General features: G+C 36.0%; 2 protein-coding genes across 2 annotated transcripts; one reads left to right on the plus strand and one right to left on the minus strand.

The window, feature by feature from the left end:
• The first annotated feature begins 4,408 nt into the window (after positions 1 to 4,408).
• Positions 4,409 to 29,853, plus strand: LOC149776644 (coenzyme Q-binding protein COQ10 homolog B, mitochondrial-like). Its single transcript, XM_089941158.1, has 5 exons — positions 4,409 to 4,510; positions 9,835 to 9,999; positions 12,729 to 12,921; positions 20,856 to 20,957; positions 23,343 to 29,853. The coding sequence occupies exons 1-5, from the start codon at positions 4,434 to 4,436 to the stop codon at positions 23,505 to 23,507; spliced, it is 702 nt and encodes a 233-aa protein (XP_089797284.1). The 5' UTR covers positions 4,409 to 4,433; the 3' UTR covers positions 23,508 to 29,853.
• A 6,594-nt stretch (positions 29,854 to 36,447) lies between these two features.
• LOC149776645 (gem-associated protein 2-like) lies at positions 36,448 to 69,998 on the minus strand. Its single transcript, XM_089941157.1, has 8 exons — positions 69,765 to 69,998; positions 63,426 to 63,513; positions 60,020 to 60,112; positions 53,337 to 53,402; positions 52,509 to 52,667; positions 51,126 to 51,194; positions 43,017 to 43,127; positions 36,448 to 37,802 (listed from the first exon to the last, which is right to left on the minus strand). The coding sequence occupies exons 1-8, from the start codon at positions 69,893 to 69,895 to the stop codon at positions 37,704 to 37,706; spliced, it is 816 nt and encodes a 271-aa protein (XP_089797283.1). The 5' UTR covers positions 69,896 to 69,998; the 3' UTR covers positions 36,448 to 37,703.
• Between the last annotated feature and the right edge of the window lie 74,181 nt (positions 69,999 to 144,179).

Raw genomic sequence — 144,179 nt, forward strand, 5'->3', positions numbered from 1 at the left:
ATATCCGGGCGTGTTCATCCCCGGTTTTTTATTCCACTCTGCCAACACAGCGATTAAGCGACCCGCCGATATGTGGCCGTGAGGTATTGAACGTACTCGCGGCGATTTCATCATCGCGAAAACCACCTCATGTGGTTGTAAACGAATACACTAGTGGGGTCGTAGAGGCCCGGCGGGTTAATTAGAAACGCTGTTTTTTTTTACAATAACGATGATTGATATTTGGGGACGACCGGTTTCGGCGCTGAAAAAGCCCACGGAAACGCCTACCACCGATGACATAAAAAAACTAATCGAGGATGAAATCGCTGATACGTTGAATTTAACAAGTGTTGACCCAGGTGAAATAGTTGTATTTCAAGACCGCCAGGGTAAATTGAAATCCAGTAATGTGTCGCTGGATGACGTTTTAATACGACATCCTAATGTCGCCAATGGCACTATCGCGTTGTATACCGGCGACGGACGACTCAAACCGGGTAAACATATATCGGAGGTGATGAATGAGATAACATTCGTTCGAGACAAACTTACATCGTTGAATATATCTATGATCGAATTCGACGCGCGGGTGAAAAAATCTGTCACCGATATACAACTCACTACCGCTAGTTTTTTTGGGACCCCGACGGTAACCGAACCGAATCTTGCAACAATAAAAAATACTATTTCGGAGTTTACAACGCTGTCGGGCCAATTTTACACGTTACGAAAAAATGTTAACAGGATCGATGACAACTTTGATAAATTCTTTGGTAAAAAAAATACCAAGCTGGATGAGATTACAACAACTATAAATGATATCACTGCGTATAGACAGGAAATAGAAACAATCAAAACTAATGTTGCAACGAGCAAAGGGAATGTAGACGCGCATGAACGAGAAATAGGAATAATCGGCGCTAATGTTGCAACGATCATAAATAATGTAGACTCGCATGGACGGAAAATAGAAACAATCAAAACTGATGTTACAACGATCATAAATAATATGGACGCGCATACACAGGAAATAGGAACAATCAAAACTGATATTGAAGCGAACAAAAAGGGTGTGGACACGCATACACAGGAAATAGGAACAATCAAAACCGATATTGAAGCGAACAAAAAAAATGTAGACGCGTATTGGCGGGGAATAGGATTAATCAAAACTGATGTTGCAGCGAACAAAAAAGGTATAGACGTGCATACATATGAAATAGGAACAATCAACTTGATGTTGCAGCGAACAAAAAAAGTATGACCGAGAATACACGGGAAATAGAAACAATCAAAACTAATGTTGCAGCGAACAAGAATAATATAGACGCGAATTTGCGGAGAATAGAAATAATCAAAACTGATGTTGAAGCGATTAAAGACGGACTACCGAGAATAACAGAGCAACTCGAAACTAATATTGAAGCAAACAGAAGGAATATGGACGCGTATGGAGGGGAAATAAAAACAATAAAAACTGATGTTGAAGCGATTAAGGACAGACTACCTAGAATGACAGAGCAACTCGAAAAAATGAAAACACCTCATGGGATCATCGGCAGTGGCGTATACACGGTTCAATACGGATCATTCGATTGGACTCCTACGCGTAATGCAATAGATGTCACCGCAATTGTTAAGGGCATTTATCGATTGACATTGATTTCGGCGATGCAGTTCAGTATATCATCGCCGAGTTCATCCGGGTTTAACAATACAATATCAACAATCATTGACAAGGATACAATCGAACGGTTTATAATTAAAGCCGTTGATAGCAGTCTATTTAGGGCAAACATCACATGGTATGCGGAATTTGTAGTGGATCTAAGTAATTAAAAACACTAGCTCTTTTAAAATAAAAATGACCACCAAGGTAATTGAATCAGAGGTATCACCGACGTCACATCAATATCGATTCGATACCGCAAAAGAATTCTCCGCGAACTTGAAAACGCTTTCCGAACAATACCGTGCAAAAATAAAAAAATACCGCCGAAAAATAACCGCCATCGACGCGGTCGTGTACTCGGTGTCGGGTATAGTAGCCGGTACCGGTGTTATTTTATCCACGGTGACCACGATAGCCCCGATCGCTGTTCCAATCGCTATCTCCGCAATGACAACAGTTGCTGCAGTCGCCAACGCAATCACTAGGAAGATATCATCGTGTTTTCAGAAAAAACTCAACGAGTATACAGTAAAACATCAAATAGTATCCGACGCGTACTCGAAATTATCCGGGTTGATCTCGTTGTCGATTGATAATATGTTCGTATCCGATGTTGAATTCTCCACGATAGTCCAGTTGTATAGCTCCGCGATGTCAAAAATCGAGGATTTTCAACTGGAAGCCGGAACCACTTCAATGGGCTCTGGTTATTAATATTAAACACAACAAATAATAATAATGTCGCTGAACCCCGAAGGGTTTCAGTTGCTTCAACGGATCGCGGAGAACACCACTCCGGTACAAACAAATATGATATCGATAACGTCAACGAAACCCGAATTCAGTGTGAACTTCCCATCGCCGGTTCCAGTGAAGGAAATTGCGCTGGAAAAATTGCGAATATATCACAGTTGGCCTAATATTCGAGCGAACGCATTTAACGGACAACAACCTAATAACTCGCTGGTTTTTGCACGGACAAATAAACCCGATGGAACCCCGGACTGGAAGGAGGTTACAATACCAACTGGGTCATACCAAATAGAACAAATCAATGGAGAATTTCAGCGCAGGATAAAATCGATCACAGGAAAGGAATCAAAAATCGCTATTACGGTTCATGAACCGACGTTATCGTCGACGATTGAAATAAGCACACCGGGGTATATGGTTGATATCTATAACAGTTCAATAAGAACCATACTAGGATGGCCTAAGAATCCACCTCATGAAATCCCCGCGGACAAGCAATCGTATCATGAGATTAATCCCAGTTATCGAGATAAATTGTCTATTATGAAAAACGCGTTATTACCCAGTATATTTGCATTTCAAGACAGGAATAACATGCAATGGTATTTTCAGCATGGGGAAACTCCTGAATTGCGCGCCACATTCGTAATTAGTTTAAAGAATATCACTGATATGTTTGCCGAGATTAATCATTATTACCAATTACAACTAGAACAGCTACGGGAAACAAAAGAACGAAAACACGTTGAGGTGTTAAATCAACTTATATCAGACATGGAATATATTAATAAACGAATCGTTGAGACAATATCCGCTAACAGCGATGATAATAAACAAAAATTCCTAACCGAGTTTAATATCACAGAAGCCGATTTACCCGATTTAAAGGTTCCAGGATACAATGCGCCAGAACTAAGAAAATCTCTTAATGATTTTCTCGGTCCATCAACTCATATCCTCAGACACGATAACGGAGATGATGGTAGGCATATTGCCCCGTACAACGTAAATATCGCATCGGTGATAGCGATTAATCTAGTGTGTGATGTTATCGAAGGGAGTTACCAGGTGGATACCAAGCAATCAAATCAGGCTCAACAGGGGTATATCCTTTATTCGTTTTCACCAACAGCCCCTCCGGGATTTTTAATCGTTGAGAGTCCAATTAATCCGGTCTATATGCGATGCCATGATCGGTTTTTAACGAGAATTAATTTTAGAATTACCGATCAGTCAAATAACCTAATTGACCTACAAGAGGAGGAGTTAGTGATCACTCTGTTTGTAAGATCATAGCAGCAGGGGGGGCGATGACATCGACGCGGTCGTCGCGCTTTTTTACCGGACGCTGACGACGCTGGGATCGGCGCGCAGAAGGCATTAATTAAACCAAATGACGTCCGGACAATTGTCGATTTGGCCCCTCGACGATGACAACGACGACGACGTCGTTTTTTTTTTTACCAGGCGCTGACGACACCGGATCCGCTGAGTGCAGAAAGTAACAATTAAGCCAAATGACGTTTGGACAAAATGTCCGATTCGCCCCCCCTGTTGCTTTTGTTGTACATCGACTGTACCTGACATACTATTTTATCGATGCGTTTATTCCAGCTACACATAAGGTTAAGAAGGGTCCTATAACATAAATGTTTTTCTCTAGAACCTTGTTGTTCATCGTGAAGTATTCTATATCAATACAACTACCTATATTCATGATTCGACACGTGTCGTTCAATTACTTTAGTTAAGTTGGGCAAAACTGAGATCAGTGTATAGTCCTATAGCTAGGTTCATTGTATGATCTGTTAAATAAAATGGTGTTAAAAAACGAAATTATCCAATGCCAAGCCTCCTACAGCTGGTACAAGTTACTAGCTGTCACTCTTTAAATTTTAGAGTGTCAAACCATATTGGAGTGCGTAAGATTTACGGTCGGTCAATTTCGGTCATTTTCTCCGTGTGTTGGTCCGTTTCCACACCTAACAACGAGGGCGACCTTGACCTTGGTAAATTGAAGTCTAAAATGGCAAGATGTGTAATACAAAGTATCCAGCATTTTCGCTCTTCACGCCATTTGATTAACTTAAAAGAACTCAACAGGTAACGATAGAAACAGTGTGTGTATTTCAAAATTCGTTGAAGAAGTTAACATTATGTGGTACATCAGACCGTGGTAGGCCATCAGTGTCGGTGAACTTTACCCAAGGTTATATAAATAGAATTAAGGTCCCTTTAAGTTCAGTCACTTGTTGCAGGTGCAGGTGCAGGCTAATTCGGACCATATTTCGGGCTAATTCGGACTATATTTCGGGCTAATTCGGACTTTGTAAAATATTAAGTTAAATTTAAATACGATATTTACATTTGTTTCAAATATAATTATTTCTCAATTTCATTATTCCTATAGGGTGCAAGTGACACTTTTTATGCACAAATTTAATGCCGCATACACCTGCCTAATATAAAAATTCATAAAATAACTAAAGTACATAAGTGAAGTCAAAAAGGTCCATATTTTGCATAGGGTATAACAAGGCAAAACATTCAATACAGTACAAGTCACATGGGTCATGTCACAGGGGTTCGTTACCAAATAAATTTGGAGTATCCGTCCTTGAATCAAGGGATGGGGGTTCTAACCTGTAAAAGTAAAACAAATGAATGTGTCAGACATCACAATCATGCCTAATGTTTAATATTATGCTGTTGGGTTTATGCCATATGCATGTTCTTTACTGTACAATGAATTTGCATTTAGTTTCCTGTTACATTTGTTTGTTTTAAGTGTTATACGTGGGGGTTTTGTACAACATGTCGGCCCCTACTTTTCTTGACTTGGTGTAAGGTTCCACAGTATCAGATTTAAACTGACAGTTAATTGGATAGTTCATCAACATTAATGCACAGACTCGCTTTTGCTGATCTCAACAACAGGAAAAGCATTTCATGTTCATGTGGTTGAAATACTCTAATTAGTTCAGAAAGTTTGTTGATGTTAACAATGCACTTTTCCTAACATATTTTTTCACTGAGTACTGAATGAATACCTATATCAGTTGTTTCTCTTTTTGCAGGTGTTGCAACTTTATAAACATAAGTTACAGAAAAGAAGCAAAACCAGCAAGTTTTGTAAAACTAATTGAACAGTTTAATTATTAAAGTAATAAATAAAAAAATATGATAATCATAGTATAATGATGTGACTCGAAATTAGTCCTTATAAAGGTCAGTGAAAGTCCTAAACAAATGAAAAGTTCTTTTGATTTTCGTTATCAGAAATGTACTGGTCCTCCAAAAATCATGATGTCAAGATGGCATTGTCCAGAATTCTTTCAAATAATTTATAACAGTTCCAGAATAATTTTAGAGTCCAAATAATGAGCACATTCTGTCACCACTGAACAGACCAAATAAATGTTTTTTGTCTTGAAAAATATCTAAGTACAATATGAGACATGTCTGTAGACTTACATTCGGAACACAAAAAGTGTAAATAACTACAGAAATTGGAATGAAACTGAATGCTTAATTTTCTCCTTATAGACACCTAATATTGCAACTGTAGTTCGCAATAGACTCCAGGTGACAACATACACTATTGATTTTTGTTAAACTATATTCACATGACCTCACGCAACCAATGGGAATCCACAGAATAATTCTGGAAACATTGATATCCCATCATTTGCTAAGAAGATACGCAAAGTAAATCAGGGGTCTTTAAGCCACCAAATTCGCCATTGTAAATATCAGCACAGCTAAAATGATCAATTGATCATCACATTTTCACACTCAGCAGGTAGCTGATGCAGGACTGGCAAGCCTTTGAACTTGCCACCCAGCTATTGCGTGCATACAGAGGACTCCTGCGTACATGATTTTCTGCATCCCAGATATATAAAAAATGGCATCCAAATATGCCAGATTAAGCATTTCCAAGACTTCTGATGTAATGCAAAGTGCCTTGCTCGTGTGTAAAAGAATGTGTAATGCAGAGTGGTTTGCCTTTGTGTACATGACTAATGCAAAGTGGCTTGTCCTTGTGTACATGAATGTGTAATGCAAATTGGCTTGTCTTTGTGTACATGACTAATGCAAAGTGGCTTGTCCTTGTGTACATGAATAGTAATGTAAATTGGCTTGAACTTGTGTACATAAGTATGTAAATGCAATTTAGCTTGTCCTTATATACATGAATTGTAATGCAGTGGCTTGCATTTGTGTACATGACTAATACAAAGTGGCTTGTCCAATGTGTACATGAATAGTAATGCAAAGTGGCTTGAACTTATGTGCATAAGTATGTAAATGCAATTTAGTTTGTCCTTGTATACATGAATTGTAATGCAATTGCTTGCATTTGTGTACAGGACTAATACAAAGTGGCTTGTCCAATGTGTACATTAATAGTAATGCAAAGTGGCTTGAACTTGTGTACATAAGTATGTAAATGCAATTTAGCTTGTCCTTGTATACATGAATTGTAATGCAGTGGCTTGCGTTTGTGGACATGACTAATACAAAGTGGCTTGTCCAGTGTGTACATGAATAGTAATGCAAAGTGGCTTGTCCTTGTGTACATGAATAGTAATGCAAAGTGGCTTCTTGTTGTGTACATAATTATGTAATGCAGGGTGGCTTCCCTTAGAGCATATGGCCAATGGAAAGTGGCTTGTCCTTGTGTACATTACTATGTAATGCAAAGTGGCTTGCCTTTGTGTTCATGAAGGAGGTGCAGCAGAATTCCAGTATGGGGCATTCATGACATCAGCCTAGTCTGGCTCAGTGTCCGCATGGTTCATTCCAAACCCATCATGTAAAACATTAGCCTAGTCCAGCAGTGTAATATGTCAGTCTAGTCCTATAATGTAAGACGTCCCAAACCCGGATATTTATGATGTGGATGTGTGATGTCTTACTGCCAGCACAGCATTGTGTAGCACATTCCCCAGTCAGTTGACTAGGAAACAAGAGGCCAAATTTTCAGGAATCTCTTAAACGTATGGCAGCCTATACATGCATTGACACTGTTGTACATTTTAAAGTCTAATTGCTTTAGTCGGACTATACATACTCTGTCTTTTTTCAGATGGAATCAAATTCTGCCAAAAGCAAGTGGATGCATTTTAGACTTCAGTTGTCATAGATTTCAGAAAGTTTGAAATGCGATTGTAGCAGAGGAATGTCAGAATAGGTTGAAGTTAGTTAGTGTTGATGAAAGTGATGAGATAGTTTTGGTCCATCCAGTATGGCCAGTTTTGGCCAAGGCAACCATCTTAAAAATGTTATTACTCTTCCTCAACAGAAAATCATATTGGCATGAGGTATTCACCAGAAGATTTCTTATGTCTAGTTGGACCTAAATGAAAATGGACTCGTAAAAATCTGTAACAAAAAAAAGTGAAACCAACATTTTAAGTAAAATAACAAGCAATTTATTTCACTACAATACAAAGTGAAAATTTAAGAGATACTTTTAATATTGCGAATTAAATTACAAATAATCCTAAATGTCATATCACAAGTCCAAAAATTTAGAATGTTCCCAATGTTTTCCAATAGTCTTGAATTTCCTGATATTACAGAGTGTCTTTGGATGAGTTCAAAGACTCAAAGTAATTTATTATTCCAAAAACCATGAGCACTTTTGTAATTCCATTGAATGTTTTAAATAAATAATTCTTCTCGAATTATATCTGATGTCAAAAACACAACTGCAAACTAATCATTGATACAGAACAGGAATGAGTTATTTGTTTATCAGATTCATATTTAGGCATACACATTTTCACTTTACAAAAGAATACAGAACAATCCAAAGTTAAATACTTGTCTAAATTTAAACAAGCCTGACCTTGAACTCAGATACTACATAAATACTTTATTTACAACTTACAAACATGGACAAAAGTTGTCTGTGTAAAACGTTGTTTACAAATTAAAATCATAGACAAAAGTTAAGCACACAATATTAATTAAATATACATAACTCTAGTCTGACAGCCATTATGGCAGCCATCTTGAAAATTATGTTATCACTACTCCTTCTTCAGTTAGTTTTGTAATTACTTTCCACATGAAAAATTTCACTAACATACATTTGTAAGAAAAATTCCAAGTATCTCTGCCAGTTTCTGCAACTGCTCAAGATTGTGTGCTTTATAAATTAATTACAGTTGGAGCTTTTAAAGATTTACAGGAAGTGCAAAGGCACTTGAAATATTTCTTTTTAATGTAACTTAGAAATGTTTTTCCTGTGAAACGTTCTTACATACTTATAGAAAAATCTGATGATGCCTTCATTTGTTTTGATAATATATCAATAAAACTGTGCGGTCTTGATAGTTCCAGTGACCTAGGGTAAGCATAACAAGGCTGGACTAGGCCAAAACCCCTACAAGATGTTAACATTTTGTGGCTTTTGACTTTTCACAAGTGAAACTGATAAAGAGATCTTATTGAAAGGAAGGAACACTTTTCCACATTACAGTGATACCCAGATACAAAACAGTGTCATTCTTAGCCAGAACAATGACTCGTCGACTAATGAGTCACCCTCTATAAATAAAGCGTTATTATTATTATCATTATTATTATTATTATTATTATTAACACATTAAGAAAATGAGGGTTTGGCATGAAACAGCAATTTCTGGATTTATTATAAAAATCTTTTGTCTTTTTATATATTTATATAATTGGCTATTCATGAATGTGGTTTAAAACTCTGTTGTCACTCCTGGCATATTTTCATAACCTGGTTCCATGTTAGTATCAAATTTGTGTTTTGTATCTGTGTAAAAAGGACAGGCAGTTTCCTTGCAAGATGTTATGGACAAGTAGGCAAAAGTAATGGATAATTGATGCACTCAAGATTTTGAGCAGTACACATATTAAACTTGGGCATTTTTTAAGGGTAAAAAATGCTGAGTTATTCTCAAGGGTGTGAATCTACACCTGTTTGACCCAGAGATAAGTAAGTTGTGCAGTCTTCCTCAGCACAGCCATTTTTATCTGCTCAGGAAAAGTGGTTTTTCTAAGCCCTGTCTACAGTGGTTCCTAAATACTTGTATAAAAAATGTGCCTATATGCAGCAAGAGTTAAAAGCTTGCATCCAGGTTATATTGGGTGAATAATATAGATTTGCATACATTGTACTTCACCAGTTATAACTTAACCTTGTTATCATATTTCCCATATGGTCTCACTACCATCAGTACATTGGCATGGTTCAAATGTTATAAACTGTCCTTGTATGTTATCAGTGAGGAATGTTATATATCAGTACATTAGCATGGTTCCAGTGTTATAACTGCCCTTGTATGTTACCAGTAAGGAATGTTTTACATCAGTACCTTAGGATGGTTCCAGTGTTATAAACTGCATGTGTATGTTATCAATAAGGATTGTTCATTTATTTTCAGGTCAAGCTGTATTTGTGTATTGCCTCTTGGACATAACACGTGCTTACAAGCACAAGTCCAGTCACAACATGTATCTTGTCGCACTTTGTTTAATCTTCCGAGTTTTCCATCCCCACTCTCCTCTTCTGGTAAGAGGAAACAGTATTCGGAAAGAAGGATTCTTGGGTAAGTGCACAATATTTATTTAAGCAGACATCCTCTAATTTTGTGTCAGTTTTCCTTAAAAGACCGTACTTAAATCTGAGTAATTTTCCCTTTAAAAACAGCAAACTAATAATCCCAAGTCAGTTTCCCAGTTAGAGATGGCACTCTAATCCTGAGTCAGTGTCTCTTAAAAGATGGCATGCTAATCCTGTGTCGATTTCCCTTTAAAGATGGCACACTAATCCTATGTCAGTTTCCCTTTAAAGACAGCACACTAATCCTATGTCGATTTCCCTTTAAAGATGGCACACTAATCCTATGTTGATTTCCTTTAAAGATGGCACATTAATCCTGCGTTGATTTCCCTTTAAAGATGGCACACTAATCCTATGTTGATTTCCTTTAAAGATGGCACATTAATCCTGTGTTGATTTCCCTTTAAAGATGGCACATTAATCCTGTGTCGATTTCCCTTTAAAGATGGCACACTAATCCTATGTTGATTTCCTTTAACGATGGCACACTAATCCTATGTCAATTTCCCATTAAAGATGGCACACAAATCCTATGTCGATTTCCTTTAACGATGGCACACTAATCCTATATCGATTTTCCTTTAAAGATGGTACTCTAATCCTATGTCAATTTCCATTTAAAGACAGCACATTAATCCTGAATCGATTTCCCTTAAAAGACTAAAATATGGCACACTAATCCTGAGTCAGTTTTCCTTAAAAATATCACACTCATCCCGTGTCAGTTTCCCTTAAAAAAATATGGCACACTAATAGTATATTTATCCATCATAAACGTCATTGTACTTTCCTTATTCCTATTTATAGTAACTGTATATGACACATTTCCAAGAAAATAGATGGGTTTCTTCAAGTTGAAATCTTGTCTCGTAGATTCATTATATTTGGATATACATTTAGTTAGGGGACCAGTCTGTACCTTTAAAGATTTTTTTGCCAAATGTTAAGCTAAACGGGCTTTATCAATGTGACTCATGGATGTTATATGACAGAAAAATGTTAACAGGAGAGGGATTTTTGAAACATAAGAACAGGTCAGATCAGAAAAAGGACAAATTGATAGCACTGTACAAGTTTCTAATAGACTTGCCTGTGGGCAATTAGTAAAAAACATTGTGAGAGAGATGGAAAGGTGTCATGTTCAGTTTGTATAGAGGCGGAAAGGTGTCATGTTCAGTGTTTAATTCTTTATGTTGTGCACAGATTTATGCCCTGTGATCTCACCACAGCATGTAGTATATCAGTACCTTTATTTAGTGTTTATATGTACCAGTCTTTTATTCCATAACTGGCCACAATTTTTTCATTCATCTTTTGTCACTTCCATTGTTTAGTTCATGTCAAGGTCAGTCACATACTTTATTGTGCAGATGTGATGAGGTGAATATTTACTATTTATTGCCAGTTTTAACAAATAAGGAATAAATATTCATGTTTTAATTCAGTAACTGTTACATTTCTGTCATAACATGTGTAAGTATTGGGGATTCACTGACTTTTAGGTCTTAACCTTTCCTCAGGCAGCTTATGAGCTTGCTCAGCTGACTCTAAACAATGAACTTGTCAAAGATTGTTTTCATCCCTGTCACGGATGTGAAGGCGTGTAAAAGATAGCCAGTTGGGGGTGGGTGGGAAACAATATCATGACTTGCATGCGGGTTTGATTTTTAAGTTGGGTAAAGTTGGACATTTTATAGACAACCCCTGATGCAGTTAAATAAAATCTTCAAGATGATGAATTTTATATTTTTTTATCTCTGCAGATGTATTTCATGTAATAATATGGAAATCAGATGTCTGAATTTCCTGTAATATTATGGAAATCAAAATTTCAGATGTATACATTTCCTGTAATAATTTGAAGTTGAAAATTCAGATGAACACATTTTTTTTATAAACCTTTCGGATTCAAATCATTATATGCTTTTCAGGTTTTATATACTTAGGATAATTTTTCTTTGGGAAAGGAATGAAGAATTTCCTCATCCTTAATGTTCTACTAGGATCGTGGCAATTATTTTTTGGTATGTGGCATTATTTACCTAAGTTTCAAGCAATTTTAATTGCGCGTACTCCTGGCTGTTATTCAGTTCCTCTTTTCCACTTGAATAAGATCCTAGTTAATAGTTTATAATAACTTAACCAAAGTCAGCTTGTGTTTTGTGGAATGTGTGTATGCAGCATCTGGTGTTTTAGGTTAGATTGGTCTTTGTCGATAATTGAATTGTATAAACATTGTCAGTGATAAATCAGAGTTAGAATTTGCTTTATCTGATACTTAGTATATTAGACAAGAATACCAACAGAATCTTTATAACCCCAAATCATTTATTGGACAAGAATCCCAACAAAATCTTAATAATCCCTAGTCATTTATTGGACAAGAATCCCAACAAAATCTTTATATCCCCATGTCATTTATTGGACAAAAATCCCAACAGAATCTTTAAAACCCCATGTCATTATTGGACAAGAATCCCAACAAAATCTTGATATTCCTTGTCATTTATTGCACAAGAATTCCAACAAAATCTTCATAATCCCAAGTCATTTATTGGACAAGAATCCCAACAAAATCTTAATAATCCCATGTCATTTATTGAACAAGAATCCCAGAAAAATTCTTGATAACCCCTAATCTTTATAATCTTGATATTTAAATAAAAATCTGAGAAGGAAACATGTGCCAAAAATAATTGTTTTGGTTTTTTGCAGGTATTCAATGGAACAGATGTATGACATTGTAGCTGATGTGGAGCACTACAAGGAATTTGTTCCCTGGTGTACACAGTCAGCAGTAACTAATAAGAGACCTGGCTTTCTCACTTGTAAATTAGAAATAGGATTTCCACCAATTTCAGAAAAATACACATCAGCTGTGACATTGTATAGACCAAACCTGGTGAAGGTAATATGTTATTTTCCAACATTTTAATAGTATGTGGTTTCTGTGATACATTAAATAGTCTGTCAATCCATCTGTCTGTTATCCTCTCTAATAGAATGGGAATGATGTGATACATTTCATTAGTCTGTCAATACATCTGTCTGTCTATCCATCTGTCTGTTATGCTCTTTAATAGAATGGGAATATTGGGATGCATTTCATTAGTCTGTCAATCCTGTCTGTCTATCCATCTGTCTGTTATCCTTTTTACCCCTCAACTGATGGGTGGAAGTTCATCAAACATTGTATTTGTTCTTAGTCATATGGTTACCATTTGTGAAAGGATATTACTTTTCACTTGAATGTGCCCCTATCCCCACCCCAGGTTTATGAAGGTGTCTAAAGTCCCTATCCCCACCTCAGGCTTATGAAGGTGTCTAAAGTCCCTATCCCTAACCCAGGTTTATGAAGGTGTCTAAAGGCCATTTCCACACCCCAGGTTTATGAAGGTTTCTAAAGTCCCTATCCCCACCCCAGGTATATGAAGGTGTCTAAAGTCCCTATCCCCACCCCAGGTTTATGAAGGTGTATAAAGTTGCATGTAGAAATATTTCAATTACAGTTACATTTTTCAACTATTACAGAACAAACTGTATATATGAAGTCATAGCAGGAAACAAACACATATTAACCTTTGGTCATGGTTTGAAATAAACAAGGTCAGGGTCAAATACTGAATATTTTTTCCTGTGATCTCTAACAGCCACATCCAGGCTAAAAGTTCCATGTCATTGAATACAGCAGTATAAAAATAACTTAGAAGACTAAAAGAGACAAAATGAACATTTCACTAAATCTTAAAAATTCTATGTAATTACTTGGGTAAACAAACTGCATTTTCTATCATTCATGACATATTCATTATGAAATAAACAATTTCCCACATCACTGTCTACATTGAAGGACAACAACAAAAAATTATGCAACTCAGAGTTGACAAAATCCATAATACGAATATCGAATGTGCAGTGTCAAAATAAAATATTTCAGAAAACGAATTGTGGCACTCCTGGGGTTCTGATTATTTTGTATCATGGCTTCCAATAACTTGTTGGAGTCAGCAAGGAATAAGCACATATGGTTTTTATGTGGTCTGTTGTTGCTGTTGTTCTAGGGTTTAACGCCATTTTTCAGCACAAGATAGGCTATACATGGCGGCCAGTATAACTGGTGGAGGAAGAACCCTGGAAAACCCAGGGAAGAACCACTGACCCACGAGAAGCTACTGGCAGGCTGTCCCGCATACTATGTGGTCTGTACTGATGGATATCCCTTCAGTATGGCTTGGAGAGTTTTATTTGCATGCAGGGGTCTTTTGTGTTAGATTTTAAAAATATATCCCACATACTTTTTATTTTGTTGAGGTCTGGTGGCTGTGATCAGGTGATGGCAATTCAAGATTGTCTGTATTGTTTTCCTGATTCCAAGCTTGAGACCATGCAAGTATGACAATATGTAATATAATCTTGAAGATAAATATTGAATAGTGAAATTTTTCAACAATGGGCCATGCATGAAAATGAGACTGTAATGTACTTCTTGCTACACATAATTAATTCCGTTTCAACCAGAGTATGCACTCCATTTGATGTGATTAAGCCCCAAAACATTGCACCTACAATGACTTTATTATATTTTTGTCCTAGGTTCTTTGGCCTATAAATATATTAAGTGGTTCTCCACACATAAATTTTTCAACAGTAATGACAACCAAATTTTCATATGAAAACTTCCAGTATTTTTCAACCAGGAGATAAATCTTATTTTTGCACAGCTTGCAGTAATTTCTTTTTCTGTTGGAGGCTAATACTTTCAGGATGTTCTGAATTAGTTGGGTTTTTTTTAAGCCATAATCATTCAGTCTGGTATGTAACATCACCCATGTGTACACACCAGCAAGATACTTACACTCCTCTTCTGACAATCATATACTCATTATTTCCACTATGAAACCAAAGTCATATGGACAGCATTCTTTTGCATACCAGGGCCCAGCAACGTGGAATGAATTGCCCACTGAACTTAGACACAAAGACACAGTGATCACATTCAAGAGGGCTCTCAAAACTCACTTATTTCGACTGCAAGAACAAACTTAAAGACCTAATAATGTTTCCTACCTTAAATGTTCTCAGCATGTTTTTTTTTAATGTTTTCTAATTTCATGGTGTTTGTTTTTGTAATCATATCATTATATGTTTTTTTATCTTATAGGTGTTGTCTAATGTTGTAAAGTGCTTAGAGGTTCTAAAGATTAGGCGCTATGCAAAGTCCTCATTATTATTATTATTATTATTATTATTATGGATGTATTGTTATTATGGATGCATTGTTATTCTTCTTGGCATCTGTGCATCTACGGGAGATGATGGCGTAGCTCCAAAGTAAGCTTTTGTCTATCTTTCTTTCTAGCTCTCTTTTCAGCTTGTTTTATTCTTCTCTCTTCCTCTGCGTTTTGAACTCCCTGCCTGACAGCTAGGCGCCAGCTGGAACGGTTGTTTGCACAGCTCTCCCAGTTGTTGACATTGATGTTTGCCGTCTTCATATCCTTCTTGCAAACATCTCTGTAGCGCAGATGTGGTCGTCCAGTTGGTCGTGTACCTTCTGCTAACTCCCCATATAATAGGTCCTTGGAAATGCGACCTGGGTCCATTCTTTTGACATGGCCAAGCCAGCGAAGGCGCCTCTTGCTGAGAATGGAGAACATGCTGTTCATGTTGGCGCGTTCTAGAACCTCTTTGTTGGGTACTTTGTCCTGCCACTGGATGTGCAGAATGCGCCGCAGACATCTCAGGTGGAAGCTGTTGAGTTTCCTCTCGTGTCTTGCATAGGTGGTCCATGTTTCGCTGCTGTAGAGAAGTGAGCTGAGTACGCAGGCTTGGTAGACACGCAGTTTGGTCTTCTCTGTGAGGTTGGGGTTGTTCCAGACTCTCTAGTTAAGTCTGGCCATCACTGCTGCTGCCTTGGCAATCCTGCTATTCACCTCAGAATCAATGGAGAGTGAGCTGGAGATGTTAGACCCGAGGTATGTGAAGTTCTTGACAACTTCCAAGTTGTACCCATCGATGGTGACAGAGGGAGGGGAGTCTGCGTCCTGCGCCATGACGTTCGTTTTCTTCAAACTGATGGTCAGTCCAAATTCCTTACAAGCATGGAAGAGGCGGCATACCAGCTGCTGCAGTCCATCTTCCGTGTGTGATGTCAAGGCTGCATCGTCGGCGAAGAGCAATTCGCGGATGAGTACCTCTGTGACTTTAGTCTTAGCACGGAGACGGGCGATGTTGAACAGCTTGCCGTCAGCCCTGGTATGGATGTACACTCCCACGCTGCAGTCCTTGAATGCGTATTGGAGGAGCATGGAGAAGAAGATGGCAAAGAGCGTCGGCGCAAGGACACAGCCTTGTTTGACCCCGCTGATGACTGGGAATGCTTCAGATGTTGCGCCATTGAAGCACACTGTGCTGTGTATGTTCTCATGGAACGACATGATGACAGCAAGCAGACATGGGGGGCAGCCAATCTTCTGCAGGAGTCTGAAGAGTCCACTCCGACTAACCAGGTCAAACGCCTTCGTCAGGTCTATGAAGGCAATGTAGAGGGGCATCTGCTGCTCGCGACACTTCTCCTGCAGCTGACGTAGTGAGAAGATCATGTCTACAGTTGACCTGCCAGCTCGAAAACCACACTGGGACTCTGGGTAGACGCGGGAGGCTAGGATCTGCAAGCGCGCCAAGGCAACACGGGCGAAAGCCTTTCCAACGATGCTGAGGAGGGAGATGCCCCGATAATTGTTGCAGTCGCTACGGTCTCCTTTGTTTTTGTACAAAGTGACGATGTTGGCGTCACGCATGTCCTGTGGGATGTATCCCTGTTCCCAGCAAAGGCAGAGGAGTGTGTGTAGGGGCTGGAGCAGTGCTGGTTTTCTGCTCTTGAGGACTTCAGGCGGAATGCCGTCGCTTCCAGGAGCCTTCCCACAGGCAAGGCAATCAATGGCTTTTCCGAGCTCTTCCAGGGTGAACTGTGTGTCTAGCTCCTCCATGACAGGCAGGTCTGGAATGGCGTCCAGGGCAGTTCCAGTGACATTGTTTTGGGTTGCATATAGCTCGAGATAGTGCTCAACCCATCGCTGCAGTTGTTTCCCTGGTCTGTGATGACTTCGCCCGTCTTGGACTTGAGGGGGGCGATCTTGTAGCTGGGGGGGGGGCCTGTCGCCTTTTTGATACCCTCATACATTCCTCTTGTATCCCCTGTGTCAGCAGCTGTCTGTATACTGTTGCAAAGGTTCAGCCAGTAGGTGTTGGCACAGCGGCGGGCAGTCTTCTGGGCATTGTTCCTTGCAGTCCTGAGGGCTTGTATTGTTCTGGGGCTAGGTGCAGCCTTGTATGCCAGGAGGGCTTTCCTCTTTGCCTCAGTCACGGGCTCCATCTCCTCCCAGTTTGCCTCATACCAGTCGACATTCTTTCGCTCTCTCTTCCCGTAAGCTGTGATGGCTGAATTGTACACAGAGACATGGATATGGGACCACTTGGAGTCAATGGTGTCATCAGGTGTCACTTTGGTGAGGGCTTCCTTCAGTTTGCTGATGAACTGCTGTGTTTTCTCTGGGTTGCTTGCACAGCAGGTGTTGATGCGTGGGTGACCCTTCTTCTTAGAATGGTGCAGCTTCTTGGGTAATATTCGCAGCTTGCTGGCCACTAGGGAATGGTCCGTGTCACAATTGGCACTGTGGTAGCTGCGGGTGAACAGGACACTGGCCAGTTCTGCACGCCTGGTGATGACGAGGTCTAGCTGGTGCCAGTGGCGTGAACATGGGTGTCTCCATGACACCTGGTGGATCTCCTTGCATTTGAAGAAAGTGTTGGTCACACATAGGCTGTGGGAGCAGCACATCTCCAGCAGTCGATGACCATTCTCGTTGATCTTGCCCCATCCGTAAGAGCCGAGACAGGTGGACCAGGCCTCATGGTCAGCTCCCACTCTAGCATTGAAGTCTCCTAATAAGTAAAGGCTTTCATTGTTGGGGATACTGGATATTGCCTGATCCAGAACCTCATAAAACTTGTCTTTCTCCTCGTAGGTGGAGCAGAGGGTTGGGGCGTACACGCTGAAGATGTTGACCGGGCCTAAGGATGTTGACAGCTGGAGGGCAAGGATTCTTTCAGTACCTGATGATGGAGGTTCAGTGAAGGCGAGTAGCGTGTTCTTTATGGCAAAGCCTACACCATGCTGCCTAGGTTCATCCGAGGGCTTCCCCTGCCAAAAGAACGTGTAATTGGCTTCCCATTGTGCCACTGTCAGCCAGTCGGGTCTCCTGGAGGCAGGCAATGTCGATGTTCAGTCGGGAGAGTTCTCTGTCAATGACGTCAGTCTTCCATGCATCGTCGATCTGCTGTAGGTCAGTGGTCAATCCAGGACACATGGTCCTGATGTTCCAGGTTGCAAAATGAAGAGTTGGAGTCTTCTTATTTCTTCTTTTAGTCTTTCCTGGTGCGGAGTTTTGTGACCCACTTGTCAAGATGGTTCTCTAAGCTCCATGCACCCAGTGAAGCAGGCAGGCCATGGCGGGCAGCACCTTACTGACTGGGGGCTGCCCAGCTTGAGGCGGGCGGTAGCTGTCCAGTGAGACCTGATGATCTCTCCCACCGTCAGAAGTAACCCCTGGCACCAAGCTCTACGCCAATCGAGCTTTGACTTAGAACCGGTAAACTGCTACTTCTCGTGTTCTGCTGATGCCGTACGACGACGCTGGAGTGTCCTCTCCAGTGGAGCTATGAAGCCTGGGCAGGGTGGTATGGAGAATCAGCTGTTGTCCATGCAGCAGATCCCCCCTCTCCATGCAGCTGGTGTGCCCAAGGGAACGACGAATGCCGATACAGCTTGGCACCAACGGTGTTGCAGGAGTTGCCGGAATGACATTGAAGTCAATGTCAGACCGCCTTAGGGACTCCATCTCCGGATTTTCTGTCAGGGTTTACTCCCTTAGCCTTTCCCACGAGTGGGTATAGCCACAAGGCAGCAGAGGTTTGGAATCAGAGTTTTCCTTCTCCTAGTTGAGCTACCATCCAAGGTTTACGAGTTCCATCTACCCAAAGCAGCTGGTTTTAAGGCGCCAGTGGGCCGCCTTCACCCCTTCTCCTGTTAGTAGAAAACATGGTCTGCCGGGCTTCACATCTAAGCCACTCGCGAAGGCCAGGAGCTGGATTTTAGTTGACAGAGGCAGTCAGAGATGTAAGCCGTATGGGGCATTTTTTGGAGGATTGGGGCGCTTGTCTCCCACTCCCACCTCGGGCAATGTCAACCTTAGACCACATTGCTATTATGGAAATAATATAATTAATGTATTGTCATCATGGATGTAATCTGATTATGGATGCATTGTCATTATGGATACATGTTGCAGAATTCTGACAACAAAGATAACTTTCCAGAGAAGATATTCAGACAAATGAAAAGTTTCTGTTGTGTATAAATTGTCCAGGCAGAGAGAATTTTTTTTTATATCTGGATGCATAGGTAAATGGCAGTAGTATTACAATTTCTCTTTAACTCCATTGTTTGATTTGCTTCACCACTCTGAGATGTTGGCAATATCTCCGAACACTATTATCAAAATTTCCTTTAGAACTGCGAAATGGTAGACTTTTGAGCATTGAGTATTTCTACAATTTTTTTCTGTCTTGCACCTTTCTCATAAAACTCTACAGCCATCTGCTGTTCATTTGACATTTTAAGTTGTCTGCCATCCATTGATACTAATTGGAATGTTCAAGATCTTTCAAGAAAAACACTGCCCCTTTTTGCACCTGAGTATTGCTTAAAAAATACCACTGAAATTTGTTGTGACACAAAACTGATACAGTCTGTACATGGATTAAACATGGAAGAAATAATTTCTTACTATTGCCAAATTATGTTCTTGATGTCAGCAAAAATTGCATCAGTTCTTTCATGCCTCTGTATTCTCTCTCCATCAAATACATAAATACATTACCCAATAATGACAGAGTTAGTAATTAACTTTTATGCAGCCTCACAAATCCAGACCTATGGAAAGACATATAGAAATTTGTCTTTCCTCTTTGTATACACAGTAGAGGATTAAAACTGTAATTATAGGAAGTAACACTTCCAAGTTACTATTCTAATTACTTCCCCTTGTCACTGCAATGTGGCTGCCATATATAGGATGTTATTTAGTTTAAGGTTTAAGTCACGCAGGTAATATCCTATCAGAATGCCATCAAAATCCACTGGATTTATCTGAAAATATAATCCATACATATAGTAAGTTGGTATTGTTTGTTGACTTACAATTGCTTCAGGCATTGTTGACTTTTTCCTTTTTATTGTTTTATCAGCATTTTTGTATATTTTTCCACCATTTGGGCTTAGTCACCAACAGCACTGTTGTAAACTCTGTTGGACATGGACCAAAGAGTTTGTGGGATGGCCTACTGTCCACCATCCATCAGTCTTTTAGCACACAATTATTATTACTTCTCCTTCTTTACTCATTAGAGACATACCATGAAACTTTATGCCACTTGGGAGTCCAAAATGATAGTGATGCCATTTGGAAGTCCGAAATGAAAGTGGTGTCAATTGGAAGTCCAAAATGAAGTGGTGTCAGTTGAAATTCAAAATAAAAGAGGTGTCAGTTGAAAGTCCAAAATGAAAGTGGTGTCAGTTGAAAGTTCAAAATGAAAGTGGTGCCAGTTGGAAGTCCAAATCAAAGTGGTGCCAGTTGGAAGTCCAACATAAGATTAATAAGATTCTGTTTCATTTTATATTTTCAAAGAATGAATGTGGTAATTAAAGAGAAGCAAAATAAGTTGCACAGTTAGAGAATGAAATTTAAATCTGAAAGATAATAATTCTTTTGTTTATCATTTCAGTCTGAATGTACAGATGGAATGCTGTTCAACCATTTATTAACAATATGGAGGTTCAGTCCAGGACTACCAGTAAACCCTCAAACATGTACTCTGGATTTCTCAGTAAGCATCCATATAGATTTGCGTTGTATTCTTTTTATTGCAGTTTTTACTGCTGAATTGGTCATAATGATATTGTTGTCATTATTGTAGGGTTTAGCGCCATTTTTCAGCACACAATAGGCTGTACATGGCAGCCAGTATTAATGGCGGAGGAAGAACCCAGGAAAACCCAGGAAAGAACCACCGACCAACGAGAAGCTATTGGCAGTCTTTCTCACGTAACCACATTGGCTGAATCCAAGACTCAAACCCATGCAGACAGAGGTGAGATGGCAGTGATCTATAACGGAAAGCGTTTTAGACCACTTGGTCACTCAGGGACCCCTCATAATGGTGTAAAATCTGTATCCGTTGATATCATAACCTACATAATCATTGTAGCCCTTGTTTTATCATAACCTACTCAATAATGTAGCCCTTGTTTTCTCATAACCTACTCAATGTAGCTCTTAATTTCTCATAACCTACTCAACATACCCCTTACTTTCTCATCCTAAATTTCTCATAACCTACTCAATCATTTCTCATAACCTACTCAGCCTTTAATTTCTCATGACCTAATATAACCATTGCATCTCCATGTTCTCAGCTTAGTTAAGCCATGTCTGCCCTCATTTTCTTACGACCTATTCAAACCATGTGCATCTCATTTTCTTATGACCTCAAGCCATGTGCATCTCATTTTCTTACAACCTATTCAAACCATGTGCATCTCATTTTCTTATGACCTATTCAATCCATGTGCATCTCATTTTCTTATGACCTCAAACCATGTGCATCTCATTTTCTTATGACCTATTCAAGCCATGTGCATCTCATTTTCTTATGACCTCAAGCCATGTGCATCTCATTTTCTTACGACCTATTCAAACCATGTGCATCTCATTTTCTTATGACCTATTCAAACCACGTGCATCTCATTTTCTTATGACCTATTCAAGCCATGTGCATCTCATTTTCTTATGATTTTTTCATAGGTGTGTATGTGTGTTTTCATTAATCCTGGACAGGTAAAGATGGGAGTAGAATAATGTGCTTTACACATTTGTTCATTCTTTGATTTGAATGTTTATTGACTGGAAATCATATAAACTTGTTAAGTAAATGACCTGAAGCTCCATTGTAAGTCATAGCTCCACCAATGAAAAGCTTTCAAATTTAAATGAATATATTTTTTAAACTCTTAGTAAATTCTCAGTATCTGTTGTGTGTTTGTATGTGTTTTAACCTACCTTTAACAATTTGAGCTATATCACTAGGCTGTCTGCAATGTGACAGCTTATAGTGATGTCTAGCACTGGGGCATCATGTCGCAAACATTGTGGTATCATGTCCACCCAGTCACATTATCCTGACACCAGGTCGACCAGTCCTAACACTAACCTCTTAATGCTGAGGGCCAAGCGAGGCAGATGCTAGTACTGTTTTATCAGTCTTTGGTATCACTTGGCCAGGGTTCAAATCCATGACCTTCTGCATCCAAGACAGACACTCGTAACTATTTAGGCCACCGGAGTGGTTTCCATAATTTGTAAAGTTTTATGAAATGAACAGCCATAGTGGCTTGTTATTATTTGGGAAGCTTGGTCAGAATCTATTTACTGTATGATACATGTATGTAAGTTCTGTTTTTCCAAGTTTTTTGTATTCTGTGGTTGCTACAAACTGTAAATTAAAGGCCAATGAATATTTGTCAGTGTGTATAAACAGTTGAACCCCTTTCCAGTCCATAAGTAATTATTTCTCTGTGTAAACATTAGAATCCTTTCCCCATCAATAAACAATTTACTGTAAATAGTGGAACCTCTTCCCAGTAAGGAAGCAATTATCTTTGTGTAAATAGTAGAACCCCTTTCCAAAAAAAGAAATAATCTTTCTGTGTAAACAGGAGAATCCGTTCCCAATCAATAATTAATTTGCTGTGCAAATAGTAGTACCCTATCCCAGAATTAAGTTACTGTCTTTGCTTGTAAATAGTAAATCCCCTTTCCAATCTATAAGTGATTAACTCGCTGTGTAAATAGTAAATCCCTTCCCAAAAATAAGTAATTATCTCTCTTCGTAAATAGTAAAACCCTTTCCAATCTATAAGTAATTATCTCCATGTTTCAAAAGAAGAATCCCTTCCCGATCAGTGAATTCAAGTACTGATACAATATATTATTTCCTAAACCATGCAAATTTGCATGTCAGAAATAAAAGTATATCACAGACATAACATATTTATAATGAAACTATAGAGATCATCTGGAACATTTTGCCGTATCAGTAACTCATTATTTCATTGTAGCGATTGATATGTATGCTTTATTAGTGATGTGATGGTTCTGTTCATCGTTGTATCTGTATTTGTACTAACTGTATTTTATTGTATTTTCGTTTCAGGTTGATTTTGAATTTCGGTCTGCACTCCACTCACAGATCTCACACATATTTTTTGATGAAGTCGTGAAGTCAATGGTAAATGCTTTTCTGAAAAGAGCTAGACAGAAACATGGACCTGAGTCCATCACAGCACAGAAGCCGAAGATTGTTACATATGTTTCGTGATGAAAGTTTGATTTAGGACTTCTTTTAAAATGTGTTTTTAATATTTATTTCCTACCTTTTATTGTGCAAAGTATGAACATGTTTTTATACATTTAATTAGTTTTAAAATGTTTCAGCATGAGAAATGTGTTCTTACCTTTGTGTAATGTGTATCCAAATCCCTATAATGTAGAACTAGGCCTTAACTTAATGAAACTCAGACTTTCTGTATCATCCAATTACAGTGACCTTCCACTAACATCATTTGCGATTGGTCAAAAAAAAACTTTTCAAAAGTAGCATCATTTGTGAATGAAAATCTTTCCAAAAGTAACATAATCTGTGATTGGTCAAAACAAAATCTTAAGTTTAAACTCAAGGTCAGGAGTTTTATCCTTATAGGTCTAATCTACCATCACACAATGCTCACACAGCAGGGACTAGATCGTCAGCAAAACATAAAATGAACCATGTAATACCAGCATAGCAAGGAAAACATGTTAGCCTGACATAGAATGAACAATATAATGCCAGCATAGCAAAGGACACACTATTGGCCTGACATAGAATGAAAAATATAATGCCAGCATAGCAAAGGACACAATGTTGGCCTGACATAGAATGAACAATATAATACCAGCATACAGGGTTTGAAACTAACTTTTTTATTAACTAGCCAAGCGGACTAACAGGACAAAAGACACATTAGTCCTCAAAATACATGTTTGTAACACAACAATAGAGATTTATACACATTATAAATTATATTGATTTGCCATCAGTTTGTCCCAAATCATAATCTAATCCATCCGATTCTGAATAGTCCTCCATATAATAATAATAATAATGAGGACTTTGTATAACGCCTAAACTTTAGAAGCTCTAAGCGCTTTACAACATTAGACAACATCTATAAGATAGAAAACATATAATGATATGATTACAAAAACAAACATCATGAAATTAGGAAACATTAAAAAACATGCTGAGAATATTTAAGGTAGGAAACATTATTAGGTCTTTAAGTTTGTACTTGCAGTCGAAATAAGTGAGTTTTGAGAACCCTCTTTAATGTGATTACTGTGGTCTTCTTTGTCTCGGTCCACAAGAGTTACATAAATATATAGCTGGCACTGGATCATAATAAGCAATGTCTTCACTTAAAAAGTGAATCATTAACAAGTCATTCAATACACTGCAGCGCAACCTGCATCTCCAATCAGATTTTGTCATTTTCAATTCACTGAATAGTCCTCCATATACAGTGGTCTTCTTTTACTAGGGTGTGTACATTCCTAAACAAAACATTCTTCCAAAAACTTCTCGTACAGCATCATGATGATTTTACTTGTAGATGACTGTTCTTTGGGTTTCGATAATTTTCGACTCATGATCATGCATTTCTGATGTATGTTTTATTTGGTTTCATGGTATACTATTGTTTCCAACTGTAAATTGGAACATCCAACTACAAATGAGCTTTTTTCCCATGCTCTGTTTTTGAATGCTCTCTGCAGACACTGCAAAACATTGTATTTACTTCAAGGTTAAAGTTAAGCCATGGCCGACTGCATTTCCACTTATCTAAAAAAGTTTGGCTCCTACTTTCTTTATCATACTGTTTGTTGTATTCCTTTTGTCCTCGTTATTATCAGTCTTCAGCCTTTTGGCTGGATTTTCCACACCTTGTACAAATCGCCACTTTGTTCTCTTCGCTTTCTCTGTTTAACTATGATCCTGGTCAGTGCAACAGTAACACTTTGCACACCATTCATAATGCATAATATAAAGCGCCTGGGTGATCTTGATTTACATATGGAAGTTACAACAAGTTCAGTAACTGAAAATAGCAAGTTATTTGTCCACATTTCTGTTATGGAATTCATTAAAAAATACAAGAAAAGCAAACTTTAAAATAATTACATGCATTCATTTTTTTATTAGTTAGATGGTCTTGTATTGGAACATATTTATTACTCCGTGAGGAAAACTATTAGTCGCAGACTAACAGACATCCGTTAGTTTTGAACTCTGCCAGCAGAGCAAGGAACACACTGTTAGCCTGACACACAATAAACCGTCTAGTCCCTGATCTGTTCAGTCATTATGCAACTACACATCTAGCTCTGCTGTGTTCACAATTTGGTACATGTTATATGGCTGTACTGATTGTCATGTCTAATTTTCGTTACATAGATGTACGAGGTATTCGTCAAGTTTGACACATATTTTATAACGCTACATCAGGTATTAATTATCAGGTCTAATTCCTGTTATATGGGTGTATATGGTATTAATTATCAAGTATAATTCATGTTATACATGTATAAGGTATTAATTATCAAGTGTAATTCATGTTATATGGCTGTATAAGGTGCCAACTGTCAAGTCTAATTTATGTTATATGAATGTATAAGGTGATGTATGATTAATGTTTCACAAATGTAAAAGGTACATAATGTTTGTCTCAAACCTCTTTTATATGAATACATCAGGTATCACCAAGTTTGATTCATCTTATATGGATGAATAAGGTACCAATGTGTCAGATACATTTTTTTAAGATGTATTTTGTTCTGATTGTCAGTTCTGAATAAAAAACAAACAAAATGATGCAGTGAATTTGTCATATAAATCTGATAAACAGGTTAAATTTGTCTGGTAATCTTATCCATTTATGGTCATACTGAGACAATAGTTTGTCAAATCAAAGATGCATTAATGAATTAATGAAACTACTCTGATAAACATTTAAGATATTTGTATAATGTTGAATAATTGGTTAATTCTCACATTTTAATCAATACATAAATTATATCAGATCTTGTCTTTTCTGTGTACAGATTGATAAATTTCTGCTGACACGTAATTCCAGCAAATTTACGTTAAAGTTTTTATTCTGATGTGTTTTATTACATTGCACAATATTACATTTTGGTGATCTGTGATAGGTAAAAAGTATTGTGAGCAATGAAACCAATTAGAAATTTTACTTTTTGGAGCTTTTAAATCTATATTTTATTTTAAAAAATGGTTTCTGATTAGTTTCATAATGTTAGATAATTTTAACAGTTGAGGACATGCCTGAAGTTAAATTTAACACAAATTTTTGCATTGCTGATGTTGAAATAGAGCTCATATCGATGGATAATTCCACAAACCTCATATTTATGGATAATTCCATATGTTTATGCTCCCTCTTTTTCACATGTTAGCTTTTTTAATTTGCTATTCTGTTGTACAAAATCTCTTACTAGAAAAATGTAATTTTTTTCCCTTCTTTTCAAATTCACAACCACAGTACAGTAATACCTCGTGAATTCGCATTTCTGGATTCACGAATTCACGGATTCGTGAAATTTTCATTGGTACCCTCTACGTACATGTTTTCTTTATTTTATTGAATTGTACCTTCGTTATATGACTTCTGTGACATATGAAGTTTACCTAGTTTACCTTCTGACAATGACAAAGAAAACGTCAGTCATTAAGTTTACAGTCCCATTCGTTACTTGGTTTTATCTTACTGTGAGTGCAAAAGAAAACGGCAGCCAATGAATTAGTATAGAGGTAATATTAGTATACATGTACCGTACTTTAAATGCGCTAGTGTGGCAAATACCCATTAGGCGATTCTGAACTCTATTTTTACGTCAACCATTTATTTCTCTTTTTAAGGGTAATGTATTAAGCTAACTTTTAAATGAAATGAAAGTGCTTTGGGAGCATGATTTGGGTCATATTTAGGGTTTAAACCCTAGAAATAAGCATTTATTAGCATTTTTAGTGACTCGTACCAAACATTCACGATTCCTCCTGATCCGCGACTGGTTCTGGAACCTAACCTCGCGAATGTTCGAGGTATTACTGTATGTAAAAGTGATAGTGATACAGTTACATGGGCATTATACCAGGTTTGACAGACTTCTGTTATATCCCTTACACAGCACATACAGTATACAATGGAATTCGAGTCAATTTAATACCATTGCTCATTCTTAGTATCTCTACAAAATAATATATTTGTTGATTTGGAATCGAAGATAAAGAATTTTATAAGATGTTTTTACATTTAGTATATTGAAGTTTGACAGTAGAAAAGTATGTGTTTCTCTACAACACATAAATTGTTTTGTCTTCTCGTCCATGAGATCTCAGGATGATAGGCTTCTATGTTTCGTAGCTCTAGCTTTATTTTACACAAAAAATTCAGTTTACCTGGACAAGTCTGCTTGTCCATTTACTGTCTCACTGGCATTCAGTTTACCTGGACAAGTCTACTTGTCCATTTACTCTCTCACTGGCATTCAGTTTACCTGGACAAGTCTACTTGTCCATTTACTCTCTCACTGGCATTCAGTTTACCTGGACAAGTCTGCTTGTCCACTTACTGTCTCACTGGCAAGACATATATATCACTCACTTGAGGATGTTTTGGGCATCAAAATTGGGTTTGGTTTTGTCTGTAGAAAGAAAGTCTCTATGGCATATTATACAAATTGGGTGGAAGGGTGCTTTATACCTGGAATGTATAACTGTAGAATCAGAAATTAATTTCCGTTCAAATCCATGCACCCTTACCCTCCTGCTGACCGTAAGCAATGTCAGCGTGATTTAAAATGCTGTTTTACCCAAGCACCTAACCATATGAGTGATAGCTGTCATTCGTTAGTAAGCACTGATCTTTAAAAATTCATGCAGTCCTACTCTTCTCACTCTCAAAGACAAGGTCATTTAGAAGTCTTGGTTAAAAATTTGGTTAAAGTTGTTCTTTATGGTTATAAGGGATAGGTATCATTTTTGGATTGAAAACTCTGGACAATTTATCCTTTTATATTCATGCTCCCTTAACCACGATTTTATCCTCATGTGTTGTCGAGGACATTTTAAGGTTAAAATGTACCTTTCTCAGACAGGGGAGCAAGTGAGACACACGATTCCTCTAAATTTCTTGTAATGTAGAACAGTCGGTTGATGAAGCACATAAATATCTTTAATGCTTTTAGTACCAAACATTGAAGGTTTTGCTTATGAAAATTGACATATATTGTGTTTATCTTATAATGTCATGGTCGGTTTTACAGGAAGCACACCATCTGTTCTGTACAAACCTTTTACATTTTAGCATTTAAATATTAGGGAATGGCACAGCATCCATTGTGTGTCGTGTTGTGTGTGCATCAGCAGTTGCTATTTTAAACTTCTCCTTAATTGCACAGAGTCCTGTCATGAAGGAATTTCAGATTTGTACCTCTCATACCAATCCGACATCAGATCAAATTTGAGAAAAATGTCCTGTCAGGAAGACATTTAAAGTTTGTAAAAATTCCAATTTACCGTCAAATATGGCCACTGTTACAAAAAAATGGAAATTCGACTTTACTAAATGTTGAAAACACTTTCAACATCTTCGCCAAAACTGCTGAGCAGATTTTGCCCAAAATTAACAGAAGACATCCTGGCATGAAGGCGTTTCATTTTTATATAAATGCTGATTCACTGTGGCAGATACGGCCACCATTACTAAAATAAAAAAATTATTCATTGAAATTTACCCAGAAACCTGTAACAAAATTGATAATTCAGCCAAAAACATTCACTAAAGGGGGCTTTCAGATTTTTGTACAAAAGACACTGATTTGTTATTAAATATGGCCACCATTAGTCCTTGATTTCAATGAAAACATTTAGTACTCTGTAAATTGATGGCATTACTAAAAATAGAAGAACCATTAAACAGGTCCTCCATGAATTGCTGCAAAGAATTTGAGCAATTTTGAACAAATGCATTCTGACATGAAGACCCTTCAGATTTAAAATGTTGCCAATCTGCAATCAGATATGGCCACCATTAATGAAACTAAATTTAAATGGCTTCCTTTCAAAACAACTTTACTAAATTTGACCACATTTGACAGGCACATCTAGACTTGGAGTAATTTCATATTTGTACAAAAGATGCCAATCCACCATTAAAAGTAGAAAATTTACCTAGCTTTAATTATATAAATAAATCTGCTGAAAAGAGTTTGACCAGCATTGACAAAAAGTATGCTGGTACAGGGGTTTTTCCATATTGGACAGATGCTGATCTGCCATCTTGTATGGAGAGAGATAACATGAACTAGAGAAACCTTCAACAATTTTTTTTGTTTTTTGTTTTTATACAACACATAGTCAAACAGCATTGGAAGAAAGCATCCCACTAATATTTCTTGACCAGCTGCTCTTGAATTTGACTATTAGGCTCATGTCAGCAAGGAACCATATCCACTTGGGCCTATTGTTTTCATTACTATCATAACTTTTGGAGAATGGTCTCTGAGATAAGATGCAATGTTTCAAATAAAAAATCTAAATTCTGAAATACTCTATTGTTATTTTTGTTAGGTTTCATAAAAGGGAGAAATTGTATTTTGATGCAGAACAAAAGCTACGATCATTGCTAATAAAAATCAAATTCATAATTGTGCTGACTGCAGGTCAAGACTTGCTAATGTCCTCAACAGTTTGATTATTAACCAGACATTGTGCAGTCTTAAATAAGCTTCAGCCTTATCCAGAAGAAACTTTTGAGGTGTGGGCAAGAAAGCCAGAACTTTTATCACCATGCTGAAAACAGCTTTCTTTTGTATTTCTGTCATACATTAATTTCATTTTTGACTGAGTAGACTGAATCTTATTTCTTACTACTTCACTAGTCTTTGACAGCTTTTTTTTAAAATCAGGGACATAACCAAGAAGATTAATCTCTGTATCTTCGGTTGAAAGAACTTTTTCTTTCAATAACTTCAATGATCTATGGACAATATGTCCAAAAACTAATTCAAAAGGATAAAATCTTAATGATTCTTGAACTGTTGTAAAAACTTCAATGGTCATAGACACCATGTCCAAACACTAGTTCATATGAACTAATATGGCAGAAGATTTATATTGTTGGATACCTTCTCCATACTTAACTTGTTGGAAAATTACAGACATAATACTGGTCCCTTTATCAGATTAGATAGAAACAAAAATATTTTATCAAAGTCTTTTTATTTTGATTTTAGTATTAACATTCTTTAAAGGAATAGCTTCTGGAAATCTTGTGGATCCTGTTATGAAAATAGATTTATTCACAAGTTTTGGTGAATCCTCAACATAATTGGGGGTGGGGGTGGGTCTGTTCTTTTTGTGTACAACTTAGACTGGACATACAGGTATTGTTTAATCTTTATACATTCTTCATTAATTACCTACATGGTGTTCATATGTTTATGTAACTGTCTCATCCATTCAAGATGAACTTTGTGAAGTAAGCCATTGTTGTTAGGTAATATCCACTGTCCTCCCCTTGTTTTGGCACAGCCATGTTTGAGTACTTTTGCCTGTGGTGTAGCGAGTGTTCTAACTGGTTACTACACACTGTTGTAAGGATAGCAAGTATGTGTGTTTATCTCCAGAAAATGTAATTGATACACTGAACCCTTAATTTGGTTCTTTATACCCCTTTGGGATCGTGTGTGTGTGTGTGTGTGTGTGTATATATATATATATATATATATATATATATATATATATATATATATATATATATATATATATATATATATATATAATTAGTGTATCCACGCTATAAGACATTAGTTGAGGTTTGTAGAACCTGACTGTGTTATAGATCAAACTGTCTTAGAACCAACCAAGTCAGTTAGCTGAAGAAAATGATGCATGCACCATAAAAAGATGCACCGGGGAAGGGGGCTCGTTGGGCGTAATAAAAATATGTGCTCTTGATTAAATGAGGACAAAACGAGTTTGAAATATACGTGTATATTGACAAGTTACATTTGTGTAGTACAGTCCATAGTGCATTAAGTACTGTACATACAAATCCATGAATTAGAGCATAGATTATATATTCTAAAATTCATGTGTCAGATCCTGTATGTGTGTGTGTGATTTGGATTTTTAATGTAGCTTTTAAAAAATTCAGTCATATTTTTACATTCTTTGCAGTGTGATAGTTTATAGTGATGTCTAGCACTGGGACATCATGTCGCAGGTTTTAATTTGTTCACATGTTTTTATTTCCATATGAATAGCCTCCTCTGGGTAGCATTGGCAAAGATGATAGCCGTCTTCAGCTGACTATAAGTACATGTACATACAGCATGTAAACAACTATAACTGGCAGCATAATATTGTAGTGTACTGTTTAGTGACGTGTTTGTTGACAATGCGGTATAGATCAAAAGAGGAATATCACTTTTTATACATGTGTTATTTGCATTTTCTTATAGGATCTGAGTACTACTCTAATGACCTAGTGGTTAGAGCATCCACCTCAGATGCAGGAGGTCGTGGGTTCAATCCTGGACCGAGTCATACCAAAGACTTACAAAAATGGTACTAACAGCTGCCTCACTTAGCACTCAGCTTTAAGAAGTTAGTGTTAGGACTTGTCGGCCTGGTGTCAGGATAATGTGACTGGGTGGGACATCATGCTACATGTCTGCGGCATGATGCCCCAGTGCTAGACATCACTTTAAAACTCACACTGCAGACATCATAGCGATATGACTGAAAAATTGTTAAAGCTACGTTAAAAATCCAAATCACACATACACACACGACTATGACCTTGACCTCTTAGAAATAAGAGAATTTTGAACAGCTTTGTCTTAATTCAGTTACTTATTTTTCAGTTTGTTGCAATCAGAAATAACGTGCCTCTTGAAATAAGTGTGTGTAGAAGACCTAAGGATTTTGTATCAGTCCTATGAAAAGTTTGATTCATAAAAGTTGTGCCAGACTGAGATTTGTACATACTTTATGAGACTTGATTTGTTTTTCTTGACAAAACCCTGCTTATTGACAAATGAAATTTTGTGAGTTAAAGAATGGCTTTATGAACAACATTTTCCAAAGTGTCTAGATTGTATGCTCATTAATGTAAGTCAGTATGGACAAAATTCTTAACTCCTCAACTAGTACGAGTTGTCTAAAATTATCACAGTCTTTATCAACCTTTGTAGATGCACATGACTTGTCAAATTGTTGTTCTTTTCCCCTAGCAAAATCGACATGTATTTGGGGAGGGTTTTTTTTAAAACAATTTCTAAATCTGAGGTACCAATTCACAACCCGTCAATATACTTTCTAATTAACATCACAATTAGCACTTGTACTTACAGTGAAATATAAACTTCATGAGCTTTGCATATAAATAGGCTTTGTAATAAAAATCTATTGCTTTCTTGATCATTTCTAGTTTTCTGAAAAAATTCAAAATTACGAAAATATTGATCTACTTCGCTTTCTGGAAAAGGGGGTACTAAATTGATATTTTTGATAACATCAAGACCTGAACTTGTATGTAAAATGGGAAAGTGCTATACCCACGAGCTTTAAATTTTTTATGTTCATTTACATTTCTCTTTCTACATTTGCATCTGCTTTTCATTTCTTGTTGCATTTGCATTTGTCTATCTTCCCTCTCTTTCTCTCTATCCATTTCCTCTTTCTGCCTTTGTATTTCTCTCTCTTCCCTCTCTCTTTGCACCACTTCTATCTGAAGCTAAAGCTTTCATAACTTTAACTCTGCCTTGTTAGCTGTAAATCTGTTTTCAGAGATTCTAATCCTTCCTGGGTTGGATTTGAGTCTCCAATTCAGATAACATAGTGAAAGCTTATTGGTTTCACTACATGAAATTAATACTAGGGACAAGAAAATTAAGAAACCATGTGAATTTTAATATTAAAAATAATTCTAATTTCTATAATATATTTATGAAATTCGTATATTTAAAGAGTACCCAATTTCTGTTATGACTTTATGGTCTTAAACTAAGTAAAAGAAAAAGCAATACCAACAAGTTTTGTAAAACTTGACAAATAATTTAATTCTCTAAGTTATAAAAGGAAACTTTAAGAGAATTTACCGCATTGTGAACTAAATCCAAAATTATCTTATAAGTTATATCACAAGTCTGGAAGAATAGTGTTCTCTTTATGAATTCCATGCCCTGGATGTGCTGATGTACCAACATCTTGCTGTATCACAATGGCATTGTCCAGAACTTCTCTAAATGAATACACAACAGTCCCAAAATTGTATGAGCACTTTGTAATTCCAAGAAATAGATCCTCTCAAGCAAAATCCAGATAACATTAAATGTATGTGAAGACTGATCATAAAAACAAAGATAGGAAATAGGAATAAGAATCAGTCTTCCGCTCTCTATATATATATATCCCCATGACTCTGATATGACTATTTTGCAATATCACTACTTGACAAATTTCATAACTTATCCCCATGTGACACACATCACTATACTCACCCACCTGACATAATCATCCAATCAGAAGATTATTCCAAACTGAAGGCAGATTCATTACATAGGACAAATTTAACTCATAAACTATTGCTCTATATAAAAAACAAAATCTTCAGTCGTGGACCAAAATTCAAACACAAAATATAGATATACATAACAAACATCAAGATCTAAATCTAGCTTTTTTGACCAGAATTTATTTTTGAAGTTTGCTATGACCATCTTACCTTTATCAACAAGTTCTCTTCATGCCAGGTCACTTTTTCAAGCTTTTCTGCTGAAGTGTATGTTCATGTCTACAAGGTCTTGCCTTGTAGATAACAAATATTCATACCCTGTTGCTGTTACCAATCACCTGTCCTTAATCTTGTCAGACCAAGCAGAAATATTCTCTATACATTTTTTGTAGCCTTCAGCAATGAAAATTTTCAAGCCAATCAATACCATGCTTGACACCTGCTGGCTCAGGTATGTTCCTCTCAAAACATTCTTTGGACTATGGTTCCTGTACCTGTGATGTCCGCTGTTTTTATATTTCCTGAAACTTCTGTCCTGAAATTCTTACTTTTCGGTTTGGTATTTAATGCCTGCAGCAAGTTTGCTAAGACAGAATCAGTAACCTTCTAGTCTTTGATCTGCTTTTTTGTTGTTGCAGGGGGGTCTCTTTTGAAGATGCTGTCTCAGTTATTACAATTATCATGAGCTGAATTAGTTTTTGTGCTATGTCCAGTTGGAATTCTTGTCTGCCTATCTCTTCTGCAATAACACAACCATATAGTTACTGCAGCTCCTTTACGAACTTGTGCATAGCAGCTTTCATGGAAGATACTCAGACAAATGGCATTATACAATATCATTTTGCATTAAAATAACGAATTCAACTTTTCACAATCATATGCATCTGTTCTGATGTCATGCTAGTTCTCTAAATTAGTTCGCTTATGGCAAATAAAATTCATTAAAGAGAGGCCGACACATTTCAGAAACTTCAGCATCTCTATGAAATGCCATTAAATTATGCTTTTTGCTGCCTATGGCTTTGTGATAACACTGCTTAAATTTAGCATTGTATGTACCATAACAATAGTCATGTGAAATGGAATCAATTTCATGTTTGTCTAAGCAAATAAATGTAGCAGCCCATGTTCCATTTGATATATCTTGACATGTCATATTAAGACTGCCCAAAGTTTATCAAATTGCAGTGCTTATTTTATAACAACAAAAATTATTCTTTGATTTTATATATTGTCTTTGTTTTTGTTGTCAAATACTATGATGGAATCACACTACCCATCAACAGGCATTATTTATTTTGGCTCCAATACTTTAAGCGTAGCCATCTTGTTTTAAGTTCGTAGCATCGGAGCCACTCATGACCTCATCAAAGTTGCGAAGTGTTTTGTATTTATCCTAGCAAGGATTGAGTTTATAACTTTGTTGTATAACAGTATATTGAGCATTTGTTTAACAAAGAAAAGCTGTGGCTGAATAAATAAATATTCAAGCGCCAGAAGGATTCAGAATTTCAAGTAATTTTGGCTTATATTTGAGGTCAGCATAGCAAGTGTTGAAGTGAAGGGAGCAGTAATAAAAAATGTACGTGTCACATCAGACAACGCATACGCGGCAACAAAACAGTATGTTGATATCAGAGCATATATGCCACTATTAGACATATCCTTCTGCCGTTATCAAATGTTTATACAGAAGCATTCAAAAAACAAGTTTCATCCAGATTGTTCAAGCATTTACCAATCTTTCTAGGCATTTGCTGGTCACATTCCATATTCAAGACCAGGAAATGAGTTTATGACTGCTGGCATCTATAATAATTTTTGGATTCAGATAAATTGTCCAGCGTGATATGCATCTGGTGTTTTGGTCTTGTGGGTATTATTTATGAATAATTGATACCTAAAGCCATCGAATATCACCCAGGCAACAATTTTCCAATGCACATAAGCTCTAGGCTTTGAAATATAGAGCTTCAACATCCAAAATCCAGGTACAGCAAAATACAAGTTGTTTCGTGTATTTTGTGTTTTTGCAATGCCAATGAACCCTGGTCTCAGTTACTCTAAAAGGTTTACACTCGGTGATATTCTGCAGACAATATAATATCGTGTCAGAATTTGTGAGGATTGTGCTCAAGCTTAATAAGCTGCTGTTGGAGTAGAGATATGATAAAGCGGAATATAAAAATGTGCTGGCCAGGACACAGTATGACAGCATAGACTCTGCAAAAAATTTTACAAGCTGTTTTTCATGTAGACACTAATCTGAAACATATTTTTCAGTTCAATTAATCAGACATAATAATTAGGACTCTGGTTCAGGTCAAACAAACCTGAACCAATCATACATAAGAATTCTGAACAATGACCTCTGCCTGGTCACCATTTTCAATTGAAGAAATCGGACATCATAATTCTATATTGAGATAGTGTCTCTGGGAATTGTTGATTTTTTAGTTGTTGTAAATCTTAGTGGCAAATATCAAATATTGTAGTCGTTAAACTTGGCCAAGAAATGCATGTGTGGAAATAGATTAAAATGATGGCCATCAAACATGGCCAACAATTCCATGTTTGGAAATGGTTATAAATGGAAGTGAATAAAATAAGACAGACACATTTATGGAGTTTTCTTTTATTCCTGTGTTTAAAAAGATATAAAATAATCATCAATATAATTTTAAGATCCTTTGTTATTTATTTACCATAACATTTTACGATCTTTGTTACTTAGTTGCTATAAAATTTTAAAACCCCTCAGTCTAAAATGCTAGCATGCAATAGAGACCCAAAATAAAACAAACTGTAAAAACACAAATGATGATCACCTGCTGATTCCTGGCATGGATTATTTACAAACTTAACCAGGACAATCAACCTGACAAAATAGATCGCATGTACAATATGGCTCTAGTTGTTGTAGTCTACAGTTCTTGAAAGCAAATTATTCCATCAAAACTGTCTCACTAGAAATGATGTTGGTCACAAGAAAATGATGAGCTCATGAAAAGCAGCATTCTGTTCCATGGCAGCACAGTGTTTAGTTTGTCAGACTTGTAACTTAAAAAGTGGGGGTTGGAATCTTATCATCTAATCAGTCCAGGCCTGCTAGATTGGTATGACCATGGGCAAGGCACTTTACTCCAATTGCCCACACAAAGTATATCTACTTTTGTTGCTGTACCATAAAGTATCAAACCAAACTAAATTGTAACTCTGTGCCCTGGGCAAGAAAATATGCAGACTTTCATGGCACTAGACATTAATTTGTGTGCTAGTTCATCCGTTTTATGACACTGTACAAATTGATGGTGTTAGTGCACATTTTATGGTACTGTTCACACTAATGGGTGTTAGTGTATGTACTTTATGACACTGTTCACAATGATGTTCATGCACGTTTCATGACTGCTCCCACTGATAGATAAGTTAGTACAAGCATTTTGTCATGAAAGTTGTATAGTGATTGATTTAAACAAAGCTTTAGAATACGCATGGAAGTAGTTTGTAAATGTGCTTTCACAATGGTCTGGGAATTTGAATCAAACACCTAGAGACCTGGGATTGGAAGATTATTACAAGGATGAATATTGGTGAAAAGCATGCTCACATGCTGTTTTTATAGCAAAAATAGATGTATTTACCATTAAATAATAAATAACCCTTGATGCACCTCATACTCCTATTTGAATAGGAAATGTTCTACTAGCTGTACACAGTGAAACAATTAAAAGTCAGTATCATGAGTCTATATCAATGCTGCCATTCGATAGTGAAGGTTAAAAGGTTGTGGAAATTGCTGTTCCTATATTTCCATGTCCTAATACTGGTACTTATTGTCAAGCTCCCCACTGGAGCCTCATACAAAGTCTTTGTCATGATACTCCATCAGCCAGATCTGACTGATCAAAGTATCTTGATATCAAACAGATAAAAAGGTTCAAAGGCACTAAACGGGGATCTTCGGGGTTTTCCTGAAAATAAAAATGAGAAATTTAATGAATCTGAGCACTGAATCTCTTACAAGCAAAGGGCCTGTGATAAACTTAAAAAGATTGACTGCCGATATACATGCAACAGACTAGATTACACTATATCATTTATTGATGCACCATTGCATTATGTTGTTGTTGTTGTAGGGTTTAACACCATTTTTCAGCACACGATAGGCTACACATGGCGGCCAGTATTAATGGTGGAGGAAGAACCCGGAAAGAACCACTGACCCACGAGAAGCTACTGGCAAGCTTTCTCACATAACCACATTAGCCGAATCCGAGACTCGAACCCACGCAGAAAGAGGTGATATGGCAGAGATCCATAATGTAGAGCGCTTTAGACCACTCAGCCACTCGGGGCCCCTCATTACATTATGAGTTAACCAATATACTGGCTAACAGGTATCAAATATGATTACATATCTACTGAAGATAACTCCATATTTGATTACAAGCCCCCTGCCCCACAATCATTTATTTTTATTCATCAATAATCGGCAAATATTCCCTGAAGATATCTTGGTCCAACTATAAGACCAATCTGATTTATAAACATTCCGGGAAATTCTTTAATCCCTTCAAGAGACTGATGCTCTACTGGGTTAAAGAATTTCCAGGAATTAAAGAAAAAAATCATTCCTACCAACTGCTGAGTGATGAAACTATCTCTGCTATTCTTCAGCCATGACCAGATTTTCAAAATTAGCCTGCTGTGATGAACATCTTAGTTGTCAGACTGGCCCCATATTTACTCGAGTCCAACTAGCTATCATTAGAAATCATCCTTTAAGGAAAGTAGTGACCATAATATATTCAAAACAGCCACTGTGGCAGCCATATATGATGTATGATTGGCACCATTTTCATATCAGACTAACCAGGTAACACAAGTCTACTGGAGAAAACCCCATGTCAAAATGTCTTGCAATTTTATGGGTAATACCAATATTTTCGAGACAGCAACCACAGTGGTCATATTGGACATCTGCACCATTTTAGAGTAGGACCAATAAGACATTGTAAGAAATCTTTTGATATAGCTTTCCATTTTTGAGGAGTAATTCAAGATGGCTACAATAGTGGCCATATTGCACATCATATTCATACTACTTCCATTTAGGACCAACTAGACATCATAAGAAGTCTTCTGGTGAATGCACAATGTTGATACAACCAGCAATCTAGGAGAAGCAGGCATAACACAATTTTTGAAATGTTCAGATTGGGACTACCTAAATTTATGACCAAATATACATCACAGGAATTCTCTCAGTAGAATCTCCACATTGATATGACCACTCCTTCAGAAATTGTTACAAGATTTTCAAGATGGCCACTTTGGTTGATATACTGAAAGTCTAAGCAGCATCATTGTCATTTAGGACCAACAAAACATAACAAGAATTCTTCTGGTGAAAACCCATGTCCATATGACTTTTTATTCTGGTATGTACATTTGATTTAATTTCAGTTAATTGTTTGTTTATTAGTTTTAAATTTTTTGTTCCATTACATGTTATAGTAATGCAATTTTGTTTACTGGAATTTAATATTTTCCAGAAATTAGTTTGACCTGTTTTTTTTTTTGTAAACACCTATTATTAGAAATTTGTATCTTAATGCTGACCTAGTTCCTGACCGTTATACATAATTAGTAAGAGCTGAAGTGAACAACTTCTTTTTTTCTCTTTTTTTTCTTCATCTGCAATGCATGCTTATTAGAGTAAAATCGAGGCTGTACTGGGACTATGTGATGTAAAGCTTTTATCTGGTTCTGGAAAGTGATCAAGTGACCCTCAGATGGGAATCTGTTTTGCATCTTAAATTAGTGTATAACCTTTTTCTATAAAGAATTTAGTCATTTGGGCTTTTAAACACTTCGCTGTTAAGGTGGTGTTTTTTCTGTTGTGACCAATTGGAGTTTAATATTTTAATTTTTCTTTAGATTATTTGGATTCTAAGAGATTAATTATTTTCCCTGGGAATATATAAGTGCCCATACAGAATTCTTGGACAAAGACATTTATTGAAATTTTATTCGGAATTCAAACACCGGAATATTATTGTTTGTGGATCAACAAAGAACTGTAGACATGTCAATACTATACTGGCAACAGTATACGTCATCATCTTCCATTTTGGATTTTCATTGGGACTCGAACTCAAATTCATTAGAACATTTTATTACTAGGACTTCTATGTTTTAATTTTTGGATTATTCTTGGATTAATTTTGGATTTGATTTTTAAAATCATAAGTTCTTTTCATCATTTTTATCTTGTTTTTCAAAGGAAATTAATTATTTGTTAAATTTTACAAAGCTTGTTGTCTTCACTTTTTTCTTGTTACTATTTATGAGAGCCTAAACATGTAATAATTCAGAAGGCGTAGCGATAACAAGATTTTTAGGATAGCTAATAAATTCAAGAAGAAATAAACATAAGAAGTCTTTTATTGAAAACTCCATATTGATATCACCATCCATTTTGAAGAAGTAGCAATATCAAGATTTTCAAGATGGCCACAGTGGTGACCTATTAGACATCAGACTGGCACTATTTTCTTTTATGACCTTCTAGACATTTTTAAAAGTTTTCTGTTAAAAACATTGTGTCCGTATGACTTTCTGCTTAGAGGTAGTCAAAAAAGATTTTCAAGATGGCTGTCATTACAACCATATTAAATGTCAGCAACATTTTTGTTTAGGACCAAGAAGTGAAAATTCCATGTTGATATGACCATCCCATTTAAGAGGAATTGAATTAAGATTTCCAGGTGAAAGGTGACAACTGTGGTGGCTACATTGGCTGTCTGAGTGGCACCATTTTCAATTAATATTAATAACAAATATTTTAATGAGGGTAACTCAATTATAATAAACTATTCTTCCCAGCTGATTCATACCAAAGACTTATAAAAATGGTACTAGCAGCTGCCTCGCTTGGTATTAAGAGGTTATAGTGTTAGGACTGGTCAGCCTGTTGTCAGGATAATGTGACTGGGTGGGACATGATGCTACATATCTGCGGCACGATGCCCAGTGCTAGATATCACTATAACTTGCCACATTGCAGATGTCATAGTGATATGATTGGAAAATTGCTAAAACTACGTCAAAAATCCAAAATCACACAAACACACAGAATGAAAATGCTATATTGTAAATAAATCTACAAAAAAATAGTAAAGCATGCTTAAATACATTAGTTCATTCTTTACATCGAATGCTAATATGAACTTTTGGAACGTTAATCTGTACTCAAATTCCAGCCATTTCAATTTAAAAACCAGAATTCTGGACAGTGTATCAAATAGCAAATTTAGTGTTGTTCTTGCTGCCATGTTTTGAAGTTTGTGGATAGTTTAAGTGTTACTATCAGCTGAAGAGTCAACTAGACCATGGGATGAATACGTGTAAAAAATTTCATGACACTCCTCCATTTTTTAGAAGTCTTTGGTATGACTTAGCCGGGCTCTGAACCCATGACCTCACGCATTTGAGGCAATGCTGTAACCAGTAGGCCACTGGACTAGTCCCAACATAAATGCAATGGCTAACTACTCCATCAGTACCATTGCTTTAACATAGCACCCTAACATAAATGTAATGGCTGAATACTCCACCACTGCCATAGCTTGAACATAGCACCATAACATAAATGTAATGGTTGGCTACTTCACCACTGTCATTGCTTGAACAAAGCACCCAAACATAATTGTATTGGTTGAGTACTCCACCACTGTCATTGCTTGAACAAAGCACCCAAACATAACTGTATTGGTTGAGTACTCCACCACTGTCATTGCTTGAACAAAGCACCCAAACATAATTGTATTGGTTGAGTACTCCACCAATGTCATTGCTTGAACAAAGCACCCCAACATAATTGTATTGGTTGAGTACTCCACCACTGTCATTGCTTGAACAAAGCACCCAAACATAATTGTATTGGTTGAGTACTCCACCACTGTCATTGCTTGAACAAAGCACCCAAACATAATTGTATTGGTTGAGTACTCCACCATTGTCATTGCTTGAACAAAGCACCCAAACATAATTGTATTGGCTGAGTACTCCACTACTGTCATTGCTTGAACAAAGCACCCAAACATAATTGTATTGGTTGAGTACTCCACCACTACCTTTGCTTTAACATAGTACCGTAACATAAATGTTGTTGTTGTTGTTGTAAGGTTTAACGCCATTTTTCAGTACATGATAGGCTATACATGGTGGCCAGTATTAATGGTGGAGGAAGAACCCGGGAAATCCCCGGAAAGAACCACCGACCCTTGAGAAGCTACTGGCAAGCTTTCTCACATACCAACATTGGCCAAATCCGAGACTTGAACCCACGCAGACAGAGGTAACAAAAATGTAATGGTTGACTACTTCACTACTAGCAATACTTCAATGGTGAACCATAACATAAATTTAATTGTTGACTACTCCACCAGTACCATTGCTTGAACATATCACCCTAACATAAATGTAATGACTGACTACTCCACTACAAGCAATACTTCAATGGTGAACCATAACATAAATTTAATGGGTGACTACTCTACAGCTGCATCTTTCCATCCTTAACACTGAATATTCCAGTGCACTACATGGTCTGGTTCATCCTTATATTTACAAGAGGTATAACTGAACAATTCTTGATCAGATCATAAAAGTTACAACAATTAGGCGATGTAACAACTTTAAATACTAAATTCATTCATTTTCATGCATATCAATTTCTATGGCTTTGCCAGAATTGATATATTTTGTCAAAATTGAAGTGAATGGAGAAAGGATCCTATTTATTCCACAGATCATTACTTGCTGGATCTTTAAAATTATGATCTGATGCAACCAGAAGAATTCTTGAAAACTGAAACACCTTAAGAAATAACAAAGTACAAGGCATACACATACTGCTTTGTTGCATATTTCCAGTTTATTCTGTGACACATTCAAATGCCCCTGAACTACAATCCATTTATTCTGTGACACTTTCAAATCCCCTTGAACTACAATCCATTTATTCTGTGACACATTCAAATCCCCCCTTGAACTAAAATCCATTTATTCTGTGACACATTCAAATCCCCATGAACTACAATCCATTTATTCTGTGACACATTCAAATCCCCATGAACTACAATCCATTTATTCTCAAATGGGTTATAAAAAGCACTTACCAGGGCTGCCCTTAAAGAGGCACAGGACCTTGCCAAAGAGCGTAAAAGGGCACAGGCATCAGGCATTAGGGGCTTATCCAAGTTGGCCAACAGTGCATAGAACCAGCAACCCTGGAATCAAAAGAAAGTTTATCTGAAAAAAAGTCTAGAACCAGCAATCCTGAAATCCAAGGAGAATTTATATGAAAATGTACAAAATACTTTGTACCAATCATATGAATGTATTTCAAAAATATAAACCCCAAAAATATAAACTCAAATTTTGTAATAAGAGTTTCTAATATGGTCTGATACTCTAATGGCAGAAAATTAGGAATCCAAGATAAGACCATTTCTTCTTTTTAATTAGTGAGCAATGTAACAATTTCTGATATTCTTGAGAAACTGCAAAATGCCAAATTTGGTAACAATTTCTTATGTTTACGTTAACAAGTTCACAAGGTATCTGTAAGTGCAGTAAAAAGGACTTTGTCATTGCCCTTGACTTTGAACTTAATATCACAAGTAGAAGATAAATAATAGATAATATGTAGATACTGCATAAATACATTCTAAGTTTGGATAAAGTTACAAATAATATGATTTTGGAAATTTTGTTTATTTTTTTTATAGTGAAGTTGTATCATTCCAGGTATTTGTCATATATATTTTCAAACTGACTGGTAAAAATCTATTCATACTCTTTGTGTCTTCTTTGAGTTATCTGCTTACAAGTAAATAAAACCTCAGTCAAATTCCCTGACTTACAAACCGGTATAGCTATAATCTAAGCTAAGTTCCCTTACTTACAAACCAGTATAGCTATAATCCAAGTCAAGATCCCTGACTTACAAACCAGACTTACAAACCAATATAGCTATAATCCAAGTCAAATTCCCTGACTTAAAAACCAGTATAGCTATAAACCAAATCAAGATCCCTGACTTACAAACCAGTACAGCTATAACCCAAATCAAGTTCCCTGACTTACAAACCAGTACAGCTATAAACCAAGTCAAATTCCCTGAATTAAAAACCAGTATAGCTATAAACCAAGTCAAGATCCCCGACTTACAAACCAGTATAGCTATAACCCAAATCAAGTTCCCTGACTTACAAACCAGTATAGCTATAAACCAAGTCAAGTTCCCTGACTTACAAGCCAGTATAGCTATAAACTAAGTCAAGATCCCTGACTCTGCAAGTGAATACAATTAGTGTCCATTGAAATACTGATACTCTAATGAATTTTACACTTAATACTTTCAAATCATGTCCCTACACTTAATACTTACAATTCAAGTCCCTTGAAGGGATGAAACTGAACTTTAATAATAATAATAATAATAATAATGAGGACTTTGTATAATGCCTAATCTTCAGAAGCTCTAAGTGGTTTACAACATTAGACAACACCTATAACATAAAAAACATATATAATGACATTATTACAGAAAAACAAACACCATGAAATTAGAAAACATAAAAACATGCTGTAAATATTTAAGGTAGGAAACATTATTGGGTCTTTAAGATTGTTCTTGCAGTTGAAATAAGTGTGTCTCAGTTTAGTGGGCAATTGATTCCATGTTGTTGGGCCCAGGTATGCAAAAAAATGTTGTCCTTATGACTTCGTTTTTGTAGTGGGAATAATGAGTATACGACTGTCAGAAGAGGAGCGTAATTATCTTGCTGGTGTGTACACATGGGTGAGGTTAGATAGGTATGTTGGACTGGAGTTAGTCAGTGAAACATAGCACGGAGAACTAATTTTGTGCTTGATTCTAGATCAAATGGATAGCCAGTGTAGGGTACAAAACAGTGGGGAGGTGTGCTCTGATCATGGTACTCTAAGTATGATCCAAGCAGCTGTGTTTTGAACTTTTTGAAGTTTCTGAAGTAGATATTGGGATGAACCAGACATAACTGAGTTACAATAGTCCAGTCTTGAAAGTACTAATGAACATACAAGTGTTTTAGTGGCATCAACTGAAAGATATTTGCAAATGGAGCTGATGCATCTCAGCTCAAGATATGCAGCCTTGCATATGTTCATGACATGTTGGTGCAATGTGAGAGTACTGTCCAGACTGACACCTAGGTTTTGTACTGGCTGTGTGAATTTAATGTTAGTGTTACTGATATTTATTGTTTGAGGTAAAGGATGTGAATGAGAAAGTATTTGTGTTGTGATCAGAATGGCCTCAGTTTTATCATCATTCATCTGTAGCTTGTTACATGTCATCCATGATTTCACATCAGAAATGCACCCCTCTACACCTTGGAAGGTAGCATCAACTTCAGTTGGATGGCTAGATTTGTATACTTGGGTGTCGTCAGCATACAATTGGTGAGACTCTGAACAAATGCCCTTTGAAGCGCTGATGCTGTAATGAACTTTATAATTAATTCTTACAGCAAGAGTTCCTTGAAGGGCTGCTGCTCAACTGAATTTTATACTCAATACTAACCTGAGTGCATTAAAGGGCTGATGCTCTACTGAACTGCATACTCAAAACTCAACATTTCACATCTATGTCATAATAAATCTGGTAAAAATGGGTAATTCCAGAATGCCACAAACCATGACACAGACACCTACAGGGCACAACAAAGGTACTCCAGTTGTTGCAGACCACTTTGTCTCATACAGAAAAAATTTAGACAATTTATTACACATATGGTCTTCCTTCCTACTTTTATCTTCCATGTTATGCATTACTTTTGTAAAACAAAGAGGAAGACTATCAAACAAGAGCAATTTGTTGAGGCAGCATTTCCCATAAACTCGTGTGTAAGCCCATTTTTAACCCTCTATATATTCTTACCACATTCTGTCCAATGTTCTTTTGGAATTTCGTCATATAAGTTCAAAACATTTCTGAGCAGTAAAAACCATACTAGTAACATCTGTCATCCACACAAGTCCAAACCACTCTTACGACTCTGTGCCTCACTGCAGAAATCCAGAACAGCATAGGGTCATAACTATATGTTCACAGAAGGCTACAGTCCATACTGACACTCTGGTGAACATGAAAAAACTGATTTGCAGCCTGTGCCTCCTCTAAGAACAAATGATATTCTCAGGCTCTGTGCTATTTACAGACGCATAAACTTTAGGCTCTCACTTTATCAGTGAGTAATTTTTTGTCATAATTTAACCTAATTCATGTTAATCCACTTTTTCATGAACTGCTTTATACATGGAACATGTGGCAAAGAATAACACAACACTTACATTGAGTTATCTCCCTTATACCATAAACACTTAAAAAGCATATTTTATTCTTCTGTATTTGTTTATGAAAATAATGTGAAGATTTAGCATGAAATATTTTATCAACCCCTAAATCATGATGCAAAATTTAAGTACAACTTATTAATAATTTTCCCATGGAATGTTTAAAGGCTGAAACATTGATAAATGAGAGGGGCATGTTTAGCTAAATCTAATTTTAAGTTTATTTGCATGACCAATATAAATTGCATACCTCTATATGATTTAAATCATTATCCCTGTTTTTTTGTATGATTGAAATGAGCACTGTTTCACTTATTTCTCTAATCTGGGTAAAAATATTAGCTTTTATATTTGTTTTATTTTACCCATTAAATTAAATCATTAAGCATTTTATATTGTTTCAATGCACAAGTATGTATACAGTATCTGGTAGCTGTAATTACCATTCACTGCCTTAAATCAATAAGTTGTGAGATCAGGACAGACAGAAACAAGAAAAAGCACTAGGTATTCAAACACTGATATTACACAAAATGAAAGAATAGGAAATGATACCAAAATGAAAATTTGATTCAATACTTATTCAAATCGATTCTTCAATCAAACTGTTAAAAAATTGAAATCCTTGTGAAAGCATGTCTCATTTTATCCATGCATGCATAATCCCAATGAATAACATGACTGTAATGAACAAAAACTATTTCTTGAGGCACAACTACTAATGAAACACTGTGTATATACATTAATTACCAATGAAACACTGTATATACATTAAATACTAATGAAACACTGTATTGTGTATATACATTAATTACCAATGAAACACTGTGTATATACATTAATTACTAATGAAACACTGTGTATATACATTAATTACTAATACATTGTATATAGTTAATTACTAATGAAACACCATGCATATACATTAATTACTAATGAAACACTGTGTATATACGTTAACTACTAATGAAACACTGTATATACATTAATTACCAATGAAACACCATCATCATATTCTAAATAACATAAAGTACTAAAGCTCACACTTCACTGATTTATAGTCAAAACCACTGTAGCAAGACCATGTCAATCAAATCAGTGGTAAACAGCAATGTTCATCTGGTAAATAATCCTGCAATTACTGAAATAAACAAGTCCAGTATTCTCAAAACACTGCATAATTAGGTCTGATGTTTTACACATTTTGTATGAGTCACAATGATCCATTAGGTATCAATCAACTTCACTGACAATATTTCAAGTAATGTCTTCTCACTGAAGTTGTTTCGTACATGAGGCAGGCTCAATCAAAGTTATTATTCCACTGCTTTTCAAGTTAGTATATTCACACTTTGATACGATCTAAACACATCTTATGTTGACACTGCTTGGTAATTGCACTGAGCAAGGGGCAGCTGGTCACATGATTGGTTCACATGTGGAATGATGACACTGTACAGATGTGATCTAATTTGATTTTCATCACTCTTAAGCCACTGTGTTTATGCCATGGTCACCAGAAAGTAACTGATTTTGCAACTTTATGGAGACTGGTTATGGAGAAGATCATACACACATACTTTAAGAACCGATAAGTAGCACAGTCTTGTTGGCTGAATTGACTCTCTTTGATGCTGGGTGTAAGTGATTTATCTTGATTAGAGATGGATTTGTCCTCATTTATGTGGTAGTACTGTTTTAGACATTGAAATGGCTCTTGTTTGTTGTCTCCATAGCTTTGTATTTTTATTTAAAGTATTTGATGAGGTTAATCCATGAAACTGAATACCTATAAATAAATAAACAGTGACAGGCAAAACCAGATTTAAACATGCATGAATGAAATGTCTAATTTTTCAAAACCATGAAAATAAGACCATTGAAGAAAAAAAAAGATAATACAATATACAACATAGTATAGTATCTGAAAAATTGTTTTTGTCAAGTGAGACTTAAGTTACTTATACAGTCTATAGTGATATTACTGATTTTTTAAAGCAATTTAGGTTATCTATACAAACTGACAATCTAAAATTTCTCTCTATGACAGTGTGTGACATATTTGCTAAAGTAGGATAGAAAGTACATTATTTTATCAAATGTTAGCACTGAGGGTCTACGAAAGAACGAACTGTTGTTGTTGTTGTTGTTGTAGGGCTTAACGCCATTTTTCAGCACGCGATTAGCTATACATGGCGGCCAGTATTAATGGTGGAGGAAGAACCTGGGAAAACCCCGGAAAGAACCACCGACCCACGAGAAGCTACTGGCAGGCTTTCTCACATACCCACATTAGCCGAATCTGAGACTCGAACAGGACGAACTGTACCATGAACCTTCATAAACAATGTGCCAAACAAGGCGATGTGAGTGTGCATGCAAGGATGTATATACACATAAACATAAATGCTACAGAGTTAGTTCCCTTTGTCTATGTTTGGCACTCTCAACTTGGAGGTGCAGTGTCTCTCTCCCAATACAGTCACAAACGCTGATTCAACCCCTCAAGTAACATTAATGAAAAGGAAACAAATATGTACTGTCACCTTTGTAAATTCCAAGAAAGTAATTAACATTTAAATGGATTTTAGCAACCACTTCCCTCACACAAGCCATGCCCAATTCAAGAAACATGCAATCTGTAAGTGAATTTTATTTTGCAAGCTGTAACCAAAATGAAGGGACTGTGCATATTAAGGGCTGCACTGACTCTGGTAAATGTCTCCCAAACTCTTTAGGTGGCACTCACCATATAATATGTACTTTTGCGAGAGTGACTTATGTAAGGTGAAGTAGTTCGCATTTAAAACATGCACAGTGGAGAGAATGTTGGCATATCTCTATGCTACATTAATGTAATGTGGATGATATTTCTTTTGGATATTGTACTTTTGGAAATTTTACATGATTTAAGTACACTGCTAACTAAAATGACTGCTCCCTTGTGTTAAAAACATCAGTCTGATTTAGTCTAAAGTGCACTATACATAGCAGCTATTAAAATAGGGAAAATGAATTTTGCCAGACTAGACAATACCAGCTTCTGAAAGTGCAATGAATGAATTACCAAATATATAAAATGTAAAAAAAGTTATTGGCTCTTTTTTATACAACTGACCTCTGAAGTTCAGGAAGTGAAAATGACCAAGTAGAGCTAGCACTTTTTTGAAAGGTGCACATTTGAAGTAAGGCCAAGCTGTATACTCTGTAACCCATAGTACACCCATCAATCATACACCAAAATAAAGGGAATTAAAGGTTCTTTGCATTATACCTAAGATATACAAGGTCTTTTTTAAATAGCCAGTATAACCAGTGAGGAGAACCGGGCAAATTCTTTTTCTTTAAAATCCTAACCCTATGCAAAATGCGAAACTGTATAGCGCCACCTTAAAGAAAATATAAAAATGTTTGCAATTATGTTTTTTATTTTCGTATAATTATGTATGATGTTCTGAATAAAATGGTACATTCATATTGATGTTAAGCATGAAAATAAGCTAATTATGATCATTTTTCTCTTGCTTACATAATTTGCCATGAGGTATGTTTGTGTGAGTAGTGACCTTAATTATGGGGAAATTAGAAGTCTTAGAATATAGGAATAGAGTCAACTTAAATTTAAAACTGCTGCAATAAGTGACAGAAATATATGGTGAAAATGTTTCTTTTCATTTATTTGCAATGAAATAAAACAAATAAATGAAGAGAAAGTGAATTCGCTTCTTCCATATTAAACAATAGGCAAATATTTTACACTTTGACCTTTGACCTTTATGAACCTGATGAGTTACCTCCCTTTTCTAATTGTAAAATTCATTGTTGATCTCTCTAAAATAATTCTGGCTAGTTTCACGTTCCTGTCATTCAGCATAACATTGGTTGCTATGTTTACAAAATGTAATGTGCATTCTTAAAATAGCTCACTTTTATCATGGCGGGGGGGAGGCTGGACTTGTTAGAGACTCTGACACTCATAAATACTGTTCTGTGGGGGGAAAGGCAGGAGAATTATTCAAAAGGATTGTTTTGATGCTTGCGACTTAAATGTTTCAGCCATATAAACATAATTAAATCATACAAAAATAATACCTATATCTTCTTTATGGTGGCGCTCACCAGATAATATGTACTTTTGAGAGAGTGACGTATGTAAGGTGAAGTAGTTCGCATTTAAAACATGCACAGTGGAGAGAATGTTGGCATATCTCTATGCTACATTAATGTAATGTGGATGATATTTCTTTTGGATACTGTACTTTTGGAAATTTTACATGATTTAAGTACACTGCTAACTAAAATGACTGCTCCCATGTGTTAAAAACATCAGTCTGATTTAGTCTAAAGTGCACTATACATAGCAGCTATTAAAATAGGGAAAATGAATTTTGCCAGACTAGACAATACCAGCTTCTGAAAGTGCAATGAATGAATTACCAAATATATAAAATGTAAAAAAAGTTATCAGCTCTTTTTTATACAATTGACCTCTGAAGTTCAGGAAGTGAAAATGACCAAGTAGAGCTAGCACTTTTTTGAAAGGTGCACATTTGAAGTAAGGCCAAGCTGTATACTCTATAACCCATAGTACACCCATCAATCATACACCAAAATAAAGGGAATTAAAGGTTCTTTGCATTATACCTAAGATATACAAGGTCTTTTTTAAATAGCCAGTATAACCAGTGAGGAGAGCCGGGGAAATTCTTTTTCTTTAAAATCCTAACCCTATGCAAAATGTGAAACTGTATAGCACCACCTTAAAAGTGGAGTGGACTTATTATAAAGACTGGGTTTATGCATTTTGGGATGCATTTTTAAGCATGGGTTTATCATCTTGGGGTGGACTGATTATCAAACATAAATTGTATAATCAGAAAACTGACCTGCTTTTGAGTGAATCCTGTGGCTTCAAACCAGTTCAGGTGATATTCCAGAACTTTGATGACTGTGGGCTGAAAGGACAAGAAGAAATGAAGTGTCAGAAGACATGATGTGTCAGAAAACAAATGATGTGTCAGAAGACACCAAATGATGTTAGAAGATACCAAAGCTTGCCTTGCATATATTTGTTCAGTTCTGATCTGCTTGTAACTTATACTGAAATCTACTGAAAGCTCAAAAGTTGACCACTGTCCTTGCATGATGATATGGCAATGTTTGATAATAAGCCGAACTTAAACAAAATTTAGTTCAGATTTTTATCAATGAAAGCTTTGACGAAATTTAAGTAAAAATGTTTTATATAAAAGCACTGACAAAATTTTGATAATATTTTTAACATTGAAAACTTGATAAAATTTAAATCAAATTTTATATATGAATGCTTTATTCAACAATGAGCACATCCCCCATTTTTTCATTACATTTCTAAATGAACCCCTGGTTTTAATGTGACAGAAATACGATACGCAGGGTAATATTTCACAATGAAACAAAAGCATACTATCCTGAATAAAAACAGAATAAATCTGGATTGACAACCACTTATTTTTGCATATGACTGAAGTGAGTGTTTACCCTGAAGCTATGAAAAACTTCTCTAAAGATTACTGCTGAGAGTAAGGTTCTTGGAGGGTAGATGGGCCACTATAGGGTCACTGAGGGCAGAGGGGGAAACATACCTGTTAAAATGCTAAGCACAATGACTGGCATACCTGATCCATTGCTGTTCAAATGCTGAGTACAATGACTGGAATACCTGATCCATTGCTGTTAAAATGGAATACCTGATTCATTGCTGTTCAAATGCTGAATACAATGATTGGAATACCTGATCCATTGCTGGTAAAATGGAATACCTGATTCATTGCTGTTCAAATGCCAAGTACAATGATTGGAATACCTGATCTATTGCTGTTAAAATGGAATACCTGATTCATTGCTGTTCAAATGCCGAGTACAATGATTGGAATACCTGATCCATTGCTGTTAAAATGCTGAATACAATGATTGGAATACCTGTTCCACTGCTGTTCAAATGTTGAATACAATGACTGGAATACCTGATCCACTGCTGATAAAATACTGAATGCAATGACTGGAATACCTGATCCATTGCTGATAAAATGCTGAATACAATGATTGGAATACCTGATCCATTGCTGTTAAAATGCTGAATACAATGATTTGAATACCTGATCCATTGCTGTTAAAATGCTGAATACAATGATTGGAATACCTGATCCATTGCTGATAAAATACTGAATGCAATGACTGGAATACCTGATCCATTGCTGATAAAATGCTGAATACAATGATTGGAATACCTGATCCATTGCTGTTAAAATGCTGAGTAGAGGTAACACACCCTCATGTTTGTTCTGGTTGTCTGTGCAGTTCACATCCTTTTCTCTTTCACTGTGAGATGGAGGCTGTAATCGTCCAAAACAAAGCCTGCACCAACCTTCAATATCATTGATCTGGGGCTACAACATAAATATATTTTTTTCAAATTATCTTCAAAATGTATTCATTTAACTTAAGTTATAGATCTGCTTGTAACTTATACTGAAATCTACTGAAAGCTCAAAAGTTGACCACTGTCCTTGCATGATGATATGGCAATGTTTGATAATAAGCCGAACTTAAACAAAATTTAGTTCAGATTTTTATCAATGAAAGCTTTGACAAAATTTAAGTAAAAATGTTTTATATAAAAGCACTGACAAAATTTTGATAATATTTTTAACATTGAAAACTTGATAAAATTTAAATCAAATTTTATATATGAATGCTTTATTCAACAATGAGCACATCCCCCATTTTTTCATTACATTTCTAAATGAACCCCTGGTTTTAATGTGACAGAAATACGATACGCAGGGTAATATTTCACAATGAAACAAAAGCATACTATCCTGAATAAAAACAGAATAAATCTGGATTGACAACCACTTATTTTTGCATATGACTGAAGTGAGTGTTTACCCTGAAGCTATGAAAAACGTCTCTAAAGATTACTGCTGAGAGTAAGGTTCTTGGAGGGTAGATGGGCCACTATAGGGTCACTGAGGGCAGAGGGGGAAACATACCTCTATTTCTATCTGGATCACTACATACCTATACATATAACAATTCTTGTTACCATTACATACCAGTTTGGAAACTGCCTGTGTGCTCAAGCATTTTCTTTTCCTCAAAGCTTTGTTTCTGACCAGCTTCTGTCAAACATAGAATGTCACATAGAGACTGATAAGATTACATAAAATTATTATTTTTTTTAAACGTATATATTTATATTATGTACGACATCCATACATACAACAGCAATACATGATGAAATGCAATAAAATCAAAAGACAATTATCACAAATATAAAAAAGTACTTGTATATACCTAATTAAATAGACCAACTCATCACTATTAATAAATACCTGTACATCCCTAATTAAACAGACCAGCTCACCATTATAAATAAAAATCATACCTAATAAAAAAGACCAGCTCAGCACTATAAATACTTGTATAAACCTAATGAAAAAGACCAGCTCATCAATATAAATACCTGTATATACCTAATTAAAAAGACCAGCTCATCACCATAAATACCTGTATATACCTAATGAAACAGACCAGCTCAGCACTATAAATACCTGTCTATACCTAATGAAACAGACCAGCTTAGCACTATAAATGCCTGTCTATACCTAATGAAACAGACCAGCTCATCACAATAAATGCCTGTCTATACCTAATGAAACAGACCAGCTCATCACAATAAATACCTGTCTATACCTAATGAAACAGACCAGCTTAGCACTATAAATGCTTGTCTATACCTAATAAAACAGACCAGCTCAGCACTATAAATACCTGTCTATACCTAATAATCAAATAGAGCAGCTCATCACTATTAAAAAGTACATGCTTATGCTTAATTGAATAGACCAGTTCTTCATTATAACACTGTTCAGAAAAGCCAAAATGTGTACCATGGTATAGGCAAGGTCATCGTTTACTAGGTACATTATGGAATAATACAACCACAGGAACCATAAATATACCTGTATTGTACCAGGCATCTTGTTATGCTGAGAAGCCTTATAGTGAGATCCATGAATATACATGTTATCTCAGGAATCTTGTTATCCTGAGAAGCTTTATAGTGAGATCCAGGAATATACATGTTATCTCAGGGATCTTGTTATGCTGAAAAGCTTTACAGTCAGATTCATGAATATACATGTTATCTCAGGGATCGTGTTATGCTGAAAAGCTTTATAGTGAGATTCATGAATATACATGTTAACTCAGGGATCATATTATGATGAAAAGCTTTATAGTGAGATTCATGAATATACATGTTATCTCAGGGATCATGTTATGCTGAAAAGCTTTATAGTGAGATTCATGAATATACATGTTATCTCAGGGATCATATCATGATGAAAAGCTTTATAGTGAGATCCATGAATATACATGTCATCTCAGGGATCATATTATGATGAAAAGCTTTATAGTGAGATCCATGAATATACATGTATCTCGGGGATCTTGTTATGATGAAAAGCTTTATAGTGAGATTCATGAATATACATGTTATCTCAGGAATCATATTATGATGAAAAGCTTTATAGTGAGATCCATGAATATACATGTTATCTCGGGGATCTTGTTATGATGAAAAGCTTTATAGCGAGATCCATGAATATACATGTTATCTCAGGGATCTTGTTATGCTGAGAAGCTTTATAGTGAGATCCAGGAATATACATGTTATCTCAGGGATCTTGTTATGCCGAAAAGCTTTATAGTGAGATTCATGAATATACATGTTATCTCAGGGATCATGTTATGCTGAAAAGCTTTATAGTGAGATTCATGAATATACATGTTATCTCAGGGATCATATTATAATGAAAAGCTTTATAGTGAGATCCATGAATATACATGTTATCTCAGGGATCTTGTTATGATGAAAAGCTTTATAGCGAGATCCATGAATATACATGTTATCTCAGGAATCATGTTATGCTGAGAAGCTTTATAGTGAGATCCATGAATATACATATTATCTCAGGGATCTTGTTATGCTGAAAAGCTTTATAGTGAGATCCATGAATATACATGTTATCTCGGGGATCTTGTTATGCTGAGAAGCTTTATAGTGAGATTCATGAATATACATGTTATCTCAGGGATCTTGTTATGCTGAAAAGCTTTATAGTGAGATCCATGAATATACATGTTATCTCGTGGATCTTGTTATGCTGAGAAGCTTTATAGTGAGATCCATGAATATACATGTTATCTCGGGGATCTTGTTATGCTGAGAAGCTTTATAGTGAGATTCATGAATATACATGTTATCTCAGGGATCATATTATGATGAAAAGCTTTATAGTGAGATCCATGAATATACATGTTATCTCGGGGATCTTGTTATGATGAAAAGCTTTATAGTGAGATTCATGAATATACATGTTATCTCAGGAATCATATTATGATGAGGTACTTTACAGTTAGATTCATGACAATATCTGTGTTATATCAGTGGCTATGTTATGTTGAGATACTTTATCATGACATCCATGACAATATCTGTGTTATATCAGTGGCTATGTTATGTTGAGATACTTTATTATGAGATTTATGACAATACCCACATAATATTAGGGACCATGTTACACGGAGACACTTTATAATAAGAGCTATGACCATGCTCATGTCAAATCAAACACCTTGTTATGATAAGACAGGCTTGTCTGTGCTCTGAAACTGCTTTCTTTTTTTCTCTCAGAATGAACAAAAAACTGTCATCCAATCAGATCTAAGAAGCTGCATAGAAGCCCGGTCACAGAACACTTCTCCTCCCCTGGCCACACTTTCAGTGATATATCACTTATTTCAATTTCTAACAACCCCAACTGGAGTTCAAAACCAGGAAAGAAAAGGAACCTTACTGGACATGCCGCTTTAGAACATTGAAACCAAGCGGTTTAAACCAAGACTACTAGAAAAAGACAACCATGCACAAATAAAATTATCTTTTGCAGCCAACACATTTTCTTTCAAATAATTCTCTAAATTTGCTTAATAGCTGATGACTACTATAACAATAAAATATCTGGGATATAATCTGTGCTTACATAAATTTACATAAAATAACAAATGTCGTTATGGCTCATCAATTTCTAGATCAATACAAATATTTTCCAGTATCAGCAACAAGCTAAAATAAACTAGCTGACACATAATAGAATTAAAAGAAACAGCCATGTAAAGTTTCACAAACATAACCGTTTTTCTGTTTTATTTGCTTGTCTTGTCTATGTTTTGTATTTGCCTTTAACAAAGACTCATTAAAAGAGTCGAAAGCACTCAGGCAAGCTAGACACTAGTTTCACACTGTTTGTTATCAGTTTATTGCATTTATATAAATACATATATACACATGCACAATTGTGTCATTAGGTGCCAGGGTCCTGGGATTTACCCAAACAACTTTGCTGGTAGCACCCATCCATATTCAGTAAATCAATAAACATTTTTTAAGTAATAAAAATGTAAAAATTATATTACAAAAAATATTTCTCAAATGCGCTTGTTTATTTACAAAAATATTATAAAACTACAACATTTTTTGAAGCTATTTCCATGTCTTATCATGCTTGTTATTACAGTGTAAAAAAGACTGTCAGATTCACTCAAATCTATGCAAGAAAATGCTTGCAGATTAATGATTAATTTATCACCATGCACCTGGATGATTTGATTAAGTCTGGAAGTTGATTAAAAATACATTGATCTCAAAACTGAAAGATTTTTTGTTGTTGTTGTTGTGGGGTTTAACGCCATTTTTCAGCACACAATAGGCTATACATGGTGGCCAGTATTAATGGTGGAGGAAGAACCCGGGAAAACACCGGAAAGAACCACCGACCCACGAGAAGCTACTGGCAAGCTTTCTCACATAACCACATTGGCTGAATCCTAGACTCGAACTGCCGCAGACAGAGGTGAGATGGCAGTGATCCGTAACGAAGAGCGCTTTAGACCACTCGGCCACTCGGGGCCCCCAAAACTGAAAGAAGTAAAACAAATATGCCTCCAAAATGTAAGCATAAGGACAATCCATGTCATCAAAAGTTGAATTTTCTCCTTCCCAAACAATAAGTATATAAAGCATCAGCAGCTGAGCTTACAATGAGTCTTAGACAGACTTGTGTGTGTCTAACAGACCTGCTCCTCCTGTTTTTCTTAAATGTTCTGAAAAGTTTCTTATGTTGGCTTTTGAAGATATTAAGAACATTTTAATGATCAGTATTTCAAAAAATTATCTTCGAAAAATGTCTTGAGCTCAAATGTTGCTCTAGTTCAACTAACATTAGTTGTAACAAGTGATGCATTTTTCCAAGCAGAGGGTCAGCTGTACCAATAATGAGATGAAGCAGCAGAACTTGTAAGAGAAGAAATCTATACCCACGAATTGGCTTTTGACCTGCCTTCTCAAAATTAGCTTGAAGAAGATGACAACGATTGTTACTTTTTCCAAATCTGGACCCTTGTCATAACTACAGTCAATAAGTTTCGTTGTTTGAAAATTAGAAAAAAATCAACTTGTGTTAAAAATTATGTTACCTTGGAATTACTTAATTTTAAAACTGCAAATAAAAGACTTTTTATACCCAATATAAATGTAAAGTACTTTCCAAAAAATGATTTTCTTTCACGATACATTGATTTTACTCCCAACAAATCTCTGAAAATCTTACATACATACAAGACAAAGTTGTGAATAATTTTGAATACTACAGTAATTTAGAAGGCAATGTGAAACATGTATTGACCACCAGATTTGTCAACTGTTTTTCCTTCCTTAAGGATATGTCATAGAATATATGGATACATTCTAAACAAGGACGGTTCGAGTCTAGGATTCAGCCAATGTGGGTATGTGAGAAAGCTTGCCAGTAGCTTCTCGTGGGTTGGTGGTTCTTTCCGGCGTTTTCCCGGGTTCTTCCTCCATCATTAATACTGGCCGCCATGTATAGCCTATCGCGTGCTGAAAAATGGCGTTAAACCCCCACAACAACAACAAAAATCTAAACAAGGACAGGATATGTGGACAGACAATAAACAAGGATTATAGGATGAATGGACAGACACTAAATGAGGATTAGAGGATGCATTGATATCAAGTAAACGAGGTTTATAGGTTATATGGATATACACAAGGATTATAGGACGTATGGATATACACACAAAAACGATTATATGATGTATTGATAAACACTAAACAAGGATTTAGAATGAATGGATATATTCCTTAAGGATCATCGAATGTATGGGTAAACACTAAACAAGGAGTATAGGATGTATGGATAGACATTACACAAGTATTATAGGATAAACCCTAAACAAGGATTATAGGATGTCTGGATAAACACTAAACAAGGATTATAGGATAAACACTAAACAAGGATATAGGATATATGGATAAACACTAAACAAGGATTATAGGATGTATGGATATACACTAAACAAGGATTATAGGACGTATGGATATATGCTAAACAAGGATTATAGAATGTATGGATAAACAAGGATTATAGGATGTATGGATAAACAAGGATTATAGGATGTATGGATAAACAAGGAATATAGGATGTATGGATATACACTCAACAAGGATTATAGGATGTATGGATAAACAAGGATTATACGATGTATGGATAAACAAGGATTATACGATGTATGGATAAACAAGGATTATACAATGTATGGATAAACAAAGATTATAGGATGTATGGATAAGCACTAAACAAGAATTATAGGATATATGGATAACCACTAAACAAGGATTATAGGATGTTTGGACAGACAATACACAAGGATTATAAGATAAACCCTAAACAAGGATTATAGGATATATGGATAAACCCTAAACAAGGATTATAGGATGTATGGATAAACACTAAACAAGGATTATAGGATATATGGATAAACACTAAACAAGGTTTATAGGATATATGGATAAACACTAAACAAGGTTTATAGGATGTATGGATAAACACTAAACAAGGATTATAGGATGTTTGGAGAGACATTACTTAAGGATTATAGCATAAACACTAAACAAATATTATAGGATATATGGATAAACATTACACTAGGATTACAGAAATACACTAAACAAGGATTGTATGGATAAGCACTGAACAAGGATGTGTGGATAAACACTTAATTGAAGTTACAAGCTCTATGGATAAACACTAAACAAGGATTACTGCATGTATGGATAAGCACTAAACAAGGATTATATAATGTTTGACTAAACAATAAATGAGGATTATAGAATGAATAAATTAACATTAAACAAGGATTATTGGATATACGGATAAAAACTTAACAAAGAGTAACACCTGGAAGAATCACAACCCACAGGAAGCTAATGGCAGGTTTTCTTATATAACCACATTGGCCAACCCCAAGGCTCAAACCCATGCAGATTGAATTGAAATGTTGGTGATCTTTAAAGGTTGGTACTTTAGACCACTTGGCCACCTGGGGCCCTGACAATAAACAAGGATATTAGGATGTATGGATTGATACCAACCACTTGGCCACCTGGGGCCCTGACAATAAACAAGGATATTAGGATGTATGGATTGACACCAACCACCTGGAGCCCTGACAATCAAAAGAATGTATGGACTGATACCAACCAAGGATTTAGGATGTTTGACTAAACATTATATGAGGATTATAGAATGCACAGATTAATACCAAACCCAAATTATATGATTCATGGCCAAATATTAAGCATGAATTTTACCTGTCTAAGTAGTGCAAAGTTGGCCACCTGTTCTCTCTGCCATGCTTCTGAAGGTGCAAATCCTCTAGGAGCTGGATGACATTTTCCTGCCCACTGTTGACAGAAAAAACATTTTAAGAAATGAAGTTTATGTAAGTGCCATATTTCTAATCAGTGGAGGGATTGCACATACTCTAAGGGGTGGGTGGTTTGGGGAGAGGGAGTAATTGGGACATTGCATGTGATGAAATTTCCTGACTTATAAGTAGTTAAAAATTAATATGAAATTAACTCAAGTAATTTAATGCAAATAGCCTGTTTATTTTGCTGGGATTTTACACTGAAAAATTATATCATTAATAATCAAGTAAATGAAGACAAAATGTAAGGACTTTTAATTACTGACAATAAATGCCACTATAAGCAAAGTGGATCTCACATGAGTGCTCATTTGAAATAAAATATATGAAACAAGTAAAATACTTTCATCATTTGTTAAGCCCTGTAGAGCACAATATGGAAATTTTACATCCAGTTAAAGAGATTTAATATGAAATGAACAAATGCTTTATGTTCTTCAAGTTTTTATCTCATCACAGTATATATATCAACACTTTTATTCAGTGTTTATATATAGCGCATCCTTCTTCTGCATACCTGGCCACATTACCATCCTGTAGTCAATGTCAAGGTCAGTCTCGCATTTTCTTGTCCAGATGTGATAATGTGCATATTTATCACTTAAAACTAGTTTTGACCACTAATAAATAAATATTTATACTTTAATTATCAGTTACATTTTAATTGTAATATTTGTACACGTGGAATTCACTGACTTTCAGGTATTAAATTAGCCTTGGACAGCTTGAAGTTTGCCAACTCTAATTTCTAAATAATCTGCTTTTCGAAGAATGCTTTGATGCATGTTGCCGATTTTACGGTAAGTATATGTTAATTTTTGACACTTGTGTTTGGAAATAAAAGGCACATGCCCATAAATATTAGCAACAGGAGAATTTCATTAAACACATGACTGATGTTACAAAAAAATGTTGCACCAACAAGCGCTGTTTATGATCTGCTGTCTACATGAACAAAAGTAAAAATGTTCTCAAATCATTTTCAAAAGTCAGATTTTCCAATATTTGATGAATGTCACCAAATTCAAGGTGACTAGATGAAAACTGCAAGGTAAATAGGTCAAATAAGTAGTCACAAATCATTCAGTTGTAAGTATAAATACATCATTACAAACAGTCTAGCTTTAATTCTCTCTCTCTCTCTCACTTAAAATCAGGCAATTTCCAAATCCTGTTATCCATATTGTTTTCTATCTGCATTCTGTTTCTAATCTGCATATCAATCGCATATCTACATGTATTATTTAGATATATATATTTGATTATAACTTTAATTATCAGCATTCGGGTTTAAAGTGCCAACAATGATGGAAAGAAAACAAAGATTTACATGAACATTAAGTAATTTCCTTAAAATAAACCATATCTTATTTTATCTTATTGTTTTACTCATTTTGGGATATAATGCAGAGATCTTGGAAACGCTTAATTACACATATTTGGATGCCAATTTTTTATCTGGGATGCAGAAAATCACGGAGGCGGAGTCCTCCGTACGCATGTAATAGGTGTGCGGCAAAATTCAAAGACTTGCCAGTCCTGCTTCAGCCACCTGCTTTGTTGGAAAATGTGTTGATCAATTAGCTGTGCTGATATTTACAATGACAGAATTCAGTGACTGAAAGACCCCTTGATGTACATACATGTTGCCATTATAAGAGTACATCAAAAAGAACATGATGCAACAGCTGGGCGGCCAGTTCAAAGGCTTTTACTGGCGGCCGGGTGGGAAAATGTACTGATATTTATGGTGATTGAATTCAGAGTCAGAAAGACCCAAAGACGTACATGTGGTCATCTATAAAAAGTACATCAAATAAACACCTTTAGCTTTCATTATTGTGTTCATTTCCGAATGTATCGGGATAAGCAGTGCACGAGAATCAAGACCTGTTGAGATTTAGACAAAATGCCATTTGTAAATTTGGATAAGTATTTTGTGGTTAAACGGCAAACTTATGAAGATTGTAACAAAGATTCATAAGAGTGCTAAAGCTGCTAGAATTGATAGTTCGGATAGGACAGTAGCTAAGTGTAAGAAAGTATGTGATGCCTAGCTTAGTGTTTGGAATAAATCCTTACTTGGATTGACAAAATTCAGTATCACTCTGATGGACGAACAAGAGCTATTTAAGAGGTACATTGACTGACCATACTTTTTTTAAAATGCCCCTCGCCTTAGCCCGGTTAGTTCTAGTGTTTGTAGCAAAATGTATTCATCAAAAGATCAGTAGCTAGACCTAGTTTTGATATCAATTACATTGACAAACAAACTCCTGCCAATTCACAAGCATATGTTTTGATAGCTAATTGACCATTAACCCTTTTTCACGTAAGGTAGCAACTATCAATTTAGTGCATGATATCCTTTGATGATAAAACATATAAACATCTTTTTTAAGATCAGAATCGGTGATCTGGATATATATTAACTGCCTCTTGTACACTATTTCGTCACAAAATTAGTTTGAAACTGTAAGTTAACCAGTAGGCCTAACGGGAAATAATGGCGGACTTTGCTAAGTCTGGGATGTACCAGTTTATTAGATTGTCTGTTTTCGTACATCATCGGGCAAATATTTTCAGAAAAATATACAAATCATTGAAAGCAAAGCCAAGGTATTATTTTATTAAAGATTTAACTTTAAACTGCAAATTATGTAGGTCAAAAACATGGAGGACAATGCTATGTTGTGGAATTCACGAGATGTGCTTTAAAGTCTAAGCTGTTTTCCAACTTTACATGTATTTGCGAAAATACGGGGGAAAAAAATCAGCAAATCAGATACTATTTAACCATTGCCTAAAATTACTACAAGGACGTAGACAAATAAATAAACCATAAATTTGCGATCTTGTCAATGGACAGTTGTAATGAAGTCATATTAAAGTGAGTGATTACCTTACAAAAACCCCTCCATCTAAAAATAGATTCACTCACATCTGTGTTGATTCTGTAGGAAAGAAGGGACTGCAACTTTTGATGGTGGGACTCCTATTTTTACCAAACTGGGAGTCCTGTGCTCCTTGTTTTAAAATCCTTGCGAGATCGCTGTTATGTTTGGGGTAAGATCAAATTTTCCAAGGTCAATTCTGTCTCAATTGATTTAGCAAATAATACTTTTATTTGAAAAATACAATGACTGGATTTTTTCTTACACCATAATTAAATAAAATTTCTTACTTACACCTATATATGCATTCATTATACATTCCAGTAAACCTTCTTCTTTAAAAATATGACATTAAAATACGAAATAGACTTTGTCATGCAACTGTTTGCTTACCTGTCTAATAGTAACAGTCTGTTTACCCCTGAATGGTGATGTATCGATATTGGCAACAACTATCTGGGCACATTGGCTTGCTTCCTGTCTAAAAATATAAAAGATTTATTACTAAAATGCATAATGGTGTCTCTGATGTAAAAACTATCAGTAAGCTTGTAGATATGATCAAACACATCTTCACACATAATGCAATACTGATTACTATTTGAAGAAACTAATATCAATACTTCATCCCACAGCCCTTGTTGGTTTAATCCTAGACCTAGTCAAACTTCTATCTACATTATTATGAGGCTGTCATCCACTTAAAGTAACATTGTTAGAATAATAGTTTCAATATTTTTGTAATTAATTAAGTAGAAGACAAATCTATGGTAGTGCTACATCCTAGCAGGGAAAACATCTGAGAAACTTTACAGGTACAAGCAAGTCAAAAATAGAGTGCCATTTTACAAATTAGCCTGGCCAAAACATGACAATATTCTGTATATAAATCTCCCAATTCTGTTCAACACCATTAGAAATATAAAATGGGACTTTATGCACCAAAAATTTTATCTTTAAACAGTAAAAAAATCTTTTTGGATCATTACTTAAAAAATTCATAAGTTCTGATATTTTTCAAAACTGGTAAATTCCATTTAGGCATTATGGGATTGTGGACTTCATGCAAAGGTGATTTACATACATATAAAATTGAAGTGCATGACAATGCAAAAATTGTCCACCTCTGAAGCTGATGAATTCAAAATGGAGGTGCTCAAGTGAGCATGGGTAATTTTATGTTTTGAGAAAACACATGCTGACATACTTTTATAAAAATAAATATTTACTGCAAATTACAATCAAGACTTGTATTAGACTGACCTTAGCTAGTCATCGCAAGCAAAAAATTCAAAGTGTTTGGTACTATTTTGTTAGACCTGACATAAATATACAGAGCTGTACATGTCCGCCTAGTTGATTGGGATAGGGATAATATCCAAAACTGGAATATAAATCACCATTTAGCAACAATGGTGAAGAGTGTTGTAGGTTGCAGACCTGAATTACCATGTCATGGCTTACCCACACCATATTCCATGATGCAAGACACAAATTAGCCTTGTTTACATACAAGACACAAATTAAGTTTTGTTTACATGCATGAAACAACATTAGTCCTGTTTATATTCAAGGCACAAAAAGGACTTGTTAAGTGTTGTTTATGTCCAAGACACAAATTAAATCTAGTTCATATGCAAGACACATATTAAGTCTTTTTTATATGCATGACACAAATTAAGTTTTGTTTATATGTAAGACACAAATTAACTGTTGTTTATATGCAAGACAAATTAAGTCTTTTACATGCATGACACAAATTATGTCTTGTTTATATTGTTACAGTGGGACCCCGCTATAACGCGCTCCGTTATAACGCGAATTCGGATATAACGCAGTCGTGGCGTGGCTCCCGAAATTTTATATACATGTATTTTTCTTGTGCAAAAAAAAATATTCTTAAAAAGTACAAAAAAAAACCGTAAAAAGTTGCTTATCATTTTGGGATAGAGATCGCGTATGAATGAAAAATGCAAGACGATCGTGGCTTGGCTCCTGAAATTTTATATGTATTTTTCTCGTACACGAAAAAGTATTTTTCCCCTACACGAAAAAGTACTTTTTCTTTCTTCTTAAAAGTAAGAAGAAAAAAAAAACGCATAAAAAGTTTATTCTGGGATCGCGTAGGTCTTCGCCAATGTCGCAAACTTGGATTGTTTTTCCTTATTGGCTGCAAAACATACCATGTGGCTATTTTTATTTGTTGGCAACATTGTTGGCTGTTTAAACTTTTATATACAACCATTGGTTTGGAGTGCAGAAATTCAGAGGCCCCATGAAAGGAAGCCGCAAACTGGATATAAAATGCACTGAAATTTATCTATTGTTACATAAACAAATTCTTTGTCTATACTGATAAACCAATTAAACAGTGCATTGTTATATCATAATCCACTTATCCTGACATCTAGCACGAGTTCTGTATGTTGTGAAATATCCGCTTTTTTGTTGTTGACATTTCTGGTAACGGAGATTAACTGGACGAGGCATTCTCTCGTAATCTGTCTTTCATCGGATTTTCGGCCAGTCACTAGTAATTAATATATTTACAAAGACGCATTTGTGTGTGCATGGTAAGTAAAATTCCTCTTCTTTTCACTCAGAATTAAATCCTTCAGTACACTCACATTTTCTGAATAATCCATGTCGTCAGAACACCTGCGTCTCTATCTTCCGTTGACCCTTTCTTAATTTTCAGACACATGCATAGAAGGCAGCATCACGCTGCTACCACACATGTTAAAAAAATTTTTTTAAAAATCTTATTGGTTTATTCAGTAGCCATAGAGGGACAGACGGCCAATTCTTTTAAAAATGTATCCAGATAAAACAGTTTGCTAAAATTTCAAGGGAAACAGATTACCTTTGAAGCACCGACTGTTATGAAAACGTACTCAGCAAATGGAAAAAATCCCCGTCTCAATCATACAATACAATTATTTGATGTTGCAGCCACAATAAGAAATGGGCATTCGTTTGGTTCTCAAAAGCTGTTCTTTAGCGGCGACTTCAAAAGCGCATGCAGCCTTCATCAAAGAAAGCTGACTACAATCTTTCAATAACAGCAAAGAAGTTTTCTTCAAAGGAAGTCAGTACCAAACTTAAATAAAAGTGATGGAGTCTGATGGATTTTTGCATTTTCCAACGTGACTGGAACACTTTAACTGTGCTGTGAAAGTTTCCTTTTTGTAGGGAAAAAGTTTATGCCAACGGTGGCTTATAACGCAAACTAACTTTTACCGACTTCGAACGTACTTCAAAGTAAATGTGCTTCGTCATTCGTTACGTGATTGTGCTATGTTTTTCCACTGAATTCAGACCAATATGACCTGTTACAAAATTAATGAATATTTTAAAGTTGTGTATGCATATTTTTGATGGAATCACTTGTATTGTGGATTCAATGTATATGATGAGGTTCGCAGGTGAGTACACTGCGTTGATACTCTGATCATGCTATACATTAGACATTTATATATAAACAGTATTCACGTATACATACCAATTCATGGTTCTCTAAATAAAGTATGATGTCTTCTCTCTTTTCACTACAGGTGTATTTCTCATTTAATATGCATTAATTCAAGATAGCAACTGTGCCGACGAAGCACGTATTTTACCGCCCGCATGTATTACCCCGCCCCCCCCCCATTTTTGTTGTTGTTGTTGTTGTTGGGGTACATTTTCTTCAGTTAACTGAGTTGGTTGCATATAACACGGTTCGGTTCATAACACGGTCGGATTCTATGGCTCCCAACTACCGTGTTATAGCGGGGTCCCACTGTATATAAATTTAATTTGCATTGTCTGTTATTTAGTTGGGTTTTTTTTAAATTCTGTTTTATTATATGCTATGGATAATTGTAATTTGGACTTAACCTTGTCCAAAATCAATTTCATTTTCTACCTGACCCGAATCTTCGATTCTTTTTATTCTGTACACAACTACTAAATAGCAAATTGTTTTCTCTATCAGTATGGGTTAACTATTAGAATCATTATTAATAGAATTAAACATATTTATCTGAGTCCAAGTCAAAGACATCATGTTTTACATGTTCTTTATTATAATTTTAGCAACAGACCTTCTAATTATAACTAAGGCTTTATGTTATAAATATCTGGAAACTTCCAGAATGAAATTTTCCATTAGGTAATAAAAAAATTTTAAAACATTATGACAAAAGGTCAGGTAGAGAACTATATAATCTTGTTACTGGAAAAATTATTTACTCATGCTGTTAGATCTTAGCAGAATCAGCTGCATTACTGCTGTGTGCAGTATTTCATTTAGGTTGGATTTTATTTATTAAAATTATTTATTTACTGGAAATATAAAGTACTCATCATCTACAGTTAGACATTACCGGGGAATTAAAGTGAAATCCAGATATCAAAATATTCTTAGAATGTATTATTGTGAGTCAGCAAAAGACTGTTGGCACATCACCATGACAATGGCCACCACTGGCACATCAATATTTCCAGCATTGGATTTATTTTGGAATATCGCTAAAGTTTATTCAGAACTTAAAATATTAGAACTTGTGTTAGTAATTCTAGGATTAATTGGGTTTTAATATACAAAACCTTAAGTTCCTTTTTTCATTTTCATATTGTATTCTAGGAAAATAAATTATTTTTTGAATTTTGACCAAGTTTGTCACTTCTCACTCTTTCCTATTACTTATTTAACCCTTTACCTCATACAGCATAGTGACAAAGTGCAGCATGCTATAAATAGAACACCTGTTACCTAGCCGACTGCATACGCATAGGCTTGCCTGTGAACTGTTAAGCAATGTAGTGTATGTTATGTTTAACAGCAATTTTAACCATTTTACATTTTTGGTACACATCTATTATATGCGGAAAAATTTAAGAGTAAAGTCCAATTGTTATAGCTGTGTAATTATTTTTCAAGGAATTTTTTTTATATGCTTTAAAATCTTGAGAGAACTCATTCACCGTCAAGTCAATGAGGCTGCGTGACCAACTGTAGCTGCCATTTCCCATACTCGAAATTTACATGTTTTTCGTCTGCGTCTACATCACTAAGTCATCTGAATTTGATAATTTATAAAAACTAATTGCTGCCTACATCAATAACAGAGCCTTTACCTAAGTTATTGAATCTTTCATAGTTGTGATTCATACGTGAAAACTTCATAAGTACTGAATGAAATCTGTGACCGCCATTTTGGAGAGTGGAGATTACAACCCAGTTACTTTAAATAGCAGATATCGACCAGTGCATAAACAGTGACCACATGATCTGACATAATTTTTCATTTGCAGAAATGAATGTAGTATTTAATAGGGGGTTTTCCCCGAAGGTGGCACTGCGAAAACCAGCTCAAAATGGCTGATATTTACAGCAAGCGTCAAAAGGCGCTTCCATGCTAATGGAGTAGAGGCATCAGAAGGCGCTTCCATGCAAATGGAGTAGAGGCGTCCAAAGACGCTTGCATGAGGTAAAGGGTTAAGACCAGAGAATCTTAATAATATGCAAGTCATAAATTAATGCTTGTTTATATGCAAGACACAAATTAGGTCTTGTTTATATGCATGACAAAAACTAAGTCTTGTTTATATGCAGGCACAAATTAAGTCTCATTTATAAGCAAGACACAAATTGTTGTGATCATATGCATGACACAAATTAGGTCTTGTTTATATGCAAGACACAAATAAAGCCTTGCTTTTAAGCAAGACACAAATTAAGTCTCATTTATATGCAAGACACAAATTAAGTTTCATTTATATGCAAGACACAAATTAAGTTTTGTTTATATGCAAGATATCATCCTGATCAAGGGTGTTTGGAGACTATGATCAAACAAATGTTAGGGAGATATTTTTGTCAAAACAAATCATCACAACTGTTCAGTAACTATGAGCATAACTAAACAAAAACTGTTCTTGTCAAATAAGACTATTTTCTAATAACCTATTAAGGATAATTACATCCTCTGAACTCACAATTTCAAAACTTAAGTGTCCACATCTAGTTACTACAAGTCAACTGGGTACACAGTCTGAGAAAATCAAGAGAAATATTGTGCTGAAGAACATTCCCTTTAATACAAAATTATCATCTAAATGAAGTGTCATTGTCATGAGACAGAACTATCATTTTGACAAGACTCGATATATATGCAAGACATCTAATAACATTGGCTAGATAAGAATTCAGTAAAGTGGGTTTCTTACTCACTAGTTTGGAGTTAATATGATATTTTATAACTTGAAGGGATATTTTGTGAACACAGCAAACGACAAACTTGTATACCAAATTTATTATTTTTACAATGGTCAAGTACTATCGTCACAAATGTGCATGGAACATCTAAGACTTTTTTCTAAACAATGTTTATATTGATCAGGCACACCATCCTGAAACATGAACAGTGTATTGGCTGAAGCAATATGCTGACTGCTTCAGATTAAATGTATAAAATTAAAACTCTACATATTCAGAGCTCTGTGACAAAAGACCCCCAAAAAGATTTCCTTGCAATTTGTCAGCTGAAAATTACAGTAAGAACCCTGTTATCCGCGCAAATCTTAGAAATTATCCCTCGAAAATACAAAACACTATATTGGCACCTCGAAATTATGTAACAAATCCCATTTATGCTCGGAAAAATAAACAGTCTCTATACAATATCATCCGATACAAATGTGAAATAAGCGAAGACGATCAAGCATCTTCAAATTCTGACCCATTACCGGACTCTTCTCAAATATTCATTCCCTGAAGTTGGGGGAATCTCCAGGTCGAATTCATCATCGGCCACGTCTTCAATCTTGAAGGCTGGAGGCTGAACAGAGTCGTCTTCAAAACTGTCGTCTGCTTCCATTTCTTTCTCCGTGGTTACGATAAACTAGAGTTTTTAAACTTCGTAAATATTTGTCAACTTGTGTGTTACAGATTCAGACTCCTGACTAAGTAGAACAAATGAGCATCGCTTACAACAATAAAGATAACTGTAGGCCTATTCATTTGATGATAAAATTTTACTTTAATCAAACGAATTTGATTGGCTTGAAACTTGATATTTTATAAATTTAATGAGTGACGCATATTATATCAAAAGCGTATTTTTTTTATAAATATTATTTTATTTCTTCTATTTATTTTATATTTGATTGCAGCGACATTCTGATGTTAAGGACACCATTTATGGAAATTTGAGTCCAAGTTATTATATTAAACATAATATATATTATATCTATTACAACAGACTGTTTAAATCAAATGATTTAAATTACATTTTGCATTATTCATACAATAAGACAAATTGCAAACATACATCATGTGCAAGCTATACAGTCCAGTATCCATTAACTTATAGTTGTACATCTACAGCCGTACACATACAGACATGCATGTAATAATAATAATAATAATATTGAGGACTTTGTATAGCGCCTAATCTTTAGAAGCTCTAAGCGCTTTACAACATTAGACAACACCTATAAGATAAGAAACATAATAATATTATTACAAAAACAAACAACACGAAATTTGAAAAACATTAAAAAAAATTAAAAAAAACATGCTGAGAATATTTCAGGTAGGAAACATTATCAGGTCTTTAAGTTTGTTCTTGGAGTCGAAATAAGTGAGTTTTGAGAGCCCTCTTGAATGTGATCACTGTGTCTTTGTGTCTAAGTTCAGTGGGCAATTCATTCCACGTTGCTGGGCCCTGGTATGCAAAAAGAACGCACGCATGCACACACACACATTCATTCATTCATTTCGGAATAAAACATCACATGTAAATAAAATATCACGTATCTTTGGGGAGCTAAAATCTATGAATGACTAAAAGCAACTAAAATGTAAGAAAATAAGCAACATTTGCAGAAGAATAGTAGTAGTAGGGAGTGATATGGAGACAAATTGGCAACCTGGAGAAAATAGGAACTAAATTGTTATGGCTCTCTGAGAAAGGGGAAATATAATGACACAAATAAACATAAGATTTTCCATTTATCCCCACGATTATGTTTCAAAATAGTACTATTTGCGCAAGGGTAAATGTAATGTTAAAACTACACATACGAACCAACTCGCCGTTTTGACAAACAAGACAGTCAGCTACTGACCAATACCCACTTATCTACAAATCAACACCCACATTTACCATCCAAACAATCGATCAAATACTATCACTTCGTTTTCAGGTGTCTCTTTTTCTAGTGTACATCCAGTACTGCAGTGGTAAGATTGATTGTAAGCTCTGACAAGTCGTAGTAACAAATCAATGTATATCAAAGTGTGTCGTAGTGTAAACTATTTCCAGGGACGTTCTTTCATGTTTCTTTGGAAACACTATGCGACACTAGCCTTCGATTCAGGGTTTTCAGTGCTGACAAAAGTGGATGGGTCTTTTTTCTCAATTCTTTTTGAAAGCTTGGCTGAGATATTTGGCGCCTTTGCATTTGAAGAGGGTATCGACCACATGAGGGTATAAACTACATTCTTTCAAAAGCAGTTTTAGAGCTCGAATTACTCTCAACCTGTTTTAGAAATCAAAGGAACTAACAAGACTGAATTTGAAAACACGTCATTGACACAAGACAAATATTTGAAACCACTATAGTACGATGCCAAACAAGAGACATCTGCTAAATCTGCTTGCTTGGTTTGACTTTTGGAAATTTTTCGTTCAGTGGGTTTGTGTAAAGATTATGTCGATTGTTCGTGTACATCTTGCGGGATTCTGAGTTTGGCTTTAGCAGCATAATCCAATTTTTTTTTAAATTATCCGTAGCCAGCAGCATGAGCTTGATTGTAGTAAATGCTAGTTAAAATATATCCATCGTGCGGTTTGCTGTTTTGTTTAAGCTCTTCAAATAAATCACCCACTGTTCGATGATGCTCTTATTTTGTTTGTATAGTATTCGTTTGGAAGATTCTTGACGTGTGCAATGAGTCATAAGAGTAGGATGTAGTCGGATGCTTGGTTACTTTTTCTTTTTTTCTTAGTTTGAGTCATAAGAATGAAATGTTTAAACTTTTTCAACCACATGCATATAAAGGTTATCAAAACATACATAATCTCATCTGCCAATAATATCAGTGACAGCATAGAGATCATCTGGCATGTTCCAGGTAAGCTGTATCTTGATACTTCAATTCATGAAGTGTCAAACCCCAAAAGAAACGCTGTTCTTCATAGATTTCTTCCAAACAGAAAATTCCTTCTCTGGCTAAAGATTTTTGGGACTAGGTCCTTCCAGATATTTAGACCATTTCCGTTTCCACGTGCCACTGGAATCACGCTTGTCGTCTGACAGTGATGAAATAAAGATGCCTGGATACAGTGGTTGGAGGCGCAATGAGCCACACACCAGTTAGGAATGTGAATGCCATTCTCTTGAAAACATTGATAGTATAAAAAAAAAGATTAAATCAACACGATAGTCTTGTTTTCTCTCTTGTTTTTGTCATTCAGTAATTCCTTGGGTTTGCTCTAACATGGTCTGTTCGATTTAATAATATTTGCTCATAACCGTTTCCCTTCCGATTTTCTGTTTTAGCTGAATAAGCTTGAGGCATCATGATGGACTGGTCTTAACACATCTGATCTTGGTCGTTGCTAATATGGCCACTGCTTGTGTTTGGTTGTAAGGAATAGATCCATCAATACAACTCTTCATGTATGATATGAAGACTGATCTTTCCAACAGTCATGTAAACATTCTTCATTAGATTGCTGGACGTGAAGGATTTGTTCAGGCTTTTGGAAGGGGTTAATTCAACAGATGTACTCAATAGAATATTTCAGATTTCCCACTACCATAAGAAGGAATTTCTAACGAGACCGTGTGTGGCATTGATGTGTCATCATCAATAACATTTTGATGCTATTATCACAGGATTTTCTAGATACCAATACTAACGTGAGAAATGTGACCAGCTATTTTATTGCAGTCGGACCTGCTCATTTATTGGAGAGAGAGATGACGGGGTTGTTTAGCGTCCAAAAAATGCAATCCTGAAGGAAAAGAACGAATTCATTGGTCGACTTGTAAACTAGCATTTGTCAGTACCACTACGAACAACATCGCATCAAACAAAATATAGGACAGAAAAGTACTTGCGAATTATTTAAATTCTACTCCTCTTGTTAACTCTAAGGCACACACTTGTCCAGGAAAGAAAAGATGCCCTTTTTATGACCAAATCTTGGACTTTGAAAACCTTTGCGACATCAACAATTTGAAAATGAACTAGAGCAAACTTCAAGGAAGACCAACGCAAAAAATGGATTTTATCCTTTTGATTTTAAATTTACACAACAGACTGGCATTCGCGTCCACAAATTCTGAGTAGCTCGTCGTGCTTAAGAGAAGTATGGACAAGAACCTATTCTTTATCATTCTCACAATTATAGTAAGATTCCAGGAGGACGTGAGAAAATCTTTCAGGGACCACACACTCTTCCCGATTTTGCTCAATGCGCTTTAGAGCATACCGATGATACATGGAGCTAAGTGGACATTCATCGACATGCTACAGTCATGGCTCACAATTCGTCGGGATACAGCGGACACTTTCTTTCTAAATATTATTCTGAACAAAGCACCTAATGGCCCATAGTCACCATGAACGGAACAAAACTTATTTATATGAAAAAGGGATAAGTACAATTTAAAGATTCTCGAAGTTGTTTGATCATATCTTTGAGTAAAATGCACAATATATTTATAGAGACAAGTGGTCAAAAATTATTTTCCTGACTTTTTCAATATCAAAGTTAGTCAAAATGTTGCGCTCCCACACTTGCCTGAAGCATTATAATATTGGTACCAAACTCACTCTTCAAAACGCATTTGATTTTCAGGAAAATATGTTGAAGTATTGCCTATCTCATATGGATATTATATGCCATTGCTTGAGAAAAGTTCGACAACTAATTCTGGATCGTAGATGTATAACTCCTCTGAAGGAAACCTCCATATCTTCTCTAAAACGCGTGGATTAGTCTATCCAAAGACTTTCATCCCTGAAAAAAAAACCTAGCCCTCATACCTCCTCAACTGTACCTCTCGGTCAGGTATCGGTACTCCGCAAAAGCTTTGCATTCGCTCCATTACTTATGTGAAAGTGAAGATTAATGGATAACTTGAATTCTCTCTGTGGATGGTTCTGATCTGGAAAATCCCAGATTTTCTACGAATTTCAGGGATGCTTATTTCACGTATGGCCTACGTGTTTTCCTCAATGAAGCTAGAAAAGTCCTTTCTCAGAGCGCAGCACTGAATCGCCGTTCGAGCAAACATATTGACGAAGCCTGAGTTATGAACGCGTGGATGCCATTTGGGAGAAATGTGGTAGCACGATTACAATTGGCGTTTCAAAACCAATGCTTGACTCATTGATGAAAGTTACTACTTGGTGGACACCGAACCTCAAATCCACGCGACAGTTTGTTCGGACGACTAACCAATGCAGTACGTTGACTGTACGATGTTGACAAAACTCAAGGAGAAGAAATCAGATACATCGTAAGTTGAAACGACTGATTAACAGCAGTATCTTACTTTCAGCCCTCTTGTACCATACTGTCTTAGCACATCATTGTCAAGTAAACCAGATGTTTATTTTGTATTGTATGGACAGAAGCATATATTCAAGACTAACCTTGTTGCAATAAGGATAAAGAACGTGCTTTGACACGAACGTGGTTTAATGTCGAATTGTTTCATCCTCTGGATAGCGGAGATAACTGTTTAAAGTATGCGAAATTTGTCACTCTCCTTCCACAGAACAATACCGTAAGGAAAACGATTCGAGTCAATATATCTTCTAATCTACGTCAACGAATTTCTCAAACAGTAGCAAGAAGCTAGTGGCTATCCATCTTCATTCAGACTCCAGAAGACAAAGACAAATGCAAAGAACGACCCTAATACTTACAATGCATCACTTTAGAACGCTTGGAAAAGAAGGAAAACTACAATAGTTTGTTTGCTAAAGTCATGCTAAATTCTTTCTGAGGGAAAAGTGGCGCAACATTCCAAATTACCAGGACGGAATAAATTGTAGATCTGAGCAGCTACATTCAGCTGGTGGAAGACAAAATTCAACTCATGAAACACATGGAGATCATCTGTGAAAATCCATTACGACGACTCCACAGAGTTTACGTCTCACGATGCGTTTTTAAATGTCATCATTGCAGCGTACGTGACAGCCAATGATTGTATAATGTGTTGAAACTTGTAGGAGATTGAGTTCTTTACTTTGACACCGAGAGTTGTATTTGCATCCATCGACCTTATGGTTATCACCCAAAAATCGTTGGGACCGTTCAGGTGAATGGACGGAAGAGCGCTCAGAAGAACTGTTGTCAGCCTTGCTAGCGGCGGCTCCAAAAGTGTCCGATACCAATACAGAGACCAACATGGAGAAATTCATATCAAATGCAGGGGCCCCGAGTGGCCGAGTGGTCTAAAGCGCTCTCCGTTACGGATCTCTGCCATCTCACCTCTGTCTGCGTGGGTTCGAGTCTAGGATTTGGCCATTATGGGTATGTGAGAAAGCTTGCCAGTAGCTTCTCCTGGGTCTGTGGTTCTTCCCGGGTTTTCCGGGTTCTTCCTCCACCATTAATACTGACCGCCATGCATAGCCTATCGTGTGTTGAAAAATGGCGTTAAACCCCACAACAACAACAACAATATCAAATGCAAAAGACAAAGGACTGACACTCAATAATCGATAAAGTCAATTAGTGAACTTTGACGTCTAGAACGAAGCTTGACGGCCCGGACAAAAATATGACTTTCGCGTGAAAATATTAGGTCAATACAAAATTGTACGTTTACAAAACCAATAAACGTCATTCAACCTTTAAAAACATTATATCAGAGCGTCTCTCAGAAACGAGTGAATTTCCATACATTAGCACCTCACTGCACATACACGCCGAGCTTCAGTTTAAAAGGGGTAAATTCCAAAACCATCATTTCATTGTAACTACAAACGCCGACGCAGAAAGATGATGAATAATTCGACAGCAAGTGGGTACCAAAAAGAGTCTCTAAGTTTGAAAATGAACTCGAGTGTGACGATGTGCCTTGTACCCAGAATGATGATGTACTCTGCCACATGACCGATACAGCACGAACTTGCCGCTCCTCTACTAGCGAATGTAATACGATTCGTTTGCCTTACCGATAACTATACAGCACGTTCTTACTGCTTTACTTACAAAAGGGATGCCTATCTACGGATCTCATCCATGTACTCGCAAACCACATTGGAAACCACTAGCTCGTCGAGATGTACAAACCAAAGATGATTACACTTTTGCGTTTCAATTTGGCTTTGCATCGCTATTGCTACTTTGAAAATAGATAAAAGTCGTTCAAGCACTGGTCCAAAGACTTGAATGGAATGCCATGTAACAAAACGTTAGCAAGAGAAGGATTTTTCTACTCTGGACGAGGAGACTCCTTACAGTATTTCAGTCGTAGTTTGAAGAATGATCCACGAATGGGAATATAAAGACTCCGATTTTCTGGAACATGCCAGATGGTATTCGTTCTATCAGACCTTCATCCGGGCATGATTAATATCCCCATGGATACTTTTGAAGAGGAAATTCGTAATTTGCCTCCTGACCTACGGGAACGCATTTTCAAAGAGCTTATAGAGATGCAAGTGAAACACAGAACAATTACAAGCTGTAAGATATAAAGTTTTAATTCAGTGGTACTTGAATATCAGAAGAGTGTTGATTTCTTTGAAAGCTTTAAAACAGTCAGATATTGACCCACAACCCACCACTCAGAAGAATTTCCATGCCAAGACATCTGCCTACAAGGCTGCTATATTACAAGGAATTCTTCTATAGAATGAAGACTTACAGGATTAAAGAACTCGTGTACAAAGTGTCACCTCAAGACGAAATTTCTTCAATACGCGTGGTGTCCGTGCTGGTGACTAGACATTTTTTTGCCACTCTTTACACTGTGTAAAAAGTATGACTATTTCCTCAAAAGAAAGACAACACTTGAAAGACTAATATAAAAGCTTACCATGCCACGACTTTTTCCCTCAGTTCTGCAACAGATTCCCTGGTGGGAAGTCAATGACAGTCTTTAGGGCTTACAGGATTACCAAACCCTTGTACAAGAACTGTTTCAACCTACTACACTGAATACAGGACGATGTGGTGTTCGTGTAAGTAACTACCTTTCTCGGACTTCATTTCTCTGCATCTTGATTGTGAACTATTTATGAAAAGTACATGCAGCAAAGACATAAAAGCTTCATCTGTGCACGAAAGACTAGTTGTGTTAAGAATGTCGAGAATAGTGACGAAAATAATGTGTATCTTTCCATTGCGAAAAAGACATTCGTCAAACTTTATCCACGCTTCATACTTACTATAAAGTGTGTACAGCTAGTTGGTTACACCAACAGATGTAAGACTGGAAGATGTACGTGACTGCAGAAGTCTTGGCTTCGATTCTTGGATACAAGAAGTGGTTGACTGTACCAAAGAAATTGTGTGTAACTAATCTAAGAAAAAAATTCACTTAGATTCAGGGCAAGAAGTGAATAAATGTTTTTGTGACGTTCTGTCGTATTGGGGTGGGGTTCTCCCAATATAATTTAATTAAATTAAATTGAAAGTTCCACCCTGGCTCGTTAGGTTATAAAGTTAAATTAGTGATGATGTAGATTTACAGCTCTGAGCCCCCAGTCAGCAATGCCGACGGTTAAATTATAGAGAACACGAAGATGAAATTCAATCAATAACAATTTAATAAATGTGATAATTTAAAAACGATAACTTCCAATCACTCGCCTTTCCCTCGACCAAGTTACAGCCTAATTCATCCCGTGATTTACAGTGTGAGTTCGATTTTCCTAGTGTCCTTGCATCTACTCCTCTATTTCGTCCCGCTGATTCCTTCCTTCTTTCCGCTCCTCTAACTCCTCCTTTGTCTCCGTTTCCCTCTCTACTATCTCCTCCAGCTTCGCTCCAGACTTCAACTTCTCCTTTCTTCTCCTTTCCCTCTCTATTATCTCCTCCTCCAATTCGCTCCTAGACTTCAACTTGTCCTGAGTTCTCTCCTTTCTTCTCTTTTCCTCCGTCTCTCTATCTGAGACTACGGGACCAAACTTTAACTGGTCTGTCCCTCAAAGCTTCCTGTGAAAAACCACAAGGCGTTAACAAATGTTTTATCGAACCTCACCTCACACTATAACGACAATTAACCATCAGATAGCTGCATGCATACACATCGAAATGCCCACACACTTCTTGCAGGGTAAACAATGGCGTAATAACACAGTATCAGCGAATTGTTATACAGACATCAATACATTGCGTCACGTCAGTATATACACATATATATTTAATCTCATCGTACTACAATCTGACAAAATCAGACGCATGTCTGTACATTACAAATATTCAACAATGGCAAAATCTATAATCATATGAACATATGTGTTAGTCTACTATAAAATACCCACATAGTAAATTACAATATTAACTCTTACGACGGCTGGCAAACTATATAATTCTTTACAAATATCAACTCATTTCTTCAAAATATGCAAACATATTAACAAAACAAAGTAATTCTTCGTACTACGATTCTAGTAATAATAAAGTATACATACGACCTACAATTAAAATGCAGTCGCATTCCACAAAGACCGAACAAATATCTACTGACCTTTGAAGCTTTCTGTACTTAGAATTTCCCGCTCTAAGATTTTCCCGCCAATAACGAATGGCTATTCGGAGTTACGCTAACCTCTTCTCTGAGTAATTTCTCTCAGCGAACTAACTTTTGCCGGAAAACGCAGGGATATCATTCTACCCAAATCAAGGTCTCCCCCCATCTCGATTCTGATTGGGTGGCGCTGTGCCCCTGTCCAATCGTCTTAGCGGCCAGTTCAACCTGTTTGTCTGTTTGCAGGGGAAAGAAGTTAGGACACTCCCACTTCTTCATGCAATTTCTTTTGATCTGGGAACATTTCGACACCTAGGTGATAACTGGCTATCGGGCGCCTCGCAACTCCGATGTCCGGTTCTTCTATTCTAGCCACAACAGTCTTACGTAACGGATTAGTGCTAGCCTTCGGCAATGTTCGACATCAAACAATGACCCGTCAGAATTACCTTGATTATACATGTTTCAAACTGGCTACTCTAGGTCGGGGTAAACATGACAGTTTTTAAAGAGGTTGATAGAAACAGTGGTAGAAGAAGTAGCCGAAACAGAGTAGGAAATATTACAAGTTCACGTTAGAATAATCGCACAAGTATAAAAAAGGATGATTAAACTGTATCCCTTGAGAAATTAGAGACACGTAACTTTGTAGAAACTAGAACAGCAGAACGTGTACATAGATTTCATGAGACACACATGGGTCGCGATTATTGTAAATGCAACTTTGTTGATTTTAATTTGTGCCATATTGGTTTACGTGATCATTAATGACATGTGTTTTCGTGTTTTAATTCTTGAACACTGAAATTTACACTTTTTGGGGAAAAAAAACATTAAACGTGTATCAAATGTATAAAATGGCATGTGTCGATGATAGTAATCTCAAAATTCTCACCACTATAGTTATGACTACATTTTCCTTTTCCTCCTCCTCCTCTGTTCTCCATATGATTGACGAAATTTTAGATCGTCAAAGTTCAGAGGCCTTGTATCATCGCCATCTCTTTAACATGATGCCCTGTAATTCAAGCAAAACCCGAATTTATCAGACCTTTCATCGAAAGCTTGTTTTATCGTCCACCACATCATTTTATTTGGCATTACAAAGAGTAGCGATCGGCGCACGCCTTACTTCAAAAAAGTCATGGGGAATCCATTTCGATTGCAGAAGGCATTCCTTGCGAAGACAACGAGATCGTGTCTGACTTCAGTCAAGCACATCTTGTCATTTTCGATCACATGTTATGGGAACTCGAATAAGAAATTGAACGTTTGCTTTATAAGAAAGGACATCAATGTAATGAACGAATTTCTCTTAGATGAAAAACACCTCTGATTTCGTTTATATTTAATCGCGCAGCAGCATCAATTAAGTCAAAATTAGACATAGGGCGGAGACGTTCTTTGTCTAACCAAGTGTCCCTGGAAGACTTAAACCGCGTCCATACCACTGTTGTTTTCCTGGTAGTCTTAAACCCTTCCCTTTTTTATTCTGTGACGTGCTGATTTTGTAATGACATCGCAGCAGCAGTTCCAAAAGCAACAAGTGAAGCTGATTTTGCAACAGCTGTTGCCGCAGCGGTTAACGTTGGTATAGCTGCAAGAAGTTGAAATATACCACCCGTCTTGACTGTGTTTTTAATGGTACTCGCAGAAAGATTAAATCTAACGCCGGTCTTTGATTGTTTGGCTTCATTGAAGTGCCTGAGCTGAGGTTCTGTCAGTGATATTTTATTCGCACCACCTTCGATTTGTTCTTTGCTTAGTGATATTTTTGTTCCACATTTATTTGCTGATTTCGATTGTAGTAATCTGAGTAGGAGTCGGACTGACACTAATGTGATGACATGACATCATAATTTCATAAGCGATTTAATTACATATTTGGAAAACATTACATGTTTTCTACTTGGGCATCAATAACTCTCATTCGTCGACCAACATCTTCAAGCAACATTGTTTTATTGCTGAGTATACTAGCGATTGTTCTATAAATAGCTATAGGTCCTCTATTCACACGAGCTCGAAAATGATGTGAATAACAGATTGTCTAAATAAATCAAGGTGTTCCAGCGAAACAAAATAAATCGGGTACAGCGTTGTATAATCTAGTTGTGATATTTGCAGACCAGAATCAATATTTGGATCACGTCCCATCAATGTTATCAAAGGATGATATGCACGTTCTACGTGTTTTTGATCAAAATTAAGCAACACTTATTCAGAAGGTTCTTGATGTCTATATATTCTCAGTGAAACCTCAGTAATACTAAGTTTGTCAAATATCATTATACTGTGTGTTTGTGAATGTAATCGTGCTGCATCTTGGAAAACAACACATATATGTCCTGGTGCAGAAACACCTGGTTGTGATGCTATCTGTCACGTGAATAAACCATTAGTGTTACTTTGAACACTATCTGTGGTCATCGTCAAACATGATAATAATGATTTACCAACTAAGTTCATAAAAGAAAATAACCGTTGGTTATCAGCGAGTGATGATATCATTGTTGGCATCCACAATGAAAGTTTTGTCAGTATAAGTTTACCAGCATTACCGATAGGGCGCCATATTTCAACATCGTCAGTGGCCTTTCTTACAAGCACAACTGTATGCATGGTTCCAAAAATAACCTTTCTAACATTTCTGCAAAATCCAAAGATATGTGACACTGGAATTGCGCATGAAAATCTTGTTTCCGTCCGTTAGCATTGATTGACGTGCTGTGAATCCTAAGTTGAAATTCGGGTTGTCTCCATGTAATATCGGAAAATTGGCTGCGGGTCTGTGTATCGTTCCAGATGGTAATATCGGAAAATTGGCTGCGGGTCTGTGTATCGTTCCAGATGGTCGTGGATCAGTCGCACTAGCAGCAGAGGGGGCGAATCGGACATTTTGTCCAATCGTTATTTTGCTTAATTATTACTTTCTGCACTCAACGATCTAGTGTCGTCAGCGCCTGGTAAAAAAAAAACGACGACGTCGTTGGGGGATCGTCCAAACGTCATTTGGTTTAATTAACACCTTCTGCGCGTCGATCCCCAGCGTCGTCAGCGTCCGGTAAGCACGTCGACGACCGCGTCGATGTCATTGCCCCCTCTGCTGCTAAGTGGTTATTTACAATGAAAATTATTTACAACTAACCGAATATTTGGTCAAGTCCGATACGATATCGTGTCCGAGGATCATGTAAATTTATCGTTACAAATCCATGTGGGGTCGACTGAGCATGACTAAAAAAGTTTCGAAAAACATTAAAGTCCATGTCACCGCCGCACCATGTCTGCCAAATATTTCGTAGCGTGTGTGTATCAACACCGTTGAACACAGCAAGAATATTACAGTTGTCTCTAATTACTTTTGGAATCTGAGTGTATCGTTGAGTGACATATATCACGTCAGTGTTTTTATGCCTGCCTCTGGAAAATATCCTAGCTGGGTTTTTTTGATTGTCTAACATAACATCATCGTACACGACTAGATTGTTAACGTCGCCATCAATATCATCAATACCCGGTGCATCATTGATATCCGTAATAAACTCAATAACATTTTTTTTAGCGATCGCTGATGCATTCTCGTTGAAATCTTTCAACACCTCGTAGCATCGTTGATCATCTACGCTAGGAGCAACCAAATACAACTTATCCCACTTCATCCATCTCATTATTAAATTGAGTAACAATTGCGTCTTGCCGGATCCAGATGGTCCGATGATAATCATCCGGATCGAGTTTGGTAACGCTGCAACATGCTTAACTGGTTCTCTTGTTTTAGTCGCCGAAAAATCAATTATATTCATATCTCTATACATAAATTATGGATCTATATTGTGTGAAGTGTAGAGTACGTACTGGCACAAATGATATGACAACCGCTACAACAAGAAATAACAGATCGGCCCTTACTGGCAAGTGTGTACAATGCGGTACAAAGAAATTTAGATTTATTTCTATTAGACCCGGAGATGTTTTAAAAAAAAGCGAGGAGGTGACATCGCAGCCAAATTGGCAAAACTCCCCGGAACACCGTGGGCAAAGTATCCAGGAGAAAAACACCTCCCAGGATATAACTACTGTGGCCCCGGAACACGATTAGATATTAGACTCGATGATCAAAATCAGCCCAAACCCGGTGAGTATCCAATAAACGCTATCGATAAGGCGTGTCATGCTCATGATGTTGCTTACAAAAGTAGCGATCTGCAACAGCGTCATATCGCGGATGTAAAATTAATTCACGCATTAAATGCTATTCCTGATAAATCCGTCAAAGAAAAATTGGCCTCATGGTTGGTAAAATCGGCTATGAAAGGTAAATTAATGATTGGAAGCGGAGCTTCTGGCGCTGGTAATTGAAAACGATAGCGTTTATAATAACAACATGGAATCCATCTATTATTCTCCGAGAGGATACTGGAAGGGGAAGGCCGCAATTGGTAAGCTTGCAAGCGCTGCAAAGGTAACAAAGACCACTGCGGCTAATTGGTTATCCAAACAGGCTATATGGCAAATCTATCTACCACCGCCTAAACAAATCAACTTCTCGCGCTTTGATGTCAGCGTACCTAATGAAGTTCATCAGGCTGATATACTATTTTTGCCGCATGACAACGGTTACAAATACGCGCTAACCGTAGTTGATGTTGCGAGTCGATACAAACAAGCGGAGCCGTTAAAAACAAAGTCGGCAACTGAAGTAGCCGCTGCGTTTGAAAGAATTTATCGAAGAGGCCCTCTGCGCTGGCCAAATCTATTACAAGTTGATCCCGGTAGTGAATTTCGCGGCGCTGTTTTATCAACGCTGAAACATCATAGCGTCGCGATACGACGAGGTCATACTGCGCTACATCGTGATCAGGCAATTGTTGAACGATTCAATCGGACTCTCGCTGAACGGTTATTTGGATATCAATACGCGAAGGCATTCATCCAAGAAAAACGATCTCGTGAATGGGTTAAAAGGTTGCCAGGCGTAATTGCAGCGTTAAATAACGAGATTACCCGAGCAATCAACATGAAGCCCAGCGACGCGATTAAATACGAGTATATACCCAAAAGATCAAAAATAAATAGCGTTTCCAAGCCGATTCTTGGCGATGTCACTGTTAGATATCTATATGAACCAGGAGAGCTTGAAGGCGGTAAAAAAAGAGCTACTGATCCTATTTGGAGTGTTACCACACATAACATATCAACGATAACACGATCAACTGGTAGACCACCGATCTATAGACTGGATTCAACTGCTCCTCAGCGCGGATTTACACGCGAGCAACTACAAGTGATACCTAACGATACTCAATTGCCCCCACGTGGTCTTAACTAGCGCCGTTGCGTCTATTGCACTCAAGACAGGTCAACCTCACATTGTTTTTGACATGACCGAGACTGTTATCGATCCTATCCACGGTAAATTGGCGAGTGTCTTTATCCGAATAACGCCAACTCATTATACAATTGCAACTCGCGCAGTGATTATTCTGTTGTTGTCGTAGCGAGATTATTAATTCGGCATCAATATCAAAACGCCGCTGTTTTTTTTTATCCTGTTGGCGGTAACCCGAGAGTTTTCTATCAATGACGCTTGCATCGATGGTGACTTTCTCGCCGGCTTCGTCGGTGGCTTCGTCAATAACAATTCTTCGAAGCTGATTTATCCTTCGTACTCTGGACACTGCAAGATAGACTAGATTCGACCATTCGATGCGATTATCAACTATCCAAACAATTGTGTCCGTGATGGTTAGTCCCTGCGAGGAATGTATTGTTGTTGCGTATCCTAGCGTCCACGGGGATTTATCAGCACGTAGCGCGTCCTCGACGACACCGATATCAACGAGCACGATATCATTCAGCACGAGAATTTGTTTTTCTGTCCGGCCTGGAATTTCAACTTCAATGTTCTGCCGCCGTGTGTCCGCGGGTCTATAACATAACGGCACTGGACGCGTTGGAAACTTTTCCTTATGCAACGTAAACAACTTCCGCTGAAGTGTGTCTCTGACTATCTTTCTACTCGCTACAATCAAATCGTTTGGTCTCCATGTTTCCCAGAATTCATTTAACGGCGTTTCCGGAATCACCTCGCGGATTATTTCACATTGAATTCTATCCGGCTGTAATCTGATTAATTTTTTAACCTCGCGCAGTTGTTCATCAAGTGCTCGGTAATCAGTATCGGTTTCTTCATAATAGTCCACGAACCCGCTCAACCAATCATGTGGACCCTCGCCGACAAATGGTGGTGGTTGGCCATGGTCCCCACACATGATTACCGCTGTATTCGCGCGCAACAACCACTCAAGAAACATTTGTAAAGTATCTAACGAAACAGTACATATCTCATCCCAGATGATAATGTCGGGAATAAATTTTTCACCCATTCGATCAGGAGTCCACTCACCGCCGCTGTATCGAAAAAAGCTGTGATAAGTAACGGCGTCAACATTTCGTTGTTTTATCTCTCGCGCTAGTCTATGGGTCGGTGTAAGCACGATTATACTTGCCCGCGTTCGAAATAATTCAATTGCCCGAGTCGTCTTTCCTGACCCGCCACAGCCGCTTAAATAAACCGTCTTGTGTCTACAAATTGGATCAGAACACGATGGTGCATTAGACCATTCTGACAATTTATCACCGCGTAAGTAGTTGTTTTCAACGGTGACATCTGCTGACGGGGAATAATCGCGTCGTATTTCATTTTTAATTCTCCATGTACCCCAACTCTCGTCCGGACTAGTAAACTCGGCTACGTTTCCCTTATACGCTACGTCAACATAAAACGAATCAACGGCTACTCTAACCGCGGTATCGGGGAATCTATTTATCATCGAGAATAAATTGATAGCGGCATAACCCAGCATAGACGCCCTCAAATGTGGATACGCCGGGCTGTCTCCATCGCTGTAGGTAACAACTGTACCCAACCTCGTTCCATTGGACAAGAAAGCTGTTTTGCAGTTCACGTATCTATTTTTTGCCACTGCGTCCTTGATTACGAAATCATATTCTGCGTCATCTATAATCAGCCGTGAGCAATATCGTTTGTAGTCGTGGTTTTTTCCACCTTGTGTGAACTTACCGATTATTCTTCTACCGAGATCTTTTGCCTCGCGGTTTCGTTGGTTAAATATCCTCCTGGACCATTCGATGATATATTCCTCGTCGGCATCAATGTTTTTTCTGGACTCGTCAATTATGCTATCTAGACGCTCCGGTTCTGGTAACCAGACTTCAGTCTGTGCCCGGTATGATATAATCGCGTCACTGACAATCAACGAAACTAGCATGCTACAATCAATCATATACCGTAGCAGCGCTATTGGCAGCCACTTCTTTTCAGCCATGTGTCTACCGATCCAAATATAGCAACAGCGATGGAGTCCTGCCGCGAATTCAAATGATACTATGCGAGCGAATCCGGTTAAATCAAAATCAGGCAGTGGTCCATTAATAGCAACACGAGTCATTTCATGTCTGGGGTGTCCAAATCGTTTGAAATACTCAGCGGCGGATCCATACCCGAGAAAACTCGCTGGATAACAGGCAACCATATCAACCGAGATCATAGCGTCGCGGTTGTATTCAGTGTTCCATAATCCACCGTGATAATACTCCAAACAACTGGATTGTACATCCGGCAGAAATTCCTTGCGCGTTGGTCTCCACGCATTTTTCCTTGCTGCAACATGAGCTACAACCGATGGAATCGTAAAACAATTTGTTAGCAGTTGTTCATCATGCTCCTCAAATTCTATGGCGGTTTTTTTCATCCTGTTGTGAAATGCTTCAGTGCGATATAATTCGCCGTTTGGTCTTACAAACTGATCAAAGGTATCCGCATCGTTTTCAGCGCTGCGAAGTAACCACACTGATACAGGGTCGTTTTTACACAAGTAGGCAATAGCATCAAATAGTTTCCTCTCCGCGAGAAAACCATCCCTGGAGAATTGTTCTCCCAGGAATTCTTCGGGTATATACTTTACTGTTCTATCCCGTGGAAATATTGTGATCGCGGGCGTCCATGCGTGTTCGTTATGATCAATAATTTTGATTGGGGCTCCCTTCGATTTATACTTCGATTCGTATAATACTTCACCGGTTATCGTTGTAACGGTTATTGGAAATCTCAACGACGTTTCTAATCTCGCTATGTCGCTGATGGTTGCTCCACGCTCTTTTACGGTTAGTTCCCACTGGTTGATTTTGCTACGTCGTAAATCAGTCAATTTGTTTCCTCGACATGCATTTGTAAAATGCTCTATTATTCGTTCTGCTACACAATTTATCCCAGTTGACTGTTTCATTGGTTTCAGTTTTCCGATATCAGGTTTCTTATTTAACGGGTATATTCCATAAACAACTGCTGTTTCAGGATACGCTCGTTCATAGTATGGTTTGTCAATTCCGGTTAACAACCCCGGCTTGGAGTCGCGGCTAACAGTGACTGTTTTCTTGTCGCTGAGAACTGGTTCAAATTTATCACGTATGATCCAATCACCTGATTCCACCCGGACAATGAATTTTACTCTGAAGAAATACTTTTTACCGTCAAGTTGTGATATTATCATTGCTGCGCGGTTGTCGTTCATGGTAGCATCAACAACACCATCAATTCGAAATGTTGACCAACTATGAGATGCACCATCACGTTTGAATTCATTGATACAATCGCGTATTTTACTCAACAGGGTTTTATCGTTTATTAACGCTTTTGGTGTGTCCTTGAGGACTCTATCGAGATTGAACTTAATATTTTTCCAGGGCTTAATTGCTGCCAATCTCTCGAACTCATCCATATAATTAAAACAAGTATTTAAATGAAAGAATATAGTATAATGAATCACTGCAAATGGTTGATGATTGGGTCGACAACCCCGTGCAATAAATCATGTAGAGGTGAATTCTGCGGGTACCATTTACAAAGCGTTCGTAATGGTTCTCTTGGCCCCCTCCCGTGCTTGGTTTGCCACGTCGGTGTAAGAGGAAAATCGCAGTTGTGTATCAATTGTGGCGGAAAGCGATACAGGGAACTAAAACGCTATTATGACAAACGAATAAAAAACGCCGTCATTGACCCCACCGCTGACTTCGTCATCAAAACCCCCCAAGACTACGTTGAAAGATTCATAATTAAACCAAATAATAAATTAGACAAGTAGTATTATTATATAAATGGACCAAGAGTTCAGACCTCACCCCTTGCTCGTCAATTACGAGGCATCTCGCGACGGCATTGTTAGAAACCGCAAACTGAAGAAGCCGGTTGGTACCGTAAGTAATCAGGGGTATCTGATGTTTGGTGCCGGAAAGAAGAAGTACCATGTTCATAGGGCGGTATTTGAGGTATTCAACGGATTAATCGAAAATGGACTTGTGATTGATCATATTAATAATAATAAGACTGATAATTCTCTTATAAACTTGCAAGCTGTCTCGCAGAGTCAAAATACCAAAAAAGGCCAAACCGGTAAATACCCAAAGAAAGCAAAACCCGTAAAGTCATTTGATACAACAACTCACGAGGAAAAAATATTTCAGTCGATGAATGAAGCCAGTAGATACTTTGACATTTGTATCGCCTCAATACGAAAAGTAGCAGAACGAGTATATCAAACAGCAATCTCAAAAAAGACCGGGCATAGAATTCGATTTTCATATATAGATACGAAGTCACCGGCGCCTATGGCGCTGACGAAGTCGCCATGACAATAAATTGTCCATTCCGGAAGAAAACAAAGTATTCAGTATTGTTGAACACCTCGGGATTGATACACGGGGTTTCATTTTTTTTTATTTAAAAACAAGATGTTCTGTAAGAATAATGAATATCGAAGACATCAATAATATATTAGCCGAGATTTCAAAATTAAAAAATCAAGGAATTGAATTATCTGATGGTCTCGACAGTGAAAAAATATTATCCGATTATGAGATTATTAACGAACAGTCGAAACGGGGGCGTTTTACCCTGGCCCGCGAGTACTTTTTTATAAAACGATTACAACATACGATCAATGAAAACTTGTACCACAATGACGCAAATGCATTCATTGGACTATTTACTGCCGTTGAAATAATACGAAAAAAACTCGGACGTGTTTATGAACGACGCCGGGAGATTTCTAGCAAGATCAAAAACATTAGAAGGATTATAGACGAAAACTCCGTGGAACCCCCGATGGTACACTCGGCGGAAAATTAGAAAATTGCGGATCAATTTACAATAATGGTAGGTGAATCACTTACTACTCGGCTAGCCAGAGAGCGGCTAGCAGCGCTTATAAAGTTTATACCGTTACGAGACAGAGTGAGAGAGAAACTTCAAACGCGACAACAAATGCAAACTGATTTTGCTGTTGGAAGTGAACAGTTATTTGCCCCGGTAACTAAAGCGACTAAGGATGTTACGGCGGTAACTGTACCCGTTCTTGGTGCGCTTGAAAAGATAGCGGCAGAGACAAAACAAACAAAAAGGTCTTTAGAAACACTCCCTGCAAAAATAGCGGCTGCTACAACACGGAGGCCACCACCACTCGCTATAACCGAACCACAAGAACCTTATGTTACAATGGCCGACGAGGAAGAACTAGGCGCTACTGCGAAAGAACCAGAAGAAGAAATACCAGAAGAAGAAATACCAGAAGAAGAAATACCGGAAGAAAAAGAGGGGAATATACCCCGTATTGTACTCAAGAAGAGCACAATAGATCAAATTAGAGGCTTCAGCAACAGGGAAGAATTAATTAATTTTACTGCCAACAATTTTGCTAAGAGCATACGAGATAAGAAGCATATCAATAACGGTTACGAGAAAAATATAAAGTCGTTAAAGGACTGGGCAAGAATAGTGTATTTAGCAAGTAAACATAAAGATGCATTACCACATCGTAGTAAATCCGATTACGACGCATTCCACAAGGAAGTTAAGAGTATAACACCAAAAAAAGGAAAAGGATACTCTGTTGGTAAAGAATCCTACGGCGTTACCTGTCCTAATAGTGTTTTCAGTGATATATCACGGCTGGAAGTACTAATCGGAGGAAAACGAGCCGGAAATAACTCTACGGAAATAATCAATGAGGCCGCTGATATTTGCAAGCGTTTATTTGCAGGCGGTATTATGGACATTAATGCATATCGAACGCTCATAGACGAGCTCGTGGATGATTAAAAAAATTATAAAATTATAAAATTATCGTTTTTGTTAATTTTTTGACCGTTTTTTGACTGTTTTTGGCCATTTTTTGACTGTTTTTGGCCATTTTTTGACTGTTTTTGACCGTTTTTTGACTGTTTTTGGCCATTTTTTGAGGGCAAAAACCCAAGGAAATCATTTAGAGAAAATCGATGTTTTTCTGAAAAATCGAGAAAAAAACGACTATAGGCAACAAAAAACGACCAAAAATGACTAGAAATCAAGAAAAAACCAGAAAAAAACCGGATTTTTATCGAGGGCAAAAACCCAAGGAAATTTTGATAAAATGTATTCCGGTTTTCCACACGGCGGTGGGGAGGGGGTCAATCACTAATTGGAAAACTGGTGTTTTTAATAAGGATGATCATACACTACAACCATGATAAACCAGTACTCGTCTACGTGGTAAACTCGCGATTGCCTGTTTACCGCGCGTACTATGGAGATGGTCTCGGTAGCACCATTGCGGGGTTATTTACAAGAATGGCTCCAAAAGTAGCGCCGTTAGCCAAACAATTAGGAATGAAGGCTATTGATGTTATTCGTGATAAGGGAATCAGCGCTATTGGAGATGTTGCCGGAAAGGCGCTTTCAGCCGCGCGGAACAAACTAATGTCGTTGGTGAAATCCAAGAGATTTTCAAGAAAAAAACAGATGCCATCAACGACAGTGATGCCTGCAAATGTCAGTAAAGTAATAAATAACGCCGTGGAAGAAAAATTAGAGTCGTTGGCGACGACTCAGTCGTTGGCGACGAAGCCATCAATGGCTGAGCCATCCGCCGATGCGGCAACCAACGCGCTCATGAACGCGATAGCGGGGAGTGGTTTAAATTCAAAGAATTTACGACGAAAAAATCGCAATTGAAAACATCAACATGATAAATAATAGAATGTTTGCGCGAACCGCTGATCCCGCGTTTGATATGGACGCCCCAGTGCGCAGGGATGATTCTGTCCGTGATTATCAATATTATTCTTATTATGCAGCGCAACCCGACCTACGATCGCGAATTGAACTTCAAGTCCAAGATACCAGTAAATATTTTTTGCCGTGTGAAGCGTTTATCGAAATTGAGGGAGAACTCGTGACAAATGCCGCCGATAATGCACCATACGCAGATGACCATCGTGTTCGAGTTGGCTTCGTCAACAACGGTATCATGGCGTTATTTGAGAGCGCCAGATATCTTATTGACGGGCGAGAAATTGAATCAATAGAACGCGAGGTTGATGTTGCAACAACGATAATTGGGTTGGCGAGATACTCGGATGATTATACAAGATCGGCGGGCCCATCTATGATGTTTGCGAAGGACACCACCAATAACGCTGACCATATTCAGTACATCAACGTGCTGGCGGAAAGAGATACCGCAGTTGACCAGGTTGAAGCAACCAATCCAGATCGCAGAGCAAAACCAGGCGCTAATTTCAATATTATAAAAAGCACCAACAATGATTACAATCTAGGATTCGCAGCACGAGTAGGAATGTTGCAAGGACCACGCCGACAGTTTTCATGCGCGATTCCACTCCATCACATATTTGGATTCTGCAGAAATGTCAGAAAAGTTGTCTATGGGGCTAAGCATACAATCGCGCTGACGCGAAGGGGCGATGATAACAATGCAATATGGCATGCTGCTGGCGTCGCTGCCGGTAAAGTCATTTTAACTAAAATGGCATTGTGGATGCCGGTGCTGACTCCATCAGTTACCACGGAAGCACGATTGTTAGCATTTATGGAACAGGGAGGGAAATCGTTGTTGAGTTGGCTAGCGGTAACAACTGATGCTAAAGAGGATAACGTCGCCGATACGTTTACATGGCACCTGGCGTCAAAACAGGGTGTTTCAGCCCCGCGTCATATATTCATAGCGCTGCAGAATAGGGAACGATTGGGTAGTCAAGAACGCAGCCATATGATATTTGATCAATTAGGAGTCAGGGATGTTTCGCTGAGAATAAACGGACAACAGGAACCATCCGAGGATATACAGCTTAATTACGGCGACAACCATATCGCACGTGTGTATCATCGATTGCTGTCGTATATGGGTCGTGATCAAAACGTCGACACTGGTTTGCAAATATCACAACTTGATTTTAAAAACCTGTATCCGATTTATTATTTTTCGCTGGAACATCTTGATTTAACGAGACAATCCGTCGTTGATATACACTTCCGAGCTCGTATAGCCCCGGGTGGTGTTAATTATAGAGCGGTTGCTGTCATTCTCAGCGATAAATCAATGCTGTTGGAAGGCGTTGGTGGACGAATGAGAATCGTTGATGCGCCAGTGGAAAACATGTAATTGAAAGCATAAACGCGTTTACAATAAAATGTCGTATAGTGTCGTCAGTGTAGAGTTGACTGATGGTCAAGTCAAGAAATTACGATCAAAGTCGGCTAAACAATGCGGGACCACAATAACGCTGAAGCCGTCGCAGATGGCGGGTGGTAATCATAAGATATCGTTGACGGCGCGTCAAATAAAACATTTCAATGACGCGATTAAGAATAAAAAAGGTGTTCAAATAGATTTTTCAGCCGCAGCAATTAAAAACATGGAAAAGACCGGTGGGATATTTCCGCTGTTAGCTGCGATTCCGGCATTGATTGCCGCGGCGGCCCCAGCAGTGGCTAAGGCGGCGGCGTTAGGAGCCGTTGGTACCGCGGCGGGAATGGCATTAAAGAAGGCAACCGGGAAAGGCTACAAAAAAAAACGACCCGTGGCCGGAAAGGGTCTAAGACTACCGGGAACCCCGTATTCATGGTACTCGGGAAAGGGTCTAAGACTACCGGGAACCGTTTATTGACTCGGGAGTCAATGACTCCTGAGTCAATGACTCCAATGTCTAATTTTGATTTAATAGACGCCGCAAACGCGTTAGCGATAAAAAACTTCAGAGGTGTTTTTATGAGGGATCAATTACCGGCGGCACCAAGGAATATTGAAACCGGTATAATTAACCTCGATGGGTCCTCCGGAGCGGGAACTCATTGGGTTGCGTACGCGATTGATCCGCGTGCGATCGTCTATTTTGATTCATACGGGTTAGCCCCGCCGAAAGAGTTCATGCGGTATATCCGGGCGTGTTCAGCCCGGGCGTGTTCAGCCCGGGTTTTTTATTCCACGCTGCCAACACAGCGATTAAGTGACCCACCGATATGTGGCCGCGAGGTATTGAACGTACTTGCGGCGATTTCATCATCGCGGAAACCACCTCATGTGGTTGTAAACGAATACACTAGTGGGGTCGTAGAAGCTCAACGGATTTTAGAGAATAACATTTACAATAATAATGATTGATATCTGGGGGCGACCGGTTTCGGCGCTGAAAGAATCCACGGAAACGACCGCCGCCGACATAAAAAAACTAATTGAGGATGAAAACGCTGATATGTTGAATCTAACAAGTGTTGACCCGGGCGAAATAGTTGTATTTCAAGACCGCCAGGGTAAATTGAAATCCGGTAATGTGTCACTGAATGACGTTTTAATACGACAGCGTGATGCCGCCGAGGACACTATCGCGCTGTATACCAGCGACGGACGACTCAAACCGGGTGAATCCATCTTGACGATAAATGGAAAAATAAGTACACTTGGCAACAATTATGTAACCATGTCGGATTCGTTAAAGGGTTTACGTGGTGAATTTAACTTGCAGGGAGAACAGTTCAGGTCGATAATAACGCACATCGGCGAAATGCGAGACATTGTCGAAAGATTTTTTCGGGGACCCCCGACGGCAGACGAACCAAATCTTGTAAAAATAAAAAATGCTATTTCGGATCTTATGGAGATGTCGGCCAATTTACCCCCGTTGCGAAAAAATGTTAACAGGATCGATGACAACTTTGATAAATTCTTTGGTAAAAAAAATACCAAGCCGGATGAGATTACAATAACTATAAATGATATCACTGCGTATGGACAGGAAATAAAAACAATCAAAACTGATGTTGCAACAAACAAAAGGAGTGTAGACGCGCATGAACGGGAAATAGAAATAATCGGCGCTAATGTTGCAACGATCATAAATAATGTAGACTCGCATGGACGGAAAATAGAAACAATCAAAACTGATGTTACAACGATCATAAATAATATGGACACGCATACACAGGAAATAGGAACAATCAAAACTGATATTGAAGCGAACAAAAAGGGTGTGGACGCGCATACACAGGAAATAGGAACAATCAAAACTGATGTCGAAGCGAACAAAAAAAATGTAGACGCGTATTGGCGGGGAATAGGATTAATCAAAACTGATGTTGCAGCGAACAAAAAAGGTATAGACGTGCATACATATGAAATAGAAACAATCAAACTTGATGTTGCGGCGAACAAAAAAAGTATGACCGAGAATACACGGGAAATAGAAACAATCAAAACTAATGTTGTAACGATCATAAATAATGTAGACGCGCATAGACAGAGAATAGAAACAATTAACACTAATGCTATAGCGAGCAAAAAAAGTATAGACGTGCATGAAGGGGAAATAGAAGTACTCAAAATTAATGTTATAGCGAACAAAAAAAGTATAGACACGCATATACAGGAAATAAATACACTCATTACTAGGGTTGCAGCGAACAAAAAAGATGTGGACACGCATATACAGGAAATAGGAACGATTAAAACTGATGTTGAAGCGATTAAAGACGGACTACCGAGAGTAGCAGAGCAATTCGAAAAAATAAAAATCCCTCATGAGAACATCATCAACACAGTATACACAATTCGGCATGGATCATTCGATTGGACTCCTACACAGAATACAGTAAATATTACCGCAACTGTTAAGGGTATTTATCGATTGACACTGGTTTCAATGATGCAGTTTAATATATTATCGTCGAGTTCATCCGGGTTTAACAATACAATATCAACAATTATAGACAGGAACGCAACTGAACAGTTTACAATTTATGCCGTTGATAGAAATCTAGCCCGGGCAAACATTACATGGTATGTGGAATTTGCAGCGAATCTAAGTAATTAAAAACACTAGCTCTTTTAAAATAAAAATGACCACCAAGGAAGTTGAATCAGAGGTATCACCGACGTCACATCAATATCGATTCGATACCGCAAAAGAATTTTCCGCGAACTTGAAAACGCTTTCCGAACAATACCGTGTAAAAATAAAAAAATACCGTCGTAAAATAACCGCCATCGACGCGGTCGTGTACTCGGTGTCGGGTATAATAGCCGGCGCCGGTGTTATTTTATCCACGGTGACCACGATAACCCCGATCGCTGTTCCAATCGCTGTCTCCGCAATGACAACAGTTGCTGGAGTTGCCAACGCAATCACTAGGAAGATATCATCGTGTTTTCAGAAAAAACTCAACGAGTATACAGTAAAACATCAAATAGTATCCGACGCATACTCGAAATTATCCGGGTTGATCTCGTTATCGATTGATAATTTGTTCGTATCCGATGTTGAATTCTCCACGATGGTCCAGTTGTATAGCTCCGCGATGTCAAAAATCGAGGATTTTCAACTGGAAGCCGGAACCACCTGGTTGTTGAAATTAGACACTAAAGACAACGAATAATAATAATGTCGCTGAACCCCGAAGGGTTTCAATTACTTCAGCGGATCGCGGAGAACACCACTCCGGTACAAACAAATATGATATCGATAACATCAACGAAACCCGAATTCAGTGTAAACTTTCCATCACCGGTTCCAGTAAAGGAAATAGCACTGGCAAAATTGCGAGTATATCACAGTTGGCCTAATATCCGAGCGGACGCATTTAACGGACAACAACCTAATAACTCGCTGGTTTTTGCACGGACAAATAAACCCGATGGGACCCCAGACTGGGAGGAGGTTACAATACCAACTGGGTCATACCAAATAGAGCAAATCAATAAAGAATTTCAACGCAGGATAAAATCGATCACAGGAAAGGAATCAAAAATCGCTATTACGGTTCATGAACCGACGTTATCGTCGACGATTGAAATAAGCACACCGGGGTATATGGTTGATATTTATAACAGTTCAATAAGAACCATACTAGGATGGCCTGAGAATCCACCCGCGGACACCCCCCCATCAACTATCCTCAGACACGATAACGGAGATGGTGGTAGGCATATTGCTCCATACAACGTAAATATTGCATCGGTGATAGCGATTAATCTAGTGTGTGATGCTATCGAAGGAAGTTACCAGGTAGATACCAAGCAATCAAATCAGGCTCAACAGGGATATATCCTTTATTCGTTTTCACCAACAGCCCCTCCGGGATTTTTAATCGTTGAGAGTCCGATTAATCCGGTCTATATGCGATGCCATGATCGGTTTTTAACGAGAATTAATTTTAAAATTACCGATCAGTCAAATAACCTAATTGATCTGCAAGAGGAGGAGTTAGTGATCACTCTGTTTGTAAGATCATAAAGACTTTCATTGTAAATAACCACTTAGCAGCAGAGGGGGCAATGACATCGACGCGGTCGTCGACGTGCTTACCGGACGCTGACGACGCTGGGGATCGACGCGCAGAAGGTGTTAATTAAACCAAATGACGTTTGGACGATCCCCCAACGACGTCGTCGTTTTTTTTTACCAGGCGCTGACGACACTAGATCGTTGAGTGCAGAAAGTAATAATTAAGCAAAATAACGATTGGACAAAATGTCCGATTCGCCCCCTCTGCTGCTGCACTATTCCGTGTTATTTGTACCGAAAGCTGTAGTTTGTTGTCAGGGTGATCAGAAGTGTCTTCGGTAAACATCATTGACTGACCAGCTGATCTTGAATAATCGTCAGAATATCTTGCTAGACGCAATATTGTTGTGGCAACATCGACGTCGTTTTGACATATTTCAATGTTTTTACCGTCAGTCATGTATGTAGCACTGTTAAATAACGCCATAATACCATAATTAACGAAACCAGTTTTAACATCAGCTCCATATTCAGTATTATCATCTTTCAGAATTTCACTTTTTACTTCAATAAATGCCTCAGCGGATAAGAAATATCTGCTTGTATCCTGAACTTGTAGTTCGATTCGCCCACGCTGATTTGGCTGTCGTGCGTCATAAGAATATTATTGATAATCACGCACAGATTCATCTTTGAGAACTGGTGCATCCATTTACTAACATTTGCAGGCATAACTTCTGTACTGGGTAATATTACTAGCTGTGGTTGGACCGCTTGCAGTCTGCGTATTGATCTTGCTAGTCTGTCTTTGGTTGCTAAAAGTGTTTTACTGGCAACATTACCAACAGCACACTACCCTTATCACAATGTCAATAGCTTTCATTAATAATTGTTTTGCTATTGGCATTGCTTTTGGGACTATCCGTGTGAATTAACCCTTAACAACATCACCAAGTACATCACCGTATATCGCTTTGTACGTTGGTACTAGTGAATGTATCACCCTGACTATGATCAGTCCACGTTGAGCATTATGTATCATCATTTTGTTTTAGTCATTGTATCTAATAACTCTCAATCACTGTGATAATCGTCAACGATTTCATCGATGAGAGACCGATACACATTAATGGCCATAATACCGTCTGTAAACAATCGTTGACAAATATCAGTTGATTCATTGATGATTTCTGGGGAATTATTACCAGCTCTTTTTCCACCAATTAAAATTTGAAATCGTTCAACATCGGCAAGGACATTGCTAGGACAACCACGGGACAAACCAATTCCATTTTTTTTTAGTTACTGGTTGTTGTAGATTTTCAATTCTTTTCTTAAGACGTTCTTGTTTTGTTTTTTTATAACTTCCTTTGATATTTTTTATACGTTTTAGTTTTACTGGTTGTTGTAGTTCATTTAATTATTATTCTGCTTCATAGATTTTGTCAGTAGCAAGACCATTTCCAGTGAAACTGGGGCCAGGATCTGTATCATAAAATGATGACATGTCTGAATTCATTTTTGTTCTGTTTAAATTTAGTAAATTTTCCATCACACTTTTTGATCTTCTGAAGATTATTAGCGACCTTATATACATAATTAATCCAATTTTCACGCTTAAAATATTCAACATATTTGGGTTTCAAGTATTTTTCTATTTCATCGTATCCATATTCTCCAATATCTATTATTTGAATGTTTATTTTCGTACGAAGCCTTTATTTTAATGAATGGACCCTCCTAGAAATGTGTAGAATTCGCCCTCTCTGTTGCTGAAATAGCACGATTTAATATTAAACGATTTTGAAATTTTACACAAGAAATCTACACCTTCAATAGAAAAATCAAAGAATTATAGGTAAGTATTAATCGGTTTCTTATATTATACGACACACACACACGATGGTTAGCAAGAGTGAAACGGTTACTTAAGTTGGAGGACGAAAGTGAAGAGTTTGGAAAGTATTTTTTAGGCGAACACAAAACATAAGGAAGATAATTGAGGAGTATTATAAATCACTGTTATGGTTGACTTATTTCAACATCATATTTAATCTTTCTCTCGTTATTAATCCATTAGAGTCGATTCCTAAGACAGCTGAAATGAAAGTTGAAGAAGAAAAAGACAAGCCAAACATAACATTATCTCCAATTAATGATAACATTAGTGACAATCCATAAAGAACAATTTTGCAGCCGACATATTTTCTTTCAAATAATTCGCTACATTAGCTTAAAAGCCTATAATTACTACTATAACAATGAAATATCCGGGGTATAATTTGCGCTTGAATGAATTTGCATAAAGTAACAGATATCCTTATGGCTCATCGATTTCTAGGTCAATACAAATATTTTTTCAGCATCCGCAACAAGTTGAGATAAACTTGTTGAAAAATAATACATTTAAAGGTTTAATTCCTTTAGAAACAGTCATGTAAAGTTTTGCAAACACAACGGTTTTTCTATTTTATTTGTTTGTCTTGTCTATGTTTTGTATTTGCCTTTGAAAAAGACTCATTAAGAGTCGAAAGCGCTCAGGCGAATCACATACTATAGTTTTGTACTATGAATGTGTGCACGCATTTGAATTTACTCGGATATGTGATTGGGTACCTTTTTGGACCATGGACTATACGTCACTATTAAAAATAAATCCCACCGCCCTCCATTAAAGTTAGTATACATGTCCTAATTCAGGTAAAAGTTTATATTGGAAATTTTAAATAAAATTGATGAGATTTACATTTTTGAAAAATACGAATTCTGTTCTTGTTTATTCGTTTATGAGGAGGATGAGTGGTGTCATTAGGGAAACCAAAATTCAGGAAGGATATTATAGGTAACAATATTTAGTGAATATGTGTTATAAAAGGTTGCCTCAGATCCTTGGTCTCATAATAAAACATTCGCCCATTTCGCTGTTTAGATAATAGTTGGCACGAACGGCGTTTGGGGGTAGCACGTGGAGCGATTGCCCGAGGCCCCGCTCTTCAGGCATAAGGTCGTCCTTATGAGTTTGTCGAGCTATATTCTCCGGAAAATTGGAAATGCTGATACACAAACAGGATTTTTTAAAAAGAATTATGAAAAAACTAAATTCGTGCGCCAAATCGCGAAAGTTGATCTAGTCTAGACATAATCAATGTTTGCCGTAGCATACCAATCGAGATACCGATACTCTGGCCCTGCGCGGTCATGGTCGGCCCTAGGCCCCGCGTACTGCTAACGCCGACTTTGATAGTAGGTTCCTTCAATATCAATGGATAAACAAAATGACTATATATATTGTGCCGTTATATTCTTAGTGTTTAGAATAGGAAAGTAAAAAATAGGACGTTTCCCTTATTCATGTTTAATTCCGCTCATGTACGGAACCAAACATAGCCCATCGAAGAAACTTCTATATATAAAGCTATCGAGTTCCCGCGGTTTGTCAGCTATCATGAGATGCATGAACTCGTGTTCAGTGTGTTCACAAACGTAAGCCAGGATGCCCAGGTATAGAAAAATAACTACAATAACGTACCATTTATTCAGAAGATAGTGTCATTTTTATAGCTCTTAACAGTGCATGTAACGCCATTGACGACAAATTCGAGATGGCTCAGGTAGGGAGGAATTTTGTATTCAGTTTGTATATCAAGTAGGAGAAGTACGGTTACGTACCCCATTGCATACGTGAAATATTTGTCGTAGGTCATTTTTATGCAGTCTTCATTTAATCTGCTCAAGAGAAGTATTATAAAAGCCAGCAAAGGGTACAAGGATACCTAACAAGGGTAGATTTACAACATGTGTGTTTTTCTGTCGGTAAGAATGGAACTATTGACAACACACACTCGTCTTGTGCTAATAAAGCGCTGTAAGTTCAAAAGGGCAAAAATGGACAAAATGACATTTAACTATTGACAGTCATATCGTAGTGTTGAAGGAGAGTGGGTTTCCCTTAGCTTCCCTTTTCGACTGTCAAAGGAAGTTCATGTGATTCAAAAGGAACTATAAATATGTACATTTAACACCGTTAAATGAAATACATTTGTAACAGTTTGGAAGAATGCAGTTTTCAGTGTAATGAGAATTTAGTTTAATATTGAATCTTGCATTCAAATGTTGAAAAGTGGATAGCAAAATCATTTAGAAAATTTTCTATGCAAGTTAAACATTCATCTTTTATATCATATTTTATCAAATATATTGGTTGAACTAGTGCCTTTCCCTTTACATATTTTGACAATAGAAGGATTCCAATATTCACATAGTAAGGAAATATGGAAAGGGCCGTAGGCAGGATTTGTGGGCCTTAGGAAACATTCTCCTTTAGGTCCAGATGAATGACAAATTGTGATGACAATGGTCCATTGTGGGCCCCTGGAATTTAGACCTAGTTGTCTTACTCTGTCCATAGCCCTGATTAGGGATGCTGTTTGGTTGACAAAATATGTACAATTAATTTTTGAAGACAAAATATGCAGCACGAATGAGCTTCTTGAGGTTCACTTTTTCAAATTCACCTTATATTCTGTACAACACACTGTAAACTTAATTTACTGTGCAACACAAAATGGGTGGTGCAGTGACTTATACTAAGTAACGAGTTTGCAATCTCCCAGTATGCTTCTCTCAGGATTTGAAAGTTTCTAATCTCCTTGTATGGTACTCCCATAATGTACAAGTTTACAATCTCCCTGTATGGTACTCCCATAATGTACAAGTTTCTAATCTCCCTGTATGATACTCTCAGCATGTACAAGTTTACAATCTCCCTGTATGGTACTCCCATAATGTACAAGTTTCTAATATCCATGTATGATACTCTCAGTATGTACAAGTCTTCAGCCTCCATTTATGATATGCTCAGGATGTACAAGTTTATGATCTCTATATATTATACTCTCAGGATATAAAAGTTTCCAATCTTCTTGTATGATGCTCTAATTATGTACAAGTTTCCAGTCTCCATTTATGGTACTCATGATGTAAAAGCTTCCAGTCTCCCTGAATGGTATTCTAATGATATACAAGTTTATAATCTCCATATATTATACTCTCAGGATGTACAAGATTCCAATCTTGTTGTATGATACCCTAATTATGAACAAGTTTCCAGTCTCCATTTATGGTAGTCATGATGTACGAGTTTCCAGTGTAAAACTTACCATCACCCTGCATGATATTCTCATGGTGTACTGCGATGCAAAACAAGTTGACAAAATGGAAAATGTCCAGATATGGCCTGTCTATTGACTAAATAATCTGCACATCTCTAATAATCTATTGAGTCTTTATTTAAAAGGCATGAAATTGCCAAAGGCTGTATTTATTTTTGAAATAATAGATAAATGTAAAAATGCAATAATATTTGTCACAGAGTATTGTTTTGAGTTTTGAATTATTCCCGTATTGAACCCCTACACAGTACACATAAATCTTTCATTAAAAAATATTTGTTATGGTTATAACTAGCTTTAATTAAATGACAATGTATAATCTTACAGTTGCCAGTTTTTCAGATACAGAACAAATGTCACTAGAAATGTTCTCTTCCAATGGTTCCCATTAGCCACCTTATAAATCACAAGTGACAAGCCTTTTGAATTTTAACCCTGTGATGCATACATGTGTGCAGGAAAATTTATGTTATGTTTATATGCCATTCAGTCATGTTATAATAGAGATGCAAAGTTTGCTGTGATAAAAAAACTACTTAAGTCATGTTATAATAGAGATGCAAAGTTTGCTGTGATTAAAACTACTTAAGTCATGTTATAATAGAGATGCAAAGTTTGCTGTGATAAAAAAACTACTCATTTTTGTTTCTGTGTTGCTTATCAAGTTTTGCAGTAACTTTCTAGTTCACCAGTTGATGTCTTTTGATTGTATTATGAACGCAGTAGCATATAAACAAATTAATTTAAAGTTTAGAAAAGCTTTAGCCAACACTAATGTTACTGAAATAACATCCTCTCTGCATATAATGTACCAACAGTACAAGATGTGTTTTTAGACTGGTCTTTGTCATTTAAAAAGTGTTCTTTTATAATTTGAACACATTTTATAGCTTTTCTTTTTGTGCAGTTTATTTGTCCAAGTCATCTAGAAAAATGTTTCTTATATGCAGTATGCCCTTAGTATTATGGTATTGGTATTGCCCTTAGTGTTGCCCTAGTATTGCCCTTAATATTGTCCAAGTATTTCCCTTGGTATTACTTTTAGGATTGCCCTTAGTATTACCTGAAGTATTGCCATTAGTATTTCCCTTAATATTGCCATAGTATTGCCCTAAATGTTGTCATTAGTATTGTCTGGCTAAAAGTCCTTTTATTTCTCTAGGCTAATTATGCACTAGTAACAGTGAAATCATGTTTTACAGGTAACCTATAACTTGTAAGAGCAGATTCCAAGTTTTACATATAACATATAACTTGTAATGATGGAATCCAAGTTTTACAGACAGCCTGTAACTAGAAACAATGGAATCCAAGTTTTACAGACACCCTATAACTAGTAATGGTGGAATCCAAGTTTTACAGACAGCCTATAACTACTAAAGGTGGAATCCAAGTTTTACAGACACCCTATAACTAGTAACAGTGGAATTAAAATTTTACATACAACATATAACTTGTAACAGTGGAATCCCTGTTTTACAGAAAGCCTATAACTTGTAGCAGTGGAAGCCATGTTTTACAGACAGCCTTTAACAGGTAACAGTGGAATCTTAAGTTTTACAGGCAGCCTATAACAAGTAAAAGTAGAATCAAATGATTGCAGACAGATTTTAATTTGTAACAGTGGAATCAAAGTTTAACAGACAGCCTATAACTAGCAACAATGGAATCCAAGTTTTACAGACACCTTATAACTAGTAGCAATAGAATCCAAGTTTTACAGACAGCCTATAACTAGCAAAGGTGGAATCCAAGTTTTACAGACACTCTATACATGTATATAGTACCAGTGGAATCTAAATTTTACATACAACATATAACTTGTAACAGTGGAATCCATGTTTTACCGAAATGCCTATAACTTGTAGCAGTGGAAGCCATGTTTTACAGACAGCTTTTAACTTGTAACAGTGGAATCCAAATTTTACAAGCAGCCTTTAACTTGTAACAGTGGAATCCTGGAATGTGTCCCATCATGATGCAATGAAGGCAACCATTTTGTCAAGGGTTGTGACCCATGATGATGTAATGGAGGCAACCATTTTGTCCTGGTTTGTGTCCCATGATGATGTAATGGAGGCAATCATTTTGGCCCAGTTTGTGTCCCATGATGATGTAATGGAGGCAATCATTTTGGCCCAGTTTGTGTCCCATGATGATGTAATGGAGGCAATCATTTTGGCCCAGTTTGTGTCCCATGATGATGTAATGGAGGAAACCATTTTGTCCTGGTTTGTGTCCCATGATAATGCACTGAAGGCAACCATTTTGTCCTGGGATGTGTCCCATAGTAATGCTTGAGTTTTTATGTGTTTTACCTTTTTAAAGATTGAGGTTTATCTTTAAAAAATATTAAATGTGTTTTATGGACCTTATCCTTTCCTTTCCTTTCTTTTATCTTTTTTATATTTAAATATTTGCATACATGATCATCACTGTACTGCCAGGATTGTGCTAATGTGCTTGTAACAGTATGAATTTCACAGATGTCATTGTATCACATAATAGTGAATTTTTTGCAGGTTTCATTGTGGCACGTATCAATATTAATTTATGTGATTTTTGTGGACTGAAATCTGTGGCATGTTTAACAATATTGACTTTTTATTACATTTGGTACAAAACTTGAATGATTAATAATAAGGTTCAGCTTGATAACCTTGTCAGGCAAAACTTATTGGGGGTAAAGCTTCGGTTTTGTTTATCGAAATGCCAAGAGTTCAAATGTTGCAGTAACAACGTCATACCTTTTGGAATACTTGTCATAAGTTGCTTCTTAGCAGAGATCAGTGTATTAAGGAAATTGGGAAGTAAATTTTTTCAGGCTCTGGAAAATAGCTCTGCGTCAGGTAGTAAGGATTCCACATAGGATATTAAAGATTCCACATCAGATAGTAATTATTGTCTGATTAAAAAGCCACACCTGAATGAAAGGCGAAGACCAGAGTGAACAGAATATTCCTGTACAAATTGACTCCAACCAAAAAGCTAGTCTGGAGAGGGGCCATCATCCAGATGTGGTTATGTAGACATGCTGGACAATTAAAGTTTGAAACATTCACTCAATTCTTGATAAAATGTATCATATCTAAGTTAACGGAACTGCTAATTGCATTTTAGTACTTGTAATAAATATATTTAGCAGTAGAGGTGTATCCTACAATTGGTCTTTTATACATGGGCTTTTGTTTCATTCTATTTCTCTTCTCAGATCTCCATTTATTCCATTCATTAATTTCATATTTTTAATATTTGCTCGATATGGGCTATAACACCATGGTCGATCATCCTCTATACATCAGTAACCACCATCAAAAGATACTAAACCCTTGCACACATATACAGTCAAACCTGTCCAAAAGATCACCTGTGTTCAGCGGTTACCTGGCCAAAACATACATTTTTTATTTCCCCAGCAAATTTCCCATATAAATGCCCCTTATTTAATGGTGAGCTACCTTCCGCAGTCAGGAACTGGGTGTTATCTGTCAAAAAGAGTGATTTCACCCTGCCTTGAGGGTCCACTGGAGCATATCAGCAAGTATGCAAATTAAACACTTCTTTTGTTTGATGAGCTTGACATTGTTTAGATAAAACCATATAATGTGAATCGATGTTTAAGCATTTCATGTCTCCATTGATCTGTTATCTCTCAACAAGTTACCTTGTCTGCCATTGTGACAGGCATCGTTAGATAACTTCATCTATTTGTCTGTGATTTCAAGCTGTATCTGAAGACATATTTCACTGGGGTCAGAGATCATGTGATATTCCAAATCTGCCTCTGAAGGCTGGTGAACTTTTGATTCATGCGTCACAACAAATAACCATGTATTGATTCTTTCAGTTTCTGTTCATCACAGACTGTCACAGGCTGGCTGTCTTTTGGGTTTTTGGTGAGTGGAGCACATGTATTGTTTTTGTGGTGTGAACAAACTAAGATCAGTGTACATTTTTGAGTCATTGATAATTTATTTTCTAAGATGGATTAAAGAAAGCTGGATACAGTAATCTTTTATGGAATGAAAATTTGTGAGAAACCTACATATACCCACGATTTTGTTTGTACAGTGTAGATAAAATAAACATAGTAATAGAATAATAATAATAATAATAATAATAAATAATAATAATAATAATAATAGCAATATTCTGTGTATGGTATTTTTGTGCAAATCAATTTTAAATGGTGTACCTGTGTACAACAGTCACCTGTGTGTAACAGCTTGTTTTGCCTTTTCCTATTCGTGATGACTGCTGCCAGTTTTGACTATACATATATACAGCTTACGGGCAAAATCAACCCACACTGGTGTTATAAAAGAATTGATTAGTTTGGTAAAAGAAATTGTACAAGATGTTCACGAACTCTGAATTTTGTTGTTGATTATTTTGTAAACATAATATCTGTAAAGAAACAAAGTAACCATGCATGCGTTTTTAGGTCATGGGTAAATTTGCAACAAGTTATTTCCCCAGAGTACGGGGGGGGGGGGCACCTGTTGCAGCCATATTTTCTTAATTTTTGGGAATTTGGTTAAATAATTACTTTGAGATTGGCAATTTGGAGTGAGAATTCTATATCTCATGGTTTAATCTATAAATGGCAGTGCGTTTGTTTACTTCAATCCTTAATTTTTGGCTAAAAATAAAGTTTCTTCTCCAGATTAGTAAAACAGTTGGTCCTAAAAAGAATGTTTAATATAGCTGAAAAGAACCATGCAAAGACTAGATTTCAAGCGATTTGAAGTTTATCACTAAAACATTTTAAAGAGTCATACAAGTAATACCAACTGATGCCATTTAAGAAACATGACATGAATAAATAAGTTCTGTTAACACGTGTAAAAGCAATACATGGTATATAAATTATGCCCCCTCTTGCATGCGTTGTCACATGGCCACTGCATTACAATCACCGTACACCAGCCTTGGAGGTCATCTGACAGTTCAAACAAGACACGTGCAAAGGTTTGAACCACACTGGCGTAATGCACACTTGCAGCAGGAATAATTCCAGGTGTGGAGTAAAATGGGAACAGGACTCGAAAATCATGGGTGCGATACACACAAAAAGAAGTCCAATTTTCACCCTTCTGCACATATATGGCCAAAGTAGCTGTTCAAAAACGTCTGTACACTCCAAAATATTCCGGTTAAATGAAATTTCGCTGTATCCATTTAGAACTAAACCCTAAAATGTGTTTCCTAACTCTAGTTTAGGCGCATTTTAGAAGAATTTCGGGGAGGTGGGGGGGGAGCGGCCATGACCTAATGGGTAATTTCGATAACGTTACCTAATTTTAATATTTTCTAACATGTTTATCATTTGTGCTTTAAGTTTAACATTGTGCAGAAATTACAGAAGTGGCCATCCCATGACGATTTCTAAGATAGTTAATTTTTTAAAAAGCCAATTAACGCGTTGCCACAGTATGCCACATGTACGCATGATGAAGCAATACTCTACTTCTGAGTCTTGTAACGAGAATATCATTAATGTTACACTAAATTATGTATACTTTCTACTCGCGTTAAAAAAAAAACGGTGGAAAAATCCAAAGTTTTGACGCCTGTTTTTCCTCCAGGTCAAATATTACAAGATTAGGAACCAGAGTTTGTGTCTGGATTTCAGATTTTTGGGCTTTAGAACTAAATTAAACTGGTCTGAACTGCACACGGACAGATCAGATTTGGAGTAAAATGGGTCCAGGACATGAAAATCACAGATCAAATACGCATTAAAAGTTCAAGTATCACCTTTTTGCAGATTCGTGACTGAAACAGCAATGCAAAATAATGTGGCTTTTATAAACCTAAACATCCGGTTAAATGAAGATCTCTTGGAAACGGAATCAACCCTAAAATGCATTTCCTACCCCCATTTCAGGCGAAAATGAGAATAATTTTCAGGTGTGACTTAACACAAATTGACTTGTTTAAAGCAGACTGGTTGTAGAGCATTAGGCTTACTTGGAAGGCTGTGTTTAATTTGTATTGTGTGTTTTACCTTTGTCCATAATTGAGGGTATGTGTTTTGGGCCCCCGTAGTATTGTCGTTTTTTTGTAAACATATTACATAGCACATTTGGTCTACACTTTTAGATTATATTTTTATATTATTATTAGTTAAAAGTAAACATGTTTGAATTCAGAGCATTTGTATTCCCATCGGAACAAAATGGTTTATCAGCCCTTTCCCTTGTAGTTGCTAGTGTTTAAGTTCACATACACGACCTTGTTTACGAATTTGGGGGAACATTTCATTAAGATGACAGAGTTTCGTCAGAACATGATTATTGTGACATAGGTCAGATTGATAGGTACATAACGTTGTTTACATCAGAATTACTTACTCCATATCTTAACATCAACTTCAGCTTTTGTGCAGATGATTTTTGTCTTGAAATAATTCATTGAATTACAAGTGCTCATTAATTCCTTTTGTCAAAATTACTGTTTTAGGATTATTGTGAATTAATTTAAAGAACTTTTGGATTGTATCAATTTGATGCATTTAGACTATTAATACATCAACACTTTCAGGTTAAAGCACATTCAGGATTGGGATTTATTCGAAAGACCCACTGGAATTCATTTGGAATACTCAATACTTTTGGACTTGTAAAACAACTTTTATGACTATTTGGGATTTAATTCACGATACTGAACGTTCTATTTAAATGTTCACTCTTTTATTTAGTTTAAGACCATAGATTAGTAACAGGAAATTGGGGGTGGGGGATTGTCCGCGATACGAATGTCCTTAAAATATTTAAGAGAAACTACAAATGCGCGTGAAAGTTAAATTCTCTTTGTTTCGTTATTTTCTTAATTACAGGAATTATAGTTTCAGATATATGATAAATCCTGACCGCTCCGGTGACCTAGTGGTTAGAACGTCAGTCTTCGATGCGAGAGATTGTGGGTTCGATTCCCGGCCGAGTCATACCAAAGACTTACAAAAATGGTACTGACAGCTGCCTCGCTTGGCGCTCAGCATTAAAAGGTCGGTGTCAGGATACTGCGACTGGGTGGGACATCATACCACATGTCTGCGGCATGATGCCCCAATGCTAGACATCGCTATAAACTGCCACACTGCAAACATCGTAGCGATATGACTGAAACATTATTAAAGCTACGTTAAAAATCCAAATCACACACACATATGATAAATCCTTAGTGAAACCAACAAGCTTTCACAATTTAATCAAAAGGGTTAGACTCTTTGAAGACAAATTTACAGCTAAAAGAGATGGAACTACAAATGCAGAGAGAGAGACGGTGGGGGGGGGGGGGGAGAAAAGAAAAGTTAACCTCGTAATATTCATATTTAAATGTCAGTACAGTTCTGATTAGGAATTGGTTGAGGAACATATCTTGAAAGGTTATGAGTTTGTACCAGAGGAATATCAACAAAGGTTTAGAAATTGTAGAAAAGCAAACTGACCAAACCAATGTCGAATCTGCAAGGGAAAAAAATTGATAGGTGGTGGGTTTTTTAAAAAGGATGATAAAGATTATGATAACATCAGAAGCAGCAGAGGAAGGGAACAAACCACTTGCTTGAAAGCTCATTTTTGGAAAAATAAGGCTTCCTACGAAAACGAAGAGAAAAAAGGTAAATAACGCCAAACCAAAGCCTCTAACTAACCGAGAGTTTCTCTAAATGGGAAAAAGAACTGAACAAACAAAAAAGATTTTACGATATCTACCAATTGAGATAGCTGCCGCACAACCTCCACCCGTCGATGAAGAAATACTTGAGGGTATTGGCAAAATTCGTACTGAAAAAGTCGATGTGAAAATAGAACTTCCACCTAAACCTAAAGTTAAAAAAAAATATTGATCTGATTAATACATTTAAGGAAGGTGTTATCGAAGAAATTAAAAATACTAAAAATGAAAAAATTACTTAAAAAAAAATATGAATTATTATGTTTAATAAATCTAGTATTTTAAAACCCGGTTATGAAAATGTAACTGATTCTAATCTTATTAAATTGATATATTGCATATTTCGCAACAAAAAACAAGCCAGATATGATGATTTAGAATACAGAAGTCTTGTTGAAAAGTACAAAGACTTTATAACGAGGTACTGAAACAAAAACCTCCTCCACCGCAATCCCCCCAGCAAGAGTCTTCGTATCAACTTCCTCTACCGCAGCAACAAATAGAACGACAACAATCTTCTTCACAGCAGCAAGAAATGATGTTGGAACTTGAAAAGTCTAGAGAGCAACTCTTAAAAAAACCAAAAGTAGAAACATCACCCTTAAGACTATTTAGAAAAATGCGGATCAAACAACAAGTGAGGAAGAAGGAGTATCCGGAAGTGGTTTTTCTACTCAAGGAAGTGATTTTATTGCTTGTCCTAACAATGTTCTTCCTGACGTAGAACGACTAGAAATCCTCATAGGAAACGTGCTTGAAATAATTCTCCAGAAATTATTGATGAAGCAGCTGATATTTGTCAAAAATTATTTACAGGCGGTATCATGGACATTGATGTTTATCGGTCTCTCATTGATGAAATCGTTGGTGATTATCACAGTGATCAGATAAATAAATAATAAGTAAGGCGACCGTACATAATGCTCAGTGTGGACCTGTACTGGTCAGGGTGATGAATTCGCGATTACCTACCTATGAAGCGATTTACGGTGATAGGCTCGGCGATGTTGTTCAAAGTGTATTCAGAAGGATAGTCCCAAAAGCAATACCGGTTGTAAAACAACTATAAATGAAATCTGTTGATCTTGTTCGTGAAACAATTCTTGGCACGATTAGTGATGTTGCCGGTAAAGCGTTCTCGGCAATGAAAGAAAGACTAGCACGATTAATACGACGAAAACCAAAGCCACCAGTGAAACTGGCCAGCACCGAAGTTATGCCTGCAAATGTCAGTAAAAAAAAAAAAACAAGCCGCAAATCAAAAACTAGCAGAGATGACTGGTGAAGCAGGAATATCCATTAAAAAAAAATAATACAAGTTTTATTTCGGGAGGTCGGCTTCGTTTTAGACGATAATAAATATAATAAAGCTGTTCAAGCGTATATCCGATCCAGCGTTCGATATAGACGCACCATTCCTTAAAGATGAATCGGTACGTGATTATCAATTTTATTCTTATGACGCACGACAACCAAATCAGAGTGGAAGAATTAAATTACAAGTTCATGATACGAGTAGATACTTTCTACCCGCTGATGCTTTTATAAAAGTAAAAGGTGAAATTATAAAAACATATGATACTATATACGATGCTAATTATAGCATTGGTTTGTCAATAATGGTATTATGGCACTGTTTGACAGTACTACGTATATGATTGATGGGAAAAATATTGAAACGATTCAGAAAGACGCTGATGTTGCTACAACAATATTGGTTTAGCAAGAAGATACTCTTATGATTATACAAGATCAGCCGGTCCGACAATGGTGTTCGCCAAATATGATTCTAACGACCCCATTAAAATCAATTTATAATAGCACGACCACAAAACTTTGTTGGTACTGCATCTGTTGATGTAGAAACTATGATTATTTCCCCTAATCCAGATTACAATCTAGGATTCGCAAGACTTCGACTTGCGTTGAAGGGTGATCCTAAAAGATTTTCATGCGCAATTCCACTATCACACATCTTTGGATTTTGCAGAAATGTTAGAAAAGTTATCTTGGGGGCTAAATACACGGATGTGCTTGTCAGAAAGGGCGGTGATAATGATGCTATCTGGCGAGCTCCAGGAGCTCATGCTGGTAAAGTAATGCTGACAAAACGACTGCTGTCTTCTATGGATTCAGGTGGTAAATCATTGTGGTCATGGTTAACAGTAACCACGGATAGTGTTCAGAGCAACATTAATAATTTATTTACATGGCATATAGCATCCCAACAAGGTGTTTCTGCACCAAGACATATCTTTACTGCTTTTCAGAATTCAGAGCGATTAAACTCACAGAATCATAGTTATATGATATTTGACGATATTGAAGTTAGTGAGGTTTTATTAAAAATAAATGGACATCAAGAATCATCTGAGGATATATTATTGAATTTTGAAAATAATCATGTAGCACGTGCATATCATCGTTTGATGATTTTCTTTTTATGGGACTTGATCAAAGTATAGATACTTGTTTGCAAATATCACAGATAGATTTTATAAATCGGCATCCGATCTATTCTCTTTGGAACATCTTGATTTAAGTAGACAGTCTGTTGTTGATGTCCATTTTCGAGCTCGCGTGAATCCAGGAGCTGGTGTTAATTACAGAGCAATCGCTGTTATACTCAGTGACAATTAGATGTTACTTATAGGTGCTGGTGGACGAATGCGATTTATTGACGCTCCAATGGAAAATATGTAATATTTTTTGAACATGTAATTAAATCGCTCATGATATTATAATGTCATATCATCATGTTAGTGTCAGTCTGACCCTGGTCAGATTAAAAAGCTTGAATCAAATTCAGCCAAAAACTGTGGAATGAAAATATCACTAAAGCGAGATCATATCACAGGTGCTGAAAATAAACTATCATTGACTGAACGTAAACAAAGGCATTTCAAAAACGCCAAACAATCAAACACCGGTGGTAAGCTCCATCTTTCTGTGGGTGCCATTAAAGACTCGATTAACACCGGTGGTATATTTCCACTTCTTGCGGCGATACCAGCGTTAATAGCTGCTGCAGCTCCAGCCGTTGAAAAAGCTGCCGCATTAGGTGATGTTGGAACCGCTGTGGATTGGCATTAAAGAAAGCAACAGGTCAAGGAATAAACAAAAGAGGGAAAGGCCTAAGATTACCAGGAACTCCTTATCTATAGGAAAAGATCTGAGACTTCCGGGAACAATTCGTTAGTCTTTACAATGTCAAATTTTGATTTACTTGACGCTGCTAAGAAATTAAATATCAAAACGTTTAGAGGTGTTTTATGCGCGATCAGTTACCTTTCAAACCAAACAATATTCAAACAGGTATTATCAGTCTTGATAAAGGTACCTGCGTTGGCACTCATTGGGTGGCATACGCGATTGATCCGCGTTGAATTTTTTATTTTGATTCGTATGGGTTGGCTCCGCCAAACGAATTTATGAATGTCGAGAAAACAGTAAAAACTTCAGTCTGGTATTCAACATTACCAACACAGACAATAACAGATCCGCCAATATGCGGCCGTGAAGCAATTTTTGTACTCGACGTTATATCAAAATCAACATTACCACCTCACAAAGTCGTGCACAGTTATGCAAGTAGACGATTTAAATAGATCTTAAAGTATATTGGTAGATAATTACGGAAGATCCTCTTCGTTCAAAGACAAGAAAAAATTCGGCGATGTAGATTTGTCAAATTACGAGACTAAAGATGAGCTCGACGATATTATGAACCTCTCTGGAGTTGACCAAGATGAAGTTGCTTTTCAGGATAAAGCCCGTGTCTTGAAGACGAGTAATATCAAATGAATGACATAGATCGTAAAGTTCTTGGTGCCACCACGATTAATATTCCAGTATTTACTGACGGTGGTAGAATCAGATTCAAATATCAGTCGCGACTATTAAAAATTAAATTGCAAAAAGTGTTAATAATCGTTTACGATCTACCGGTGATGCAATGACAGGTGACCTCACCATGAACGGAAATAAAACAGTTGTTTTAAGAGATCCAACATCTGATGAAGATGCCGCAACAAAACAATATGTAGATACTAACTATAATACCGTAGATACTAAATTATCCACGCTGCGAGCCGAAAATGACGCTCATGTAAAATATGTTTACAAATCTCCGTAGAAACTTTCGAAAACTTAACGAAAACGCAGATGATTTCTTTGAAAGTCCGTTAACTGTTCACGTAAAACTCGTTGATATTAACACAAAACTCTGTGATATTAAAACAGCTATGTCAGATATTGAAACGATTAAAAAAAAACTAGAATATGTCAGAAGTGGAATTCCTGATATCGTTAAAAATTAATCTGACTAAAATTCCCCCAAAGCAGATTACCAACAACGCATACAGTGTCATCAGGATTCTCAACATGGTCACAGAAAATAACACTATCAAGCATACCGCGGAAGTCACTGGTGTGTATACGTTGTCTGTGTTTAGCACTGCAAAATTTAGTATATACAATACGTATCCCTGGCATCATTGAATCGATAAGTTTTCTGGAACCGTGTCTATTCTGTTAAAAAGCGGAGACGAAGAAACATTTATACTGGAATCATCTGATAAAAAATTAACCGCAGCGTCTTACTGGTGGTGTCTGGAACTTGTCGCTGAAACACCTCAATTGATTACTAAATAGAGTATAACGAGCCGGTCAATCGACGTACAAAATTTTAGGTATAATCAAGTGCGTGAATGGCAGGCTAAACTAAAAGATATCGTCGACGAGTTTACAATGGACGCTGTTTTCAGCGTCTACTGTTATTGCCGGAACCGGCGTAACTTTATCAGCATTAACACCTTTGACGGCAGTTGTGACAATTTGTGTTTCAACCACAACAAGAATTGCTGGTCTATTTAATATCAGCGCGAAAAAAGTATCTACGTGCACCAATGCAAATTACGCAATTATGCAGTAAAATTACATACAGCGACGCTAGCATACTCTACATTATCCACGTTGATATCATCAAGCCTTAACGACGGCGCAATATCAGATTCTGAGTTTGACGCGATGGTTAAAATCTACAACGAAGTGAATTTAGATAATCGGGATTTAAATAGTAATGACAGAACTACTTAAGCAGATCGCCACGTAAACAGTACCGATGAAAACCACTATGATATCAGTAAGCTCAACCAACCCTGAATTCAGCGTTGTTTTTCCGACTGCAATTCCAGTAAAAGAAATTACTCTAGCACAATGGCGAGTATATTACAGCTGGCCCAATATTAGATCAAAATCATTTGGCGGATTAGCAGGAAATAATTCTCTTGTATTTGCAAGTAGAAATCTCGACGATGGAACTCATGACTGGCAGGTTGTATGAATGCTGACTGGTAATTATCAAATAGAACAGATCAATGATGAACTTCAGCGCAGAATAAAATCTGTTACAAAGAGAGAATCAAAAATAGCTATAACGGTCCATGAACCGACGTTATCAGCTGCGATATATATAAATTCGCCGGATTACGCCGTTGATATTTATTCTTCATCAATCAGAAGCGTGTTAGGATGGCCCGAAATAGAACCGCGAGCGCCTACAGCAGTAAGTGAGCCTGCGAGATCTGATTTTACTTCGGATACACGACCGTACTAGGAAATTACTACAGGATATGAAATCGGTATTCCGTTGTGGAGATCTATAAGAGCAAACCCGGACGATAGTTATTTAATTAACTATTTCGACGGTGAGTTGAGGTGGAAGTATGATAAAACAACAATCATAGCATGGCAATCTACCACCGATGGAATTAAACTTATTTTTAATTACATTATTCGTGAACATGAACAACAAAAAATTACGCCAGTTATTTGACGAGTATCTTTTTTGACATGACGTCAACAAAAGAAATCATCAAACAGATGGAAATATTAAATCAAATTGTATTTGATGCTGAATTTGTACACCGGAGTGGTATGCAAACAGTAATCAAGTCGGAAAACGGACCCAAACAAGTATTTCTCAATAAGTATTCAATAACAGTTGTAGATTGTGCAACCTTTAATTTCCTGGATATATTAACGCGGCTGCGTTAAAGAAATTAACTGATGATATTATCGATGAATATTTTCCTAAAATACTTGAAAAGTGAAACAAAATAAATCCACCAGCAAGTATTCTCCGATATAACAATAATAGATATGCGAAGGTCGACATATTTCACCAGGAATTGTAAATATAACTTCAATTATCACGGTTAATCTTGTATGTGATGCAATCGATGATATTTATCAAACAGATCTTGAAAAATCAAATCAAGCTCAGCAAGGATACATTTTCTTTATACTTTTACGCCTCAAGTCCCTCCCAGATTTTTGATCGTGCAAGAGCCGATCAATCCTGTCTATCTACCATGTTATAATCCGCTATTATCAAGGATACATTTCAAACTGACTGACCAGACCGGACCCTTACTTGATTTAAGGAATCAAATTCTGAGTATAAATTTATATGTAAGGTCTTAACGAATTTTAATCCTGTAGAGTGTTTTACAAATTAAATCAAGAGGCATTATATAATGTACCAACATGTGAAAATTTTTATACACGACAAAGACGTACTTGAAAATGCCATCAGAAAATTAATGACACCGTCCCAAGTCAATACAGAACAATTTAGTGTTAATATAGTTATTGATGAATACGGCAATGAAATTATTTTGTTGTTGAGGCAGGAACAATTAAATAAACTGCAGCGACAACATGTTACTATGATTACGTGTGATGGAGATCAGATTCAGAATTATGCACATTCTTGTATTGAATTTGATCGGCTTAAAAATAGTGTCTAAATTCTGACTACTAATCCTTGACAGAATTTATTTATTTATTTACTGATTTTTCGTTAATTTGATGGGTCAAACCTCACGCAGTTCTCTAAAAGATCTTAGGATTTATCGATCAATTTCCCCTTCTCTGCTCAAAATACAATCAAAATCAGACATAATTCAGTATATAAAAAACATTACTTTAGACTGTTTTTCATGAAATATTATTGATAGACCCTAAAATCATTTTGTGAATCTCTGTGGTTTTCACCCTCGAAAACATGAAATTTGACGGATTTTCTTTGATAAAAACGACTAAATGGGTGGAAAAAATAGGACATTTTAACTAAAATTCAGAAAAAATGTAGAAATATTTCAGAAAACAATAAAAATCATTATAATAACAATATTTCAGAGTTTGATTCTTTTTTACTGATTCTCTTTTGCACATTCACTACTTTTACAAGTTACGTTGTTGCTACAGTCACTAACAGCACTTTCGCTTTGGTTTTCACGATCTGACATAATCTTTCTTAATTGTCTTACACGTGTGTTCATAAAAAATTTTGTTTTGTATTCGTGAGACAATTATGATCTAATATTTTTGATCGCGCTTGAAAGGGAGACAAATTTATCCACTTCTATTTCCTTGACTGTAGTCAACGATTGGAACATAGCTTGCAGAATTTGCTTAATGAATTTGTTTTCCGCTGGTAGTGTATATCTATCTTCGGATCTACGCGCTTTTAATGATTCAAAATCACAAATAATTGTTTTCAAGATTTAGTTCATCAGATATGTTTTATGCCGTCATGTTTTAGTTTTTTAATTGCAGAAATAATAGCATTGATACTTTCATAGTTCATTATATAATAAATATGTATTTAAACTATATTCCTCAGTCATGATGATATAATACAATTGTGTAAAAGGCAACCTCTAGATTACTAAATAAAATATTTCACTTACCTTTGTCCACTTCAGCATACAAACTTCCAGACTGCCTGAGAGTTTGCGATTGTCCGTCTTTTATAGTTATGCATACGCATACACAGACGTTTCTTGTGAATCACATGAATTTCCAGAATGACTCATCACGTGAATTTCTAGAATAACTCGTCGCGTGAATTGAGTCGTTTTGGAAAGTCACATAATTCAGTGGAAACTTCTGTGTAAGCGTATGCATAACTATAAAAGACGGAGAATTTTTCTATCCCAGTCAGACTGGGGTGCAGAACAGCAGAGGTAAGTGAAATATTTTCTTGAATGTGTTATGTTAATTATCACGTAGACATTTAAATTGTATAGTCGCAGTAGCTATGACACAAAAATAATTACGTAGTAACAAACGAGATAATTACATAATCAAGCTACCGGAGAGAACTTAGCTTGACGGAGTTATCTCCCTTCAACACCAGATCGATGAAATAACTGTTGTATGATTACATTTCACCAGGCACAAATACCTCCATACGCTCTACGACCGAGGAAAGTCGCAAAATCTAAAATAGTTTATGATTATGCGACTTTCCTCACTGATATAGACACATATGATATGCTCACCACCCACGATAGAGACCTTAGAATGATAAAATAACCATTGTATGATGACACTTCGCCTGACCCACACATATATATAATACTCTCGTTTCCACAACGGCAATAGAGACCTCAGATTGGTCAAAAAATGGTTTAATGATGGCGCCGTGAACAATGATTATGATGACACAAAAAATGAAATAGTAATATAATCGAGATGACTCTTAAGCCACCCTACGTATCCTTGACAGAGTTATCTAACACAGTCGGGATATACTGAAATAATACTTTCTGTTTATATTCTATTGAATACGCAGAGTTAGTAATATTATTTGCGACACGTTGTACCGAAGGCGTGCAAATATCAAAATACTTGCCAGCCGCATTTATTGATTGAAATCTTATTTCTTCACAAATCTCTGTATTTACGGCTTTAACGACATTGGAATTTTTTAAAAATACTTTCCAATAATTCCAAATTTGCAATTCTCGCTCTGTCTGATAGCTTGCAAGATATACAAATTATTATTTTTCTTATCTGAATCAATATGATCGATCACAAGACCGTCTTCGATTACCCCCCCCCCAAACATTTGTATATAAATTTATCACAAAGATAAAAAAAATTTCCTATGAAAACCACACGTGAGATAACCATTATTACTAACAAAACCGACTGGGTTTTTTAGTCGACAATTTCTGATTACACCATCAGGGGATGCTTCATAATTCTTGATGATAGGATGTCTCACAACTTGTTTTTGCTCCATTTATATATAATATTATTTGTCTAAATTATTTTTTTTTAAATCTAGCTAAATAATTTTTAACATTTCTTATAATTTTATTATTGTCGGTGTTATTGTTTTTTATCATAATATCGTTTCAGCTCTGTATTTTTTACTACTACATTGCACACACAGCTACGTTTCTCCTCTAACTCCAACACCCCATCGTAAGCACGGTTTTGGTCCAAAACTCCCATTTGTTCTTTATTTGAATCATATATATATATATATATATATATATATATATATATATATATATATATATATATATATATATATATATATATATATATATATATATATATATATATATATATATATATATATATATATAAATTTAAATACTTGTCTTAACTATAATATGGAGATATTATCAGTGATTAAGATTAAACCCTCTGAATATAGATTCTGTCTTGACAGAAGAACCCCTGACTTACCGATGCGAGCTCGGTTGATCCGGTGAAAACTTTGATTAATAGTATTCGAAATGCTAAAAAAAAAGAATTTTGCAACGATGGTGCATCTCACTTATGGTCGACATTCAAAATCATACTCAATGACAAAGTCATCGCCGATGGTGTCACCGATGCTACAATGCACAATGATCGAGCGGCAATGATTATTAATTATCTCAACGATCAAAGATATGTTTTCAGATAAATATTTGTTGTATTAGCAGAAAAAGACAATAATACTTGGATTATCCGTGACAAACGTGGCCTTGTCCTTCATAATGAAAAAATCGCCTTAGTCAGTAACAAATTCCAAGCCAGGAATGTTGACTGGTATTGACAAACCGTACTATGAACGAGCGTGCCCTGTGACCGTGGTTAATTATGAAAATTATTAGCTGAATGACAATCCTAATATTAATGATCTAGCACCGATAAAATTTTCAAAAATAAATTGCGTAGCCGAACGAGTAACAGAACATTTTACAAACGCGATACGTGGAAATGGTTTAACGGATCAACGACAATAGAAAATAAACAAATGGTCTGAATCAGTCAAGAATACCGGAGCAACAATAAATGATGTTGCTAAATTAGGAAAGAAATTAAATTTCCCAATGATGGTAAAAACGATAACCGAAGAGATTTTGTACGAATCAAAGAATAAATCGGGGGGGGGGGCTTCAATTGAAATTATTTATCATAATGCGCATGCGTGGACTATTGCAGTAACAATATTTCCACGAAATCGAACTGTTAAATTTTACCAAGGAGATATGTTCGATTTTATTAAATAAATAAGGAAAAACGATACTGTATCAGTATGGTTATTTCAGAGTTCTGAAGACCACGATTAATTGATTGGACCAGATGGAAGTATCTGCATCAAAGAAAAAAAATAGGTTTGATCAGTTTCTAAAACCTAGCGGTGAAATATATCGTAGAGAATCTCTCCACGAAAAAGTGAAAACTTGCGCGGCAATATTTATCACTGAATGTACCTCATGACCCTGACGAAATCAGGTCTGAGCAATTACTGATTAATTGCTATCCCGTTCCGTCAGTCGCGGCTCATTTTGCTCATAAGAAATATTCGCGAAACCAACTCGGTTAGATTTTCTTGAAGAAATACAAAGCAGTTGTATAGAATACGGACACGGTGGATTGTGGAATACTAAATACGGTTATAGAGATATTATCTCGGTTGATATGGTTGCGTGTTATCCGAGAAGTTTTCTTGGTATGGGAGAGTGTTCTGAGTATTTTAAGAGATTTGGACATCCCACACACGAGATGACCAGAGTATCGATAAATGGACCATTATCGGATTTTGACTGGATTCTCCTGTATCGAGTCATTCGAGTTTGCTAAAGGTCTTCCTCCGATTTGTTATATCTGGTTTGCTAAACACTTTTCAGAGAAAAAAATGTGGCACCAATAATTTTATTACGATATATGCTAAATGTGAAAATACTGATATCGTTGTTGGTCAGTGAAGAAAATTATATCGTATCGTTCTCACAAAAAGTTTGGTTACTGCAACAAGAGCAATATTCTGAAGAAGATTCTGATATAACTGATTATGAAAATAAAACAGCAAAGGATCTTGGCAGAAAAATAATCGGTAAATTCACCCAAGGAGGATCATATGAACATAAACGACACTGTACAAAATTGATTATAGATGATGCTGAGTTATATTTTATAATTGCTGATACAACGAATAAAAATACATTTATAAGTCGAGAAATAGTTTTCTTGCCAAATGGAACTAAATTAGGTACAATTGTAACTTATATATATATATGGTGAGTCACCACAGTTTACTCATTTAAGATCTTCAATGTTCGCGTACGTTTCGGTAACTCTATTATTGATGATAGAGTTTCTGAGTTTGCTGTCAGAGTCAATACGGATTCATTTTATATCAGTAAGAATACAAATTTGCTAAAACACCTACATATCGGCACTTATGCTTCATGGGGTGAATGGAGAATAAAGCGAGAAGAAATACACGGTTATATCAAATCCACCGACGTTGAAATTAAAAGCATTTATTACCAAAAAATTCAAATATCAAAATTATCATCTGCACCATCTGTATACGATCCTGTAGCTAGACATAAAACAGTTTATCTCAATGGGCCTGAAAGTTCTGGTAAAACAACTCGTGTGATTGAATTATTTAGAAAATTTGATATAATTGTATAAAACCTACACACAGACTCGCAAGAGAAATGAGAGAAAGAAATATTAAATCGTGCACTTATGATAAATTCTTTCAATGTAAGGGAAATAAATGGACTCCTGAACAAATGGGCAAGAAATAAATACAAATGATTATTGTCTGGGATGAAATATGTACAGTGTCGCTAGAAACGCAAAAAATATCTCTTGATTAGCTGTTATTGAAAATAATGCTGTAATAATGTTTGGCGATCATTGTCAACCACCGCCTTTTGATGAATCGTCTCCACGAGAATGGCTAAAGAATTTTATAGATTATTATGAAATAATAACTGATGATCATAGAGCGCTTGATCAAGATTTTAGGGAGTTTAAAAAATTAATCAGACTACAACCGAATAAAATTTCAGTGTGAAATAATGCGTGAAATAATTTCGGAAACTCCAATAAATAAGTTTTGAAATTTATGGAAACTAAACGATTTGATAGTGGCAAGTAGAAAAATAGATTGTGATACACTTCAACGGCGGTTATTTCAGTTACATAAAGAAAAAAATTCAAATCTACCCGTACCGATGTGTTATCGACCGGTTGATACACGACGGCAGAATATCACCGTTGATATACCGGGTTCGACGGAAAAAAACAGAATCTTGTATTAATTGATATTGTTTTAGTTCCTGTCAGTGTTGTTGAGAGTGTGTTAGCCATGGACAAAACTCAGTGGACGCTAGGATACGCAATGACGATTTATTCATCTCAGAGGTTGACTATTTCTGATACGCGAGTTTGGATCGTCGATGATCGTATCGACTGGTCAAATTTAGTTTATCTCGCTGTGCCTCGTGTCAGAAAAAATATCTCAGCTGAGGAGAATTGTCATTGACTTCACAGAAACTGCTAACGACTGCGATGTTATTGACAATGATATAGTAAGAAAAAATTAGCTAGTTATAAACAATGTGACCAAAAAATAAATAAACGCGACTTTGATCTCGATGCTGAATTTATAATGACGCTGAAACAACGACAGAATAATCATTGTGCTGACTGCAACACAGTAATGTTGTGGAACAATATTCTTAATAATCCAAGACAATTTACCGTAGACAGAATTAATGGTAGTCTTGGTCATACGTGAGAAAATACAATACTGACCTGACTTGAGTGTAATCGACGTAGGGGTGCTAGCTTATAAAAGTGATCGCGGTGGTAATTATGTGTCTTCAGTAATTACTTGTAATTGTTCGCGTACAAATCCACGCTGAGGAGCAGTTGAATCTAGTCTGTAGATTGCAGGTCTACCCGTGGATGTTACTGTGCTAGAAATGTTATGTGTCGTAATACTCCAAATATGATCTCTTGCTCTTTTTTACCGCCTTCAAGTTCACCGGGTTCATATAAACATCTTACAGTCATATTACATAATACTAGTTGTTTTGAAAATTCATGTCGTTGTATTGGTATGTGGGTTTTTTTTTTTTTTTTTTTTTGTAATTGCATTAACGGACTTCATGGCAGTTGCACGAGTACTTTCATTATTTTACGCATTTGTCACACTTGGTAATCTTTCAACCCATTCGCGAGATCTCATATCTTTCTGAATTATTTCCTTCGCGTATTGGCATCCAAATAACCGAGCAGCAGATGTTCGATTAAATCGTTCAACAATTTCCTGATCACGACGAATTGCGGTATGTCCTCTTCTAATTGTGACGTTATGTTGCTTCATCAACGACGATACTGCACCAAGAAATTCTTTGCCAGGATCTGCCTGTAGCAACTGTGTCCATCGTAAGGGTCCTCGTTGATAAATTCGTTCAGGTGCAGATGAAACTTCAGTTGCCGTTTTAGTTGATAACGGTTCTGCTTCCTTATATCTACTTGCAACGTCAACGATAGTCAACGGGTATTTGTATGTTAATTGACGTCTTCCAATTGTAATAGTATCGTGTGGTAAAAATAATATATACGCCTGATGAACTTCATTTGGAACACTGACATAAAAATGTGCATGATAAATTTTTTAGGCCGTGCTGGTTAAATTTGCCATATTGCTTGTCGTGCTAACCGCTTTTCATCAACAGAACGTGTAACATTTGCTGCATCAGCGAGTTTACTAATCGCTACTCTACCCCTCCAATATCCTCTTGGGCTATAATAACTCGATTCCAATATTTTAATAATCGGTTGATTAATTACCGGCTCCTAATAATAATTTGCCTTTCATCGCAGATCTTACCAACCAATTAGCTAATGTTTATCTGAAAGATGTTTTAATAGAATTTAATGCATGAATAGCCCATTTCATGCAGACTTCGGTGAACTTCGTAATTTGATCGGAATTTTGATCACGTGGCGGGTGGTCAGTAATAGCCACTCAGTAGGTGGTGGGCAAAATATGGCGGACGCTTCAGCATCAGCATCAACTTCTGTAACTACTTCAACATCGTTTATCGAGTTGAAAAATGCATATTCAACAGCGATGCTGACACATATAGTGACGAAATTTAATATTGGATTGACGAAATTTAATATTGGAACCATCCTGTCTTATTTTCTGGAAACCAGGGCGGATTTCAAACCCATACGAGAGACTAGCTTTGAGCTGTTTACATCTGGACATGTACATGTAAGTAAGGAAACGGTGTCAAAGTAAACAAATTTAATCCTGACAATCAAAGAGCAAGTTGTTCAAACTATTTCTGTGCATCCGAAACGTCACTATAATAAAATGTGTTTCATATGAGTTTATCAGATTTGTTTTTGAAAGTCTGTGGATAATTTACATATAAATTTCAATCATTTAATTAATTTTATTTCTGAAATATTTCTAAACAACAATGGGCGCAATTTTGTTATGCACATGTGCCCACCAGCGTTTGATTGGCTGGAAAATAAAGTAACTCGGTAGGTTATTCGGATAATTACGGAGCAACTCGGTTAAATTCGGTATGAAATGGGCTATTAGTTTAACGTCTGCAATATGTCGTTGTTTCAGATCTTTACTTTTATGAGCTACATCATGGACGTGACATGCTTGGTCAATATCATTTATTGGAAATTCACCAGGTCTTGGTTGATCTTGTTTATCAAGTCGGGTACCAGGACCATAATAATTATATCTGGAAGATGTTTTTCTCCGGGGTATTTAGCCCATGTAGTTCCTGGTAATTTTCATAGCGAAGCGGCAATATCACCGCCTGACAGTTTGTGTCCTGACTTTGTCCCTAACTCAGCTAGCGAGATAAATTTATATATATTTCTGCCACATTTCACACATTTACCTGTAACCGCGAACTTTTTTATTTTTTGTTATTATTGTTGTTAATCCACTTGTGGGGGTGGATTTTCTGCATCGAACACAATATAGATTCATATTTTAAGAATATGGATGTAACTGATTTTTCAGCGACAAGAAAGCAAGAACCAGTCAAACATAATCCAGCGTTACCAAATTCTATCTGAGCAATTATCATAGGTCCATCTGGGTCTGGTAAAACGCAATTGCTACTTAATGAGATGGATCATATGGGATAAGTTGTATTTAGTAGCCCCGTCAGTTGATGATCAGTGATGCTACGAAGTACTTAAAGATTTTCTATGAAAATGCAAAACTAGACGAGGACGGAAATGATATTGAATTTATCACTTTTATTTGATGAAGCCCCATCTGTAAATGACTTTGATGGATCGATTAATAATTTAGTAATATACGACGACGTAATGCTGGATAAACAGTCAAATCCAGCTAGAATATTTTCCAGAGGATGACACAAAAACACAGACGTGATTTATGTTACTCAACGATATACACAAATTCCAAAAGTGATCAGAGACAATTGTAACATCTTAACTGTATTTAATGGAGTTGATACACATACTCTGCGAAATATTCATCAAACTTGGTGGAGCGAAGACATGGATATAATTAAATTAAAAAAATTCTTTTCGCGAGCACAGTCAACCCCACACGGATTTATAACAATAAATTTACATGATCCTCGATCACGATATCGTATAGGCCTTGATAAAATCTTTGGATGAGAGACTGCTTTAATTACAGCGGAAGAGGGTGTGTGACCTCAATGAAGCGCCAGGGTGGGTAAACACCCGCGCATACTTTTTAAAAAACACTAACGACAAAAATAAAGTAACAAAAAAAAACCTAACCCAATTAGAGAAACTCTCGGTTAGTTAGAGGTTTTGGTTTGGCATTGTTGACCTTTTCTCGTTTTCGTAGGAAGCCTTATTTTTCCAAAAATGACGTTTTATACCAGTGATCTGTCCACTTCCTCTGCTGCTTCAGACAACTCGTATTAATTGAGGACTTCAAGAATTCTATCGATAAATATACTGATCGTCGTCTTTAGTCTGTCATTGGCTGAACACAATGGTGTTAAATCCATAATAACCAATAAATTATGGCCCAGATTCTTGTAGAAATATGAGTGGAAAAATCGACTGGCCCAGGTTTTTTTCTTTGAATGGAAATGAAATTAGAAACATTGTTTATGTAGGCTTCATATAAGTAACATCGTAAGAAATTTCAACAGAAAACATCCTCATGATCAACGTCCCGCATGTTTGGTTTTAGGTGTATGTTACCAGATGAGTAATGGTAGACTCACCTGGATTTCTTGCTTAGATTAAACTCACCGTTAATATTTTTCGTTTGTAGCTAACACAAGGCAGTCTGAACAAAGGGGAGGGGTGTCTATGTGCTTAGTAGTTTTTAAATTTAATTGCTAGATTATTGTATTACGTTGATTTTAGATGATACCGAGTGCGTGGGTCCTTTTGTAGACAGATCTTTGCTTGGTATTCAATATGTTAATGTATAAATTTTAATAGGGATTAAGATGTTTTTGCAATAGTTGTGATTGTTTCAGACAGGTAGCATGTAATATAGGGATTTACACTTAGTTTGGAAAATATGAATGCAACTTGCTTTTGTCTGATAAGATAATCCACTATATAGGTAACATTGGTCTACGAAGGGTTTAAGGACGATCTAGTTCTAAAACACCTGCCAACAACATAGTTACATTCAAAGAGTTAACACCTTGATGTAATTGCGTGGGATAAGGATTATCTAACTTCTTTTCTTTTTGATCCTTGTGGCATTTTGAGTGCAAGTGGTTGTCACTGGAGGACAAAAGTTGCACTTTTGTTGTGTAATTTGTTCTTTTGGATTTGTTACCTGTTTTGGACAAAGCAAAGACAGAGTCTGTAAACAGTGTTTTGTTTGGTAAGTCATAAAAGAATACTGACTCTGATTGGTTTATTCTCAACATTTTGCCCCTACACTGTTATGCATGGAAAATCCAGTTCCCTGCCCGAATGTTTAACTGAGAATAACAGAACAAGTCGGTAGTTTAACAGCAGTCACTTTTTATTCTTAGGTAAGTGGACACATTTTAACTTTTATTTTTAAATTCTTGATTCCTTGCATTTTTAGCTCACCTTGTCGTAAGGCCAAGTGATTGGATTCAATTAGTGGCAGGGGAAAATATTTTTGGAGTATCCCTACCTATCAGCCCTACCTAACATCGCAAAGACAGGCAAAGTCGGCACATAGACGGTTTAAACTGACAATAGTGGAAATTTTGTATTGCTAATACAAACAAAAATATAAAAATAAATATATAAGCATTTAAAAAATGTTCGCTTGTTCTATATGTTGATCGTTCCTTTCTTGGATAATTTACCTCTTCTCTCCCATTTTCTTATTGACCATATCATGTCGTCGTGCAACTATTTGAATAACGGTAAGTGTTGAGAGAAGAAATGAGACACGCAAAGACAGGACAAAGACCTCACGGACACGTTATATACTTACAATAGTATAAACTATTTACTGTTGATACAAAATGTTTATACATAAATATCTAAGAATGACCAATGTTTGTTTTGTTTATGTGTTGATTGTTCTTGTTTAAATGTATGTTCAACTCAGTTAAAATAGCGGCAGTGCAAGGACATAGACGTTTCAAAACTAAGAATTCTGCAAAATATTTACTGTCAATTTTACGGTACAACGTACTACTTTAATTAGATTAACACGTGTCAACGCGTGATACAATCACAAGTAGCAGAGTAAACGTGTGCTAGCCGATAGCTCAGTTTAAGTAGTGGAATCAAAAGGACAGTTTCAAAATGTTGATTATACAATTTATAAGTTTATTAATTTGTTTTTAATTATTAAACACTGAGCAACACAATTTCTACGGTTTCAGTCTACTCGGTAATGAATTAATTCACGAAGTTATAATTATCTAGTTAATTGTATACAGGTATTTAATTAATTGTATAGAGGTATTCACACCCCAAGATAGTCATTGCTTGATATCAGTTGAACTTTTTCAGATTTACAGATTTAAGGATGTCATATCATTTTGCTAAAATCTATTTTTTGAGAGTGACATGAATATGCAACCATTTGAGATTTCACAGTCATAATGCTCATTGCAGGAAAAAAAGAGTTAGTATTAAACTTAGTTTTGAAAGTTGAGATAGATTTGTCTGTAGACTAAAGTTTGACAAGATATTCTACTGTACATCTCTAATATCTGTATCCACATTGAAAGCACGAGTCTGACAAGCTGGCCTATTGTGTTTCTCTGACATGAATCAACACTGAACGTATTTTTACAATCTCTAGGGCCTTAATGTTACCATCTCTAGAGGCTTATTGTTACCATCGCTGGGGGCTTATTGTTACCATCTCTAAGGCCTTAATGTTACCGTCCCTAGGGGCTTATTGTTACCATCGCTGGGGTCTTATTGTTACCATCTCTAGGGCTTTAATGCTACCGTCTCTAGGGGGGCTTATTGTTACCGTCGCTGGGGTCTTATTGTTACCATCTCTAAGGGGTTAGTGTTGCCATCTCTGGGGGCTTATTGTTACAATCTCAAAGGGCTTATTGTTACCATCTCTAGGGGCTTTAACTAAGTAGCAAGAAAGCGCAATAAAAAACTTGTTTTTTTTTATAATTTAAATTATTCGTTTATTTTCCTAAAATACAAAGTGAAAGAATTAAAAATAACCTATGGTATGGTGAGAATTCCTAAAATCCTAAACGTTTATCAATTCCAATATTTCCAAGTAATTTGATTAAGTTCTAAAGGTTTTCCGTATGATAGCTGTAATGTACTGCTGATATACCAACACTACATAAGAATTGCTATGCTTTAAATTCAAATGACCTTTAAATGAATTCACGATAAATCCAATAAAACTATAAATCTATATGTTCTTGAATATATGTTCCATACAACTATTAATCCAAAGAATAGAAACTTTAAATGTTTCGCACTCATTCAAGACCGTTAATAACAAAAGAATGAAAGATTTCGCGTTATAATCCTTTTATGTATCAAGCTAACAACGCATTTGCTAGACAATTTAATACAAGCTTTTAAATGATTCGTTTAATATTTCGAAATACTTATTTGTAGTAAATAACTGCTGATTCAGTTCTAGCCAGTTAGGAACTAGGTCAGTCTGACCTTTTAGCGGTACCAGTGTCCTTGTTGGATCACAAGATGTTTACTTTAACTGTTTTAGTACATCGACCATGGAATTTAATGAATGAAATCGTGCAAAATAATATACATGGCACTTCTCTAAAAGTACAAACCACGATGTTAAAATATTCGTATAAAAATGTAACTAACTTAACGAACCTTACTAAATTCACTAGACCGCTCCGGTGGCATAGTGATTTGAGCGTCCACCTCGGATGTGGGATGTCGTGGGTTCTATCCCCGGTCGAGTCATACCAAAGACTTACAAAAAATGGTACTAACAGCTGCTTTGCTAATCGCTCAGCATTAAGAGGTTAGTGTTAGGACTGGTCGGCCTGGTATCAGGATAATGTGACTGGGTGGGACATGATGATATATGTCTGCATCACTATAAATTATCACACTGCAGACATCGTAGCGGTATGACTGAAAATTGTTAAAGCTACGTTAAAAATCCAAATCACACATAAATACACATACACACACACACACACACACACACTAAATTCATTATTTTGGAAATACCATAAATAATGTAGATGTACCTAACAGTATGATTCTGACAAGATGGTCTGTCGTGCTTCTCTTGCATCGAAATCCATAATAAACATATGATAATGGTTGTTGGGAAACAAAAATGTTAACAAAATCTCACCACTATACTGAACAACTGCCTGCCATGTATGGCATATAATGTACTAAAATGGCATTGAACGTTGCTCGCATTCCGAAACAGGGGAGCAGGTATGGCATAGCTGAAATTATGATACCCGTAATTCGTGTAACTTTTCTTGCACTAAATAATAATTATTCATTTCAGAGTACGAAAAAGTATATGTAAAATACATAATATTTTCTAGTACTGACCGTGTACGAAAAATAAAGAGATCGTATCCAACAAGGCCTATCGAACACACGATACTCGACGATCTAAGGGTAAAAACGTACAAAATCAACTTTTTTATTAAAAACAATATTTATCTCATTCTGCTCTCAACTCAAGAATCCAATTACAATAAAAGTACTAAAACATATTTTGATGTTATTAGTGAACGAGAGAGAGAGAGATTATCTGCATTTAGGGCATGCTTCTTTGTTGCTGTTAGGTGTGTTCTTTTGGTAATATGCCATCTCACCTCTGTGTGCGTGGGTTCGAGTCTCGGATTCGGCTAATGTGGGTATGTGAGAAAGCTTGCCAGTATATTCTCGTGGGTCAGTGGTTCTTTCTGGGGTTTTCCCGGTTTCTTCCTCCACCATTAATGCTGGCCGCCATGTATTGCCAATTGTGTGCTGAAAAATGGCGTTAAACCATTCAACAACAACAACAACAACATATATTATTTATGAGTATTATTGTGTCTGTGATTTGGATTTTTAACGTAGCTGAACAATTTTTCATTCATATCGCTACCACGTCTACAGTGTGGCATCATGCCGCATGCATTGTCCCACCAAGTCACATTATCCTGACACCAGGCCGACCAGTCCTAACACTTAGCCTAACCTCTTAATGTTGAGCGCCAAGCGAGGCAGTTGCTAGTACGATTTTTATAAGTCTTTAGTATGATAAGACCGGGTTTCAAACCCGCGACCTCCCTCATCCGAGGCGGACGCTCTAACCACTAGGTCACCAGTGTGGTCTGTGGGTATTATTTGTCACTAAAGTGTACGCAACGATATCAGCTCACATTGTCAAGAAGTTTTAACTTGCATTTTTACAGCATCAGTTAGCTCATTATCAAGTTGCAATAAAAAATAAAACAAGTTGAAAGTTTGTTTTTGTGAATGCGTCTGTGCGCGCGTTTGTGTGTGTGTGTGTGTGTGAGAGAGAGAGAGAGAGAGATTATAAACAACGTTGTATCAGTTTGCAAGACTATTTGTTCAGGGCAGTATTTCTGGGCAACGCTATGTCCATCATAGATTTTGAAACTAGAGAAAGAGAGAGGTTACAGGCGGATTGTAGTCTGCGTTTACAGTTACCTGACAATGGTAATCTTCCACACGTACTACGACACTACTACATTCCGTTCTCAATTAATACCTCTAAATCAACAATTTATTTTTGTTTTAATTACGATCTACATTTTCAAAACAACCACGTGGCTATGCAGTATTATTTACGCCCTAATTATATATGCTTACTGAGCTTTGGCCAGGTTATTCCAGATGAAACCAGATTGGGGGAAGGATTCGACAAAAGAGATCAAATTAGTGAGGCTACCAGTAGGGGAAAGAATATATGTGTAGGGAAATTTAAAACTCTGTGTGCTGTGAATGACATTGTCCAAACAACAGATATTGTAAATGGCAAGGTTTTATAGTTTAGTTTTGTATTACTATAATGAAACATTATGACCAATTCACCAAAGGTCTGTGGTTTTCACTTAAGCGTGTACTGAGATATAGTTTTTGTTGGATAAGAAAACCTAAAACGGCTTTACGAACTCGTTTTAAAACGCACGTGACCGACTTAATAAAAATAAAGACTACGCATAAACGATAACGTTTAAGGATACATACTGTAAAGGCCATTGTCCAGCTCTTAAGCACAGTATATACTGTAATGACAATAACAAATTTTAGGCATCAATCATTGTATTTTCTGGCCAGTAAAGAAGACAAACTGGAGGGGGGATCAATGAATGGAGTAGATTCACAACAGAAGTACAACCATCGCAAGGAGAGATGATCAAAGGTCATTCTTCACGATTATAAAGGATTATTTCTTTATTACCGGGTTTCCTGTTTCATCAGAGAAGTTAACAGTTAGGTCGGGCCAATTTTAATTGAGGCAACACTTAGTTATGTTTTTCAGTTCGGATTATATGAAACATATATGGTGTAGGTAGTTTGACATATCTATGTCGCACCTATGTATTTTTCAACGCCGTTTGAAACGCGGACTTCTCTTTCTGATTCAATTTTTTTAATAAAAAAAAACATTAAAATGCGTGGTTAAGAAAGTAATAAAAGAAAGAAAGTAATAAAAATAAAATGATCAGTGACCATTCTGTACTTCATAGTTTTGACGTACCCATTTCGTACTTCGATATCTTCGTCAAAGCCATTTGAAATGTTAACTTCTCTTATTGGTTCAAATAAAAAGCATCAAAATACGTGATTTAATAAAACAATGCAATGATCGATGACCTTTCTGCGCGATTATAAATGGTGATTCGTTGCTTTCTTAATCTCCCGTTCATTATTCGATCTTAATTACAGATTTAAGGGAAGTTAACAAATAGTACCGTAAGATTTAAATGAGGTAACAAATAGTTGTTTTTCATTAGGGATTATATCAGATATATACTTGGAAAAATACATTGGTAGTTTTGACGTATCTTTATCATGCATCGGTTATTTTCGAAGCCGTTTGAAACGTTAAAAGAAGGAAATGATCAGTGACCTTTCTGCGAGATTGTAAATAGTGATTGATACTGTTATTTAATAAATCGCATGTTTCTTTATCCGATGTCTCACTTAAGAACGTACGCAGAGATGTCTCATTTAAAAACGTGCCAGCGATGTCTCACTTAAGAACGTACCCAGTGATGTCTCACTAAGAACGTACCCATACTTAATCACCATTGACAGATTAGAATCCTAACTCGGCATGTCTTCGAAGCCATTTGATACCGGAACCTTCCCAATTTTAACGCGTCAAAATACGAAGTTAAAAAATGAATACAAAATTGATTTTAATAAAACAGTCAAAATGCACGTTTAACTAATAGGTATTTTTATTGCTAGACGTTGCATGAAATATTAAAAGATACGGACAATTACATGAAATAAGGGTACATAGTGTTTACTCTAGAAATCTACTGAACTCATGATTGTTACTATTGAAACATTTCGATGACGGTACATTTTTAATATTCAGTAATAAATTAATTTCTGTGATTTCATTACAAATAAACATAACTTGAAATATAATGATAAATATTATTTTTAATTGAGTGGTAGAAAATATTGATTACTGGATGATGCCAATCCAACGCTAAGTCCATGTTTGAAGGTATGTGTGTTCAGATGTTTGAAATATGCAACACACACACACACACGCACGCACGCGCGCGCACACACACATCCACGTTTGTTTTTCCTTTTTTTTTATTATTTCAAAGCATTATAAACAAAAAGTTCAGAAATTCTCTTTGTGATTCAGAACTTTAAATATTATGACTTGTGCTAGAAATTTTAGAATTATTTGGGATTTAATTCACAATACCTTAAGTTCTTTTATTTTTCACTTTGTATTCTAGGGAAATAAATTATTTGTTGAATTTTACAAAACATGTTGATTTTATTGCTCTTTTCTATTACTTAGTTTAAGACCATAGATTTGTAATAATATACAGTATAAAAATAGTGACACAACAAAACTAAAGGTTTGAGATTTATACTTTAAATTGTAGTATATTTGGCAGATTGAACCGGTTCCAGTTTTCATCCATGGAATTCGATTATAATTAAATGCTTTCATGTTGCACAGTCTCTAACCTCAAATGATTGTCATTGAATACGAAAATCTTGTTTAGTTCACTATCTTGAATTAAAAATGTTGCCCTGTCTTCTCGCATGAAATAGTTCTTTGAGATAAAATGGGTCCATATTATTTGAAACTCTGTTTGAATTTACCCGTTCTCAAAAATATATGATCACTTACTGTTAACATTTTAATATCAGTCATTGCATTTATGATGTAGCATACAATAATCATGACTGTTGACGGAACATGAATATGGGATGTGGTTAAGTGTGAAATACTAGCAAGTAATCAGAATTCATCATCATGTCTAGAGCTTTATGCTTCTTTGCAGATCAGCTAACCTTGTTGCATGGGTCTCGAAGGTGAAGGTTATTTTTCTTAGCATTTATTTTCAACTGTTGCGGAAATACTCACTTTATCTATCTTATTGACGGAATGAGACTTGTTACTCTTGTTGAAGGAATGCGACTTGTTTTTCTTGTTAATGGAATGAGACTTGTTACACTTGTTGACGGAATGAGATTTGTTACTATTTTTGATAGAAATATTCCCTGTGTCTATCTTGTTGATGGAATGAGATTTATTACTCTTGTTGACATAATGAGACTTGTTACTCTTGTTGACGGAATGAGACTTGTTACTCTTGTTGACGGAATGTTACTTGTTACTCTTGTTGACGAAATATGACTTGTTACTCTTGTTGATGGAATGAGACTTGTTACAGTTGTTATGCTTCATCACAAAGGTGGAAGGGATATACAGTCATCTCTAATCTTGTTGTCCATATATCTGCTTGTCTATATGTCTCTTTTGTCTTCCTTCCATCATAATATCTTGGTTGGATCAAATTGTCATCAACTTTGCCTGCAATGTCAAACAAATATATGTGTATTCCTGTAATCAATTCCAATATCCCAGTCACTAAATGCATGTCAACATTGGTGGATTCCTGTAAACGAGTCCAATATTCCTGTAACTAAATGCATGTCATCATTTGTCGATGCCTGTCAGATATGTCCAACATTTCTTTTACTCAATGCAGGTCAACATATGTGGAGTCTGTTTCTTTCACTAAATGCAGGTCAACATATATTTCCATCTACTCTTAGCTGTAGTGTCATAGAAAGATATATTATCTGAGGTATTGGACATGTATAAATATAGTTCTTTTTCATGTTTGGGTTTTAGTAAGAATATCACAGAAATCAGGTTGAACATAACATGAGCTGAACATTTTAGGAAATGTGAATAAATTTATATTAGGTGATCTTTAAAATCATTCCTATTTAAAGCTATCATATTTGTATTATTTTCGTTTTAAATCTCAAACATGTTGATATAAAATATAAATTAGTTTTTCTGATATTATAATTAATGAGTTTTTGATAGAAATATAAATGTATTTTTTATACTAATACAGTTTGATGAGCTTTTGAAAGTATTGAGGCAGCATAGATGTATAGTTCTCTCTCTCTCTCCATATATATATATATATATATATATATATATATATATATATATATATATATATATATATATATATAAGACAATACATATATCTTAAGGTTAATGTCCACACCCCATTCGTTAGGTTAATGTCCACACTCCATTCTTAAGGCTAATGTCCACACTCAATTCTTAAGGTTAATGTCCACACTCAATTCTTAAGGTTAATGTCCACACTCCATTCTTAAGGTTAATGTCCACACTCCATTGTTAAGGTCAATGTCCACACTTCAGTCTTAAGGCAATGTTCACACTTCAGTCTTAAGGTCAATGTCCACACTTCAATCTTAAGGTTAATGTCCACACTCCATTCTTAAGGCCAGTGTCCACACTTCAGCCTTAAGGTAAATGTCCACATTCCTCTATTATTAAGGTCAATGTCCACACTTCAGTCTTAAGTCAATGTCCACACTTCAGTCTTAAGGTCAATGTCCACACTTCAGTCTTAAGGTCAATGTCCACACTTCAGTCTTAAGGTCAATGTCCACACCTAGTCGTAAGGTCAATGTCCACACTTCAGTCATAAGGTCAATGTCCACACTTCAGTCATAAGGTCAATGTCCACACTTCAGTCGTAAGGTCAATGTCCACACTTCAGTCATAAGGTCAATGTCCACACTTCAGTCATAAGGTCAATGTCCACACTTCAGTCTTAAGGTCAATGTCCACACTTAGTCTTAAGGTCAATATCCACACTTCAGTCTTAATGTCCACATTCCTTTATTATTAATGTTAATGTCCATACTCTAGTCTTAAGGTTATTGTTCACATGTTAGTAATTATAATTATTTCATAATGTAACATTATGGTAGTATGGGTCCTATATTAAAATTGTACCTGTTTGACCATATTTCTTAGTTGTTCTTACAAATTTAAAAAATGTGCTATATTATCTATAAAACGTGAAAAGTGTTGTCAAAGTTGCACTGATACAAGTGGAAATTGATTGTTGGATAATGAGAAACTGGTTCTGCAAATTTAACATGCCTTATATGGAGCTTGTATCTTTAGCAATTAAATATTTTTATTCCCTCAACCTTAGCTTAAACCAAGCATCTACTGCATGGGTTTACACCATTTTTCATGTTGGGCTTTGGGAGCAACTGTTTAATTTTCTTCATCTGTGTGTGTGTGGTGTCTTTTATCTCAAGATAATTATTTTACAGATAATGCAATGGATATACTAAGATAATGCAATGGATATACTAAGATTATACAATGCATATACTAAGATTATACAATTGATATACTAAGATTATACAATGCATATACTAAGATCATTACAATGGAAATACTAAGATATGCAATGGATATACTAAGATTATATAATGGATATACATAAATTATATAATGGGTATACTAAGATTATATAATGGATATACTTAGATAATGAAATGGATATACTAAGATAATGAAATGGATATACTAAGATTATGCAATGGATATACTAAGATATGCAATGGATATACTAAGATTATACAGTGCATATACTAAGATCATACAATGGAAATACTAAGATATGCAATGGATATGCTAAGATTATATAATGGATATACAAAGATTATACAATGGATAAACAAAGATTATGCAATGGATATACTAAGATGATGCAATGGATATACTAAGATTATACAATGGATATAGGATATACTAAGAAGATACAATGGACATACAAAGATAAAACAATGGATATACTATGATAATACAATGGATCTACTAAGATGATACAATGGATATACTAATATAATGCAATGGATTTACTACGATTATACAATGGATATACTAAGATGATACAATGGATATACTAATATAATGAAATGGATATAGAATGATTATACAATGGATATACTAAGACAAAACAATGGATATACTAAGATTATACAATGGATATACTAAGATTATACAATGGATATACTAAGATTATACAATGGATATACTAAGATTATACAATGGATATACTAAGATTATACAATGGATATACTATGATAATGCAATGGATTTACTAAGATTATACAATGGATATACTAATATAATGCAATGGATATACTAAGATCATGCAATGAATATACTAAGATGATACAACGGATATATGATATACTAAGAAGATACAATGGATATACAAAGATAAAACAATGGATATACTATGATAATGCAATGGATCTACTAAGATGATAAAATGGATATACTAACTTAATGCAATGGATTTACTAAGATTATACAATGGATATACTAATATAATGCAATGGATATACTAAGATCATGCAATGGATATACTAAGATGATACAATGGATATAGGATATACTAAGAAGATTCTATGGATATACAAAGATAAAACTGGATATACTATGATAATGCTTTTTGTTGTAGTTGTTGTAGTAGGGTTTAACGCCATTTTTCAGCACACAATAGGCTATGCATGGCGGCCAGTATTAATGGTGGAGGAAGAACCCAGGAAAACCACGGAAAGAACCACCAACCCACAAGAAGCTATGATAATGCAATGGATCTACTAAGATTATACAATGGATATACTAATATAATGAAATGGATATAGAATGATTATACAATGGATATACTAAGATAAAACAATGGATATACTAAGATTATACAATGGATATACTAAGATTCTACAATGGATATACTAAGATGATACAATGGATGTACTAAGATGATACAATGGATATACTAAGATTATACAATGGATTTACTAAGATTATACAATGGATATACTAATATAATGCAATGGATATACTAAGATCATGCAATGAATATACTAAGATGATACAATGGATATAGGATATCCTAAGAAGATACAATGGATATACAAAGACAAAACAATGGATATACTATGATAATGCAATGGATCTACTAAGATTATACAATGGATATACTAATATAATGCAATGGATATACTAAGATAAAACAATGGATATACTAAGATAATACAATTAGTATATCCATTGCATTATCATAATATATCCATTGTATCATCTTAGTATATCCATTGCATTATCATAGTATATACATTGTATTATCTTAGTATATCCATTGCATTATGTTAGTAAATCCATTGTATTATCTTAGTATATTCATTGATTTATCTTAGTATATCCATTTGATAATTCAATGGATGTACTAAGATTATACAAAGGATATACTAAGATTATACAAATGGATATATTATGATAATGTAATGGATATACTATGATAATTTAGTGGATATACTAAGATTATACAATGAATATACTAAGATTATACAATGGATATACTAAGATAATACAATGGATATATTATGATAATGCAATGGATATACTATGATAATTCAATGGATATACTAAGATTATACAATGGATATACTAAGATTATACAATGGATATTCTAAGATTAAACAATGGATATACTATGATAATTCAATGGATATACTATGATAATTCAATGGATATACTAAGATTATACAATGGATATACTAAGATTATGCAATGGATATACTAAGATTAAACAATGGATATACTATGATTAAATAATGGATATATTAAGATTATGCAATGGATATACTAAGATTAAACAATGGATATACTATGATAAAATAATGGATATACTAAGATTATGCAATGGATATACTAAGATTAAACAATGGATATACTAAGATTAAATAATGGATATACTACGATTGTGCACTGGATATACCAATATTATCCAATGGATGTACTAAGATTATAAAATGGATATACAAAGATTATGCAATGGATATACTATGATTATACAATGGATATACTATGATTATACAATGGATATAATATGATTATACAATGGATATACTGTAATAATGCAGTGGATTTACTAAGATTATACAATGGATATCCTAAGATTATACAATGGATATACTATGATTATACAATGGATATACTAAGATTATACAATGGATATACTTGGCTATATTTTGCTATCAATCAAGGCAAGAATATATTTTTCTTAAGCTGTTTAATATCCAGGATTTTTGTTTACAAATAATTGTGTTCCCCACCCAATCAATTGGTTGGTCCCTTACTGAAGATGTTTTAATGACTTTTTAAAATATTTCATGTATAGAAGGCATGGTGTCAATGTCACCTTCCTCAAAATGAAGGCCACAGCAAGTGAAGTGTAACTGACATGTATTCTTATATAGGGAATAACTTTTGAACCATGTGAAATATCTAAATGAAACTTAACTACTTACATATCATGATTAGTTATTTATCATGATTAGTTATCTCTCATGATTAGATATTTGTATATCATAATTAGATAAATCATGTATCATGATTACATAGTTTGTAATATACTATTGTGGTGCCTTCTGTATCAAAGTCAAGAACACACCAAGGTATACATTTTGAAACCATGCAGGTATTTGAATGAAATTTTTGCCTATTATATACCAAGATTTGGTAGTGTCTTACTCAGTCATTGCCCCCACCCCCTGGTCTCAAGGTCAGGATCACAACAAGCTATGATTTTAGTTAATAGACAATGTCTCCTAGATATATTTTCATGAAATTTGATTCAGGTCCAAACATCATTCACCATTCAGGTCCCTAACCCGAAGGTTATCATCATTAGAAGGGAAAAGGTCACAAGATGGGTGAATTATATGCCATGGGTATTACTCTTGTTGCAACTGTTTTCCTAAAAATATGGGCTTAGATTTACGCATAATTGAATATGTGAAATAAAACAGAGTCCTGATATATTTCAGTTTAAAATTAAAAAGGGTTATGTCTAAGAGCATAGTTATTTTATAATAAAAGCATTATGTGGTTACCCATGTAATGCTATCCAAATACCAAACTTATATTAAAGAAAAAAGACGATATGTAAATGATAGTTTTAAAGTGGAGGCTGTTCTCAAGGATCTAGAACACAAACTGGAGTTATGAGTTATTAAATTGGAGTTATGAGTTACTAGATCAATCTTAAGGTCAAATTCCAGAGTTTTCTTATCATAACTGTAACATTTATCAGTTTACTGGATAATGCAGAATGGTAGGTATTGCCAGGCATTGTTAGTTCTACTGGCAATAGACCAGAAGAGCTGATAAATGGTTTGTTGTCCATTGTCCATCCATCTCTCATATGTCTGTTAGCATAACTTTGTTGTTGCTGCTTTTCCTGAACTATGTGGAGGATTGCCATGAAACTTACATGCATGTATAACCAAGGTCTAGTTCGCAATAAATGAAAAGGGCGATGCCTGTACATCCAATATGGCCACCATGTGCTCATCTTGAAAATCTTATCACTATTCCTTCTTAATGACTGATCATATTGACATGGAGTTTTCATTAAAAACTTGTACGATGTCTAGTTGATCCTGAATGAATTTTGTGCCAGTCTTGCATACATTTCTTTCTGTTGCGGTGGCCATTTTGAAAACCATGCTATTGCTTCACTCTCCTAATAGATGGTCATATCAACATGGAGTTTTCACTAAAAGATTTGTTATGATGTCTACTTTTCCTGAATGAAAATTTGCCAGTTGGAAGTCCAGTATAGTTGCTGTAGTGGTTATATTGAAAATCTTGTTAGCACTACTTTACAGATAGTCTAATCAGTATATGAGTTTCAATTAGAGTCTTGTTATAAGAATTCTTTATTTCAGACTACATGGTCCATACATCTGAATTAAAATGTAAATGTATTTCAAACTGAATGATCCATACATTTAAATTAAAATTTAAACATTTGTTTTTTAATTTAGATGTATGTACTAATCATGTCAGAAATAAATTTATATTGTAATGTACACGTATGGGCCATGCAGCCTGAAATACATTTTGATTTATAATAATAATAATAATAATAATAATAATAATAATAATAATAATAATTTAAAATTTAAATGTATTTCAAACTGCATGGTCCATAGATCTAAATTAAAATTTAAATATATTTCAAACTGCATGGTCCATACATCTAAATTAAAATATCAGTGTATTTTAAACTGCATGGTCCATGCATCTAAAGTAAAATGTAAATATATTTTAGACTGCATGGTCCATGCATCAATATTAAAATGTGCATATATTTCAGGCTGCATGGTCCATACAGGTAAATTAAAATGTAAATGTATTTCATACTGCATGGTGGTCCATACATCTAAGCTAAAATATAAACATATTTCAGCATCCATATGTCTAAATTAAAATGTACATATATTTCAGACTGCACGGTCCAAAAATCTAAAGTATCGTCCATGCATCTAAATTTTAGTATATATTTGTAGATGTGTTAACTTATAAATAGCTATTTTCATGTGAGAGAGAGAGAGACCCTTTTTAAATAAAGACATTATTATTATTATTATTATTATTATTATTATTATTATTATTATTATAAATCAAAATGTATTTCAGGCTGCATGGCCCATACGTGTACATTACAATATAAATTTATTTCTGACATGATTAGTACATACATCTAAATTAAAAAACAAATGTTTCTCAGACTGCATGGTCCATACATTTAATTTAAAATATACATGTATTTTTGACTCATAGTTCATACATCTACATTAAAAGATAATGCATTTCAAACTGCATGGTCCATGTGTCTATATTAAAATATACATGTATTTCAAACTGCATGGTCCATGTGTCTATATTAAAATATACATGTATTTCAAACTGCATGGTCCATGTGTCTATATTAAAATATACATGTATTTCAAACTGCATGGTCCATGTGTCTATATTAAAATATACATGTATTTCAAACTGCATGGTCCATGTGTCTATATTAAAATATACATGCATTTCAAACTGCATGGTCCATGTGTCTATATTAAAATATACATGCATTTCAAACTGCATGGTCCATGTGTCTATATTAAAATATACATGCATTTCAAACTGCATGGTCCATGTGTCTATATTAAAATATACATGCATTTCAAACCGCATGGTCCATGTGTCTATATTAAAATATGCATGCATTTCATACAGCATGGTCCATACGTATAACTTAAATATAAATGTATTTTAAACAAAAAATATTATAGGTGTCTTGATTTTAAAAAATGGAGACACATCCAACAGCTGAATATGTCTGTCATTGTTAAGAATAAAGTTATGTTAGATATTTATAGAGTAATTTCTTCCATCTATCTATATCTCAAGAATTAAAACGAATGTCACAAGTCCACAAAGATTTCAAGATACAATTCTTGCTGTTAGATATTCTTGCCATCATTGAAAACATGTACTTTCTCATTACTTCTTCAAAACTATAGTTATAAACATCGTAGAGGCACTGTTCCATCTTAGAAGGCTCAATACTTGACTAAACAAAGCATACATACTGATTTGTGTGCATTACACATTCTCAAATGTGTAATGTTCACTGATCTTTAAATAATTTCCTTACAGATGGACTTGTCATTGACATACCTTCAGTAAAATTAACATTGTTAAGAAATAAAGCATTTGTTGTCAAATGTAACGTTACATGACACTTATCCATCTTATGATTTAGGTAATCTATGTATATGTGAAATAACCAAAGCAACATAACAACTCCGTCCCACTCCATTGGTAACATGGAATAAAGGGGATACTGCACTTACTGAAAACATACAGTGTAACTGTTTACCATAGTAGTTAACTAGTGTGTTCTTTCTATCTATAATAAGAGTATTTTTGATAATAATAATTTTCTAAGGGTCGTTTAGTTAATGAAAGTTTTAATGCAAAAAATATCCTATGAATGGGTTTGTAGTTTATGATGAGTCATGTATTAATGTAATTATCAATTTAAGTATCAATGTCAGTATCAATGTAATTATCAATGTATGTATCAATGTAATTATCAATGTACATATCAATGTAATTATCCATGTAAGTATCAAGGTAATTATCAATGTAAGTATCAGTGTAAGTATCAATGTACATATCAATGATATAAGTATCAATGTACCTATCAATGATATAAGTATCAATGTACCTATCAATGATGTAAATATCAATGTAATTATCAATGATGTAAATATCAATGTAATTATCAGTGTACATATCAATGATATAAGTATCCATGTAAGTATAAATATAAGTATCAATGATATAAGTATCAATGTACCTATCAATGATGTAAGTATCAATGTACCTATCAATGATGTAAGTATCAATGTAAGTATCAACGATGTAAGTATCAATGTAATTATCAGTGTTAGTATCAATGATTAAGTATCAATGTAAGTATAAATATAAGTATCAATGATTAAGTGTCAATGTCAGAATCAATGATGTAAGTATCAATATCAGTATCAATGATGTAAGTATCAATGTCAGTATCAATGATGTAAGTATCAACGTCAGTATCATTGATCTATGTATAAATATAAGTATCAATGATTAAGTATCTATGTAAACTTTTCAATAAATCTGTTGCAGCAATATCTAACTGGTTTGAATGAAAATGTTACTCTTATGACTTCCAACATGGAACCATATTGATCATCTTGAAGACAGTACTTGTCTGACCTCCAACATGGAACCATAGTTGTCATCTTGAAAATCATATAATGACATTGACAGGGTACTTGTTGAAATATTTTATTGTTTCTGAATGAAAATGATGCAAATTTGACCACCAACATATCTTTATCTTTTAGGAGTTTCATCAAAATAAACTGGAATAATATTTGTATGTATTTGTTTCACAAGTTTTTGTATGCCCCAACATGACAGTGTGAAGGCCATCTAATGTTGGAGTCCATTTATCTAGCATTTTAGTTTGTCAGAGTCCCATTATCTAGCATTTTAATTTGTTGGAATGCCTTTATCTAGCATTCTAGTTTGTTGGAGTCCTATTATCTAGCATTTTAGTTTGTTGGAGTTCCTTGATCAAGCATATTAGTTAGTTGGAGTTCCTTTATCAAGCATATTAGTTTGCTGAGTCCATTTATCTAGCATATCATTGATATTTTCAATGTTTAACAGTTAATCAGAATAAGAGTATAAGAACTGGTTTTGTCTTGGATTCATGGAAATTGTTTTAAGCCACTATAACATTGTCCCCTCAAGGGACTCTTGGTTATGTTTGGCTACACATTCCACATATGAAATAGTAGCATACTCCACATCAATTCATAAATGACATTGACAATCACCAGCTTACAGAAGAGCAACTTTGATGAGAGTATTGAGCACCCACTGTATAGTGATCTCAGTCTTCTGTTGTATTCACATAGATGGTGTTATGTGTATCCACATAACATTTTAAGTAATATAGTGTATCCACATAATATAATGTGTATTATAAGTAATATAATGTATCCACATTACAAGTAATATAGTGTATCCACATAATGTGTATTCACATAACATTATAAGTAATATAGTGTATCCACATAATATAATGTGTATTATAAGTAATATAATGTATCCACATTACAAGTAATATAGAGTGTATCCACACAATATGTGTATACACATAACATTATAAGTAATATAGTGTATCCACATTACATTATAAGTAATATAGTGTGTATCCACAGAACATTATAAGTAATATATGTATCCACATAAAATTATATTAAGTAATACGTGTATCTATATAACATTATAGGTAATATAGAGTGCATTCCCATTACAAGTAATATAGTGTGTATCCACGGAACATTATAAGTA

The sequence above is a fragment of the Sinohyriopsis cumingii genome, chromosome 18, assembly GCF_028554795.1.
Source record: "Sinohyriopsis cumingii isolate HCF-2022 chromosome 18, ASM2855479v2, whole genome shotgun sequence".
NCBI lineage: Eukaryota > Metazoa > Mollusca > Bivalvia > Unionida > Unionidae > Sinohyriopsis > Sinohyriopsis cumingii.

What these genes read in the sequence shown, in the direction of transcription:
- LOC149776645 (XM_089941157.1), bottom strand. Translation starts at nt 69,895, where the DNA reads ATGGAAGCAGACGACAGTTTTGAAGACGACTCTGTTCAGCCTCCAGCC. An exon ending in ACTTTGCACTACTTAGACAG is followed by an intron (nt 53,403 to 60,019) that starts GTAAAATTCATG and finishes TATGTTTGACAG; the next exon opens with AAGCTGGTCAGAAACAAAGC. An exon ending in TTTTAACAGCAATGGATCAG is followed by an intron (nt 51,195 to 52,508) that starts GTATTCCAATCA and finishes TTGTCCTTTCAG; the next exon opens with CCCACAGTCATCAAAGTTCT.
- LOC149776644 (XM_089941158.1), top strand. Translation starts at nt 4,434, where the DNA reads ATGGCAAGATGTGTAATACAAAGTATCCAGCATTTTCGCTCTTCACGC. An exon ending in TCGGAAAGAAGGATTCTTGG is followed by an intron (nt 10,000 to 12,728) that starts GTAAGTGCACAA and finishes GGTTTTTTGCAG; the next exon opens with GTATTCAATGGAACAGATGT. An exon ending in CATGTACTCTGGATTTCTCA is followed by an intron (nt 20,958 to 23,342) that starts GTAAGCATCCAT and finishes TTTTCGTTTCAG; the next exon opens with GTTGATTTTGAATTTCGGTC.